The following is a 140,775-nucleotide window of genomic DNA, read 5'->3' on the forward strand; positions in this document are numbered from 1 at the left end:
TCTGGCAGTGCTGGGTTAATGACTGGACTCCGTGATCTTAAAGATCCCCTTGGTCATCTTGTTCAACCCTGCTGCAGTCAGCAAGGACATCTTCAACCAGAGCAGGATGCTCACAGCCTTGTCCAACTTGACCTGGAATGGTTCCAGGAATGGGGCATCTAGCACCTGCCTGGGCAGCCTGGGCAGCCTGGGCCAGTGCACCTTCAGTGTCAAACGTTTCTGCCTTCTCTCTAGTCTGAATCTCCCTAACTTACAGCTAGTTAGAATCATAGAATCATAGAATCAACCAGGTTGGAAGAGACCTCCAAGATCATCCAGTCCAACCTAGCACCCAGCCCTGTCCAATCAACCAGACCATGGCACCAAGTGCCTCAGCCAGGCTTTTCTTGAAGACCCCCTGGGACGGTGCCTCCACCACCTCCCTGGGCAGCCCATTCCAATGCCAATCACTCTCTCTGACAACAACTTCCTCCTAACATCCAGCCTAGACCTACCCTGGCACAACTTGAGACTGTGTCCCCTTGTTCTATTGCTGGTTGCCTGGGAGAAGAGGCCACCCCCCACCTGGCTAGTTACGAGTGTCCATCCCGCATCAGCCAGGCTGGTATGTCCGAGGGGCACTGAGGGTCAGCACCAGGATGCGGGGAAGGTGTTCTGCTGGCTGCAAGGGATTGGAACCGGCTGACCCTTAAGGTCCTTTCCAGCCCAACCCGTGCAATGGTTCTATGATCTCCAGCGCTTTCCCCTAGCAGGCCTGTCCTAAAGAAGGAGCCGAGGCTCCCCAGCCCCCGGGCAGGATGTACTCATGGCACCTCGGCACTCGCTAATGGCGAGGCTGTGGCGTTCGGGGGGGGTAGGCTGGCTGCTCTCCCTGGCCTGCGCAGGGCGACACCGCAGCCGCCCGCAGGCCGCGCCGCGCTGGAGCGCCTGAGGAGGAGGAGGCAGGGAAGGAGGAGGAGGCAGCGGGGCGATCCTTGAGGCGGAGCCGGGGCGGGCCGAGGGGGAGGCGGCTGGAAAACAGGCCGGCGCTGGTTCTCGGCCCGCAGTGCCAGCAGCCGCAGCCGCCGCGCCGGGAGCCGCTGAGCCGCGGGGAGGGGAGCGAGGCGCTGAGGCGAGCCGGGCGGGCGGCGAGACCCCGTCTCCTCCGGCCACCGCAGAGAGAGGTACGAGGCGCGGAGCCAGGCGGCGGCCCGGCGGCTCCCTGCCCGCCGCCGGCCGGGGCGTCCCCCTCGGGGAGCGGGCACGGCCGTCTCGGCTCCCCGGCCCCTGCGTCCTGCCCTCGGCGGGCACCTGCCGCGCCCGGCCTGTCACCTGCGGGTGGGGGGAAGCCAGCGCCCACCTCGGCGCCGTGGGCAGCCCACTCTGCCCTCCGCACGACGTGCCCAGGAGGGTTTCCAGCCTGCGGTGGGGAGAGGGTGGTGGTGGCCGTGGGGCAGAGCGGGTGCCGTTTGCCTCGGGGGGCTGCCCCCTCCCACACAGGCAGCTTCATGCCGCCGCCTCAGCAACGTGCCACCCTCGTTCCTCGGCCCCCCAGCCCGCGGCGGGAGCTGCGCCCAGCACAAGTGGGGCGCACGGGGGGTGGTGGGGCGGTTGTGTCCCCTGCTGTGTGTCTGGGGGAGAGGATCAGAGCAGCTGCTGAGGGGGTAGGTGTGTTGGGGTGTTTGCGGGTGTTGTGTGCTCTCGGTGCGGTTGTCTCAGCCTCGCACCCGCAGACGATGCGCGGCCGCACGGCTCTCCGCTTCCCCTGCCCCAGCCTGCCAGGTGAGGGCACGAAGAGCAAGAAGGTTAAGTAGGAGAGTCGCCCTGGTCTGATGCGGGAGGTGGCATGGAGCCGACGAGCTGCCAAAACTCGCAGTTCATTCGCCTTCTGCTGCTGCTCGCTCATCCAAAGCTGCTACAGTAACCGGGGGCTTGGCACTTCATCCCGCCCCCTGCTTCCACTCACATCCACTGACTTCTGCGCGACTGTGCTGGCTTTTAAATCGCCGCTGTGGGTGAAGGGTTCGTCCTGGACCTGTAGTCGTGAGATGCACGACGTCATTTATCAGTTACCAGACCTGACCTCAGAACAAAGCTTTTTAGCAGTTTACTCCCTACAGCCTCAGAACTACAGCTGCTTTGCTGGATCCTTGCTCGCTGCCCGGCCCTGCGAATCCCTTCCGTGCTGTATAGGCAGCGCTGGCTGAAACGCAGCGCCGGGGCCAGCTGTAATTGCCCTGATACATGAGATGTAAACACAAGCTTTAGGTCGAAGTGAAACCATATGTATCGGCTAACACAGCCACGCCGCCGTCCTGCACAGGCAGAGCTGAGCCCAGAGCTCTGTCCTTAGCTCACCCTGTTGATCCACTTTTCCCTCCCAGCCTGTACGACACAGTCCTGTTCCCGGGAGTTACCAGACAGGTTTAGTGGAGGAGGAGAAATCAGCCTCGGAGCGTTTCTGCTCGTTGTGCAAGAACGCTCCTGTGTTTTCGGTCTTCTACGAATGTTTTATTGACTTAGTGATAGCGTTTTGCTCTCCTAGGTCCTTTTCCCTTTCCAGATTGTTAGCCCAGCTCTTACTAATCTTTTATGGCACTGCTGTGGAACACATGTACAGCATTGTTCAGCAAGGTCTGTAGTTTCAGCCTCTAAAAAAGACAGTGCTGCCTTTCCCTTGTGCTCCTGTTGTGGAGCTGGACTGGGAAAAGAGATTTGGATGACTACTGAGTTGGCAAGAAACTGATGGTCTTGGGTCTGGCTCAGTGCCTGGATCTAAGTCATTGCATAGCTGCTCAAATGCTTACCTGGGCATCTTTGGGTTTAGAGGAGCATCAGGCTGGTATTTTGGCCACACAGTACATTGAAATAGGAGCATAGACCTGCATTTGTTAGTCCTGAAAATGCTGGCTGATGTTGGGTGCCGTGGTCATTTGTCCTGCTCCATCCTTTGGGTGTGTGAAGCAGCTGCTCTTGAGCTGTGCTGCTTTGTGCTGCACATTCTCGAAGTGGTGGAGTGTGTGGCTGGAGCACCACAAACACTCCACACATCCTGGGAGCCTCTGTCCTCCCCTCTGCCACTGCTGAAAGCACTCCTGGATAAATCCTCTCTACTTTTCACATCGAAGGCTTTCTCTCTGATACGTCTCTGCCACCTAAATGTGCCCAAGCTCATTTTGGTGTCTCTGAAACAGATTTTTCCTGGAGTTGGGGAATCTCCGTTGGCTTTGAGGGGTTGGAGAAATTGAGGTAGCGTTTGGAGAGCTCCGTCAAATTGCTAACATTCCTCACAATCAGGGGACTTAGCAGTTTGTGGGCTCCCTACAGGACCCTTTGGTCTAAAAGGTGCTCTTGTACTGGTCTCCACCTTAGTCAAGAAGCATGATTGGATTCTGCACAGTCCTCTGTCTGCTGAAGGTAGTGGACTCCTACTCATCTCTCCCTCAGAAGGTGGGAAGTTGTTCCTGCACGTTGTGTATTCCTGCTCCTGCTGCGAAAATGTCCTCTCAGCACCAGTTATATTGCTTTTTGTTTTCTCTGCCTGTCATCCCTTCTAACAAAATCTGAAGTTCTCCAACTATTTTCCTGCTAGCCCACATGAGGGTCTAAGGAGAACGATGATGCTGACTGCTGAAGTAGGTGGGTTTGCTTGGTGTAATTGGGTTACATCAAAAATAAAGGAGTAGAAATTATTTTCTCCTTGCCTCTGAGGAAGATTGAAACACAGCCTCTTATATTTCACAAACCTAACTGCTGTCTCCTTCTCTCAGTCTCTGTAATTAACAGACCAGAAAATGGAAGAATGTAGAAATGCCCTTTCCCGGCAGCCACAAACATTAGGCTTCTCCAGAAGTTAATGAAGTCAAGTCTATGGAAATTAAATAGCTGATTTTTCTTGAGCTGCTTTGGTGAGCTAAAGTGTTGTCAGAGTAGTGAACAATAAATTAAAGAGGTATAAAGATTGCCTCTTGGAAATAGAGTGAAGAATGGGTTTGAACTCTTCCTTTTCAACAGAGCATCTAAGGATCTGCTCTCCTCTACTTAAGTGCAAACATGAATCTGTAGCACTGTAGTGATGTGAGGGATGTGCCCATGGCTGAGGAGTAAGGTGCTCTGTCCTGGATGGTGGATTCAAGCTAGGAGCAGGTGTCAATCTGTTGAAGGGTAGGAGAGCCCTGCAGAAGGACCTTGCCAGGCTGGATGGGTGGGTAGAGGCCAATGGGATGAGATTTAACAAGGCCAAGTGCAGGGTTCTACACTTTGCCAACAACAACCCCAAGCAGCACCTACTGACTAGGGACAGGGTGGCTGGAGAGCAGCCAGGAAGAAAGGGACCTGGGGGTACTGGTAGATAGTATCTGAAGATGAGGCAGCAGTGTGCCCAGGTGGCCAAGAGAGCCAATGGCATCCTGGGCTGGCTCAGGAGCAGTGTGGCCAGTAGGACAAGGGAGGTTATTCTGCCCCTATACTCAGCACTGGTCAGGCCACCCCTTGAGTGCTGTGTCCAGTTCTGGGCTCCTCCATTCAAGAGAGATGTTGAGGTGCTGGAAGGTGTCCAGAGGAGGGCAATGAAGCTGGTGAGAGGCCTGGAGCAGAGCCCTGTGAGGAGAGGCTGAGGGAGCTGGGAGTGTGTAGCCTGCAAAAGAGGAGGCTCAGGGCAGAGCTCATTGCTGTCTACAACTCCCTGAAGGGAGGCTGTAGCCAGGTGGGGTTGGTCTCTTCTGCCAGGCAAGCAGCAACAGAACAAGGGGACACAGCCTCAAGTTGTGCCAGGGGAGGTCTAGGCTGGATGTTGTTATGAAGTTGTTGGCAGAGAGAGTGATTGGCATTGGAATGGGCTGCCCAGGGAGGTGGTGGAGTCACCATCCCTGGAGGTGTTGAAGCAAAGCCTGGCTGAGGCACTTAGTGCCATGGTCTGGTTGATTGGGCAGGGCTGGGTGCTAGGTTGCACTGGATGATCTTGGAGATCTCTTCCCACCTGGTTGATTCTATGATTCTAAGTCCTCTTGCACACCAAGTGTCCTAGGAGGTCTGTGATGAGGGGATGGAGGCACAACCACAATACTATGGATGCAGCTGATTCCGTGTGCTGTGAACACCTGAGAAATGAGTAGTTCAACAGATGGCACCACAAAATGTTGTGGTGTTTCCAGACCCTGTTTCATCAGTGTTGTGTTCCAGGAAAAAATGCAACCACTTTGATGATGTGTCCCATTTTCATCAGCTTTTGTTGAGGCTTGGATGTGTCCAGGTTTTCCATGCTCCATATGGAGGGCACATGGATGAATGCAGAGTGATATCCCTTGGGTTTGGAGTGGTCACCATGGAAATTGGGTACAAATCTTTGCTTTTTTGTTTGAGTCTAATATTTCTGTGGTTTCTTTGTATTGTTAGAGAGGATTCTAGAAGCAGTGTGGATGGGAATATGAACTACTGGGAAAAGAAAACTCTAGTTAGCACCATGTGTGTTGTAGCACCTGAAAAATGGATGTGGTGCAGGTGCTGTGTGGCTCTGCTCTGCAGAGTGGTTTCGTAAGAATAGGAGTTTGGTGTCCTGCTTTTGTCTCTGGATGGCTGTGAACAGATTTTGGGGGACCTGGAGGTTCAAATATTCCTTCTGCCCTCCAAGAGTTCACTGCAACCTGTAGTATGGCCTCTTGAAGTTCAGCTTGATGCATACAAGTCTTTTCTTAAGCAGGATATCATCAGTCAGTGTTGCGGTGGCATTGCTTTTTGGCTGTTTAAGGTCTGTGCTCTTCATGAAGATGCTGACACTGACCTTCACCTGCACCTGTCCAGAGTGTGCCAGGATCTCCACAAAGAGTACAGACTCTGGTGATCACCAAAATATACAGCACATCCTTTATTCAGAAGGCTTTGAGTACCAGGGCCAGTGCCTTTGAGATTGGGCTGCAGGAACAGTGCTGGCGGCAGGGACCCAACCAGCAGCTCCACGCTGGCCACCTCAGCTGTTGCACAGGTGGTTTACAGTGGCCTGCTGGGAGGCTGAACCTGACAGCACCATGACTGGAGAGTGGGAAGAAATACCTTACAATCAGGGTGGTGAGAAATGGCTGAATATGAGCAAGCACTGAATATGATCCAGCAGTGTGCCCAGGAGGCAAAGAAAGCCAATGGCATCCTGGCTGGGATTAGAAATGCTGTTGTCCAGCAGGAGCAGGGAGGTGATTGTGTCATTGAATGATGCTCTGGTGTGGCCACACCTTGAGTATTGGGCTCAGGTTTGGGCATCTCATTACAAGAGGGATGTGGAGGTGCTGGAGCCAGTGCAGAGGAGGGCAAGGAAGTTGGGGAAGGGCCTGGAGAATAAATCTTATGAGGAGCGACTGAAGGAGCTGAGAATGGTTTGAAAAAGAGGAGGCTGAGGGGAAACCTCATGGCTGCCTACAGCTACCTGAAAGGAGGTTGTGGAGAGGTTGGTGCTGGTCTCTTCTAACAGGGAAATAGTGACAGAACAAGAGGGAATGGCCTCAAGCTGCCACTGGGTAGGTTTAGACTGGACATTAGCAAAAATATTTTCCCAGCAAGAGTGGTCAGGCACTGGCATGAGCTGCCCAGGGAGGTGGTGAGGTTACCAAGCCTGGATGGGTTTAAAAGTCATTTGGATGTGGTGCTTGGGGATATGGTTTAGGGTGAGCTTTGTAGTGTAGGGATATCAGCTGCACTTGGTGATCCTGAGGGGCTTTGCCAACCTGACTGTTTCTGTGTGTCTGTGTGAAACGGGAACTCATTGCCCAGGGAGGTTGTGGATGCCCCCCACTTACTGGAGGTGTTCAAGGCCAAGTTGGACAGGACCTTGAGCAGCCTGGGCTAGTGGGAGGTGTCCTTGCCCATGAGCAGAGGGGTTGGAACTGGATGATCTTTAAGATCCCTTCCAACCCAACCCATTCCTTGAATCTATCACACAGCCCTTGGCTTTGGAAGATACACTGTGTGTTTTGCTCACCTTTGCCTCTGGAGATCTTTAACTGCAGCAGGCTTTTTCCAAAGTCATGTTGCTTTGAATTTCAATCACATCCTTGGTTCTAAGTGCAACTTTGGTGTGCTTTCTTCTTTTATTTGTGGCTCCTGGAGCTTTTGTTTTGTGACCTCGTGGAGCCAGGGATATGTGGTCCCTTGGTGCTGAGGAAGGCCTGGAGTGCTTTGAAGGTAGCAAGATAAGCTTACAGTAAGAGCAGTAGTATCATTTAAGATGAAAAAGACTTCTAAGGTCATTGAGTCCAGCATAAACTCAGCACTACCAAGTCTACCACTAGACCACATCCCTCAGCACACATCCACACAGCTTTTAAATTTCTCCAGGAATGGGGACTCCACCACTGCCCTGAGCAGCCTATTTCAGGGCTTGACAACCCTATTTAGGGAAGTAGTTGTTCCTCATGTCTGACTTAAACCACCCTTGGCACAACTTGAGGCCATTTCCTCTTGTCCTATTGCTTGTTCCTTGGGAGAAGAGACTGACCCTGACCTTGCTCTGACCTCCCTTTTAGGGAGTTGCAGAGAGCAATGAGGTCTCTCCTCAGCCTCCTTTTCTGCAGGCAGCACACCCCCAGTTCCCTCAGCTGCTCCTCACCAGCCCTGTTCTCCAGACCCTTCCCCAGCTTCCTTCCCCTTCTCTGGACCTGCTCCAGCCCTTCAATGTCCTTCTTGGAGTGGGCCAAAACTGAACCCAGTAGGCAAGGTGCAGCCTCATCAGTGCTGAGTGCGGGGGAGTACTGCCCTGGTTGTGCTGGCTGCACTGCTGCTAATGCCTTGCTTGTGCATCTCTCCAGCCCCAAAGTAATGCAAGAAGGGTCAAAATTCCTGCAGCCACTGGAGTTTGAGCCCTGAGCTACTTCAGGGAAATTTTGTGCTCCCAGGCTGCCCTGTAAGTCTTGGTAAAACAAGACAGCAATTGTTAATGCTCTTGAGTAACTCGAAAAGATGGCAGCTGGAGCTTGCTGGCTCTGAGGGAAAGAGATTTTGCAGCCACAGAATAGTGTTTTACACAAGGCTTTGGTTGTGACATTCCTTCTTCAGAGCTTTATTCCATGTCCTCCTCCCAGACCACATTCCTCTGACTCCTCAGAGTAGGGGGACAGCGGGAAGGAGCAGCAGATCAGCTACAAGGTGGAAGTCACAATGAGCGAGGCAGATTCTCAGCTGTGGGGAGCCCAGAGAGCTGTGTTGGTGTCAACAGAGATGATTTCAGCTTGTGGGGAATCTCTGAGTTTGGTCTCTTGAGCTTCTTTTCTCCAGCAGGCCTTTAAAGACCTGAACAGTCTTTACAACAGCTTGGAAGTGTCATTAAAATCCATTTTGTCTTTATTTAGTTATTTTTTTTGACCTGCTGAGTTCAAAGGCAGGAACTACCTTTTAAGTAGTAAGACAATATTTGTTTTCCTGTCTGACGAAGCAAATGAACCAAATGGCCACAGGTAACTTCTGAAGAAAGGAGGAGGGTGATGGTGGTGGTGATTTCTTCATTCCTTCAGTGTTCATTGCTCTGCACCGTGCCAGCTTTCTCTGAAGTGGATTAGGAAGGGCAGATCCTGCCTCTCCAACCTGATCTCCTTCTATGATCAGGTGACTGCTTGGTGGATGTGGGGAGCCTGTGGATGTGGTCTCTCTGGACTTCAGCAAGGCCTTTGACACTGTCCCCCACAGCAAACTGCTGGCTAAGCTGTCAGCCCATGGCTTGGATGGCAACACTCTGTGCTGGGTTAGGAACTGGCTGGAGGGCCGAGCCCGGAGAGTGGTGGTGAATGGTGCCACATCCAGCTGGCAGCTGTCACTAGTGGTGTCCCTCAGGGATCAGTGCTGGGCCCCATCCTCTTTAACATCTTCAGAGGTGATCTGGATGAGGGCATGGAGTCAGTCATCAGCAAGTGTGCAGATGACACCAAGCTGGGGGCAGATGTGGCTGGGTTGGAGGGCAGAAGGGCTCTGCAGCAGGACCTTGACCGCCTGGACAGATGGGCAGAGTCCAATGGGATGGGGTTCAATAGCTCCAAGTGCAGGGTGCTGCACTTTGGCTACAACAACCCCATGCAGAGATACAGGCTGGGGTGGGAGTGGCTGGAGAGCAGCCAGACAGAGAGGGATCTGGAGGTGCTGATTGATACCTGCCTGAACATGAGCCAGCAGTGTGCCCAGGTGGCCAAGAGAGCCAGTGGCATCCTGGCCTGCATCAGGAATGGTGTGGCCAGCAGGAGCAGGGAGGTCATTCTGCCCCTGTACTCTGCACTGGTTAGACCACACCTTGAGTACTGTGTTCAGTTCTGGGCCCCCCAGTTTAGGAGGGACATTGAGATGCTTGAGCGTGTCCAGAGAAGGGCGACGAGGCTGGGGAGAGGCCTTGAGCACAGCCCTACGAGGAGAGGCTGAGGGAGCTGGGATTGGTTAGCCTGGAGAAGAGGAGGCTCAGGGGTGACCTTATTGCTGTCTACAACTACCTGAGGGGTGGTTGTGGCCAGGAGGAGGTTGCTCTCTTCTCTCAGGTGGCCAGCACCAGAACGAGAGGACACAGCCTCAGGCTGTGCCAGGGGAGATTTAGGCTGGAGGTGAGGAGAAAGTTCTTCCCTGAGAGAGTCATTGGACACTGGAATGGGCTGCCCGGGGAGGTGGTGGAGTCGCCGTCCCTGGAGCTGTTCAAGGCAGGACTGGACGTGGCACTTGGTGCCATGGTCTGGCCTTGAGCTCTGTGGTAAAGGGTTGGACTTGATGATCTGTGAGGTCTCTTCCAACCTTGGTGATACTGTGATACTGTGATACTGTGAAGTGTGTCCTCCAGATTGAGCTGAGTGGCATTTAGCAGCATAGGCTGCTGGCATGCTTGGAATGGCTGAAAGATTGGACAGGATATGATGCTGTTTGCACATTGGAGGAGAGGGAAGGGAAATAAAATCATAAAGCAATTTGGTTTGTGACCTTGCTGCTGTCAAGTACCTGCTAAAGCTGCCTTGCAGCAAATGCATCCAGAAAATGCCAGGTGTGAAGCTCAGCAGGTAGGTCTGGCCTGGCCCTAAGCTGAGGCAGGAGCATTTTTCTCTTCCTGAGTTCTGCTCAGTTTAGTTCATTGTGCAGGGCAGGCAGGGAAGGTTTTTTCTCCCCAGGTATAAGTCCCCAGTGTGCTGACCTCTTGTGTCTGAACCCGAGTTGAAGCTCTTGTCTCCATGGGCATGCACAGAATCATGGAATCCTTTTGGTTGGAACTGACCTTTAAGGTCATCAATTCCAACCATCCTATAACTCTACCAAGGCTGCTGCTAAACCATATCCCTCTGTCTCTTTGAAGTACATCTAGGGATTCAGCCATCCCCCTAGGCAGCCTGTTACAGGCCTTGACAACCCTTGCAGTCAAGAGATTTCTTCTGATGTTCAACCTAAACCTTCCTTGGTGCAGCTTGTGGTCATTTCCTCCTCTCCTATCACTTGTTACTAGGGAGAAGGCCTAGACTCAGCCTACTTTCAGGGAGCTGTAGAGAGCAAGAGAGTCTCCCCATAGCCTCCATTTCTGCAGGCTGCACACCCCCAGGTCTCTCAGCTGCTCCTCACCACATCTGGAGAAGAGGAGGCTCAGGGGTAACCTTATTGCTGTCTACAACTACCTGAAGGGTGGTTGTGGCCAGGAGGAGGTTGCTCTCTTCTCTCAGGTGGCCAGCTCCAGAACAAGAGGACACAGCCTCAGGCTGCGCCAGGGGAGATTTAGGCTGGAGGTGAGGAGAAAGTTCTTCCCTGAGAGAGTCATTGGACACTGGAATGGGCTGCCCGGGGAGGTGGTGGAGTCGCCGTCCCTGGAGCTGTTCAAGGCAGGACTGGACGTGGCACTTGGTGCCATGGTCTGGCCTTGAGCTCTGTGGTAAAGGCTTGGACTTGATGATCTGTGAGGTCTCTTCCAACCTTGGTGATACTGTGATACTGTGATACTGTGATCTGTTCTCCACATCCTTCACCAGCTTCGTCCTTTGGACCCACTCCAGCCCCTCAATGTCCTTCTTGGAGTGAGGGCCCCAAAACTCAGCTCAGTACTCACACTGTGGCCTCACCAGTGCTGAGAACAGGACAATCACTTCCCCACTCTTGCTGGCCACACTGTTGCTGATCCAGGCCAGGATGCTGTGGGCCTTCTTGGCTACCTGAGCACACTGCTGGCTCACGTTCAGCTGGCATGTTCCAGGATGTAGGTGTAACCTCCTGCTTTGATCTCCAACCTTCTTCTAACAGGATTTTCTGTTTTGGAATCAGTCAGAGTTGTGATCCCAGTGGGCTCTGCCAGGAAGTTGTGCATCCTCAGTATGTTTGGTAAGCCTTTGGTTGAACTCCTCAATATCACAGACCCTTCTGGAAAGTCTAGGGAGCTGGAAAGAGCCTCATTTTGCAAGACACTGGCTTGAGCAGTGAAACCACATGTAGATATTTTCACTCAGTTGTCCTATCTCCCACTGCTTGTTTCCTCTCTTGCACAACTACTCTCCACCCCTGTGAGGACATAGTCTTAGGGGTGCCTTACACAAGTTGAAGGTGCTGCTTCTAGTGAAGGGTTTGGTCCCATTCTTGTCTGTTCTGACGTGGCTGTGGGTGAGAGAGTTCGGTCTGGGAGGCCATGCAGCAGGACTTGGTCCCATTCTTGTCTGTTCTGACGTGGCTATGGGTGAGAGAGCTCTGTCTGGGAGGCCATGCAGCAGGACTTGGTCCCATTCTTGTCTGTTCTGATGTGGCTGTGGGTGAGAGAGCTCTGTCTGGGAGCCCATGCAGCAGGCAGCAGGTCCTCACTTACTTTTATAGGGCTGTTTTTCAGCTGGATCCAGTCCCTGGGCTGTCCCATGACTTCTGCTGTCAGCACTACACAGACAGGCCTTCTTAAGGACACTGCAGACTTCAGACTTGGTGTTTCCTGGGATTGCAAAACTCTCCTCAGATGTGCTGGGGTGTGCTCACACACCAGTGGGGGTTTGCCTCAGACCATTTCTGGTGCCTTGCTCACTGTGTGCCTCCATGGCCAGGCACGGCTGAGAGCTCGGAGCTCAGCTTTGGGGGCACAAGAACCAGCTGGGAGGAGCTGTAGGGGGCATGCAAGGAAGCAAGAACTCTTCAAGCCTGCCTGCTGCTGGAGTTGATAGGTGAAGCTGTAGCCCTGAGATAAAGATAAGCACTTGAGGGCTCGAAGTTTGTGCCCTGCTGCCTGCTCACTGATCTCCAGGGACGCCCTGTGTCGATTAAGGCTGGCAGGAGCTCTGTGCTGTCAGGGACGGAGCAGGCTGGATTCAGTGTCCCCTTTATGGTTGTGGGGAGCTCACACCATCCCTTAGAGTCATGGAATGGGTTGGCCTGGAAGAGTCCTTAAAGATCATTTAGTTCTAATCCTCTCTCAATGGGCAGGGACACCTCACACTGGCCCAGGTTACTCGAAGTCCTGACCCGGCCTGGCTTCATACACCTCCAGGGAGGGGACATCCACAGCTTCCCTGAGCAACCTGTTCCAGTGTCCTCACCTTCACTGTCAATCTTCAGTCTCAATCTCCCCTCTTCAAGCTCAGAGCCTTTGCCTCTCGTCCTATCACTTCAAGCTGTTGTAAAAAATCCCTCCCCAGCTTTCCTGTAGCCCCTGGCAGGTACTGGGAGGCTGCTCTGAGGTCTTCCTGGAGCCTTCTCCAGGCTGAACAGCCACATCTCTCTCAGCTTGTCCCCCCAGAGGAAGTGCTTCAGCCCTCTGATCATCTTCTTGGCCTCCTTTGGATCCATTCCAACAGTTCCATGTCTTTCTTGTGCTGAGGGCCCCAGAACTGGATGCAGTCCTCCAGGTGGGGTTTCAGGAGCACAGAGCAGAGGGGAAGAATCACCTCTCTTGTCTGCTGGTCACATCAGGTGCCTCTCTTTGGACTTTGAGAAGAACCTGTCAAAGGACTGAATGTGATCACTGGGTTTATAGTTCAGCACTGGGTCACTAACCCTTTTTGTCCTCTGATCCCCTTGGGGTGTGATCCAAGGCTGTGTGGTGGGCTCCCTGTGTGGGAAGGCATCCATAGTTTTGAGGACGTAGCTGACTGCCATGGGCAGGAGGGGAGGAAGCTCTGAAGGTTGCAGATCTTGGGGTTCAGCACTGAGCAGGTGTTCCTGCATGAAGAGCTGATGCAGGTGGGATTTCTCATGCCAGGCTCCCAGGTGAGCAGAGGGAGAGGCAGTGCTGGAGGGCAGATGGGAGTTTCTAATGCTGAGCAGACAACCTACAAGCTTTTACCTTGTTCTTAGCAACACAGACATTTTGCTCAGGGCTTCCCTAAAACATGAAAGAGATTCAGTCCTGGAGAGCTTACACATGAAAATATTGCAGGGAGTGAGAGAAGAAAAGCCTCAAGGGGAAAAAAGAGAGAGCTCTGACTGCAGGATGAGATGTGAAGGAGGCAAAGTGAGAAAAAAACTGCAGGTGTGCTCCTGCAGCCATCCCTGAGCTCTGGGAAGAGAGAGATTGTCCTGTTGGGAAGGCTGTGCTGGGAGCTCCTGTTCATGTGCCTGGGCTGTAAGACTAGTTGTGTGCTCTCCATATTGCTGCTGTGGGAGTGGAGGGAGAAGTTACCCTGTGGGAATGGCCAGCTGCTGCACACATGGGTAAAGTGTTTTGTCATGGGAGGTTTCACTGTGGCTTTGCCTCTTTGCCCACCCTGTAAACAGGCCACATGTGCTTGGTGCCATCTTTTCCACAGAGATGTGTTTTCCCTGCCTGTCCCAGAGCAGAATGCCTCTGTTGTAAGGTGGAGGTCCTTACCAGCTGCTCTCAGTGAGGCAGTTGCCACGATGAGCTTGATTGCAGCCTGGGTGATTGTGCTGTCCTCATGTGACCTCACAGGGAATGGTCAGAGAATCATAGAATGGTCTGGGTTGGAAGGGACCTCCAAAGCTCATCCAGTCCAACCTCCTCTGCAGTCAGCAGGGACATCCTCAACTAGATCAGGTTGTCCAGAGTCCTGTTAAGCATCACCTTGAATATCTGCAGGGATGGAGCCCCAGCCACCTCCCTGAGCAACCTGTTGCAATGTTCCACCACCCTCATATTCTAGAGCCTGTTCCTAATATCCAATCCAAATCTTCTCTAGTTTGAAGCCATTGTCCCTTGTCCTGTCACTGCAGGACAGTGCAAACAGTCTCTCTCCATTCTTCTTCTAGCCCCCTTCCTGTACTGGAAGGCTGCTATTAGGTTTCCCCAGAGCCTTCTCTTCTCCAGGCTGAACACCCCCAGCTCCCTCAGCCTATTCTTGTAGCAGAGCTGCTTCAACCCTCTGCTCATTTTTGTGCCCTTCCTCTGGACCTGCTCCATCAGGTCCATGTCCTTCCTGTATTGAGGGCTCCAGACTCAGATGCAGTACTCCAGGTGAGGTCTCACTTGAGCAAAGCAGAGGCAGTGACCTCACTCAGTCCTCTGGCCACACTTGTTTTGATGCAGCCCAGGATGCCGTTGGCCCATTTTTCTCTGAAGGGTAGAGTTACTCCTGCCTTTTTAAAGCTGCTCAGATGTAGCTGTGAAGATTGTACTGAGAGGAGAGGTAGCACTCAAACACAAAACATGACAAAAATGCAGGAACATGACTAGAGCACTACAAATGTGACTTGCTGAGGCCAACAAGGCCAAGTGCCAGGACCTGTGCTTGGGTCACAGCCTCCTCATGAAGGCTCCAGGCTTGGGGCAGAGTGGCTGGAAAGTGCCCAGTGGAAAAGTAGCCAGCATGTGGCCAAGAAGACCACCAGCATTCTGGCCTGGATCAGTAATAGTGTGGCCAGCAGGAACAGGGCAGTGACCTTCCCCCTGTACTCCACACTGGTGAAGCCACTGGGCTTCCCAGTTCAAAAGGGACAGGGGGTAACTGGGGAGAGTTCAACAGAGGCCACCAGGATGATGAAGGGACTGGAGCATCTGTCTGAGTAGGAAAGTCTGAGAGCCCTGGGGCTGCTTAGTCTGGAGAAGAGAAGGCTGAGAGTGGACCTTATCAATGTCTACAAATACCTGAAGGGTGACTGTCAGGAGGATGGAGCCAGGCTCTTCTCAGTGATACCCAGAGACAGGATGAGAGTCAGTGGAGGTAAACTCAATTGCAGGAAACTTCATCTTAACAGGAGGAAAAGCCTTTTTACTGTGAGGATGGGGGAGCCCTGGGGCAGGCTGACCTCCTCTTCTCTGGAGAGATTCCAAACCCACCTGGATGTATTCCTATGTCACTTGCCCTAAGTGGTCCTGCTTTGCAGTGAGGTTGGCCTTGATGAGCTCTGGAGGTTCCTTCCATCCTGTAGCATTCTATGATTCTATGTCCTTCAGCACCACATCTACCCAGCTTTTAGACCCCTCTAATGAGGAGGCACTTAGTGCCTTGGTCTGGTTGATTGGACAGGGCTGGGTGATAGGCTGGACCAGATGATGTTGGAGGTCTCTTCCCAACTGGTTGATTCTATGATTCTAGGAATGGGGAATCCACCTTTGCCTTGGGCAGCCTGTTCCAGGGCTTGACAACTCTTTTATTCCCAACCTGCTTGGATGTATTCCTGTGTGACCTTCCTTAAGTGGTCTTGTTTGGCAGGGAGTTTGGCCTTCATGGTCTTTGGAGGTCCCTTCCATCCTGTAGCATTCTATGTTTCTGTGATCTGTGAACACCCCTCACACCTTTCAGTGGGCAGGAGCAGGAATTCTGTCCCACAGGTATGTCTCCACATAGAGCTTTTGTCCTGAGGCAGCTGGAGAAGCTAACACCAAAATGAAGGCTGGTCTGGACAGGTCTGAAGCACCCCTTGGCATCAACTGGTGTTGATTGCAGTGGGAAGAGGAGCAGGTAGGGAGGAGCAGCCTGCTATTGTTTGTTTGAGCTATCACTCTCTATCTGCTTTGAATTCCTCACAGCTGCCCTGCAGAGCTTTTGGGTGCTGACTTGCACAGTGTCAGCCTCTCATTGCTCCTGTGCTGTCTCCAGCAGCAGTGACAGCTCTTTGTGTTTCCTGGCTCGCTCTTTTTTGCCCCTGATTACAGACACGGGGATATTTAGTCATGTGGAAGGTATTTTATTGACAGCTTTTCAGTCTAAAGTACTTGTTAGCACTGAACAGTAGCCTACAGCACTCCACCTGAGCAAAATCCCTTGTTCAGTGTTTCTGCAGAATGATGTCATGGAACCGAGGAGTGAGTTAGGTTGCATAGGACACCTGGAGCCCTCTTGTCTGACCTCCTGCTCCAAGCAGGGTAAGAATCAAAGGTAGGTTTCTTGTGAAGGTTTCTGATCAAGCTTCAGACCTTTTCCAGTCAAGTGTGGCAGAGTGGTGCTGTGCTTGCTGCTGTCATGGTGAGGAGTATTTCCCTCAGCTGGTCAGAGTTTCCCTTGGTGCAAACTGCCCCTTGTTTCTTGTCTTTTTGTTCGTGATCCCGGAAAGGAGTCTGGCTCCATCTCCTCTGTAACCTGCCACTTAGGTGGTGGAAGGTAGGAATTGGGTCTCTCGCTGGACATGAGGCAGCAGTGTGCCCAGGGGGCCAAGAGAGCCAATGGCATCCTGAGCTGGCTCAAGAACAGTGTGGCCAGCAGGACAAGGGAGGTTATTCTGCCCTTGTACTCAATACTGGTCAGGCCACACCTTGAGTGCTGTGTCCAGTTCTGGGCTCCTCAATTCAAGGGAGATGTTGAGGTGCTGGAAGGTGTCCAGAGAAGGGTGATGAAGCTGGTGAGGGGTCTGGAGCACAGCCCTGTGAGGAGAGGCTGAGGGAGCTGGGGGTGTTTAGCCTAGAGAAGAGGAGGCTCAGGGCAGAGCTCATTGCTGTCTGCAACTCCCTGAAGGGAGTCTGTAGCCAGGTGGGGTTGGACTCTTCTGCCAGGCAAGCAGCAACAGAAGAAAGGGACAGAGTCTCAAGCTGTGCCAGGGGAGGTCTAGGCTGGATGTTAGGAGGAAGCTGTTGGCAGAGAGAGTGATTGGCATTGGAATGGGCTGCCCAGGGAGGTGGTGGAGTCTCTGTGCCTGGAGTTGTTGAAGCAAAGCCTGGCTGGGGCACTTAGTGCCATGGTCTGGTTGATTGGACTAGGGCTGGGTGCTAGGTTGGACTGGCTGAGCTTGGAGGTCTCTTCCAACCTGGTTGATTCTATAATTCTATCATTCTAAACTGAGGTGTTGAACAGTGTCCACACCAGTACTGGCTGTTTGTTGAGGAGGGCTGCCAGTTAGGACTTCAGTCTGTTGGCTTTACCTTTCCAACTCAATGACCCAACCAAATTTTAACCGTCTTGTGTTGCACCCTTCCAGTCTGTGTTTCCCCATTTGTGGGGGCAGGTTAAGAGTCTCTAGAACGGTCACTCTTTAAAAGATCTGCTTCAGAACAGTGGAAATAGTTGGGTTCAGGTGGACCTGTGTGGGGCTTTTCTAGGAGTCAGCTGTGCTGGAAGGAGAGAGGTGTAAAAGCACAAGGGCCTCTGAAAGGAGTTTGTGATTCCTTTTTCTGTGGTGATAAGCTCCTGGATTCTGGCTCTTTCCATCCATGTTGATGATCACTAGCTTGTTTTTAACCAGGGATTACAGCTAGAGTGTTAGAAGAGCTAAACACTGATCTTTTTCTCCTGCTGGATGGAGGAAGGAGACTTCCTTCAGGCTGTGGCCTGCCTGCTTGCCTGGGCTGATCTGTTCCTAGGAACACGTCTGGCTTAAGCTGAGCCTATTTTGGTCTCATACCTGGGGCTTCTTAGTTTTCATTGTTCTCCTCAAGATCCTCTCCAGTCTACTTCTGGAAGAACTCAATTAAGCTGCATAGCAGGAAGCAGCCCAGGGCAAAACTTTGCAAGGTTTTGCAAGACACAGCCAAGTGCTTTCCACAGATCACCACTGCAGGCTGAGGTTTGCTTTTGTGCAGCTGTGGGACATGGTTGAACATCACAACTGTCCCCTGACCCTCCAAAAGGTTTGACCAGATGATCCTTGGAGTCCATTCCAACCTGATATTCTGTGATTCTGTGAAAATGGCCACAGCCTTCCCTGGAGTCTTGCTGTAGAGTAAGTTCCTCCCCATTTTGGCATTTGTACCTGTAACTTCTGTTTCTTAAGTGTTTCTTCTTGTTGATGTTGGACCAGTGTGTGGAGATGCTTTGGAAACCCGAGCCTCAAGACTGTAGTGCTGGCAAATCCTCCCAGCTGAATCATCCCTGGGGTTTATGGCCATACATTCCAGTCTGTCATCCAAACTGGTAATGAAAAGATTGCTTAGCCCTTCATGCCTGGCTGGACCCACTTCCCAATGCCCCTCCAAAGGAGGTAGCAAACCCTTGGCAATTACACTGAGAGTGATGTTGTCAAGCAGCCACTTGATGGTGGTTACATCAAGTCTGTGTCTTCTCAGCTAGATCTTGTGGGAATGTGATGCAGATGTGTGTCACAGCTAACAAAGACTGCACTGCTGAGTCTCTTTGTCACTTCTGCACAGCCTGGCATTTTTCTCCTGCTGCTGCACAGATCCTTTTATTGTTCCATAGATTGGTTTTAGTTACTATTATTTTTGTTCTGAAGCTAGAAGGGACCTCAAAGGTGTTGAGATCTGCCTCTCTTCACACTGAAAGTGAACTTCACAAGCCATGCCATGTGCTGTGTCCAGTTCTGGGCCCCCCAGCTCAAGAGAGATAGGGAGCTACACTGGAGGGAGTCCAGCAGAGGCCATGAAGATGCTGATGGGCCTGGAACACCTCTGTGGGGAAGAAAGGCTGAGAGCCCTGGGGCTGTTCAGCCTGGAGAAGAGCAACCTTAGAGGGGATCTGATCAATGCTGATCAATAGCTGAAAGGGTGGAGGTCATGAGAATGGGGCTGGGTTCTTCTCAGTGGTGGCCAGGGAAAGGACAAGGTACCGTGGGTACAAACACAAGATGTTCCACTTGACCATGAGGAGAAACTTCTTTGCTGTGAGGGTGCTGGAGCCCTGGAGCAGGCTGCCCAGAGAGGTTATGGAGTCTTCTTCTCTGGAGAGCTTCCAGTCCTACCTGGATATTGTGATCCCAGGCAAGCTGCTGAAGGTGCTTTAGCAGGGGAGATGGACTGGATGACCTCCAGAGGTCCCTTCCAACCCCTGCCATGCTGGGATTCTGGGATTCTACTCTTATGATTTGTCAGGAGTTTCAAAACATAAGAGTTGTGATCTGACCGCACCAGGAGAGCAAGAGGGAATCAAACGTGATGTGTTTATGGCTTCCAAATGAAATTAATCAATTACCCCAACCCAGCCTTCAGAGCAGCCTTTGAATGAATCCCAACCCTTGTCTGCAAGGGCTGGAAAGGGCCAAACGTGTCTGGTGGGCAGCAGCAGTCAGCTCTGCCTACGTGCTGCTACTCAGATCTCGTTAGCTGCCTAATTGGATAACAGGCAGTACACTTCACAACTACATAAGTGTATTAAGCTTAATCTGCTTTGCAGCAGGGAGGGGAGGGTGTGCTTGGTGACAAATGGACATGAGAAGATGCACAGGGGAGTAGTGGTGTAAATGTGTCCCTATTGCTTCATCTCCAGGAACTCGCTGAGGCAGAGGTTTTGTATGTCTGCAGCATTTGTGTGAACAGTCTCGGAGCAGAGAGCTGCCCACATTAGTCACAGAATCATACAATCAGCCAGGTTGGAAGAGACCTCCAAGCTCAGCCAGTCCAACCTAGCACCCAGCCCTAGCCACTCAACCAGACCATGGCACTAAGTGCCCCAGCCAGGCTTGGCTTCAACACCTCCAGCCACAGAGACTCCACCACCTCCCTGGGCAGCCCATTCCAATGCCAATCACTCTCTCTGACAACAACTTCCTAACAACATCCAGCCTAGACCTCCCCTGGCACAACTTGAGACTGTGTCCCCTTGTTCTGTGGCTGCTTGCCTGGCAGAAGAGACCAACCCCACCTGGCTACAACCTCCCTTCAGGTAGTTGTAGACAGCAATGAGCTCTGCCCTGAGCCTCCTCTTCTGCAGGCTGCACACCCCCAGCTCCCTCAGCCTCTCCTCACAGGGCTGTGCTCCAGGCCCCTCACCAGCCTTGCTGCCCTTCTCTGGACACCTTCCAGCACCTCAACATCTCTCTTGAACTGAGGAGCCCAGAACTGGACACAGCACTCAAGGTGTGGCCTGAGCAGTGCTGAGCACAGGGGCAGAATAACCTCCTTTGTCCTGCTGGCCACAGGCAATTCCATTTTTAAAAGCCTTCTTTTTCTAGTAGGATCACAGGGTCCTTTTGGTTGGAAGAGACCTTTCAGATCATCAAGTCAGCACTGCCAGGTCACCACTAAACCAGTTCCTTCAGCACCACATCTGCACAGATTTTAAACCCCTCCAGGAATGGAAACGCCACCACTGTCCTGGGCAGCCTGATCCAGGCTTTGACAACCATTTCAGGGAAGAAACTGTTCCTCTTGTCCAACCTGAACCTCCCCTTGCACAGCTTGAGGCCATTTCCTCTTTACTACTGCAGGTTTTTTTGGGGAGAAGAGACTGTCCCCCACCTATTTCAGGTAGTTATAGAGAGCCAGGAGGCCTCCCCTCATCCTGCTTTTCTCCAGGCTAAAGAACCCCAGTTTTCTCAGCTGCTCCTCACAGTATCTGTTCTTCAGCTCCTGCAGTACTTAAATCCCTTTTAGGGAGGCTTTTTAATGAAACATGCAGGATAACTTCATCCCTGACTGAAAATGCAGTGTTACAAGCAGCAGAAACATCCTGTGCCTGTGAGGAACACCTGGATTCTGCAGCAGGTCCCTGATCTGAAGCTGAACCTCATGAGGTTGGCCTGTGCCCACCTCTGCACCCTGTCCTGGTCCCTCTGGCTGGATCCCTGCCCTCCAGCCTGGCTGCTGCACCACACAGCTTGGTGTGGGCAGCAAACTTGCTGAGGCTGCACTGAGTGCCTCTGTCCATGGCACCCACAAAGATGTTGAACAAGACTGGTCCCAGAACTGATCCCTGAGGGACTCCACTTGTCACTGCCTCCACTTGGATATGGATCCATTGCAGCCACTCTTTGGGTGCAACCACTAAGCCAGTTCTTTATCCATCTGGTGCTCCACCCATCAAGCTCATGTGTCACCAGCTTGCAGACCAGGATGTGGTTCAGGACAGTGTCAAAGGCCTTGCTCAGGGCCAGGTAAATGACATCAGTTGCTCACCACTCATCAATTAGATTTGGTTGCTCAAGGCCTCATCCCACCCAGCCTCGAACACCTCCAGTGAGGATGCATCCACACCTCTCTGGGCAGCCTATTGCCGTCTCACCACCCTCATACTGAAGAACTTTCTAAGATCCAGTCTAAACCTGCTCTCCCTCAGCTTAAAACCATTCCCCCTTGTCTGGGATCTTTAGTTCCAGAAGGTGGGAGAGTGGCTACCTGAGACACTGTCCAAATGCTTTGTGAATTCCCTTGGGCTTGATGGAGAGGTTTGACACAAGGCTCAAGTCGAGCCTAACTTTTGGCCCTGTGTCTTGTGTGTGAGGTCCTTAGGGCTTTTTCACCTCCTGTAACAAGTGTCTTCAGCTTCTCATGCTGCCCAGCATCTAGCTGTAGTAGGCAGGAAAGACAGGTAGTAGTAACCTAAATCCTAAGTGTGAAATGTAAACTTCTTTTGAGTGTGTCACTGAGCAGCTCATGTTCTGGCTGTGTAGGTGCCTTGTGGCTCATTTCAGCAGCAGGCTTGGATGATGCTTGGATCCTTTCTGCCTTTGAGACTTGTGTTTTTGGGGCCAGCAAGGGTTAGGAGTTTGGCTTTTGTCCATGGTAGGAATCTGTTCCACTGTAAAGTGGATGTGTGGGGTGAGTTTGGAGCATTCTGACTTTCCCATGGAAAATCTTGTTAAAGCCCTAAGCCAGTTTTACTTTTGGCTGAAAGGTGGAGGTCTCAGGGTGGATGTTTGGGTCTATTCCAGTGCAAACTCCCTCAGCCACCCACTTATTTTGAGTGAGCTAGAAAATGCAGGAGGGTTCTTACAGTTATTCATACCTGATGTAGTGCCTGGATTAAAAGTATGGGAAGGGAAAATTGGAGGTTATTTCCAAAGGATATTTCATATCTTAGCATCTAAATTGCTGGGACAGGCTCTGGAGGCACCAAAGCTGGGTTGCTGCAGGTACCTGTTCTGGTGCTGCATGCCTGGGTTAGATCATAGAATCATAGATTCAACCAGGTTGGGAGAGACCTCCAAGCTCAGCCAGTCCAACCTAGCACCCAGCCCTAGCCAGTCAACTAGACCATGGCACTAAGTGCCTCAGCCAGGCTTGGCTTCAACACCTCCAGGGATGGCAACTCCACCACCTCCCTGGGCAGCCCATTCCAATGCCAATCACTCTCTCTGCCAACAACTTCCTCCTGACATCCAGCCTAGACCTCCCCTGGCACAACTTGGGACTGTGTCCCCTCTCAACTACAGACATCCAGGAGGAGTGAATGAGAATGGTCTATTACAGATGGTCTCCCCAAGGTGCTAAATGAGATGCAGGTTTCATGCTTTCTGCAACAATGCACACCAACACCACCCTTATCTCCCACCCCAGGCTGCTGTGTATTGAGTAAACTCCCATACTCAGTCCATCACCAGCTTTGAGTCAGGTTAGACTTGGACCTGGCCTTACTGAGGGGTGGAGAACGTTCTGTCAGACACAGCTGATAGGGGAATTCAGAGCTAGGAATGAGTATTAAATTGGCAGTGGCCTTTTTATCTCTTCAGCTTTAGCTGGAAAAACCCCAGAGGCGTAGTTTGTTTTCCTTTTCTTGCATGGGCAATATCTAGACGTGCCCAGCACCTTCAGGATTGGTTTTCAAACCCAAGATAACCACTGTGGTAGTTCTGACTGGCTGCTGCCTGCTGCAGATCAAACCCTCACCTCAACTAGTGGCTCCAAAGCAGAACTTCTGCTTGGTTGGTCACTGGTGTCTTCACAAACTGATTTAAAGCCCAGACCAGATCACAGACTCACAGAATGGCTTCGTTTGGAAGGGACTTTAGCAATCATCTTACTCCCATGCCATGGGCAGGGATGCCTTTCAACTAGACTTGCTTGGTCCAAGGCCTCATCCACCCTGTCCTTGAACATCTCCTGGGAGGGGGTGTCCACATCCTCTCTGGACAACCTAGTCCAGTCTCACCACCCTTGTACTGAGGAATGTCTTTGTAATCTCCATTGTAAACCTGCTCTCTCTCAGCTTAAATCCATTCCTCCTTGTCCTGTCTCTAGACACCCTTATGACAAGTCCCTTTGCAGCCTTCCTGTAGGCTCCTTGCAGGGATTGGGAGGGACCCCCAGAGCCTTTTCTTCTCCAGGCTGAACACTCTCAGCTCCCTCAGCCTCACCTTATAGCAGAGGTGCTCCAGCCCTTGGGTCATCCTTGTGGCCACTCCAGCAGCTCTGTGTCTTTCTTATGCTAAGGACACCAGAACTGGATGCAATATTCAAGGTTGGGTCTCAGTAAAGAATCATAGAATCATAGCAGCAGAGTCAAGTGGCAGAATCCCCTCTCTTGCCCTGCTGGCCACACTCCTCTTGCTGCAGCCCAGCACACAGCTGCCTTCTGGGCTGCCTGAGGACACTACCGGCTCATGGTCAGCTTCTCATCAACCAACACCCCCAGGGCTCTTTCTTCAGGAATACTCTCAACTCAGTCTGCATCCAGCCTGGGTTTGTGCTGGGGGTTGGCTCTACCCAGATGCAGGACCTTGCACTGTGACTTGTTGAACCTCATGCAGCTGACAGTGGCCTACTTCTCATGCCTGTCGAGATCCTTCTAGATGCCCTCCCTGCTCTCAAGGGAGAGACACACAGCTTGGTGTCATCAGCAAGCTTGCAGTGCTGTATATTTTCAAGCAGACAAGGTAGGGAGGATTCATGCTGTGGTTGTGGCTGAACACAGATGAGCTGGGCACAGAGGAACCAAATGAGGTTCAGCAAGGACAGGTGCAGAGTCCTGCATCTGGGGAGGAATAACAACCTGCACCAGTACAGGCTGGGAGGTGACTGCTGGAGAGCAGCCCTGTGGAGAGGGACCTTGGCCACAGCAATGTGCCCTTGTGGCTGAGAAGGCCAATGGGATCCTGGGGTGTATTAGGAGGAGTGTGTCCAGCAGATCAAGGGAGGTTCTCCTTCCTTGCTACTCTGCCCTGCTGAGACCTCATCTTGAATACTGTGTTCAGTTTTGGGCTCTCCATTTTAAGAGGGGCAGGGATCTGCTGGAGAGGGTCCAGTGGAGAGCTGTGAGGATGATGAGGAGCTTGGAGCACTGTCTGATGAGGAGAGGCTGAGGCACCTGAGGCTGTTTAGTCTGCAAAATAGAAGACTGAGAGGGGATTTGATAAATGTCTGTAAGTATCTGAGGGCTGCCAGGAGGAGGGGGACAGGCTCTGCTCACTGCTCCCTGGGATAGGACAAGGAGCAATGGGTGTAAGTTGCAGCACAAGAAGTTCTGCCTCAACACAAGGGGGAACTTCTTTCCTGTAAGGGTCCCAGAGCACTGGCACAGGCTGTCCAGAGAGCCCCTCTGAATGTGTTCCACTGTGATCTGTGCCAGATTGTGTGGTCCTGCTCTGGCAGGGGGGTTGGACTGGATGATCACCTTGGGTGTCTTCCAACCCCTAACATCCTGTGAGCCTGTGTGCTGTCCTTGTAGCAGCATCCTTGCTGCTAGGAGTGAATGTATCTGTCTCCGTCTCCATTAGGGTCTTTAAGCACTACTTTGTTTCCTGAGCCCAAGTCACAGAACATCTCAAGTTGTGCCAGGGGAGGTCTGGGCTGGATGTCAGGAGGAAGTTGTTGGCAGAGAGAGTGATTGGCATTGGAATGGGCTGCCCAGGGAGGTGGTGGAGTTGCCATCCCTGGAGGTGTTGAAGCCAAGCCTGGCTGAGGCACTTAGTGCCATGGTCTGGTTGATTGGCTAGGGCTGGGTGCTAGGTTGGACTGGCTGAGCTTGGAGGTCTTTTCCAACCTGGTTGATTCTATGATCTTAGGTCTGGAGTTAGAGGCCTTGGGCTGTGACAGGCAATCCTTTGGAAAGCTGTGCAAAGGTCCTGGTGTCTGCCCAAAGCTGTGGCCTGTGTTTCAGGAAGGGACACTGTGAGCAAGGAGGAGCAGTTCAGGCTCACTTGGCCCCCAGCGAGTGCTGGCCTTTCCACAGGAACACTGCTGGAGAATGTTAATTGAGTCCCTTTTTAAATGAAGGAGCCTTTGCTTCCTTCCCAAGTTTTCAAAACAGATTTCCCAACTACAGAGCCTATGTTTCATTCAAGTGTAAATCCTTTCTCCTTAACCTGGAAGTTATCCCAGTAAAAAAGAGCTGACCCATTCACTGCAGGACAGAGCCTTGCGCTGGCAGGGCAAGGAAAGATGTGGCTCAAATTGTCCAAACAGGAAGGGACTTAAGAAAAGACAAGAGTGGAGCTCTCACTGAAGTTAAAACTTTATCTCTCTGTTGCCTTTGAAGCCTGGCACAAGGGTTGAAGTGCCAGCTAAATCTAGCAATGGCAGTTTTCCCCCTTACCAAAGTGCCAGCCTCTCTCTGGGCTTGGGTGCATTTCAGCCTGTGCCTAGGGGATGGACGCAGTCCTTTGGAATTGATTAGCTTCTGATCTCACAGGCTCACAGGAGGTTAGGGGTTGGAAGGGACCCAAGGAGATCATCCACTCCAAGCCCCCTGCCAGAGCAGGACAATGCTATCTAACACAGAGCACAGAGGAACACATTCAGACAGGCTTTGGAAGGCTCCAGAGAAGGAGACTCCACAACCTCTCTGGGCAGCCTGTGCCAGGGCTCTGGGACCCTTACAGTAAAGAAGTTCCCCCTTGTGTTGAGGCAGAACCTCCTGTGCTGCAACTTATACCCATTGCTGCTTGTCCTATCCCAGGCAGCAGTGAGCAGAGCCTGTCCCCCCCCTCCTGGCAGCCCTCAGATACTTATAAACATTGATCAAATCCCCTCTCAGTCTTCTCTTCTCCAGACTAAGTAGCCCCAGGTCCCTCAGCCTCTCCTCATCAGCCATGCCCTCCTGTCCCCTCATCATCCTCCTAGCCCCCCACTGGACCCTCTCCAGCAGATCCCTGTCCCTCTGCAACTGGGGAGCCCAAAACTGAACACAGTATTCAAGATGAGGTCTCAGCAGGGCAGAGGGAGAGGAGAACCTCCCTTGATGTGCTGGACACATCTCCTCAGCCTGCCACATAGCTCGGGCTTGATGGGTATCTCCTACCGTACACTGATTCCTCTTTGTCTGAAGGCATTAGTGGGAGTGCTTGTCCTGGCACAGCGAGGTGCTAATGCTGCTTGATGTGTGCTGAGGCTGAAGGGCTGAAAGGATGAAGCGTGAGGCGCTGAATAAATGAGCTCCCATCTAAACACACTGCAATTGTGCTGTATTTTTAGCAGCTTATGGATAGGCTTCTCATTCTTTTAGCCTCAGTCACATGGGAAGGCCCTGGAAGAACAGATCAATCACCAAGTGTGCCAGCTCCCAGTTTCTGCTGTTTACCACATGACAAGAGCACTGTGAAAAATCTCTTAGAGCTGAAATCTCTCTTTTCTTCCTCAGCCTGTGCCATTTAACTTTTTTTTCTGAGCAATGTTCTATCTTCATTCTGGAAGCTGTTTGACACAGGGCACCCTGAAGAAGCGAAGTGAGCTTTGCTTTGGTTGCAGCCAAGTGCCCTGATTGTCAGAGGAGAAATGGTTTTGAGTTCAGCTGGGTCAGCAGTAATTAAAGGCACCTTGCAGATGCCCTTTGTGCAAAGGCTTGTAGTGATAGGATGAGAGGGAACAGCTTTAACCTTCAGGAGGGGAGATTTCGACTGGAGATTAGGAAGAAATTCTTGACAATGAGGGGGGGGAGACACTGGCACAGGTTGCCAAGAGAGGCTGTGGATGCCTCCTCCCTGGAGGTGTTCAAAGCCAGGTTGGATGAGCAACCTGGGCTAGTGGAAGGTATCCCAGCCCGTGGCAGGAGGATTGGAACTGGATGATCTTTAAGCTCCTTCCCAAGCCAAAGCATTCTATGGTAATCCATCATCAGTGTGCATCTCCTGGCACTCCAGCCTGTGGTTCCTGCAGGGCACTTGAAGCACAAAAGGTCAACTGGAGGAGATTTTCTGTTGAAGCCCCCAAGCAAAAATTCATCCTGGGGCTTTGCTTTGAACTTTGCACCAAGGTGGGAACAAAGCTGAAGCTGTCATTGTCCTGTTTTCCTCTTTGTCCCTCTACCACCCTTCTTTTTTCTTGTTTTTCACCATCTGCTTCTGTTCTCTGCTGTTTTAGTCTGTCCAGGAGGACAAACACTCAACAGAATGAGTTGTTCCTGTTGCTTTACAGCAGGGCTGTGTGTCTGTACAGGAGGTTTTGGGTTGCAGTCACTAATTTCCTTAGGGCATCTCTGGATTACCTGAAGGCAAATAGTGTTCCATTAACCATCCCCATGGCCATTAAATCATGTCCTCGAGTGCCATGTCCGTGTGTCTCTTCAACACCTCCAGGGTTGGGGGCTCCACCACGAGCCTGGTCCAGGCCTTGACAATCCTTTTTGGGATGAAACTGTTCCTCATGTCCAACATAAACCTCCCCTGGGGCAACTTTAGATCTGTTCCTGTTTGCTGGGAGAAGAGACTGACCCCACCTCACTCCAACATCCTTTCAGGGAGCTGTAGGGAGCCAGAAGGTCTCCCCTCAGCCTCCTTTTCTCCAGGTTGAACAAGGCCAGGTCCCTCAGCTGCTCCTCACCAGCCCTGTTCCCCAGACTCTTCCCCAGCTTCTCTGGACATACTGCAGCACCTCAGTGTCTTTCCTGGAGTGAGAGTCCCCAAACTGCATCCACTGTTTGAATCTTTCTAATTCTGGTTCCCATGCCCTGGTGCCTCTCTTGGATTTAATGATTTTCCCTCTGGCTGCAGTGGTGTAGATGTGGTAAGTGCTCAGGGGTGGCTGGAAAACAAAGCTGCCCTGTGGGTGTTGCCTTCAAGTAAGAAGTGATGCTATTTGGGGAGTTGTGCTGCTATTTCAGGGCAGTTTGTTAGGTCTGGCTTCTGAGAAGTGGTGAGAAAAAGTAATTGCTTTGGGCTAGCCTGTCCCTTATGGTGTGTCCTGAGATGATCCTCCTGTACACATCGAGCTGCAGCCAGTCCTCAGCCTCTCTCCATGCAGATTCAATCTCTGTCTCTCCTATTACATGGGATGGGAGGAGAAGAAAAGATTCCTGCTGAAGCTTTGCTCCCAAGCTTGCTGCAATGATTTTGAGAACCCCAAGGCAGGGAGAGTTCCCAAGTGCCCCACGGACACGGGTGTTTATTTGACTGAGACCCCGTTGGGTGCTGAGTTGTGCAAACAGGGGTGAGTGCCCTAGTTCATTAAGGTGCTTTTATCAATTGACTTGCCCAAACAATTGCAGAGAGCAGGAGGGGGGTGAAGATAAGATTGCCTGGGCACACAGGTTGGGTAGGGTCCAGCTCTCTTTGGCAGTTGGAATCCCAGCCCTGCAGGAAGCTTGTTTGCACTGCTGTTCTGATCTGTTTGACCAGTGGGTTCAGTCTGTAACCTCATCTTGGCCTGGAGTTTTCTGGCTGCCCTTCCTTTCACAGTCACAGAATGTCAGGGGCTGGAAGAGACCTCGAAAGCTCATCCAGTCCAACCCTCCTGCCAGAGTAGGAGCACCTAGACCAGAGCACACAGGAACAGATCCAGGCAGGGCTTGAATATCTCTAGAGAGGGAGACTCCACAACCTGCCCTGGGCAGCCTGTTCCAGTGTCCTCAAAGCCAAATCCTCAACCTTGGCTTCCAGGAGCAGCTTAGCTGTAGCAGAAAACTTCTCAGTGCCCAGGAGCAGCTTAGTTGTAGCAGAAAAGCTCTCAGTGGCCAGGAGAAGCTTAGTTGTAGCAGAAAACCTCTCAGTGCTGAATGTGGAGCCGTAAGTAAGGGGAAGATTCCCACCAGAGGGGCAAGCAGGGCTTGGCAAGCTTCTGGACACATGGGAAAGGGCAGGCTGCTCTGGGGCTGGTTGTTGCTTGTCTTGGTTAGCTCTGCCCCTGAGCTGTTAGCCTGTTCAGTGCTCTGAGGATCACACAGCCAAACTGCTGCTTGCTGCACTGGGTTGGGTTCTGGCCAGCTTGGTGTTGAGAGGTCCCTAATGGTCTACAGGATGTGGAATCAGAGACTAGTTTGGGGTGGAAAGGAGCTTGAAAGGTCACCCAGTCAAACCCCTCTGCAGTCAGCAGGGACATCTGCAGCAAGAACAGGTTGCTTAGAACCCCAACCAACCTGACCTGAGATGTTTCCAGGGACTTCTGCACAGCTGATTGAGACATCTGCAGAGGCTCAGCACCCTTCTGGTGTCCCTGCTTTCTCCACTTGCTGCAGTAGAGGAGTGTTCTGGCAGCACTGCTGTTGCTGGTGATGGAGTAGATGCTGTGTGCTGACTCCTAGGTAGGTGGGCCCTTGTTCCTATCTAGGGAACCCCCCAAAATAAAGCAGCTGCTGATACACCAACCAGAGCATGTCCTGGGTCTGGCTTTGGGAGATGTGTTTTGCAGAGGATTTTGCTGGAGCCACTGCTCTGTTGTGCAAGGAGCTTGCTGAAGCTGTGCTTTTTGTCACTGCTGTGAAACTCCTTTTAACTGTGTCCTCTGCAAAAGTGTAGCCTCTGGCACATGAACCACAGCATGATTCTGTTCTGATCTTACCAGCTGCTTGGGCAGGAGGAACTCCATAGTTCACACTGTGTGCTGTGAGGCTCCAGCCAAGCTTACCAGCTTTGTGGGACCAACAACAAGGGGAAGGAGGAGATGTATGCCTCCAAGACTGGCCAGCAAACAGCCAGTCTGGCCATGGCTGACCCACCACAGGGTGCCCTTGCTGCGTGTTCCTGAGAGGACTTGAACTCTCCATGTTACAACCTGAAAGGAGGTGGAATGAGGTGGGGCCCAGCCTCTTCTGCCAGATGACAAGTGAGGGACAGGAAGGACATGCAAGCCAGGCTAACAGCAGATGCTACTCGTGGAGACATCAAAATATTTATCCGGGTCAGAGCAATCCCAAGCACAGCTCCAGGCTGGGTGGGGAATGGCTGAGAGCAGCCCTGAGGAACAGGCCCTGGGGGTCTGGGCTGATGCAAAGCTCCACAGGAGCCTGCAGGGTGAGTGCAGCCCAGAGAGCAACTCTCTGCTGGGCTGCAGCAAGAGCAGTGTGGGCGCAGAGCAAGGGAGGGGATTGTGCCCCTTGGCTCTGCTCTCCTCACACCCCACCTGCAGTCCTGGGGGCAGATCTGGAGCCCCCAGCACAAGCAACACATGGAAGTGTTGGAGCCAGTGCAGAGGAGGCCACCAAGATGCTGAGAGGGCTGCAGCAGCTCTGCTGTGAGCACAGGCTGAGAGAGTTGGGGCTCTGCAGCCTGGAGAAGAGAAGGCTTTGAGGACATTTTACAGCAGCCTTCCAGTATCTGAAGGGGGCTACAGGAGGGCTGGGGAGGGACTATTGACAAGGTCTGGGAATGACAGGACAAGGGGGAATGGGTTTAAAGTGGCAGAGGGGAGATTGAAACTGTATGTTAGGAAGAAGTTATTTAGAGTGAGGGTGGTGAGACACTGGCACAGGTTGCCCAGGGAGGTTGTGGCTGCTACCTCCCAGGTTGGATGAGGCCTTGAGCAACCTGTTCTAGTGGGAGGTGTCCCTGCCTATGGCAGGGGGTTGGAACCAGATGAGTTTCGAGGTCTCTTCCAATCTAAACCATTCTATGATTCTATGAAATCACCTCAAGGTTGGGCATGAGGAACAGTTTCTTCATGGAAAGGGTCATCAGGCACTGGAAGAGGCTGCCCAGGGCAGCCCCCACCCCTGGAGGTGTTTAAAAGATGCTGGGATGAGGAGCTCAGGACCATGGTCTTTGAGTTGTGTCTGTTATGGCTGCACTCGGTGATCTTAAGGACTTTTACAACCAGGAGATTCTGTGATTCTTTGATTCTTTCATTCATTCTTGGCCTATTTCTGTGTGCATCTCTTGGGGATGGTGACTTCCTCCAAGCACTTTGATGGGAGCTTCTGGGGGTGAAGGAAATCCAATCCTTGATTTTATCCCCAATCAGGCTGCAGAGCCACTGGCCAAGGTGTGTTCCAGCAGCTTGTCATCAGGGCCTTGGAAAGAGTGATTTGAGACAGCCTGCTTCCATCCCAGCATCTCCTCTTGACAGGACAAGAGGAAATGACCTCAGAGGATGCTTAGGTTGGATGTTAGGAAAAATTTCTTCCTTGAAAAAGGGCTGTCAAGCCCTGGAACAGGCTGCCCAGGCAGTGGTGGGGTCCCCATCCCTGGAGGGATTGAAAAGCTGTGTAGATGGCACAGAATGGTAGGTGTTGGAAGGAACCTCTAGAGATCATGGAGTCCAACCTCCTTTGCAAAGCAGGATCATCTTGGGTGGGTCACAGGACAGCATCCAGGCTGGTCTTGAAAGTGTCCAAAGAAGGAGACTCCACAAACTTCTCTGGGCAGTCTGCTCCAAGGCTCTGGCACCCTCACAGTAAAGAAGTTGAAGTGAGACCTCCTGTGTTCCATTGTTCCTTGTGCCATCACTGGGCACCACCAGAAAGAGCCTGGCACATTCAACTTGACATCCACCCCTCAGATATTTATAGACATTGATAAGATCCCCTCTCAGCCTTTTCTTCTCGTGGTGCTGAGGAGTGACCTGAAAATGCAGGATTAAGTCTTGGACTGGGTGATCTTTAAGGTCATTACAATGACCCTTGCAGCCCAGAAGGTCAATGGCAGTCTGAGCTGAATCAAAAGAAGTGTGGCCAGCAGGTTGAGAAAGGTGACTGTGCCACACTGCTCTGCTCTGGTAATACCTTGCCTGCAGTGCTGTGTCCAGCTATGAAGCCTTCAACACATGAGGGACATGGACCTGATGGAGAAGGTCCTGAAGGGGGGCCAAAGATGATCAGAAGGCTGAAGAACCTCTCCTGTAAAGACCAACTGAGAGAGTTGGGGCTGTTCAGCATGGAGAAGAGAAGGCTCCAGGGAGGCCTTAGAGCATTTCAATATCTGAAAGGGACCTCGAGGAAGGCTGGGGAGGGACTAATTAGAAGGGCCTGTGGTGATAGGATGAAGATGATGAATCATAGAAGCAACCAGGTTGGAAGAGACCTCCAAGATCATCCAGTTCAATCTATCACTCAGCCCTATCCAGTCAACTAGACCATGGCACTAAGTGCCTCAGCCAGGCCTTGCTTCAACACCTCCAGGGATGGTGACTCCATCACCTCCCTGGGCAGCCCATTCCAATGCCAATCACTCTCTCTGACAACAACTTCCTCCTAACATCCAGCCTAGACCTGCCCTGGCACAGCTTGAGACTGTGTCCCTGTGTTCTGTTGCTGGTTGTCTGGAGCAGGGGAGATTTAGGCTGGACATTAGGAGGAAGTTCTACACAATGAGAGTGGTGAAACACTGGCACAGGTTGCCCAGAGATGTGGTTGAGGCCCTGTCCCTGGGCACATTCAAGGTCAAACTTGATGTATCCCTGGGCAGCCTGATCTACTTGGAGCTGTCCTTGCTGAGTGCAGGGAGATTGGTCAAGATGACCTGTGAGGCTCTCTTCCAAGGTGACACAGTCTATGGATCTGCCTTTTCCAACCTCACCCATTGTGTGCTGCCCTGTCCTGCAGCTGACTGAGCTGCTACCTTCTCACATCACCTCTGAGCCAGAGGAATATGTCCTAGGTGCAGCCAGAGCCCAGACACTTTGATTTATTTTCTTCTCCCTGCAGATGAGAGAAGAGTTTGAAAGCCCTCAGCTGGTGCATTATATCAGGCAGTGTTGAATGGGCTGATTCATCCCCTGCCTTCTTGGCATGCCATTCTTTGGTTGATTTTGTTTTTTGGCTATCCCTGCAGCCCTGGCAGTGCCAAGCCCTGCATGGAGGTGCCCCATGGCAGCCAGCCTGTGCTGCTCATCTGTTGGCTTGGGGGGAAAAAAGAAAGCCCCAACCACCAGAGCTCGTAATGGGAAGTCTTTGTACTGCAAGCCAAGATGCTTGGGGCTTGTTAAATATATTCTCCTTGTCAGCAGCTCCCCAATTTCTAAAGTAGCTTTGGTGTGAAGCAGCTTTGAAGGAGTTCATTTGACTCTAGGGATATTTGCAGGCATTAAAACAAGTTGGATCCCAGCAGTAAAACTCTGCGGTGGTTTCCTGCTCCAAAGCACCAGCCAGGGGCCCTTTTTTTTTGTTTGGTGTTTTGGTTTGATCTCTTCAAAACATTCAAAAGTGCAGAGGTTGTCCCAGTTAGCAAAACTCTGATGACTTTGGAGGAGGCTTCTTGAAGCAAGTGTTTCTGGGAGCTGCTCAGTGTGTGACTGCAGCCAGACGCTGGTGTAATGTGGCAAAGCATCCTGACACCTGAGCTCTTGCAGTCAGTGTTAGAAGAGTGTGACCAGCAGCTCCAGTGGAGATTCTCTTGCCCCTCTACTCTGCTCTAGGGAGGTAACATCTGCAATACTGGATTCTATCCTGCTGGAGAGAGCCCAGTGAAGGCTACAGAGATACTGAGGGGACTGCAGCATCTCTGTGAGGAGGAAAGACTGAGAGCCCTGGGGCTGTTTAGCTTGGAGAAGAGCAACCTGAGAGGGGATCTGATTAATGCTGATCAATAGCTAAAGGGTAGGGGGAAGAGTATGGGGACAGGCTCTTTTGGGTTGTGTCCAAAGGGAGAAGAGTGCAGAGTCAGCTTAGAGGTCTCTGCTGCCTTCAAAGAAACTCATACCAAGAGGATTTTGGGCACAGGGCTGCAGGTCTGGCATGCAGGTGGCTTGTTGGTAGGAGAAATGAATTGTTTCAGTTGGAGTCCAACCATTAACCCAGCACTGCCAGGCCACCACTACACCATATCCCTCAGCACCACATCTACACAGCTTTTAAATCTCTCTAGGGATGAAGACTCCACCACTGACCTGGGCAGCCTGGTCCAGGGCTTGACAACCATTAAGGGGAAGAAATTTTCCCTCAAATTTAGTGTAAACCTCCCCTGTTGCAGCTTGAGGTCCTTTCCTCTTGTTCTATCACTTGTTTCTGGGGGAAAGAAACCAACCCCCACCTCGATCCAGTCTCCTTTCTGGGAGTTATACAGAACCAGAAGGTTTCTCCTCGGCCTCCTTTTCTCCAGGCTGAGTGACCCTGGCTCCCTCAGCTGCTCCTCACCTGTCCTGCTCTCCAGACCCTGCACCAGCTTTGTTGTTGTCCTCTCCAGTCCCTTTATGTCCTTCTGGGAGTGAGTGGCTCAAATCTGAGCCCAGTATTTGAAGTGTAGCCTCACAAGGTTCAGTCTTGTTTGAAGTGTTGACAAGTGCTGCACTGAAGATCAAACTGGTGATGGTCCTGCTTGAAGCAGGAGGTTGTAGAGCCTTTCAGGGGCTGCTTTCTGACCAACACTTCAGTTTCTATGAGCTGTCAGAGGAGATCTCCTCTGCTGAGACTTGCTGCCTGCTTATGCCTGGTGGCTGCCTGCAAAGGAAAGCAGCAGGACTGGTCTGGGATGGAGAACTGGAGAACTTGTTCCAGCTGCCCACATCCAAGCAGCAAATCGATTTGGACTAATGACTGAAATCCTGAGCTGGAGCCTGGTGCTGAACTGCCACTCTCCAGGTGGTTTCAGCTCAGCAGCTGGAGTTTCCAGTGTGTGCAAGTGTGTGATCCCAGTACCAAATGCACCATGGGGTAACACAGGTTTACAAGCTTGGGAAGGGCCCCAGCATGTTCCTAGATGGCTGTGGACCATTCTCATGGTAGCTGAGTAAACGAGGTGTGTCTGCTTGCCATTCAATAAACCTCTTGCCAGGGGTGTGTTTGCACAACTGCTGCATCAAGGCAGCAGAGGACATCAGGCTGGGCTCACTTGGGCATCTGACTGATCTTCAGGGCCAACTTCAAGGGGAACAAATTTGAGGGCAACAAAGCTGGTGATGGGCCTGGAGAAAAGAGCTGGCAAGGAGCAGCTGAGGGAACTGGGGTTGTTTAGTCTGGAGAAGAGGACGGGAGACCTCATTGCTCTCTACAACTCCCTGAGAGGAGGTTGCAGTGAGGTGGGTTTGGTCTCTTCTCCCTAGAATCAGGTGATAGAGTGAGAGGAAGTGGCCTGAAATTGTGCTAGAGGAGGTTTAGATTGGACAGTAGGAAAAAAACTTCTTTCGTGCAACAGTGGTCAGGCATTGGAACAGTCTGCTCAGGGTGATGGTGGAGTCACCATCCCTGGAGGTGTTCAAGAAACCTGTGGACATGACACTTTGGGACACAGTTTAATGGCCATGGTGATGTTGGGTTTATGGCTGGACTCTGTGTGCTCACAAGCAGACAGTTTTGCATGATGGTAGACTCCTGAGGTGTAAAGGCCAGAAAATCAGAGTCACAGAATGGTTTGGGTTGGAAGGGACCTTAAAGATAATCTAGTTCCAATCCCTCCTTGCCATGGGCAGGGAAACTTTTCCACTAGAAGAGGTTGCTCAAGGCCTCATTCCACCTGGCTTTGCTAAGTGGTGTCCTGCAAACCTGCCCTGGCCATCCCCATTATATAGGCAGGAGCATTCCCTGTCTTCTGCTGGGACTGGAGTCAAAGTGTCTGTGAGAGATCCAATCCTGATTTATGAGCTCCAAGCAATATCCTCTCTGTCCTGTCCTGAGGGAAAAGAATTTCAGCAGCTGATGAGTGGCACTGCTAAAAATAGCCATTTCTCTGCTGAAATGCTGCAGCTTCTGGCTGTGGTCTCACAATGGAGCTTTGTCCCTGCTTGGGTTGATTTCAACCCTTGGTGTCAAGTGCTGCCTGCTTGTAAACACTCTCAGAGTGTGATGACAAACCTGCAGTAAATCCACTTGTGTGTGTAGTGCCCCTTCATGCCTCGACAGTAGCCTAAATAGTTGCACTTCACACAGTGGTAGAATCCTGGTGTGTTTATTTCTTGGGCTGCCTTGCAGCCTTTCAGCTGGAATCCAGCCTGATCGTTTTGCATCTCACTTCTTGTCACACACAGACAAGGTTGGTTAGGTTTCTGGTTAAGCATGAGGCTGAACTGTGGCTGTTCAGCCTGGAGAAGAGAAGGCTCCAGGGAGACCTTAGAGCAGCCTCCCACTACCTGAAGGAGACCTACAAGAAAGCTGGGGAGGGACTTTTTACAAGGGCAAGGGACAGTGGCTTTGAGCTGGAAGATTGAGACTGGAAACTGGGAGGAAATTCTTTCCAGTGAGGGTGGGGAGACACTGGAACAGGTTGCCCTGGATGGTTGTGGATGCCCCTTCCCTGGAGGTGTTTAAGGCCAGGCTGGGAGAGGACACTGAGCCATTTGGTCTAGCAGGAGATGTCCCTGCCCGTGGCAGTGGGGGTTGGAACTGGATGATCTTTGATGTCCCTTCCAACCCAATCCATTGTATGAATCTATAAATATGCTTCAGTTAAAACATTTAGAGGGGATTAAATGCTTCTGGTAAATTTGTAGGCAGCTCATTCTGGCCTGTGTGGTCAGCAGGGAATGTCTTGGCATTGATTTATTTCTCATCCTCCAGCTGAGCTCTTACACTTGCCACTGTGGCACAGGAGGACCAAACAATTCAGGCAAATTGTGTGCTTAGAAAAGAAAACTGGGTCCTCAGAATAGTGAGTGGAAGTGCAGCCACTGGCTGCCTCTTCAGGAGGTGCAGGTCCATTTCAGCTGTGTGATGTAGTAGGGGATGATCCTCTGAGTGAGAGTCGGTGCTGAGGTCTCAGGGTCTGTGAGTGTGTGTCCCTGGAGGCCTCTGGCTGGACTTGCTTTACACCACCCTCATAATCATAGGAGCACAGAGGTGATTAGGTTGGAAAAGGCAAATCACTGAGTCTGCTCCTTAGATCATCGAGTCCAATCCTTAACTGAGCACTGCCAGCTCACTACTAAGCCATGGCCCTCAGCACCACATCTACACAGCTTTTAAATTTCTCCAGGGATGGAGACTCCACCACTGCTCTGGGAAGCCTGGACCAGGCCTTGACAAGCATTAAGGGGAAGAACTTGTTCCTCATGTCCAACCTAAACCTTCCCTTGTGCAATCTGAGGCCATTTTCTTCTGTCTTAGCATTTGCTACTAGGGAGAAGAGACCAATCCTCACCTGGTTCCAACCTCTTGTCGCAGAGCTGTAGAGACCTAGGTCTCCACTCAGCCCCTTGCCCAGGCTTAACAACCCCAGTTCCCTCAGCTGCTTCTCACAAGACTTATGCTCCAGACTCTTCACCAGCTTTGCTGCTTTTCTTTGGACCTGCTCCAGCCTCTCAATGTCCTTCTTGTAGTGAGGAACCCAAACCTGGAGCCAGTATTTGAGGTGCAGCCTCTCCAGTGCTGAGTACAGGGGGAATGATCCCTGTGCTATTTATTACTAATAGAGGCCAGGGTGCTGCTTGGCCACCTTGGCCATCTGGGCCAACAAATGACTGATGATGAATGTCCATGAGTCACTAGGATGCCTTTTTTACTCTCTTGGAGTGCATCTTCTAGTTCAGCTTCACTCACAAGGTGTGAAGTTGATTGGCTGCTGTGAGAGCACTGCAGACTGTCCATGGAATCCCAGGCAGTGGAGGGGCTAAAGGCACTCCAGGTCTAACTCCTGAGCCTAGCTGAGCTGCTATTGTAAGAGGACTGGGAAAGCTGAGGAGGTTGTTTTAAACGGGCTGTAAGCTTCTTTTCAGATGGTCCATCCAGGCAAGGTATGCCAAAGATCAGCAGAAAGCATCACTGCTCCTTTCTGTCACTTGAACAGCTGCAGACAGCTGATGCAAGCTGGACACCCTCAAAATGAGGTGGGAGGAGATGAGTCCCACCTGGGATGACCATGGGGTCCAAAAAAGGGGAGTAATGACAGAATTGTGTTGGTTGAAAGAGAACATCTAGTTCCAACTAGGACTGGAAGAAATCACCTGGTTCCTACCCCCTGCCACGGGCAGGGACACCTTCCACTAGCTCAGGTTGCTCCAAACCTCATCCAACCTGGCTTTGAACACTTCCAGGGATGGAACATCCACAGTTTTTCTGCTGCCTTCTGTCTCATCTACATCTCCCCACTTTCTGTGTGATGTGAAGCCTGCAGAGAGATCAGGGTCACTTTTTAAAGACAAACCAATCCTGGTGGAAAAAATAAGAAGCAAAAAGCCTCCAACCAAGCCTCAGCTAAGCTTTTAAGCATGCAAGCCTTGTTTTCAACCTTGCTGAAGCCTTTGTGTCACCACAGCTCTGGCCAGTGCTACCCACAGCAGTATTTGGGTGAGCTAAGAATAACAGATTTCCTTGAGAAATGTTGCTGCTTATTTTGGGTTTGTCTTTTTGAATTGTTGGAGCCTTGGTGACCTTTTTTTTGCTGAGTAGCCTGGTCAGAGAGCATTGTTGTGATGAGGAGGGCACTTGGGAACTGCCTTAATTCTCTGCCTTCTTCCTTGTGACCTGTAAGGGTTTTGCTGGCAAAATGGGATGAGAAGTGCTTGTGCCTCTGAGCTGGATTGCTGTTGCTGCTGGATTGAAGGTGGGGAAGGCCAGAGGGACATCTCCAGCTCTGCTCTTTCTGGGTTGCCACTGTCCATGAGGCCATTGCAAAAGGAATGCAGAACCCAGTTTCCCTTCTGACCCTGTTAGATTAAAATGCAATAACCTGACATGCTTGAGAAGAGAGGTGCAGGACCAGTGACTGACATGGCCCAGGGAAGTAGAGTCATAGAATGGTTTGGGTCAGAAGGGATCTTTAGAGGCCATCTAATTCAAACCTCCTGCAGTCAGCAGGGACATCTGCAACTAGAGCAGGTTGCTCAGGGCCCCAGACAGCCTGGATTGGCCTCATGCACGTATAGAGGTGGCTTCTAGGAGCTTGCAAAGCAAATCAGCGCACTACTTGGAGGAGCAGCTGAATGCCTTGGGTGGGTGGAGGTAGAATGGGACTAGTCAGGGCTTGGTATTGACTTTAAGCCTTTCTTCATCACAGAAGTCTGAACCTCTCTTCATCAAAGGCTTGGCTCCAGGGGCCGCATCATGTGGCTGTGAATTTGTTCGACTGGCCCTTGTTGTCTTTCATCAGATGAAACTGTTTTTCTCTGTCTGCAGCATCTCTGTAATTAGTGGTGTGATATCTGATCTCCCTGCTTTGAGCCAAATCCTCTTCCCCTAGCCCCACACTTACGTGATCTGCAGCTTGTGCTTTGTGGTTGCCACAGAGGCAGAGCGCAGCTTCGGCGCTGCGCCGTGGCGCTCGCCGGCGCTGGGCACGGCGGTTTGCTTCTTCTTGCTGGTTTAAAGGCTTGACCACGAAATTGCCACTTGGAAATGAGACTTTGAAAATCTTTTGACTTCTCTGGAAATAATCAACATGGTACACGAGGGTGGAGGTTCCTGAAGGTCCCACTGCTGGTGCTTCAGGCCAAAGAGTTGTTGCATCCCAGTTTGACCTCGGTTATCCTTACTATCCCAGTTGGAAGGCTGGGTCTAGTTCTTAAGGTTTCTTTCTTTCTGGACTCTTTTAGGCTTCCTGAGGGTTTTTACCTGCAGAGAAATTCGATCTGAGTTCCCTCTACATGTTTTTTCCCTTTTCTCTTTGTCCCCATAGGTTCCTTAGTTAAAAGTCCTGAAGCTCTCTTTCTGCAGAGAGCTTCAACCTGAGTTCCCTCAAAACTTTTCTTTGCTTTTTTTCCATAGACTCCTTAGAGAGCTTGAGGAGTTTTAACTGTAGAGGAGAGGTTCAAGCTGAGTTCTCTCAGCATGCTGCTCTGCTTTTTTCCATTGATACCTTAGAAAGAGAGCTTGAGGGGTTTTAACTGCAGAGAAGTTCAAGCTGAGTTTCCTCAACAAGCTTCTGTTTTTGTCCATAGATTCTGTAGAAAGAGAGCTTCAGGGTTTCTAATGGCAGAGCAGAAGTTCAAGCTGAGCTCCCTCAGCAAACTTCTCTGCTTTCTTCTATAGAGTTTACAGACAGCTTCAGGGTTTTTAACTGCAGAGGAGAAGCTGGAGCTGAGATCCTGAGTAAGCTTCTCTGCGTTCTTCTATAGGTGCCTTAGAGAGCTTGAGGGTTTTTAACTGCAGAGGGGAAGTTGGAGCTGAGGTCCTGAGTAAGCTTCTCTGCTTTCTTCCATAGGTTCCTTAGAAGGAGATCTGGGGAGTTTTTAACTGCAGAGGGGAAATTGGAGCTGAGTTCCCTCAAGCAAGCTCTCTGCTCTCTTGCACAGGTTCCCTAGAGAGCTGGAGGGTTTTTAACTGCAGGGTAGAAATTGGAGTGGAGTTATCACAGTATCACAGTATCATCAGGGTTGGAAGAGACCTCACAGATCATCAAGTCCAACCCTTTACCACAGAGCTCAAGGCCAGACCATGGCACCAAGTGCCACGTCCAGTCCTGCCTTGAACAGCCCCAGGGACGGCGACTCCACCACCTCCCCGGGCAGCCCATTCCAGTGTCCAATGACTCTCTCAGGGAAGAACTTTCTCCTCACCTTCAGCCTAAATCTCCCCTGGCGCAGCCTGAGGCTGTGTCCTCTCGTTCTGGTGCTGGCCACCTGAGAGAAGAGAGCAACCTCCTCCTGGCCACAACCTCCCTTCAGGTAGCTGTAGACAGCAATGAGGTCTCCCCTGAGCCTCCTCTTCTCCAGGCTAACCAATCCCAGCTCCCTCAGCCTCTCCTCGTAGGGCTGTGCTCAAGGCCTCTCCCCAGCCTCGTCGCCCTTCTCTGGACACGCTCAAGCATCTCGAAGTTCCCTCAAGCCAGCTCTGTGCTCTCTTGCACAGGTTCCTTAGAGAGCTGGAGGGTTTTTAACTGCAGGGGAGAAGTTGGAGTTGAGTTCCCTCAAGCCAGCTCTGTGCTCTCTTGCACAGGTTCCCTAGAGAGCTGGAGGGTTTTTAACTGCAGAGGGGATGTTGGAGTGGAGTTCCCTCAAGCCAGCTCTCTGCTCTCTTGCACAGGTTCCCTAGAGAGCTGGAAGGTTTTTAACTGCAGGGTAGAAATTGGAGTGATCACAGTATCACAGTATCACAGTATCATCAGGGTTGGAAGAGACTTCAGAGATCATCAAGTCCAACCCTTTACCACAGAGCTCAAGGCCAGACCATGGCACCAAGTGCCACGTCCAATCCTGCCTTGAACAGCTCCAGGGATGGCGACTCCACCACCTCCCCGGGCAGCCCATTCCAGTGTCCAATGACTCTCTCAGGGAAGAACTTTCTCCTCACCTCCAGCCTAAATCTCCCCTGGCACAGCCTGAGGCTGTGTCCTCTTGTTCTGGTGCTGGCCACCTGAGAGAAGAGAGCAACCTCCTCCTGGCCACAACCTCCCCTCAGGTAGTTGTAGACAGCAATGAGGTCTCCCCTGAGCCTCCTCTTCTCCAGGCTAACCAATCCCAGCTCCCTCAGCCTCTCCTCGTAGGGCTGTGCTCAAGGCCTCTCCCCAGCCTCGTCGCCCTTCTCTGGACACGCTCAAGCATCTCGAAGTTCCCTCAAGCCAGCTCTGTGCTCTCTTGCACAGGTTCCCTAGAGAGCTGGAGGGTTTTTAACTGCAGAGGGGATGTTGGAGTGGAGTTCCCTCAAGCCAGCTCTCTGCTCTCTTGCACAGGTTCCCTAGAGAGCTGGAAGGTTTTTAACTGCAGGGTAGAAATTGGAGTGATCACAGTATCACAGTATCACAGTATCATCAGGGTTGGAAGAGACTTCAGAGATCATCAAGTCCAACCCTTTACCACAGAGCTCAAGGCCAGACCATGGCACCAAGTGCCACGTCCAATCCTGCCTTGAACAGCTCCAGGGATGGCGACTCCACCACCTCCCCGGGCAGCCCATTCCAGTGTCCAATGACTCTCTCAGGGAAGAACTTTCTCCTCACCTCCAGCCTAAATCTCCCCTGGCACAGCCTGAGGCTGTGTCCTCTTGTTCTGGTGCTGGCCACCTGAGAGAAGAGAGCAACCTCCTCCTGGCCACAACCTCCCCTCAGGTAGTTGTAGACAGCAATGAGGTCTCCCCTGAGCCTCCTCTTCTCCAGGCTAACCAATCCCAGCTCCCTCAGCCTCTCCTCGTAGGGCTGTGCTCAAGGCCTCTCCCCAGCCTCGTCGCCCTTCTCTGGACACGCTCAAGCATCTCGAAGTTCCCTCAAGCCAGCTCTGTGCTCTCTTGCACAGGTTCCCTACAGAGCTGAAGGGTTTTTAACTGCAGAGGGGACGTTGGAGCGGAGTTCCCTCAAGCCAGCTCTGTGCTCTCTTGCACAGGTTCCTTAGAGAGCTGGAGGGTTTTTAACTGCAGAGGGGACGTTGGAGCGGAGTTCCCTCAAGCCAGCTCTGTGCTCTCTTGCACAGGTTCCCTAGAGAGCTGGAGGGTTTTTAACTGCAGAGGGGACGTTGGAGCGGAGTTCCCTCAAGCCAGCTCTGTGCTCTCTTGCACAGGTTCCCTAGAGAGCTGGAGGGTTTTTAACTGCAGAGGGGACGTTGGAGCGGAGTTCCCTCAAGCCAGCTCTGTGCTCTCTTGCACAGGTTCCCTAGAGAGCTGGAGGGTTTTTAACTGCAGAGGGGACGTTGGAGCGGAGTTCCCTCAAGCCAGCTCTGTGCTCTCTTGCACAGGTTCCCTAGAGAGCTGGAGGGTTTTTAACTGCAGAGGGGACGTTGGAGCGGAGTTCCCTCAAGCCAGCTCTCTGCTCTCTTGCGCAGGTTCCTTCGGAAGCGAGCTTGGACGGCATGCAAAGTTGTGACCTCCCTGCAGACAGCACGGATGATCCTCTCAGTAGCGGCCTGCGGAGCAAGCGGCAGCCTCGAATAGTGGTGATCGGTGCTGGGCTCGCGGGCCTGTCGGCAGCCAAGGCGCTCCTGGAGAGCGGCTTCACGGATGTAACCGTCCTCGAGGCCACTGACCGCATCGGAGGCCGCGTGCAGAGTGTGAAGCTTGGTGAGAGCATCCTGCTGGGAGGGTTCCCCTGGCGCTCAGCCTGCTCCGGCTGCGGGAAGGGGCTTGGTGAGCCACCCTGCGTGTGCCACGGGGGGTTGGGGCTGGGATGCTGTCAGCAGCGTAAATCTGTGGGCTGCTCGCAGCGGGGGAGGGTGAAGCTTGCGATTGTTAAGGTTAGAAAAGACCTTTAAGAACATCAAGTCCAGCCATAACCTGACTGCCGTGACTGCTGAACTGTATCTTGCAGCAGTGCAGCTGTGCTCTTCTTGAACACTGCCAGGGATGGTGACCCCACCACTTCCCTGGGCAGCCTGTTCCAGTGCCTCACCTGGCACTGCTCAGGCCACATTTTGAGTGCTGTGTCCAGTTGTGGGCTCCTCAATTCAAGAGAGATGTTGAGGTGCTGGAAGGTGTCCAGAGAAGGGCAGCAAGGCTGGGGAGGGGCCTGGAGCACAGCCCTGTGAGGAGAGGCTGAGGGAGCTGGGGGGGTGCAGCCTGCAGAAGAGGAGGCTCAGGGCAGACCTCATTGCTGTCTACAACTACCTGAAGGGAGGCTGTAGCCAGGTGGGGTTGGTCTCTTCTTCCAGGCAAGCAGCAACAGAAGAAGGGGACAGAGTTTCAAGCTGTGCCAGGGGAGGTCTAGGCTGGAAGGAGGAAGTTGTTGTCAGAGAGAGTGATTGGCACTGGAATGGGCTGCCCAGAGAGGTGGTGGAGTTGCTGTCCCTAGAGGTGTTGAAGCAAAGCCTGGCTGAGGCACTTAGTGCCATGGTCTGGTTGGTTGGACAGGGCTGAGTGCTGGGTTGGACTGGATGATCTTGGAGGTCTCTTCCATCCTGGTTGATTCTCTGATTCTATGTTGATTGGATAGGGCTGGGTGCTAGGTTGGACTGGACAAGCTTAGAGGTCTCTTCCAACCTGGTTGATTTAATTTTATTCTTTCAGGAAAATGTTTTCCCCAATATCCAACTTAAACCTCCCCTGGTGCAACGAAAGCCTTTTTCCTCTTGTCCTATGGCTAGAGATTTGGGAGAAGAGACCAACCTCTGCCTTAGTCCAACCTCATTTCAGGGACACATAGAGAGCAATAAGGTCTCCCCTCAGCCTTCACCAGACTAAACAACCCCAGTTCCCTCAGCTGCTCCTTGTATACCATGCCCTCCAAACCCCTCACCAGCCTTGTTGCTCTTCTCTGGACACCCTTCAGGACCTCAATATCTTTCTTAGTCTGTAGTGCCTAGAATCAAACAGTGCTCAACTGTGGCCTCACCAGGGCTGAGTACAGGGACACCATCATTTCCCTGCTCCTGCTGGACACTGGGTTTTGATCCAGGCCAGGATGCCACCTGGGCACATTGCTGGCTCGTGTTCAGCTGCCCACTAGCACCTCCCAGATCCTTTTCTGCTGGGCTGCTTTACAGCCACTGTATCCCAAGCTCCAAGGGCCAGAGACATGGCCTTGTTAAACCTCATCTACCCAGTCTTGTGTAGCTCTTTGGGGGAAGGGCTGCTCCAAGCCCTGTTTCTGTAAAATAAAGTCCTTAGGGATTGCTTTCTTCTGTACAGGAAGAGCTCTGTGTAACAGGTCTGTGATTGAATAGCTGTATCAAGACAGTTTCCACCAGCCCTTTCCAGCTTGCCTCCACCAGGAGCAGTCAGTAAATCTCCTGGCTAGTGATGGGCTGTCTCTGGGTAACTCGAATCACTTGCCAAAGGGCAAGCCCCAAGCTATTCTGTTTCACAAACAGCCTCATTCATTTCCCTAGAACTAATTTATTGTGTAGGGCACTACCCACTGTGCATCAGGCTGCTGGAAAAACCTCCTCAATGTCCCCTTTCATCCTGATCTACAGCTTTCCTTACCTCCATGGCTTTCTTTCTCAGGGTGCAATAAAGATGCAGACACTGGGTATTTTAATCCCAGGTCAGCTGGAAGCACTTGGAAAATCCCTGCATGCAGGAGGAGTGGAGCAAACATTGCCTTTTGCAGCAGAGCAGTCAGTGAAACTTTCCCTGGTATCTGGAAGGGCATTGCCTGTCTCTTCTCCACAGGAGGCAAAAAGCTCCTCACTTCTCCTCAGTTGCCTTCCTGATTTCAATTAACTGCTTCTGCTTCTGATCCCACTTGTGGGTTTATAAACTCTGGCCTCTTGCTGCCCTCCTTTCTTTGTGTTTGCCAGGTGCTTACATCATTACTATATTTGACTTGATAAACTCCCCACAGTAAATAAACAGCCATGTCCTATGAACCTTTCAGAAGGGAAATGAATGGAGAGGCAGCTGGACAAAGCTAAGCTCCAGGGTTTGAAGAGGGGCACTTCACGTTCTGCTGGGACTTGGCACGGAGGTTGGAATGGGAAGTGTTGTCCTTTGCTCACAATGCACTGCCTTAAAAATAGCCTGGATCGTGGCTGTGAGAGGAGGGAAGTGTGAAGGAGCTGAAATCTTCAGGGAGTGACAGATCATCTTGGCAGTGCACCTGTGAAATGGTTTTGTTGTGCTACTGCTGGGACCAGTTCTCGCCCCTTTGGGCACCTCCACTGCTTGCTGATAGCTTTGCCTTTGCAGGGAACCTCCCTCCAGTTCATTAACACTTCTTTAATGTGAGGCAGGAGTAGGCTTCTCAGCCTGGTGGAGATCTTGCAGTTTATAGAGCTGTTTTGGTTGGAAAAGACCTCCAAGATTGAGTCCAACCATCAGCTCAACACCACTGTGGCCATCAGACTCTATCCCAAAGTGCCATGTCCACACATTTCTTGGAACACCTCAAGGATGGGGACTCCACCAGCTCCCTCAGCAACCTGTTCCTAATATGCAGTGTAGATTTGCAGAGCAAAGGACTGGAATCCAAAGTCTTGATCTTTTAATACCTCTCCTAAAGTGACAAATAGTCCATCATTCTGTGGCTCCATCAAACTGTTGTCATGGATTGTATAGAATCATAGAATATTTCACTGTATGGGATTGGACAACAGTTCCAGGACCTACTGGCATGGTTTTTCCTTCCAAAGCCCCACAAATAAGAGCTCTGTGCAGGAAGATTGTCAGTGCAGCAGAGAGCAAGCTCCCTGCTGCTGCTCTGGCATCTGATGGCTTGCAGGAGGGTTGCATTAACAAGGTGACTGTCACATGCATTATTGATGAGCTCTGTTCTCTCTGCCTGCCAGTGTGCCACAGTCATCTCCACCAGGCTGCCTATGCCAGGAGGGTGGTGCAGTTTGTGGCACCTTAAATATCCACACATCTGTGGCTTGATGCTTGTGGCCAGATGCACCCAAACATTGTTTGGGTGCATCTAGGAATCTTTTTCACTGTTAAGTCACAGGATCACAGAATGGTAGGGGTTGGAATGGACTTCTGAACATAACCTAGTCCCACTGGATGAGGCATTTAGTACCATGGTCTAGATGTCTGGATAGGGCTGGGTGCTAGGTTGGAATGGATGATGTTGGAGGTTTCTTCCAACCTGGTTGATTCTATGATTCTGTTCTATGATTCAGCATGCTTAGTGCTTCTGTGATGCTGCTTGGTGATGAGATGGTTGTCTGATGGAGAAGCAGGATGCCTGGTGCCTCCCGTGGAGGCAGCCTCTCAGCTGGAGAGCAACATCTCTTGGAGCTTCCACCTGTTCAACCAGACTGTGTTACAGCTCAGTGCTGCAGTGTTGTTCTGCCTGAGCATAGATTTGCATGTTAAGCAGTCTGTGATGACTGGCAGCTGCATGCTCCTTTCTTCATCAGGCAGCATCCTGCTCACTCTCCCACTCAGTCAGGTGCTCACAGACCTCTGGAGCAAGCTGCACAGCGTGGTGCTGGCTGGGATGCTGGGAGAACACAGCTCCTGCAGCCTTTGAAGCACTCAGCTTTGGACTTCTGAGAATCTCAAAAAATGTGGGTGGAGGACACAACCCAAGCTTATTTTTAGCACCTCCTTTCAGCTGCTGAACATCTCCCTGTGCTGTCAGCCCAGCTGTGGCTGTGCTAGGGTAGGGGGGAGGTCAGAGCTCTGGTACACACCCAGATAGTTGTAAGGAAAGGAGAGAGTGGAGCTGACTAAACCCTTTGAGTTTTGCAGGCAGAGCACAGTTGATGAAAACTAAATGCCTTTGGGTTCTGAGGTGACAGTGCATCTATTTAAAGAACCTGATTTAAGTTTTCAGAAGCATCAATAATAAAATAGAACCTATTGACTCATCAGGGGAATGGAAATGCTTCATTGTGTTGCAGCTAATCTGAGGTGTATCTGTACATAACACACATTTAATCACAGGACAAGGCTTAGTATACAGGCCAGTGGCATTATCCCAAGGCAATCCATTTTTTCCCTGTATCTCCCTGCTGTAGATGCTTCTCTTTCTGTATTCATGGAATCACAGAGTGGTTTGGGCTGGAAGGCACCTTAAAGATGATCCCATTCCAACTCCCCTGGTATTAGCAGGGACACCTTCCACTAGAACAGGTTGTGCAGGGTCCCCTGCTCCTCCTCTTGAATACAGTGGATATTTGAAGTCTTTAAGTACTTTATTCTGTCCCTACAACTTTAATATTTATGTAAATACCTTTTGTATGTCCCTTCTGCAGTAGTGCAATGCAGCTCTTACAGTTCTTTCCCTCACCACACCTCCTTCACTAGCACCCTGGCTTGTGCTGCAGCACCACCAAAGCGTTCTCTGCTTTCTGGTCATGTACTTAAGTGAAGGTTATAGAATTATTAAGGTTATAAAAGACCTCTAAGATCAAGTCCAACCTTCTGCCTAACACCTCCAGGTCTGCTAGACCATGTCCCAAAGTGCTGCATCTGCTTGTTTCTTGAACACCTCCAGGGATGGTGACTCCCATGCTTTCCTGGGCAGCCTGTTCCAGTGCCTGACTACTCTTGCAGGAAAGAAATTCTTCCTGATGTTCAGTCTAAACATTCCCCTGGCAAAGGTTTAGAGAAGATGGGCTGCCCAGGGAGGTGGTGGAGTCCCTGTCCCTGGAGGTGTCCAAGAAACGGAAGGATAAAGCACTTGGTGCCATGGTCTAGTTGACTGGGTAGGGCTGGGTGCTAGGTTGGACTGGATGAGTTTGGAGGTCTCTTCCAACCTGGTGGATTCTGTGATTCCAAGATGGTTTAGGAAGGCCACATAGCAAGGATAGAGCAGGTAGGAACAGCCATGGTAAGAATCATAGAATCAAACAGGTTGGAAGAGACCTCCAAGATCATTTCACCTTAGGTTTCAGAGATCTGTCACTGTGAAGATACTGTTATTGGAAACATCCCATCCTTCAAGCACTCTCTAAACATGTATCCTGGAGCAGAGAAAGCTCACTTGAGTGATGTTTGGGAATGCTGAGCATTCAAGAGAGATGTTGAGGTGCTGGAACGTGTCCAGAGAAGGGCAACAAGACTGGTGAAAGGCCTGGAGCACAGCCCTGTGAGGAGAGGCTGAGGCAGCTGGGGGTGTTTAGCCTGGAGAGGAGGAGGCTCAGGGCAGAGCTCATTGCTGGCTACAACTACCTGAAGGGAGGTTGTAGCCAGGTGGGGTTGGTCTCTTCTGCCAGGCAAGCAGCAACAGAAGAAGGGGACACAGTCTGAAGTTGTGCTGAGGGAGGTCTAGGCTGGATGTTAGGAGGAAGTTGTTGGCAGAGAGAGTGATTGGCATTGGAATGGGCTGCCCAGGGAGGTGGTGGAGTCTCTGTGCCTGGAGGTGTTCAAGAAAAGCCTGGCTGAGGCACTTAGTGCCATGGTCTGGTTGATTGGATAGAGCTGGGTGCTAGGTTGGACTGGCTGAGCTTGGAGGTCTCTTCCAACCTGCTTGATTCTCTGATTCTGTGATTCTATGTTGTGGTCCTGCACGTGGTCACTTTCTTCAGGGTGAAGCGTCAGCAGCGGTCAGCTAAACGTCTGCTCGCTTGGTTCTCCCGCAGGGCACGCCACTTTTGAACTGGGAGCTACGTGGATTCATGGTTCACATGGAAACCCAGTCTATCATCTAGCAGAGGACAATGGTTTGCTGGAAGAGACTACTGATGGCGAGAGAAGCGTTGGGCGGATCAGCCTTTACTCCAAGAATGGGGTGGCTTACCACCTCACCAACAGCGGGCAGAGGATCCCGAAGGACGTGGTTGAAGAATTCAGTGATTTATACAACGAGGTTGGTATTCAGCTGCTCTGTCCCCTTGCAGATCTGCCTGAAGCACTGGGCAGTTATAGCACTCTGGGTACTGGGTGAAGGTAGAAAAGCAGTAATATGGAACCAGAGACTCGTTGAGGATGGAAAGGCCTTTAAGATCATTGAGTCCAATCGTTAACCCAGCACTGCCAAGTCCACCACTAAACCATGTCCCTCAGAACCATATTTACATGGGTTTTGAACACTTCCAGGGACAACCATCCCACTACTTCCATGGGCAGCCTGTTCCAGGGCTTAATCACTCACAGAATCAGAGGATGGTTTAGGTTGGAAGGGACCTCAAAGCTCAGCCAGTTCCAACCCCGCACCATAGGTAGGAACAGCTCCCACTAGAACAGGTCACTTAAAACCTCATCTAACCTGGCCTAGAACACCTCCAGAGAGGGAGCAGGCACAGCCTCCCTGGGCAACCTGTGCCACTGTCTCACCACCCTCGCTGGAAAGAATTTTTTCCTAATATCCAGTTTAAATCTCCCCTCTGCCAGTTCAAACCCATTCCTCCTCATCCTGTCTTTACAAGACCTTGTCAATAGTCCCTCCCCAGCCTTCCTGTAGGTCCTCTTCAGATACTGGAAGGCCACTCCAAGGTCTCCTCAAAGCCTTCTCTTCTCCAGGCTGAAGAGCCCCAACTCTCAGCCCATCCTTATAGCAAGAGCTGCTGCAGCCCTCTGAGCATCTTGGTGGCCTCCTTTGGTCTGGCTCCAACACTTCTATGTCCTCCTTGTGTTAGGAGGTCCAGAACTGCACCCAGTACAGTACTCTTTCAGTAAAGACTTTTTTCCTGGTGTTTGACTTAAACTTCTCCTGGTGTGATTTGAGGTTGTTTCCTCTTGTCCTGTCACTTGTTAGCTGCAAAAAGAGTTGGCCCTGTAGTGAGTGCCCTAAAACTGAACCAAGTGCTCAAGGTGCAGCCCTACCAGGCAATCCCTGCCCTGGTCCTGCTGGCCACACTGTTCCTGGTACAGGCCAGGATGCTGCTGGCCTTCACAGAAGCATAGAATACATTGAGTTAGAAGAGATCTCAGGGATCATTCAGTCCAACCCTTGACACAGCACTGAAGGGTCTTGGCCACCTGGGCACATGTTGGCTCATCTTCAGCTGCTGTTGATCAGCACCTCCAGGTCCTTTTCCATCAGGCACATCCCAAGCCTGGAGTGTTAATGGGATTGTTGTGACTCAAGTGCAGGACCCAGCACTTGTCCTTGTTGAACGTCATCCCATTGGCTTCAGCCCACCGATCCACCTGGCTAGGTTCTTCCACAGAGCCTTCCTACCCTTAAGCAGATCAACACTTCCAACCCAACCTGGTGTGGTCTGCAAACTTCCTGAGAGTGCATTTAATCCCTTCCTCCAGATGACTGATGAAGATACTAAAGAGAACTGACCCAAAATGTCTTTAATTCCTTTGCAAAACACCAGCCTCCAGTTCGCTCTCATCTGTGTAACTGTGCCCTGCTTGCCCCTGACGTGGGATTAACTCACTGCTGTTAGGATGAACAATCTTTCCACATTTGTCATCAATGTAATCACTTCCAGCAAGTCTTGCTGGGGAGATCCAGTCATTTGCTTTAGAGAGTTATTCCTTAATTGAAAGGGTGAAGGAGGGGGGAGATATCAAATTACTAAACAAAGTAGAACGTAAAAACCTTAGCAACAAGCAGCTAAATATTGTAGGCCTGTGACGTTTTGTTGCTGTTATAAATACCTTGGTGTGTGCCAAATCAGCCCAGTGTCCCAGGAACTGCAACTCTTCTTACATCAAAAGGAAAGGGACATCTTTTCTGGTAGGTCCAGACCAGTGTGGGCTTCAATCAATGGCTGCTTTAACTTTGGTTCCATGTTCAGTGATGCCCTCTTCACAGAGTCGCTGAGTGCCAGGTTGGAAGGGACCCCAAGGATCACCTGATCCAGCTTTTCTAGGTCTGTTTGGAATGAGCTGGCCCAGCAGCCTGTCAAGCTGAGTCTTAAAACTGCCCAGTGTAGGGGAATCCACTGCTTCCCTTGGGAAATGATTCCAAGGTCTCACTGTTCTCATGGGCAAACATCTTCTGGAGTGCAATCAGAATCTTCCCCAGCAGTAACTTGGCCCTGTCACTCCTTGTCTTTACCATGGGACTCCTTGTTAAAAAGGAGTCTCCATCCTCCTGGCAGCTACTCTTTACATGCTGGTTCCTCTTCAGCTTTGTTTAGACAAGAGCATCATTGTGGGACAGAAAAGCCACTCAGAAAAAAAAAGCCCCAAACATTGAATCTAAAAACACCAAACAGAAACCTGCAAGACAGAGGTGAAGATCACAGTATCACAGTATCACCAAGGTTGAAAGAGACCTCATAGATCATCAAGTCCAACCCTTTACCACAGAGCTCAAGGCTAGACCATGGCACCAAGTGCCACATCCAATCCTGCCAGTGGAAAGATTAGCTTCTATTAAAAAAGAATCAGTGAACCACTGTTAGATAAAAATGGCCAAATTTAGGTCCGTGTAGCCTGACAGTGCTGCTGTCATCTGGCTGTCCCCTTCACAGGGACAACAGAGTGTCTTACTGATCTGTGCTGGACACAGCAGATGCAAAGAGCTGACTCTGCCATGAGACCTCACCTGAAGTGTTGTGTCCAGCTCTGGGGGCTCCAATACATGAGAGACATGGAACTGCTGGAGTGAGTGCAGAGGAGGGCCACAAAGATGATCTATGATATGAGATTTGGACCATGTCTCCTATGAAGATAGGCTGAAAGATTTGGGACTGGTCAGCCTGGAGAGGAGAAGGCTTCAGGGACACCTTAGAGTAGCATTTCAGTACCTGAAGAGGACCTACAGGAAGGCTGGGGAGGGACTGTTTAGAAAAGCCTGAGGGGACAGTGTGAGGGGCAATGGTTTGAAACTGGAGCAGGGGAGATTTAGGTTGGACATCAGGAAGAAGTTCTTCCTAGTGAGAGTGGTAAAATAATAACCCCAGAAGTGGAGTTGAGTTCCCATCCCTGGAGACACTCAAGATCAAACTCAGTGTGTTCCTGAGCAGCCTGATCTGCTGGAGTTGTCCCTGCTGATTGCAGGGGGGTTGGACAAAATGACCTTTGAGGGTCCCTTATTCTGCCCCTGTACTCAGCACTGCTCAGGCTACACCATGGGTACTGTGTTCAGTTCTGGGCTCCTCAGTTCAAGTGAGATGTTGGACACTCTGGAAGGTGTCCAGAGAAGGGCAACAAAGCTGGTGAGGGGCCTGGAGCACAGCCCTGTGAGGAGAGGCTGAGGGAGCTGGGGGTGTGCAGCCTGCAGCAGAGGAGGCTCAGGGCAGAGCTCATTGCTGTCTACAACTCCCTGAAGGGAGGCTGTAGCCAGGTGGGGTTGGTCTCTTCTGCCAGGCAACCAGCAACGGAAGAAGGGGACACAGTCTCAAGTTGTGCCAGGGGAGGTCTAGGCTGGATGTGAGGAGGAAGCTGTTGTCAGAGAGAGTGATTGGCATTGGAATGGGCTGCCCAGGGAGGTGGTGGAGTCGCTGTCCCTGGAGGTGTTGAAGCAAAGCCTGGCTGAGGCACTTAGTGCCATGGTCTGGTTGATTGTCCAGGTCTGGGTGCTAGGTTGGAGTGGATGAGCTTGGAGGTCTCTTCCAACCTGATTGGTTCTATGATTCTATGACTCTAATGCAACCTGTGAATCTGTGATTGCTGTTGGTTGAATCTGCTTCCCATGTGAAGAGTTCTCCATGGGTAGAGTGAAATGAAAGGAAGGGGCATGCCACAAAGAATTCTATTAACTAATCCTAATTATTCCCCACATTTTTACACTGCCACTTATGTAATACATTTAGGGAGGTGAGTGCAGAATGTCTCTTCCTCTAGGTAATGTGATTCATTCCAGAAAATGAGATCTCACAGTGGATTATATAAATGGGAGGAACCTTCTATATTCTTTAACAGAGCTGTGGGGCAGGCTGCCCAGAGAGATTGTGGAGTCTCCTCCTCTGGAGAGCTTCCAAACCTACCTGGACACTGTGATCCTGGGTTGCCCAGCAGGAGAGTTGGACTCAGTGATCTCCTGGATCCCTCCCAAGCACCATTCTGTGATTCCATAACTTCCATCAGGCTGCAGCCGTGCCTAAACCCTTCAGATTTTCATTTTGACAGTGAACTCCATCAGATCTGATGCTGGGCTGGGCACACTCTAGATTCAGGTGACTCCTTACATTTCAAAATATGCCCATGAGCATTTAGAAAGCCACCAAGAGAAAACTCACTGTAGCCTGTAAAGAACTATCAAGAATTGAATGGGGAGCAGAAAAAGAGGGATTTGTTTGTTTGTTTTAAATGACTTAACATTGCTCTGGGGCTTCAGACTCACAGTAACAGTCAGGTTGGCAAAGCCCCTCAGGATCACCAAGTCCAACTGACAACCCTACTCTACAAGGCTCACCCTAAACCATATTCCCAACTGGATAGGGCTGGGTGCTAGGTTGGACTGGATGATCTTGGAGGTCTCTTCCAACCTGGTTGGTTCTATGATTCTATGATTCTATGACATTTAAATGCATCCAGGCTTGGTGACTCCACCACATCCCTGGGTAGTTCATTCAAGTGCCTGACAACTTCTGCTGTGAAAAAATGTTTCCTGATATCTAGTCTGAACATCCCCAGTGGCAGTTTGAAGCCATTCCCTCTTGTTCTGTCATTGTTTACCTGTGAGATCTGCCTTGAAACTGGAATCTCTGGTGGGGTGGCACAAAATGGTTTCAATTTTAGAGAGAAGCAGTTGGAATTTCAAAGGAACTTTAGTATGGAAGAAATTCAGCAACCTGTGGAAGGGAAAGCATTCTTCTTGGACAAAAGCCAGTGGAAGGAATTCATCTCAGTTCTCAAACACTGGATTAGGTTTCCCAGGGAGATGGTTGAACCTCCATCCCTGGAGGTGTTTAAAAGCAAAAGAAATGTGATGCTGAGGGACATAGCAATCCTTGGTAGGGTTCATAGGATCATAGGATGATCACAGGATGTTAGGGGTTGGAAGGGACCAAAAGAGATCATTGAGTCCAACCCCCCTGCTACAGCAGGACAATGCTATCTAACACAGATCACACAGGAACACATCCAGACAGGCCTTGAAAGGCTCCACAGGAGACCCCACAACCTCTCTGGGCAGCCTGTTCCAGTGCTCTGGGACCCTTACAGGAAAGAAGTTCCCCCTTGTGTTGAGGCAGAACCTCCTGTGCTGCAGCTTACACCCATTGCTGCTTGTCCTATCCCAGGCAGCAGTGAGCAGAGCCTGTCCCTGCGCCTGGCAGCCCTCAAATACTTATAGACATTGATCAAATCCCCTCTCAGTCTTCTCTTCTCCAGGCTAAGCAGCCCCAGGGCCCTCAGCCTCTCCTCATCAGCCATGCCCTCCAGTCCCCTCATCATCCTTATAGCACTCCACTGGATTCTCTCCAGCAGATCCCTGTCCCTCCCCAACTGGGGAGCCCAAAACTGAACACAGTATTCAAGATGATGTCTCAGCAGGGCAGAGTAGAGGGGCAGGAGAACCTCCCTTGCTCTGCTGGACACACTCCTCCTAATCCACCCCAGGCTCCCATTGGCCTTCTTGGCCAGCAGGGCACATTGCTGTGCCATGGGGAACTTGTTAGCCACCAGCACCCCCAGGGCCCTCTCCACAGGGCTGCTCTCCAGCAGTCACCTCCCAGCCTGGACTGCTGCAGTTTGTTATTCCTCCCCAGGTGCAGGACTCTGCACTTGTCCTTGTGGAGCCTCATCTGGCTTCTCTGTGCCCAGCTCTCAGTCTGCCCAGGTCTCTCTGGATGGCAGCACAGCCTGCAGCTGTCTCAGCCAAGGCTCCCAGCTTGGTGTCATCAGCAAACTTGCTGAGCAGACACTCTGTGCCCTCATCCATGGCATTGATGAAGATGTTGAACAGGACTGTCCCCAGCACTGATCCCTGGGGGACACCACTAGTCACAGCTCTCCAGCTGGACCTGGTGAGAAAATGGTTGGACTGGATGATCTTAAAGATCTTCTCCGACCAAATCTCCCCATATTCTGTGATCTGAAGAACTTTTCCATGCTGTATTGAAAACAGAACCAGAGAAAACCTGTTAGACAGGTGAGAGGTGTGCAGCAAGATGAACAGCCACTGAGACTGGAAAAGGGAGAGGGAGGGAGTGAAAATGCTGTGGTGAGCAGCATTGTTTATGTAACTGGCACAGCTCCAAACGGCGTGCAGTGCTCCATGATCATCCTGTCTCACAGATGATAGGAAAATCTCCAGCAAGGGAGGGTGCCAGAGGCAGGCAGGCTATGAAATGAGGAAAGAATGCAAAGATGTGAGCTACTCAGCTTGGAGATGCAGCTGATAAGATCCAGGCGGTGTCAAGGTGCCGGTGCTTCAGGGGTGATTCATTGGGTAAATCGACCCTTTCTTTGACAGCTTCAGAAAGGGGGCAGGCAGTGACATGAGAGCAGCACATTAAAAGTTAATCTTCTTTACACAACACATAATTAGCTTATCGTTGCCACAGGATATCTTTATTGCTAGGAGACAGAGAAGGCTTTCACACTTAGGGGCTGTAAAAACGTCCACAGCTACTCCCTGCCATAAAAAAAAGTACCTAAGGGACAGGTTCAGCCAAGAAGAGGACATCAGCCAGCCCCTAGTGCTGTTGCTGGGGAGATGATTTCTCTCTTTTCCTTCAGAGTGAGCTGGAGTTTCTCATCACAGAAACACAGAATGGTAGGGGTTGGAAGGGACCTCTGAAGAGCACCAGGTCCCTTGCCAAAGCAGGATCACCTAGGGTAGGGCTCACTGGAATACATCCAGGTGGGTTTGGAAAGTCTCCAGAGAATGAGACACCACAGCCTCTCTGGGCAGCCTGTTTCAGTGCTCCACCACCCTCACTATCAGGAAGAGTCTCCTCATGTTGAGGTGGAACCTCCTGTTTTCCAGCCTGTACCCATTGTTCCTTGTCCTGTCACTGGGCAGGAAAGGGACCTGGGGGTACTGATAGACAGTAGGCTGAAGATGAGCCAGCAGTGTGCCCAGGTGGGCAGCAGAGCCAATGGCATCCTGGGCTGGCTCAGGAGCAGTGTGAACAGCAGGACAAGGGAGTTTCTTCTGCCCTTGTGCTCAGCACTGCTCAGGCCACAGCTTGAGTGCTGTGTCCAGTTCTGGGCTCCTCAGTTCAAGAGAGATGTTGAGGTGCTGGAAGGTGTCCAGAGAAGGGCAACAAAGCTGGTGAAGGGCCTGGAACACAAACCCTGTGAGGAGAGGCTGAGGGAGCTGGGGGTGTGCAGCCTGCAGCAGAGGAGGCTCAGGGCAGAGCTCATTGCTGTCTGCAACTGCCTGCAGGGAGGCTGTAGCCAGGTGGGGTTGGTCTCTTCTGCCAGGCAAGCAGCAACAGAAGAAGGGGACACAGTCTCAAGTTGTGCCAGGGCAGGTCTAGGCTGGATGTTAGGAGGAAGTTCCTGGCAGAGAGAGTGATTGGCATTGGAATGGGCTGCCCAGGGAGGTGGTGGAGTCACCATCCCTGGAGGTCTTCAAGAAAAGATTGTCTGAGGCACTTAGTGCCATGGTGTGGTTGACTGGCTAGGGCTGGGTGCTAGGTTGGACTGGCTGAGTTTGGAGGTCTCTTCCAACTTGGTTGATTCTATGATTCTGTGATTCATCTTGACACCCACCCCTCAGATAGTTGCAGACATTGGTAAGATGCCTTCTCAGCCTTCTCTTCTCCAAACCAAACAGCCCCAGGGCTCTCAACCTTTCTTCATTGGAGAGATGTTCAAGTTCCTTCATCATCTTAATTGCTGTCTGTTGGATTCATTCCAGCAGATCCCTGTCTCTCCTGAATTGAGGTTTTGCTGAGCTGTTATATTGGACCATCTGTAGTGATTTCATAGAGCTGACTGAGGGTTCTTCCCTGTGCTGCTGTGTAGGAAAAGTCTGGGTATGAAAGTGAGCTGTGTGATCTCCTGGAAGTCTCCCCTGGAAACAGCTGTGAGGGAACACAAATGCACAGCAGGCATGTGGCTTTGGGAGCCTTTTCCTCTTTACACCTGCTGAGCCTGCCTGATGCATTTCTGGTTGGTGTTTTGCTGAGTCCCTCGCTCCTCCAGGACTTTCTCTTTTTAGTTTTCACTAGAATCTATTTTGTCAGGTTTTATTTGCATCCTAGGTGGCCAAGATTCTCTTCATTTACCTGGTGGTGAAATGGGTGCTGGGGAGAAGCACAAGTCATTTGGTCTTTAGTTTAGAGATTCATGTGAGGATTTGGGTGGGAAGGGACCTTGAAGATCATCTAGTTCCAACTCCCCTGCTATTGGCAATGACACTTCCCACTGGACCAGATTGCTCAAGGCCTTATCCAGTCTGGCCTTGAACACCTCCAAGGAGGGGGCATCCACAGCCTCTTCCAGTGTCTCACCACTGTCACTGTAGAGAATTTCTTTCCTAGTCTCCAGCCTGACTGCATCTCTGGTTTTGGAGGAAGCAAGTCTTTTGAGAGCTGGTGTTAAGACATTTTGAAGCTATCCAGGATAAAAAGATTGCCAAACCCTGAGGCCAGATTCCTCCTCTGCCTTGTAGAACCTCCTAGACCGTTCTCAGTCTCACCATCCAGCAAGAGTCTCAAGCTGTGCCAGGGGAGGTCTAGGCTGGATGTTAGGAGGAAGTTGTTGGCAGAGAGAGTGATTGGCATTGGAATGGGCTGCCCAGGGAGGTGGTGGAGTTGCTGTCCCTGGAGGTGTTGAAGCCAAGCCTGGCTGAGGCACTTAGTGCCATGGTCTGGTTGACTGGCTAGGGCTGGGTGCTAGGTTGGAGTGGCTGAGCTTGGAGGTCTCTTCCAACCTGCTTGATTCTGTGTTTCTATGATCATGTCATTTTACCTCTCTGCCTTCATTTCTCCCTTGAGAAGAGGCTGAGCTGCCCTCACTTGAGAAGAAACAAAGGCATTGACAACCAGCAAGCACAGGCTGGATGCAAAGCCTGATCAGGGCTGGGGCCCTGGCATGAGCAGTGGAAAATGTAGTGCTGAATGAACGGGGCTAAATTTGTCACGGGTTGGGTGCTGCACAGGCGGCTGCCTGCCCCAGCACTCACACACTGCCCTCCTGCTGCTGCAGCTGCTGCCGTCTGCCTCGGCTCCAGCATATGCCTCCAGCTCTGCTCCTCCAGCTGGGTCTCTCCCACCCCAGCTGGGCACCAAATTCTAGTGAATGCAAAGTGTGGAGAGGCTTCCTTGGCTGTTTCACCTAGGACTGTGGAGTGACTGAACCTGGCACCTGGCAAGTGAAGTGTCTGCCCTGTGCTGGATTTCCCTGGTGCAAGGCAAGACTCTCCAGTACCTCCAGGGCTCTGCCTCACTGGTTCATTTGGAAAGTCCTCAGGCTTTTTCCAGGCACTTGTCCAAGCTTTCTTGGCTGGCTTCTTCTACTTCAATACAAGTTTTGCTTCTTTTTGTTCTCAGTAGCCTGAATTTTTAATAGCTGTAGGGATGCCTCACAGAAGCCTTTATTTGGTTGTGAGCAGTAGGAGACTGCACAGCTCTTCATTTCTCTAGCAGAAAGGTCCCTATGAGAGGCTGTTGCTCTGCACTGAAGTCAGTCCACATCAATCACAAACTTGTGACCAAAGTGACCCAAATCCTCCTCTGTGAGAACGTGAGGAAACAGCAGTGCCTGCAAGGAAGGTCTTCTTTGGTGCTGGAGAGCAGTGACCTGCATTTCCAACCAGGTGTTGTCCAGCAGTGCTCTTTGTTATGGTGCACTGAGCCTGCTGATAGCAGGACAGCTCTCCAGCCACTGTTGTTTTGACACTGGTCCTGCTTAGACCATTGACTGTGCTGATCTGGCACTGCTCAGGGTCAGTGTCAGTCCATTTGATCAGTCTCTCAAAGGAAGGGGACACTGGCACTGGAAGGGTCACCAAGGTGTAATTGTCCATGCCAAGTATTCAGAATGCTTCCACATTCCTCTACAGTCCTGCTAGGATCAGAGAATGCTTTGGGTTGGAAGGGACCTTTAAGGATCAGCTTGTCCAAACCCTTGCAGTCAGCAGGGACACCTGCAACTAGAGCAGCTTGTTCTGAGCCCCAGACAACCTGACCTGGAATGGTTCTGAAGATGGGGCATTTGCCACCTCTCTGGACAACCTGGGCCAGGGTCTCACACAGTAAAAAATGTCTTCTCTCCAGTCTGAGTCTCTTTAAGTTGCAAACCATCACCCCTTGTCCTGTCACAACAGGCCCTGCTAAAGAATCAAAGAATCATAGAATCATAGAATCAAGCAGGTTGGAAGAGACCTCCAAGCTCATCCAGTCCAACCTAGCACCCAGCCCTGTCCAGTCAACCAGACCATGGCACTAAGTGCCTCATCCAGGCTTTGCTTCAACACCTCCAGGGACAGCAGTCTGTTCCCAGCTTTCTGATCAGCTCCTCTAAGACCTGAAAAGCCACCAGAAAGTCTCCCTGGAGCCTTCTCCAGGCTGAACAACCCCAACTCTCTTAGCCTAGCCTCACAGCAGAGCCCTCTCATCATGGCTGTGCCCACTGGTTCTGGTGGATAACTGGGGGGATCCTGAGGCTGGCATCACTCTTCAAGCAAAGTGACAGGAGTGTGACCTTTGAGGATAATCCCTGCAGCTTCCCTGTCTGTGTAACTGCTGGAAAAATGCAGTCAGGGACAAGAGATCTCAGAGCAGCTCTTCTGTCTTTGCTAAGTCCTCATTTCCCTCTCTAAGGGCTGGCTCCCAGGTGTTAGCGAAGGGTAGGAGGGAGGTAGTGAGCTGGACAAGTTAGCTGCAGGTGCAGTTGCACTGCTTTGCCTGCCTGAGAATTCTACAACCCTTCAGCCAGCTTAATGCAGAGAAAAAGTGCCTGTTTTGACTTAGTCTTTTCAGCCAGGATGTGGTCCCCAAAGTCCTGCCTCACAGGAACCTTCCCTTTAACAATCAGCTAATTAATGGCCTTGTTATCTGGCAGCTTTCTCCCCTGTGCTGCGCAGCTTCTGGGGGAGGGATGCAGCCAAAGAACGACAAAGTTTTCCACCCTTCTCACTCCCCCTGCCCTGTGCTGGGCTTCCTGCCATCCCCAATTAAGCTCCAGTGCCTTGCCTTGCATTATCTTAGAAAGCAGCACCCAAGGGCCACTTGGAGTCACCATCCCCTCCCTGCCCCTCTATTGCAGTGACAGATGTGTGGCCCTGCTAACAGCCCGCACCTATCTCTGCTGAAGGGATTAAACCGAAGCAGTTTTCAAGCCAAGTGAGGAAAAAAGACAATGCTACAGCTTGTCAGCAGTGCTGACAGGAAGGAGCATGGACTGGGATGTGCTTTCCTGACCTCCTTCAGTGCTGGGAGACTTCTTTATTTAGATTTGTTCTTCCTAACAGGCTGCCTCTTCCTGTGCTGGAGGAGCATGCATGTAGCTAACACGTGTAGGTGGAAGCCTCTAGGTAACAGAGAAGACATCCTTGCTGAAACCCACGTTCTCTGCAAAGGCTCTTGGTTGTGGGGATGCCCCAAAGCTGGTCAGAAAGTAGTTGAAGTGAAGCCATGTTTTAGGGTCATGGCCATTCAATTAACTCCTTTTAATTTCTGACCTTCGTCCCCATTTCCTTGCAGGATTTCACCTAAACCCTCAGAATTAGCAAAGGAAATCTGCTTAGAATGAAGAGCTGCTTGGGAGGGATACAATAACAGAGTGGTTTAGATTGGCAGAGACCTTAAAGTTCACCCAGCTCCAATGCCCTGCTGTGGGCAGGGGCACCTTCCACTAGCCCAGGTTGCTCAAGACCCAGTTCAGTCTGACCTTGAACACTTCCACAAGCTCTCTGGGCAACCTGTTCCCAGTGTCTCACCATTTTCATAGTGAATTTCATCCTAATCTCCAGTCTAAATCTCCCTTCTTTCAGCTTTAAAACACCACTCCTCATCCTATTACTACATACACTTGTAAAAAGTCTCTTTCTGGCTTTTCTGTAGCCCCATTTCACAGTATCACAGTATCATCAGGGTTGGAAGAGACCTCACAGACCATCAAGTCCAACCCTTTACCACAGAGCTCAAGGCCAGACCATGGCACCAAGTGCCACGTCCAACCTTGCCTTGAAGTGCCCCAGGGACGGCGACTCCACCACCTCCCTGGGCAGCCCATTCCAGTGTCCAATGACTCTCTCAGTGAAGAACTTTCTCCTCTCTGGAGCCTTCTGTTCTCCAGGCTGATCAACTCCAAGTTTCTCAGCCTGTCCTCACAGCAGAGGGATTTCAGCCCTGGGATCATTTTTGTGGTCTTCTCTGGAACTCACTCAAGCAGGTTTGGGCTCCAAAGCTGGAATACAGTCAGCTTCTTTTGCTTCTGCTGATGGTTCTTGCAGACAGGCTTCTAGAGCCTGTTGTGACCAAACCCAGAGGAGCTGTAGAGTGAGGCATGCTGAGTTTGTTGTGGTGGGATGTGAGCTTACCAGTGGTAGCAGCTGGGATCCTTCCTGTCCCTGGTCCTTCCTTCCTGTTTGTATCAGGTCTGTGCTAATAGAAAAGGGAGATGAGTTTGGTCTGTGCATGCTGCAGCTCTCCTTGCTGGTGGACACAGTGCCCTCAGTTTGGGAGCATGGATGTTTGGTACAGGTAAGCAGAAAATCTGCAGACCCTTGCAGGTGGTTCTCCTTTTTTTGGGGGAATAAATCTTTGGAGGAGTGACTGAAGGAGCTGGGGATGGTTAATTTGAGGAAGAGGAGGATGAGGGGAGACCTCATTGCTGCTAACAACCACGTGAAAGGACATTGTGGAGAGGTTGGTGCTGGTCTCTTCTCACAGGTAATTAGTGATAGCCTCAAGCTGTGACTGAGTAGGTTTAGACAGGACATTAGGAAAAATGTTTTCCCATCAAGAGTTGTCAGGCACTGGAATGAGCTGCCCAGGGAGGAGGTGGAGTCACCACCCCTGGATGTGTTTAAAAGTCGTTTGGATGTGGTGCTTGGGGATATGGTTTAGGGTGAGCCTTGTAGAGTAGGGCTCTTGGTTGGACTTGGTGATCCTGAGGGGCTTTGCCAACCTGACTGTTTCTGTGTGTGATTCTGTCCCTTTCACCAGGGTGATGGAACTAAAGCCACTGAGCTCTCTCAGGAAGCCTCTGCCCATCACATTGTGGTGAAGTGACTGAAGGAGAATGTTTTTAGATCTCACCACTGCCTCTTGCCAGTGACCTCAGAGGTGGTCCCATGGGCATGATAATGCTTTCTGTTATTGTGAACAGTTTCCTGCCTGGAGAAGGAAAGCTTTGGTTGCTTCCACTGCAGACAGTACAATCACAGTATCACAGTATCACAGTATCATCAGGGTTGGAAGAGACCTCAGAGATCATCAAGTCCAACCCTTTACCACAGAGCTCAAGGCTAGACCATGGCTTGATTAGAGACCTACCTGCAAGGGGATTCGTAGGGAACCCTTCCCATAGTTTCTTCCACAGGATATGTTCACTGCATGTGTACAGTAAAGGATCTTTGTGGTCCTTGTGGTCCCTTCCAACCTGACTGATTCTATGATTGTATGATCTCTTTTAAGTGTCTTTTATATTACTTTTATTAGGACAATATAGCTCTTAATGAAGGACTTTCTCCTCCAGCTAAACATGAGGAAGAACAACTTTAATTTGAGGGTGCTGGAGCAGGCTGCTTGGAGGGGTGATACAGTCTCCATCACTGGAGACATTCCTGTGTGATGTGCTCTAGGTGAACCTTCCTTGGCCAAGGAGGTTGGACTTGATCTCAAGAGGTCCTTTCTGAGCGCTACCATTTGCTGTTGCTTCTCCTCTTCCTTCTTTCCTACAAGAGGTTTGTCTTCTGCTCTTCACCAGATGGTTCAATACCTCCAAGAAGAGAAGAGCAAGGAAATAATAGGGCTTGTGAGAAAAAAAAGGTACATCTTGGTGGTTATCCTTACCTGCTGCCTGAGCAGTGGGATGACAGCTCTAGCAAAGGCTCTGCTCAGTGTTTACACCACGTCTCTGCACAGAATGTGCATCTCTGCCCTTTTCTCTGTTGGGCAATGGAGGATACAATGGTTAATAAAAACACCCCCATGGCTCACTTATCCTTTTGGCCAAATGGTAGCTGGGTTTTAGCACAGCTTTGCTTGTCTTGTGAACCTGTTATCTGCTTACAGTGTGCAAGCAGCTTATGAAAGCTGAGCTGAGTTGTGCTGACACAAGGTCTGCAACTCAGGCTTGCTGGAAGTGGTTTGGGCCTCAGAAATCAGCAGACCTGAGAACTGTGGGCTGCTGGAAGTGCCAAAGAGCTTTTGGCTTTGGGGGACAGAAAAGGCACTGTTTGCTTTCCTTTGCTTTGCTGCATACAGGGCTTTGGTCTCCACTTTTCTTGTCTGGAAGTCTCCTCAGGAAGGCTGTGTCCCACTTAGTGCCTGCAATTCTATTCTGTCTTTGCCAGTTCATTTCTCTTGTGATTATTTCTCTGCTTTGTAGTTTATTTTCCTCTTTTTTTTCAGTCTTATTTTCTGCTTCAGTTTCCTCCTCATGCTTTATTTGTCCTAATCTCACTTTCCTCCATTCACTCACAGACCTGCTCTCTCCCACTCTTACCACTGCTGTTCAGTTTTCCTCACCTTTCCTCATTATCCCTCTCTTTTGCCCCCTCAAATTTACTTTATTCCTAAAACCCAAGTGAAAACCAAGTTTCTAGGCAGGAAGAGATTGGAAAGAACCTAAACCATGGTGGATTAGCTGTATCAGCAGAGGCTGGGTTGGCAGGGACCTTAGAAATCACCAATTCCAACCTCTTTGCCCTCAGATATGGACGCCATCCACCAGATCAGGTCACTCAAAGCCCCAGCTAACCTGGCCTTGAACACTTCCAGGGGTTCTCAGTTGGACTTGGTGATCCTGAGGGGCTTTTCCAACCTGAATGTGATTCTGTGATTGAACTGAAGGCTCTTCTGATAATGCTAGAGACACAAGTTCAGATCAGCCAGCCTCAAGCAGGAGGTCAAGGTGGATTGTTGCTTTCTTGCTTTTACAACAGAAAATGGGCTTAAAAGTGTCAGGAAGATCTCCTTGCAAGAGAAACAGTTTGTTACAAGGGGACGTTTCTTGTGGGTCCTCCTCAAGTTGGCTCCTGGTGGGGGATTGCTGGGGGTGGCAGTATTTTCCATGGATCTGTGCCTGTCTTGTGCTCACTAAAAGGTGTGTGTATGTGTGTGTGCACTAAAGTTCTTTGCTCAGCCTATGCTGCTCACTTCGTGGTTTTGGGGGACAGCAGAAAGCTAAGCATAAGGGAGGTTCTTCTTCCCCTATACTCATCACTGGTCAGGCCAGACCTTGAGTACTGTGTCCAATTCTGGGCTCCTCTATTGCAGAGAGATGTTGAGGTGCTGGAGGGTGTCCAGAGGAGGGCAACAAAGCCTGGAGCACAAACCCTATAAGGAGAGGCTGAGGGAGCTGGGAGTGTGCAGCCTGCAGAAGAGGAGGCTCAGGGCAGAGCTCATTGCTGTCTAGATAATTGGGGTAATGGAAGGGGTGGAAGGGCTGGTTCAAAGTTAGAACAGTCAAAGGGCTGAGCCCTGCAACCTAAGGAAGATTTTAGATGCAGGATTGTACCTGAGACATCAGAGTGGGGAAGAGCTGGTGCCTTGTTGTCAGGTGTGAGGATGAACCTGGCTCCTGCTGATGAGTTCATTCCCTGCAGATTTTGGGTGGAGGTTGCTTGGCAGAGCCAAAACCTGCAGACAGCAAACCTAAGGGCACTCCATAGAGGTGCTCTGCAGTCTGTGCTAGCCTGACTTGCTGACCCAGCAACGTTGAACATCAGGCTTTAGCTACTGAAACCTCAGTTGACAGGATGGACACTGTCAAATAAGAGATTACTTAAGTTCATAGTAAATTAATGGCTTAAGGGTAAGTGGAGTGTTGGGGAATGAGAGTGGTTCTCCTTGCCTGGAGGGAGATGTTGCTTCCTGCCTTCTGAGCAGAGCAGCTGTGGTGCAACCTGCCGTGGCGTTGGAGCAAGAGCGGACAAGGAGTCACCAACACTGGTCTCTAAAGCTGGCAGGAGAAGGTGATGTGCATGTGCTGGGAGCTTGGGTTCTGCTGTGAATCACCATGTCCACCTCTCTGTCCTGTCTCTGGCAGGTCTATAACCTGACTCAGGAGTTCTTCCAACGAGGTAAACCAGTCAATGCTGAGAGCCAGAACAGTGTGGGCGTCTTCACACGGGACGTAGTGCGCAAGCGCGTCAAGGCCGACCCGGATGACACAGAGGCCGTCAAGAGGCTGAAACTAGCCATGATCCAGCAGTACCTTAAGGTGAGTCTGCAGGTCATTGTTCCTTTGGTTTAACTAAGACCACACCTGGCTAAACCTGGTCCATCTTTGTGGGCAGCTGAGGGTGTGGAGACACTGGAACATGTTGCCCAGGGAGAGTGTGGATGCTTCCTCCGTGGACGTGTTTAAGATCAGGCTGGATGAGGCTTTGAGCAACCTGGACTAGTGGGAAGTCTCCTTAGATACTGAGGACAAATACTTAAGACCAGGCTGGGTAAGATTTTGATCAACCTGATCTTGTGGGAGGTGTCCCTGGGCACCAAGGATGTAGGTCCTGCCCATGGCAGGGGAATTGGAACCGGATGAGCCTTAAGGTCCCTTTTAACTTGAGGCATGAATTGCTTCCTGTGGTAGCTTGCAGCTAGGGCAGTTGGTGCTTATACTGACAACTTTTCTTCCTGGGGTGAATCCAAACACAGGGAGCTGCAACAAATAACACCTTTGCTCCTTACCTTCAACTTCCACCTTTTGAATTAGAAAGGGCTTTCTTAAGCCCTCTTGAGTTTCCTGGTGTGATTTAGTTTTCTTGCCCCCTCAAAGCTACTCTATCACCAGATTCTTTTTAGTGAAGCCTTCTCTTGTGCCTCGCACCTGGGAGCCTGTGGTCCTGCCTGAGTGTCTTTTACTCCCTTCTGCTTCTGTCCATATCTCAGAGACCAGAAGAAATGTCACTTTGATACTGGTAATTTGCTGAACAAATCCCTAGAAAGCCTTTGAAGGTAAAGCAATAAAATCAGAAGTGGATTGTTACAAACTCCTGTCCTAATCATCCTTCCTCACAGCTTCCCTAGTGCTTTTGATCTCCTTGGTGTCTTGGCCTAAATGAGATCTCTGTGGGATGAGGACTTAATGCTTCATCGAGCACTCCATAAGTGTAACAGTCACTCCTCTTTTAATTGTAATGACTTAAAGGCTTATGAAGGGAGGCAGGGGAGGGAGGCAGGCAGCACTCTGTGCATCTCATTCACTATCTGCAGGTGGGAAGCTGAAACAGGGAGAAATAAAGACCTAAAGAATCTCACAGGAGATCTGTGAGAAAGCTGAGGTTTGGCTCTAGGCATCCTAAGTGCTCTTCATAGAATCATAGAATGGTTTGAGTTGGTAGTGACCTTAAAGATCATCGAGTTTCACCTCCCACTTCCATGGGCAGAGACACCTCCCACTAGAACAAGTTGCTCAAGACCTCAGCCAACCTGGCCTTGAACACCTCCAGAGAGAGTGATTTGCCATTGGAATGGGCTGCCCAGGGAGGTGGTGGAGTCATTGTCCCAGAAGGTGTTCAAAAGAAGACTGGATGAGGCACTTAGCGCCATGGTCTAGTTGATTGGACAGGGCTGGGGGATAGGTTGCACTGGATGTGATACTGTGATACTGTGACTCTTCCAACCTGGTTTGGATGATCTTGGAGGACTCTTCCAACCTGGTTCATTTCATGATTCTATGATCCACAGCCTCCCAGGGCAACCTGTTCCAGAGTCTCCCCACCCTCACAGGAAAGAACTTCTTCCTAATCTCCAGTCTCAATCTCCCCTCTTCCAGCTCAAAGCCTTTGCCCCTTGTCCTGTCACTACAACCCCCTCTAAAATGTCTCTCCCCAGCTTTCTTGTAGATGCCATTTAGGCACTGGAAGGTTGCTCTAAGGTCTCCCCAGAGCCATCTCTTCATCAGGTTGAACAGCCCCAACTCTTGCAGTCTGTTCCCACAGGAGAGGTGCTCCAGCTCTGTGGTCATCTTTGTGGCCTCCTCTGGACTCTCTCTGCAGCAGACCTGTGTCCTTGTGTTCTCTTACCATATCTCAGTGTCCAAACCCAAGAGCTTGTGCCACAGCTGCCCCATCAAGCAGAGTTAGTTATGTGTTACCCCTCTGACATCAGCCACGCAGACAGCGTTAGCCATGTGGTAGAGCTCTGGCATTCCTGGTGGTTACTTCTGTGGTTGCTACAGGTTAGCACAGCCAGAAACTTCTCTGCAGGTCTTACAAATCCCTTCTCATGTGTAAATACCTAAGAACAACAAAGCTTCTGATACTTAAAGGCTGTGGGATCAGAGTGGCTGCTGAGTGAGCAGGGATTAGCGGGTGTCTGAGGCAGTCCTGAGGCAGGTGGTTGCCTGTTTGTCTCCCTGGTGTTTTTCTTCCGTGGCTGAAAGAGTCAAGCAGCCACCACTGTTTGTCATCTCCATAATGTGGAGTGACCTGCTGGAGCACCCAGGCAGGGTGAGTGGCCTGTTGTGTGAGAGGGCCCAGGCTTGCCAGGCTTCCAAAGCCCAGTCCTTAAAGTCTAGAAGGACCTGGAAAACTGACCAAAGGGTGAGACAAGAAATTGTCATGTTCCTCTTGCCTCCAGTGCTTGATTAATGTGCAAATCATTGTGACTCTGACCTGAAGAGTTTAAGGTCACCGTGTCCCACGTGTCAGTATTGACATTGGGAATTTACCCTGGGACAGGCCAAACATCCTGCCTTTCTTCCAGGGACCAGGAAGGGACTTTTTACAAGGGCTTGTAGTGATAGGATGAGGGGCAATGGCTTTGAGCTGGAAGAGAGGAGATGGAGACTAGAGGTTAGGAAGAAATTCGTGACAGTGAGAGTGGTGAGACGCTCCAACAGGTTGCCCAGGGAGGTTGTGGATGTCCCCTCCTTAGAGGTGTTCAAGGCCAGGTTGGATGAGACCTTGAGCAAGCTGGGCTAGTGGGAAGTGTCTCTGCCCATGGCAGGGAAGCTGGAACTAGATGATTTTTAAGGTCCCTTCAAACCCAAACTATGGTCTATGATGCTTTGGCCATGGAGGTCCCAAATCTGGAGCTTCTGTAATCACACAAGTGCCTCACATCTTGGCATTTCCTTTTTCTGTCTCCTCTGGTTCCTGCTGCTGTGAGTCCCCTCAGCCCTAGCAGATCATTAGCTTGCTGCCTGTTTGGCAGCATGCTGAAAGCTGCAGACAGCAGAAATAGCTGCCAAAAGTCTTTCGTGGCTCCTCACGGGCATGTTTATTACCATGGGAAAGAGCATCTGATTAGCACAGCTTCAGCTCCTGTCCCTGCAGCACCAAGCAGCCAGTGCCTGGCCAGGGCAGTGGGTTTTAGATGACAGCAAACAGGCAGAGCTGTAACCAAGAATCAGGCAGAAGCAAAGGGGCCATCTCTGAACTCTGGCTGATGCAACCAGAGCTGCTGCACCTTCTTACCATGGCAGAACAGATTCTCTGGTTGGTAGGAAGGCCAAGGATTGTTTTTAACTCAGGCCTTCTGGCCAAGCACTGGTTGCCCAGCACAAATGGTGTGGTTTAAGAGTGGGGTTCAGGACTCCCAGCTTGTGCAGCTCCTCTGCCCTTGCAGACTCCAGTAGAAAATGTTTCCCCATGAGAGCACTCGGGCATTGGAATCATCTCCCAGGGGAAGTGGTGGATTCCCCTACACTGGGCAGCCTGCCAGGCTGCTGGGCCAGCTCATTCCACCTCTACTGTGACCTAGAAGAGCTGGACCAGGTGATCCTTGGGGTCCCTTCCAACCTGGCATTCTGTGAGTCTGCTGTGGCCGTAGAAGTTGCTCTGCAGCAACGTTGCTTTTGTGTTGCTTTTCCTCAGGTGGAGAGTTGTGAGAGCAGCTCCCACAGCATGGACGAAGTCTCGCTCAGTGAGTTTGGGGAGTGGACCGAAATCCCTGGGGCTCATCACATCATCCCTTGTGGGTTCATAAAGATCGTGGAGATCCTGGCCCGCTCCATTCCCGACTCCGTCATCCAGCTCCGCAAGCCGGTCAAGTGCATCCACTGGAACCAGTCGGTCAGCAAGGAGATTGAGAGGGTGGCTGACCACAACAGTGACCTCCCCAAGGAGGACAGGGGCTCTGATGTCTTCGTAGAGTGCGAGGACTGTGAGTTCATCCCGGCTGACCACGTCATCGTGACTGTGTCCCTGGGAGTCCTGAAGAAACGCCACGAGAGCCTCTTCCATCCCCGCCTGCCCGAGGAGAAGGTGATGGCCATTGAGAAACTTGGCATCAACACCACTGACAAGATCTTCCTGGAGTTCGAGGAGCCCTTCTGGAGCTCTGAATGCAACAGCATCCAGTTTGTCTGGGAAGACGAGGCAGAAAGCGAGAGCTTGACTTATCCCGAGGAGCTGTGGTACAAGAAGATCTGCAGCTTCGATGTGCTCTACCCACCAGAGAGGTATGGCTATGTCCTGAGCGGCTGGATCTGTGGAGAAGAGGCTTTGATTATGGAGAAGTGTGATGATGAGACTGTGGCAGAAACCTGCACCGAAATGCTCCGTAAATTCACAGGTCAGCCACGCCCTGGGTCCTTGGGTGGGGCGGGGAGGAGAGGGGGAGCGGAGCTGGGGTGTTGAATAGGCACCAGGAAGAAAAGGCGCTGCAGTCACTTTTAGCTCGGTAGCATCTGCCGTCCCTTCGGCTGGGCTTTGCGTGTGCTGTGCTTCCACCTCCTGCCTGGGTGTGCCTGACAGCTATTTATACAGAGGGGCTGAGAACCAGCTCAGGAAGTGGTGGGCAGAAGTGCAGGAGCATTCCACATCCTCTGCTTTCTTTAATGACAAATAACCCTTCAGCAGCTGGAGCTGTTGGGTTCTGGACTCCTGAGCCCACTCTCTACTCAGCTGTGGAAAGCAAAGTAGCTCTTCTGGAGCCAGTGGAGTTGGATCTGCTTAGCTCAGCTGAGAGGTGGCTGGGTCACAGCCCTGACTTTTCATTCAACGTGAGGCTATGGGGAAATCTCATTGGCCTGAATTTCCAGGTATCCATTGATCTTGAGAGTTCTCATCTTCATGGATTCATAGAATGGGTCGGGTTGGAAGGCACTTTGAAGATCCTCCAGTCCCAACTCCCCTTGCCATGGGCAGGGACACCCTACACTAGCCCAGGTTGCTCAAGGCCTCATCCAGCCTAGCCTTGAACTGCTCCAGGGAGGGGGCAACCTGTGCCAGTGTCTCCCCATCCTTACTGTCAAGTATTTCTTCCTAATCTTCAGTCTCAATCTCCTCTCTTCTAGCTCAAAGCCATTGCCCCTTGTCCTGTCACTACAAACCCTTCTAAAATGCATCTCCCCAGCTTTCTTGTAGATGCCATTCAGGTACTGGAAGGCTGCTCTAAGGTGTCCCCAGAGCCTTCTCCGGGCTGAGCAGTCCCAGGTGCCTCACTTTGTCCCCATAGAGAGAGTGATTTCCCATTGGAATGGGCTGCCCAGGGAGGTGGTGGAGGCACCATCCCTGGAGGTGTTGAAGCCAAGCCTGGCTGGGGCACTTAGTGCCATGGTCTGGTTGACTGGCTAGGGCTGGGTGCTAGGTTGGGCTGGATGATCTTGGAGGTCTCTTCCAACCTGCTTGGTTCTATGATTCTATGATTCAATTAACCCTTCCTGGACTTCACAGCTTTCTCATTCACTGAGCACATTAAAGGCAATAGTTGGAATAAGCTGCTCAGAGAAGCTGTGGAGTCTCCTTCTCTAGAGACCTTGAAGACCCATCTGGATGTATTCCTATGTGCCCTGCCCTAGATGATCCTGCCTTGGCAGTGGGGTTGGACACAGTGATCTCCAAAGATCCCTTCCAGCTCCCCCAGCACTCTGTGATTTTACGTAAGACAGATCTGTGGTGCATTGTACTGAGCAAATCCAAGGTGAACTCACTACAAGTAGTAGTACTTGATCCTGCTGGGCCTTGCTTTATCTGCAGCCACTGCTCTGGAGGTTGCAAGGAGAGGACTATTCAAATCTGAGGAGTTATTTTTGAGATCCTCTGATGTGAGGCACTAAGTTCCAGCACCAAGTAGGGATTCTCGAAGAGTGATTGCCTCCCTGGCATCTAGAAATAACAACTTCTGGTTTATACATCCTCATAAGCAAATAGAAGAGCAGCAGCCTCCAAGATGAGAGGTGTTTTAGTGACAGGCCCTGCAATTAAAGCTTTTTCTACCTGCCTGCCAGCTCATGTTGGCCAAATCTCAGCACCCAGTGGGTTTCCAGCTTTACCTTGTGTTTGTGGACCCCCAGTGAACTGAAGACATTTGCCTTCACAGGTCTTCTCTCCCTGTGCTGACAGACAGTTTGCTGCCAGCAATGTGGAGATTGAGAGTCATAAAAGCATGGAGTGGTTTAGGTTGGAAAGGAACTTTCAGTTCATCAAGTCCAGCCATAAAGCCAGCACTGCCAGGTTACCACTGAACCCCGTCCTTCAGCACCGCATCCACACAGCTGTGAACCCCTCCAGGGACTTCACCCCTGACCTAGGCAGCCTGGTCCAGGCCTTGACAACCCTCAAGGGTCTTGGCAGCTGAGGGCTGGATAGTGCCAGAGGAGGATTTAGACTTTCCCTGGGCAGTGCCAGAGGAGGATTTACACTTTCCCTGGGCAGTGCCAGAGGAGGTTTTACACTTTACCTGGGCAGTGCCAGAGGAGGTTTTACACTTTACCTGGATGATGCCAGAGGAGGTTTCACACTTTACCTGGATGGTGCCAGAGAAGGTTTTACACTTTACCTGGATGGTGCCAGAGAAGGTTTTACACTTTACCTGGATGGTGCCAGAGGATAATTTACACTTTACCTGGATGGTGCCAAAGGAGGATTTTCACTTTACCTGTGCAGTGCCAGAGGAGGTTTTACACTTACCTGGATGGTGCCAGAGGAAGTTTCACACTTTACCTGGATGGTGCCAGAGGAAGTTTCACACTTTACCTGGATGGTGCCAGAGGAGGTTTTACACTTTACCTGGATGATGCCAGAGGAAGTTTCACACTTTACCTGGATGGTGCCAGAGGAGGATTTACACTTTACCTGGATGGTGCCAAAGGAGGTTTTACACTTTGCCTGGATGATGCCAGAGAAGGTTTTACACTTTACCTGTGTCTTCAGAAACCACAGGGCAGAGCCTGGGGTTCAGCAGCCCCAGCACAGCCCCCATACCCGAGTCCTTGTTTCGGTTTGCTAGATGCTGTGTTTGTTGGACCATGAACCCCTGGCTACCCTGCAGCCTGCAGAGCAGTAGGTGAATGGGTGAATGCTGGACTCTGGGCAGCTCCTGCCTCCTGAGCTGTTTGGTTTTGGTGGTGTTGGGTGTCCCTACAACGTCAGTAGTCACACACTTTCTTGCCTCCTGACGTCAGCAGGCCAACTGCTTCAATCATGCAGTGTGGCAGGAGACAGTGTGGCCAAGTTGTTCCCATGCTGATGGCTCCCAGAGCAGATAAACAACCTTGTTTGCTGCAGCTTTTCTTGCTTGAGGCCTCTTTTTGGGTTTGAAAAGCACCTTGATTCCTCACTGGGGATTTGGCTCTTTGGGACTCTCTTAGTTTGGCAGTCTGGAACTCTCCCTCTTCCTTCTTGGACTCCCTCGTTGTTAATATTGTTTGCCTGTGTTGGATGTTCCTCTCCTCCTCCCAGGATGGAAATCTGTTGGCAAGAGATCAGTGGTATGTGCTGCAGTTGCTGCTCCAGCTGATGCTGCACCTGGTCACTGTCTATCAGACTCTTCAGCAGTGTGAGCTCTACCTCAGCCTGCTGCTAATCCTGGGTTATCTAACCCTGGAGAATTTCAGATGGAATTTACCAGGGCTCTGCAATGAACATTTTGTGCAGAAGCTGGGAGGTGGCCTCTCAGCTGCTTGAAACTAGCAGCAAAGAAAACCTGTTCTTGGAACACCCTCTGCACAAGGTGACCTATTCTACTTTCTGCTCTCAAAATGTATTGTGTGTAGAAAAGCTTTTCACAGGCCTTGCAGGATGGCCTTGCTGAAGTAGCTGGGGTGCTTCTGCTACCTTTGCTCCTGTTTTCACTCAGCAGGTTCACAGAAGCAGTGAATATCTCAAGGGTAATCTGGGCCAGGTGCCAGGCAGGCTGAAAGAACAGCAGCATGCTCAGCCCTCTGTCTTCTCCACTCATCTGGTTTGTGAGAGTGTCAGAGCAGCTGGAGAAGGGCTGGAGAGGGACAAAGCAGGCTCCTGGCTGTGATCTATTGGTAGTCATTTCTGAAAGAGGTTGGACTGCTCTGCCCCAATTAGCTCCACCAGACCCCACTGCCCCACTTCATGGAAGTCAGCTAACTGAGCTGGGAAGCTAGGATTTCCTAAGCTCAGCAGAAAGACAGACTCTTCCATAAAGTGCTTCAGATCCTGCAGGCTTCACTTGGTGCTCTGTCACATCTTCTGAAGAAGCTTTTCTCCACTGAGTATGGAGAACCTTGGATTCAGTAATGAAAGGAGCTGCTGTGAGCTTTTAATATTCACTTTGCCTTCTGAAGCTTTCATGTTCTGGGAATTAAATCCCCCATGTTCCTCTTGCTTGTTCTCCTATGAAAGGATGAATGCATTACCAGGTAGGTTCCCATCTTTGCCTGTGTTCTCCCAGCTCATTGCTCGTGGAGGCTTTGGTTTGGCTTCAGAGTGTTAGTCCAATGATAAAACCACTCTTTTAGACTCTGTGTTTCCTCACACTGAGGATTTGCTCTCTGACAGGAGATGATCTGCCTCTGTGACCTGACTTTCACGTGCAGATTGGTACTGTGGGTGAGAGTAGCCCTGAAGAAAGAGGCTTGGGGGTGCTGGTTGATGAGAAGCTCCTCATGAGTTGGCAGTGCTCTCATGCAGCCCAGAAGGCAGCTGTGTGCTGGGCTGCAGGGCAAGAGAAGGGATTCTGCCCCTTGACTCTGCTGAGACCTCACTTTGAATACTGCATCCAGTTCTGGTGTTCCCCAGCATAAGAAGGACACAGAGCTCTTGGAGTGAGTCCAGAGGAAGGCCACAAAGATGAGAACAGGCTGAGGGAGTTGGGGAAAGAGAAGGTGCTGAGGGAACCTTAGAATTGCCTTCTGATATCCAAAGGGATCCTACAGGAAGGCTGCAGTGGGTCTTTTCTTAAGGGTGTATAGAGACAGGACAAGGGGGAATAGATCTAGGCTGAAGGAGAGTAGGATTAGACTGGGTCTCAGGAAGAAGTTCTTCAGGACAAGGATAGTGAGGTTCTGGAACAGGCTGCCCCTGGAGGTTGTGGCTGCCCCCTCCCTGGAGGTGTTCAAGGCTAGGCTGGATGGGTCTCTGAGCAACCTGGGCTAGTTGAGAGGTGTTCTTGCCCATGGCAGAGGGGTTGGAGTAGATGATGTCTGAGGTCCCTTCCAACCTGGGCCATTCTGTGGTCTGGCTTTGCTGTGAAAAGCTCCCAGGGCTGTTCTAGCCAAAGAACCATTGACATTCCTGCTTTCCACAGCTGGATGGCTGGAAACCAGTGTCCTCTAGACCTGCTTTGGTGGGATGCCTTTGAACAGTGAGAAATCTTGCTCTGGTTCCATCACTGGCTGAGCAATGTGTATCTGAGGGCAGAAGGCAGTGAGTGCAGACCTGCTCCCTTCTGAGCACATTGGGTGATTCTGTGCTCCACAACCTCCCTGGAGGTGTTCAAGGCCAGGCTGGATGAGGCCTTGAGCAACCTGTTCTAGTGGGAGGTGTCCCTGCCTATGGCCAGGGGTTTGGATTAGATGACCTTTGGGGTCCCTTCCAACCTAAACCATTCCATGATTCTATGAAAAGGAGGCTGAGGGGAGACCTTCTGTCTCTCTACAACAACCTGAAAGGAGGTTGGAGCCAGGTGGGGTTGGCTTCTTCTCCCTGGTAACAAGTGGTAGGACAAGAGGAAATGGCCTCAAGTTGCAGCAGGGGAGGTTTAGGTTAGGCAATGGAAGAAGCTTCTTGACTGAAAGGGTTCTCAAGCTTTGGACTGGCAGAGACTCCCCAGGGAGGTGGTTGAATCCCAGTCCCTGGAGGTGTTTCAAAGAGGGAAGGACATGCTGAGGGACATGGCCTAGCAGAAGCCTTGGTAGAGTCAGAGAATGTTTGGACTGGATGATCCTAAAAGGCTTTTCCAACCTGAAGGCTTCTCTGATTCCATTCTGTGACTCCATAACATGCACCAGCCGCGGAAGAGGCACCACCAGCCCACTGCAGAGAAACAAGCACCCCTTGTGGGGCTGTTTCTGGGTGCTGCAGCGTGGTGGCTGCCTGCTGTGGCCCTCCTTGGTGGGGTGTTGTGTAACAGCTTCCACGGTGTGTGTGCCTGCTCCTGGGTTTTCCCACAGCCCTTAAAAATAAACCAGGATAACTTCCTTCCGTGACGCACCCGAGAGCTCCCTGTTCTCAGACTCCCTTGGGCTTGTCACTTCCATCCCAGGCATTCCTGCTTTGAAGATTCCAGGAGGAGCATGCTTCAGAGGCTTTGTTGTGCTCAGTCCTTACTCCTGAAACAACACCCAGTCGTAGGATGTGTGTGTTTGCAGGCTGTGTTTATCTGCTGGGCTCTGCCATGTTTTGAGCTGGGCGTCGGTGGTTAGAAAGTGCTCACAGGAAGCCACCCAGGAGCCTCTGCTCCCATTCAGCCTTGTGCTCATCCTTCTGGTTGACACAGCATCCTCCTGAAACCAGGAGCTGAGACAGGGAAGGAAGCAGCTCCTGATCTGCACGGGGTGAAGTGGGGTAAGGATGCTGATGTGCTGCAGAGCCGAGGGCTGAAGCAGGCACAGGAGCCATGCCAGAGGCAGACACCTGTCAGTTATCTTGCTGCTTCTGCAGGAGCTGAACCTTACCTGGTTGTGTGTGGTTGCCTCAAGGCTGGCTTTCAGCTCTCCCCCAGAGAGAGGATTCTCCATGTCCTCTCTCCTCATTCTTCCCCCAGCCAGCCAAAGACGATCACAGGATGCCAACAAAATCTTGGTCAGTGACACTGAGATGGCTTCAAACCAGCCCAGCAAAAGGTTCTCCATCTCTAGAACCATTCCAGGTCAGGTTGGGTGGGGCTCTGAGCAACCTGCTCTAGTTGCTGATGGCAGAGGGGTTGGACTGGATGGCCTTTGGAGGTCCCTTCCCACCCAGACTGTTCTGTGACTCTGTGTGCGACCCTCCCTGTGTCTGTTCTGACTGAGGCTCTTGTGCCACCCGCTGGTGGGCTGCCTTGGCACAGTCCTGCATCCCTGTGCTTTGCCATAAGGACAGTGGTTGGTGATTGTCCTGTCACTGCTTCACTCAGGTGCCCCTCACCTCTACTTCCTACATCTTCTTAGCGTTGGAAAACCTCCATCAATCTGGAAACCCAACTTCCAGCCTCAAAAGCCTTCTGTCCCTACAGTGTGCACCCCACAAAGTGGATCTGCTGGGCTTGCGGGGAGCGACTGAGGAGCAGTTGGACTGAGTTAGTGCAGGCTTTGAACATCTTCTGAACACCTTCTGTGGTCTTCCTGTGGGCCCACAGAATGAGGGTTTGCCTTCTGGCATCCTTATCTCCTTGGTGGAGGCACACAACTTTCACGAGGCTGCCTAAGCAGGCACTTTAGCCTGGGCACCTAGGTCAGCACCTAGGTGAGGTGAATCATGTCCTTGCTCACCACTGGGGCAGATGGGACCAGGAAAATCTCTCTATGTTCAAATAAACTGTGTGCAGGGTTCCCTGAAGCTGCCCAATCTCTCAGGAACACAAACATAGAATCATAGAATGGAATCAACCAGGTTGGAAGAGATCTCCAAGGTCATCCAGTCCAACCATTCTAAAGATCTTCCCCAAAATGAGGGACTCCAGGAAGACACTGTGTTAAAAAGGATCCTATTGCTCTTAACTAGGTGCTCACATCTCAGTGACAGAGAAGAGATCTGGTGCAGGACCTCTGCTCTGCAGGCTCTGCCAGGCTCTGTTGTCACTGATCATTTGCTGGATCTAGAGAAGGGCAGCAAAGCTGGTGAAGGGTGTGGAGATCAGGGCTGGTGAGGAGCATCTGAGGGAACTGGGGGGTTTCAGCCTAGAGAAAAAGAGGCTGCAGAGAGACCTTCTCACTCTCTACAACTCGCTGGAAGGAGGTTGTAAAGAGGTAGGTGGGTGTTTGACCCTTCTCCCCAACTCACAAGTGATAGGGCAGGAGGAAATGGCCTCAAGAAGCACCAGGGGAGGTTTAGGTTGGACTTCAGGAAAAGCTTCTCCACCAAAATGATTCTCAAAGACTGGATCAGGCTGCCCAAGTTTGAATACCTATCCCTAGAGAGATTCAAAAGCCATCTAGTGTGCTCAGCACTGGTCAGGCCACACCTTGAGTCCTGTGTCCAGTTCTGGGCTCCTCAGTTCCAGAGAGATGTTGAGGTACTGGAACATATCCAGAGAGGGGTGATGAAGCTGGTGAGGGGCCTGGAGCACAGCCGTGTGAGGAGAGGCTGAGGGAGCTGGGGGTGTGCAGCCTGCAGCAGAGGAGGCTCAGGGCAGAGCTCATTGCTGTCTACAACTCCCTGAAGGGAGGCTGTAGCCAGGTGGGGTTGGTCTCTTCTGCCAGGCAACCAGCAACAGAACAAGGGGACACAGTCTCAAGCTGTGTCAGGGGAGGTCTAGGCTGGATGTTAGGAGGAAGTAGTTGGCAGAGAGAGTGATTGGCACTGAAATGGGCTGCCCAGGGAGGTGGTGGGGTCTCTGTGCCTGGAGGTGTTGAAGCCAAGCCTGGCTGGGGCACTTAGTGCCATGGTCTGGTTGAGTGGCCAGGGCTGGGTGCTAGGTTGGACTGGATGATGTTGGAGGTCTCTTCCAACCTGGTTGGTTCTATGATTCTCTGGTGCTGGAGGATGTGGTGTAGGAGTGGCCCTGCCAGAGCTAGCTCATGGTTGGACTTGCTGAGGTCTTTTCCAGGCGCGGTGACTCTGTGACTGGCGAGCAGCAGAACGGGTGCAGCTCCACACCAGGCACTGCTACTTCTCACTTCTCTGTCTCTTTTCCACCCAGGGAATCCAAACATTCCGAAACCTCGCCGGATCCTGCGCTCCTCCTGGGGCAGCAATCCCAACTTCCGTGGCTCCTACTCCTACACCCAGGTTGGGTCTAGTGGGGCCGATGTAGAGAAACTCGCTAAGCCGCTGCCTTACGCCGAGAGCTCCAAGACTGCTGTAAGTATGGGCCAGCAGGGCTCTGTGCTGGGGACAGCACCACCCCACCGGGTGCTGAGGCTTCTGGGAGGAGACTGGAAGAGACAATCTCTTGGCTGGACCTCCAGGAGTGTGTGAACAGCTGATGTGGGCAGGCTTTTCCCTGCACGTTGGAATCCCAGCATCTCAGAGAATCCCATCTCTCTGAAATGATCAAGAGCTGGACATCTGCGTGGCTTTTGGAATGCTGGGCTCTGGCTAAAGACCACCAGCCTAAGTGGCCAGTTGAGAATTCCCTAGGAGAGCAAGTTCCTGCTTTAAACCATGGCCTGCATGACCCCAGCTAATGGCTTGGTCTGAGTGTGTCAGAGTGGCACATCAGGAAATCTTTCTGTGCTGGCTGAGAGAGGCCCAGTCCTTCAGTGGTGGCCCCAAGTGTTGGCAGGAGACAATAAATCTGCCCCTCAGACACTACCTTTGCTTTCTGAATGCAGCATGGAGAGCAGTAGCACACATGGAGATAGTTACCAAGCTCACCTGAAGAGGAGTAACATCTTTCCTCTGTGATCTGTATTAGATAGCATTGTCCTGCTCTGGCAGGGGGGTTGGACTCAATGATCTCCTTGGGTCCCTTCCGACCCCTAACATCCTGTGAGCCTGTGGTATTAAACCAAACTCAGCCTGTCCTTCAGGGTTAGCTGGCCAAATCCAAAGACAATCCCTGATGAACTTACATCTCCAAGTATCTGTCCAGTCCATCTCCTCCATCCAGAGCCTGACCCCACCACATAATGCTGTTCAGCACAGAAATCAGACAATCATGGCATGGTTTGGGTTGGAAGGGACCTTTAAAGATCATCAAATTCCACTTCCCCCTGCAGCCAGCAGGGACATCTTCCACTAGATCAGGCTGCTCACAGCCCTGTCCAGCCTGGCTTTGAAGACTTTCAGGGATGGGTCACCCACAGCCTGGACAACCTGTTCCAGTGTCTAACATCTAAGTACCTTTTCCTTGCTCATATCTCTTGTCACCCATGTGCTGTGCCCATCCCTGTGGTGCACCACAGCAGGACTTGGAGAGCCAACACCCTAAAGCCACTGCTGTCACCTGGTAGGGACGGCACAGAAACTTTAGTCTTGCGATGGTTTGGGAGTTACCTGTCCCCCACACAGGATGAAATCACCCAGACTAGACTCAGCCAGATGGAAGTTAAGGAATGAAGCTGCATTTACAGCTTGGCACAATTTACAAGCAGCTATAGACACAATATTTACAGTCATATACAGGTTAAAGTAACACAGAAACATGGTACCCTTCCCTGAACAATCAGATTGCCTGGAGGGCTCCCAATCCAAACCTCCTCCCCCCTTTCCTCTTTCCCCCAGAAATAACCAGATCAACCCATGTGATAAATCTGGAGAGATCTGAGGTGAGATGTCAAAAAGACAACAAGGAGGTTAGAGGGAAAAGGGTTAGGTTAAATTAGAGTTAAGGCAGAGGCAGCCACAGAGACCAGACCACCAGAAAGAAGGAACCAAAATGAGAGCTGAGCAGTGTGTGAGAAGTGAGTGTCTTAGCTCTGTTCTGACTGGTTGCATCTCTCAGCAGAAAAATGAGGAGTATTGGCTACTGATGTTGGGTTTTTTTTCTCTCTTCTCACAGCTAAGGATTTAATTTCAGTCAGTAAAATATTCCAGTTAGCCTCAATCCCTATCCCTAGAGAGACTCAAAAGCCATCTAGCTTACTCAGCACTGGGCAGGTCACACCTTGAGTCCTGTGTCCAGTTCTGGGACTGTCTAGTTGACTGGATAGGGCTGGGAGATTGGTTGGACTGGATGATCTTGGAGGTCTCTTCCAACCTGGCTGATTCTGTGATTCTGTGGGCTCCTCAATTCAAGAGAGATGTTGAGGTGCTGGAACATGTCTAGAGAAGGGCAACAAAGCTGGTGAGGGGCCTGGAGCACAGCCCTGTAAGGAGAGGCTGAGGGAGCTGGGGGTGTGCAGCCTGCAGAAGAGGAGGCTCAGGGGTGACCTCATTGCTGTCTACAACTCCCTGAAGGGAGGCTGTAGCCAGGTGGGGTTGGTCTCTTCTGCCAGGCAACCAGCAGCAGGACAAGGGGACACAGTCTCAAGCTGTGCCGGGGGAGGTCTAGGCTGGATGCTAGGAGGAAGTTGTTGTCAGAGAGAGTGATTGGCACTGGAATGGGCTGCCCAGGCTCAAACCTAATGTCAAAGGCTCTGTGTGGGAGGACTGCCTTCATGCTTTGCCAAGCTACTATTAATTCCCACTGACTTCCATTTGGTTAGGGGGCTCTAAGGAATTGTCTACTTTCTGACTGTTACATCTTGCCTTTGTCTCCTGCTGGCAGCTGCTGTCCAGTGAGCGCTGCTGAGCAGCTCTGCTCTTCTTTCCCCCCAGCCCATGCAGGTGCTGTTCTCTGGAGAGGCCACTCACAGGAAGTATTACTCCACCACCCACGGTGCTGTGCTCTCCGGGCAGAGAGAGGCTGCTCACCTCATCGAGATGTACCAGGACCTGCTGCAGGGCCGCAACTGAAGGACCCAGCGATTGCCAACGCCACCAACCCCCTCGCCCTGGACAGCTCTCTGGAGGGGTTCTTTTACTTTCTGGGTTGGTTGGTTTGTTTCAGTTCAGTTCACAGTAGAACAGCTTTTATCTTTGTTTTTGTTTTCTATTAAACAACAACAGAAAAAAATGACCTAACTGTTAAAAAACCAAACCCTTAGCCTCCACTAGCTTCATTTCTGTGTGATGTCCTGCTAATGGGGAAGGGTTCTCCTTTTTTGTCTGGCTAATTTTGTCTTCTTAATTCCAACTCAACTTTTGGTGCCTCTCATTTTTATGTTTATTTCCTTTCTGTATTGTAAGTGCCTTCTAGACTGAAATAAATGTTGTAATAAAAAGCCTTGGGAACTTCCTGAAGACTTCACTCGATAACTTGCAGCTCATAAAGAGAGATTTGGTAACATCTCAGTGTAACCCGAGGCACAGGTGGCTGTAAAAGCTCAGAATCAAATCTCTGGCTAGTTATCTGGTCACTAAATGTTGGTGCAACTGACTCTGATAAACAGAGGAGGAGAGAAGAGAATCAGAATCATAGAATCACAGCATCATGAACTCATAGAATCACCTAATGTTTTGGGTGAGAAGGAAACTTTCAATGTCATCCAGTCCAACTCCACTGCAGTCAGCAGGGAACATCCCCAGCTAGATCAAGCTGCTCAACCTCCAGAAGATTTCACTCAGTAACTTGCAGCTCTTTCATTCAACAGTCCAAAAAGAGAGGTGTTCACAAAGTGACAGAAGGGTTTGGGTTGGAAAGGACCTTTAAAAATCATCTAGACCAGCCCCCCCTGCAGTCAGCAGGGACATCTGCAACTAGAGCAGGTTGCTCACAGCCCCAGACAACCCGAGCTGGGATGGTTCTAGGGAGGGGGCATCTACCACCTCTCTGGGAAACCTGGGCCAGGGTCTCACCAGCCTCAGCACAAAACACTTAAATCATAGAGTCATAGAATCAGACAGGCTGGAAGAGACCTCCTCATCCAGTCCAACCTAGCACCCAGCCCTATCCTTCCCTCCAGTCTGAACCTTCCTCTTTTAGTTTCAAACCATCACCCCCATCCTATCACAACACTCCCCAATAAAGAGTCCCTCCCTATCTGTCCTGTGGCTCCCTTCAAGTACTGTAAGGCCACCAGAAGGTCTCTGAGCAATCCCAACTCTCTCAGCAGAGGGCTTCCAGCCCTTACATCATTGCTGTGGCCTCCCCTGGCCCTGCTCCAATTTCTGCTGTGCTGAAGGCTCCAGAGCTTTCAGAGAGGCCTCGGGGATGAGATTCCAGTGCTACTGAACTGGGAGAAGACTAAACAGCAGTGCCCAGCATAAGGAATATCTGCCAAGGTTGGTTCTGAGTCTGCCAACTCCTCCTTGTGTGCTCTGGAGAGCATCTGTTCAGCTGAGAAGCCCCTCTGGCAGTGACACCTCTGATGGTGGCCAATTAGAACTGCTTGAAAATGCATTCAAAAGTGATGGGAAAACTGGTGACAGAAGTGAGGAAATGGGAGAAGTTAACAAAAAAAGGTTAACTTTGGGGGAATCAAATGATCATGGAAATACTTAGTTCAAAAAAGACCTTTAGGGTCATTAAGTCCAACAATTATCATAGAATCATCATAGAATCAACCAGGTTGGAAGAGACCTCCAAGCTCATCCAGTCCAACCTAGCACCCAGCCCTATCCAATCAACCAGACCATGGCACTAAGTGCCTCAGCCAGGCTTTGCTTGAAGACCTGCAGGGACAGTAACTCCACCACCTCCCTGGGCAGCCCATTCCAGTGCCAATCACTCCCTCTGCCAACTACTTCCTCCTAACATCCAGCCTAGACTTTCCCCGGCACAACTCTACCGAGGCTGGTGCTGAACCATGCCCCTCAGCACCACATCTACACAGCTTTTCAGTCACTGGGCAGCCTGTTCCAGGCCTTGACAACCCTTTTGGGAAGAACTTGCTTCTCATGTCCAAAGTAAACCTCTTCTGGTGCAACTTGAGGCTGTTTTCTTTTTGAGTTGCACCAGGTTGGAGAAGAGACCAACCCCCACCTGGTTCCAGCCTCATTTCAGGGGCTTGTAGGTTTCTTCTCGGCATCCTTTTGTCCGGGCTGAACAAGCCCTATTCTTTCAGCTGCTCCTCACAGGAAGAAGCCACAAAGGTTCCTTACAGGGAAGAAGCCACAAAGAGGCTGCAGCAGCTCTGCTGTGAGCACAGACTGAAAGAGTTGGGGCTGTGCAGGCTGGAGAAGAGGAGGCTCCCAGGTGACCTTCTTGTGGTCTTCCAGGATCTGAAGGGAGCTACAAAAAAGCTGGGGAGGGACTTTTGAGACTGTCAGGGAGTGCCAGGACTGGGGGGGAATGGAGCAAAGCTGGAGGTGGGGAGACTCAGCCTAGAGGTGAGGAGGAAGTTGTTGAGCAGGAGAGTGGTGAGAGGCTGGAATGGGTTGCCCAGGGAGGTGGTTGAGGCCCCATGGCTGGAGGTGTTTGAGGCCAGGCTGTGTGAGGCTGTGTGCAGCCTGCTCTAGGGTAGGGTGTCCCTGGGCATGGCAGGGGGGTTGGGACTGGCTGCTCCTTGTGATCCCTTCCAACCCTGACTGATTCTGTGACTCTATGGTTCTGAGGGACCTGGAATGTCTCCATGAGGAGGAAGGTTTGGAAGAGCTGGAATGGGTCAGCCTGGGCAAGAGCAGCCTGAGAGGGGACCAGAGCAGCACTCAGCAAGAGCTAAAGGGTGGGGGGTGAGAGGATGGGGCCAGACGTGGTGGCCAGTGACAGGACAAGGGGAAGTAGGCACAAGTTAGGACACGTTGCCACCTAAACATTGAAGCAACACTTCGATGCAGGCTGCGGGGCGGCAGGGCGGCAGGAGCAGCAGGGCGGCAGGAGCGGCAGGAGCGGCAGGAGCGGCAGGGAGGCAGGAGCGGCAGGAGCGGCAGAGCGGCAGGAGCGGCAGGGGGGCAGGAGCGGCAGGGGGGCAGGAGCGGCAGGGAGGCAGGAGCGGCAGGAGCGGCAGGGCGGCAGGAGCGGCAGGGAGGCAGGAGCGGCAGGAGCGGCAGGAGCGGCAGGAGCGGCAGGGAGGCAGGAGCGGCAGGAGCGGCAGGGGGGCAGGAGCGGCAGGAGCGGCAGGAGCGGCAGGAGCGGCAGGAGCGGCAGGGCGGCAGGGCGGCAGGAGCGGCAGGAGCGGCAGGAGCGGCAGGAGCGGCAGGAGCGGCAGGAGCGGCAGGGCGGCAGGGCGGCAGGAGCGGCAGGAGCGGCAGGAGCGGCAGGAGCGGCAGGGCGGCAGGAGCGGCAGGGAGGCAGGAGCGGCAGGGAGGCAGAGAGGCAGGAGCGGCAGGAGCGGCAGGAGCGGCAGGAGCGGCAGGGCGGCAGGGAGGCAGGGAGGCAGGAGCGGCAGGAGCGGCAGGGCGGCAGGGCGGCAGGGAGGCAGGAGCGGCAGGGCGGCAGGGAGGCAGGAGCGGCAGGAGCGGCAGGGCGGCAGGAGCGGCAGGAGCGGCGGAGCGGCAGAGGGGCAGGAGCGGCAGGAGCGGCAGGGCGGCAGGGCGGCAGGGAGGCAGGAGCGGCAGGAGCGGCAGCGGCAGGAGCGGCAGGGGGGCAGGAGCGGCAGGGCGGCAGGGCGGCAGGGAGGCAGGAGCGGCAGGGCGGCAGGGCGGCAGGGCGGCAGGAGCGGCAGGAGCGGCAGGGCGGCAGGAGCGGCAGGAGCGGCAGGGCGGCAGGGCGGCAGGAGCCGCAGGGAGGCAGGAGCGGCAGGGAGGCAGGAGCGGCAGGGGGGCAGGAGCGGCAGGGAGGCAGGAGCGGCAGGGGGGCAGGAGCGGCAGGGGGGCAGGAGCGGCAGGGCGGCAGGGCGGCAGGAGCCGCAGGGAGGCAGGGCGGCAGGGAGGCAGGGCGGCAGGAGCCGCAGGGCAGTGGCTTTCTGCCGCCACCTGGTGGCGCCCGCGTCTCGCATGGGGCGGGCACCGGCTGCGGGAAGCGTTTGGCTGCAGGCACAGGGCTCTGGAGACATGGGCTGAGCACAGACCCGGGCAGCAGGGGGGTTTTGTCCCCAGGGAGTGGGGCTGGAGATGAGCTGAGATGTCCCCCGGTCTAGATGTGCTGTGTGTGGTTTAATCGAGGCGATCCTGTGCGATCTCCAGAGGTTGCTTCCAACCCCCACCGGGCTGGGATGCTGTACAGACATCCCCAGGGCTCTGGCACAAACCAAAGCTGTGGACTTGTCTAGTTTGCAGCTTGAGGGGCGACCTTATTGCAGCCTGTGCCAGGGTCTCACCATCCTCAGAGAACCCACCCTTCTCTCCGGTCTGAACCTCCTTTTCGTTTGGAGCCATCACTCCTTGTCCTGTCGCATCAGGCCCTGCTGAGATGTCAGGTGGCCAGCACCAGAACAAGAGGACACAGCCTCAGGCTGTGCCAGGGGAGATTTAGGCTGGAGGTGAGGAGAAAGTTCTTCCCTGAGAGAGTCATTGGACACTGGAATGGGCTGCCCGGGGAGGTGGTGGAGTCGCCGTCCCTGGAGCTGTTCAAGGCAGGACTGGACGTGGCACTTGGTGCCATGGTCTGGCCTTGAGCTCTGTGGTAAAGGGTTGGACTTGATGGTCTATGAGGTCTCTTCCAACCATGGTGACACTGTGATACTGTGATACTGTCTGTCCCCAGCTTTCTGATCAGTCTCTTTAAGCACTGAAAGGGCACCGGGAGGGGAATTTCCCTCAGGCACAGGGACAGCAGAGATCACAGCCCCTGCCTCTCACCCCCTTCCCCTGCTGTAATCCCTTGCAAGCTCAAAAGGAAGGTTGATGTCACACAGCCACGGGCTGCTGGCCTCCTGAACTGCTGCCATCTCATTAGAGGCCACAAGAGAGGAGCAGCTGGCACGAAACGGAGCGAAGCCAAGAGCTCTGACGCAGCCATGCCAACCTTGTCCTGTCCAGATGAGATCCTTCGTGAAGCGGTGGGAAACACAGACCCTATGGGGAGAGGCTGAGGGAGCTGGGGGTGTGCAGCCTGCAGAAGAGGAGGCTCAGGGCAGAGCTCATTGCTGTCTACAACTCCCTGAAGGGAGGTTGTAGCCAGGTGGGGTTGGTCTCTTCTGCCAGGCAAGCAGCAACAGAAGAAGGGGACACAGTCTCAAGCTGTGCCAGGGCAGGTCTAGGCTGGATGTTAGGAGGAAGTTGTTGTCAGAGAGAGTGATTGGCATTGGAATGGGCTGCCCAGGGAGGTGGTGGAGTCACCGTGCCTGGAGGTGTTGAAGCCAAGCCTGGCTGAGGCACTTAGTGCCATGGTCTGGTTGATTGGCCAGGGCTGGGTGCTAGGCTGGCCTGGATGGTGTTGGAGCTCTCTTCCAACCTGCTTGATTCTATGATTCTATGAAGTGACATCCCCAAAACCTTCTCTTCCAGACCACTCTCGAACCACTCTTCTCTCTGCCTGGATTTGTGCTTTGGCTCACTGTTGTTGGAGCTGAGTGTAAGAGGTGAGTGCTGTTGGTGTGAAAGTAGCAGTGAAGCCAGCAGCTGTGCTCAGAGGAGAAGCAGCAGCATCAGGCTTCTCACAGGGCAATGTGGCCCCCGCCCAGGGTGGCTGCCAGAGGCCAGTGTGTAAGATTTTTGGCAGGGCAACAGCAGAGGGTACGAGTCAGGGGCTGGAGAAGTCCATTTGTAAGGCAGGAGATGAAGCTAAAACTGCAAAGAGCAGAGCTCAGCATCTTGGGTTTGGCTGGGCAGGGACTGAGGGCTCAGCTGGAGGGTGCCAGCAAGACGGGAGGAGATGGCAGGTGCCCCAGGGAGGCTTTGGGCCGTGATGGGTGGCACGGCTGAGCGTGGAGGATGACAGCAGAGTGAGGAGAGAGGGCACAAACCCCTCCTGCTAACGGGAACATTGCTGTGGCAAGGTCTGCAGCTGTGCTTTGCTGAGTGCCACCAGCTGAGGGCCTTACACCTCCAGGAAACTGGTACAGGAACAGCATCACAAAGCCTCCTGCCCTGCTTCACTGGAAGCTGTGCTGAAAACTTCATCTGCTTGCAGGTAAGCAAGCTCCAGAGTCCAGACTGCTGCTTTCTCTCTGAGCTGGGGGTGTTCAGACCACCCTGAAGAGAAAATTCTTTGGTTTGAAGGTGCTGGAGCCCTGAAGCAGGCTGCCCAGAGAGGTTGTGGAGTCTCCTTCTCTACCAACTCCACCTGGACACTGTGTTCTTGGGCAAGCTGTTGTGAGTGACCCTGCTTTAGCAGGGGGATGGGACTAGATGATCTCCAGAGAGCTCCTCCAAACCCCTCCACACTGGGACTCTGTGTTCTTCACAGAGAGAGTGATTTCCCATTGGAATGGGCTGCCCAGGGAGGTGGTGGAGGCACCGTCCCTGGGGGTGTTCAAGAAAAGCCTGGCTGAGGCACTTAGTGCCATGGTCTGGTTGACTGGCTAGGGCTGGGTGATAGGTTGGACTCGATGATCTTGGAGGTCTCTTCCAACCTGGTTGATTCTATGATTCTATGATTCTATGATAACACCTAGTCTTGCTTGTGTTGATAAATATGCCCCCAAATCATTGCCCTTTCCTGCTCCTGCTGCCTTTCCCAGGTGGATGGGTTGTGTTTTTACCCCCTTCTGCAATGACAACCATTCTGCTGCTCCTGCCTGCTGGGGACAGAAGAGACCTACACAAGCACCTGAGCTCCTCTCCACTTCCACACCTCTTCCCTCTCTGATCTGTCCCAACCTGCTCCTTGCTGACCTCAGAGTTTACAAACCTCCAGCAGTCGTGGAGGGACATCTGCTGGCTGAGGCAGTGGCTTTGTGCTACCTTGGAATCACAGAAGGTTGGAAGGGACCTCAAGGCTCCAACGCCCTTGCCACGGGCAGAGAGAGACCTTCCTCGCGTTTCTGGACACCACAGTGCTCAAGGAGAGGACAGCAGCTGAGCCTTTGATTAGATTGATTAATCACTTGATTAAAAGCCCCATTTAATTTCCACGTAGCAGCCTTCTGATGGGACCTCTGGGAGGGCCAGGTGGTTTTCCACAGCTGTTTGACAACAGAAACCTTTCTGCTGTGACTTTTAGAGAGCAAAAACCATTGCCACCCACACAGACCAGGACTATCAGGCTGCCTGCTGCACACAATTGGCTCTAAGTGGGGCAGGCTTTCAGCACAACTGGCATGGAGGAAGGGCAGAATTTTCTCCTAACACCTTTTCAGACAAGGATTAATTTTAGGTCCAGCATCTCTGCTGCTTGAGTCTGTGCTGGGCCCCATCCTCTTTAACATCTTCATTGATGAGGGCATCGAGTCAGTCATCAGCAAGTTTGCAGATGACACTAAGCTGGGGGCAGATGTGACTGAGTTGGAGGGCAGAAGGGCTCTGCAGCGGGACCTTGACCGCCTGGACAGATGGGCAGAGGCCAATGGGATGGCTTCAATAGCTCCAAGTGCAGGGTGCTGCACTTTGGCCACAACAACCCCATGCAGAGATCCAGGCTGGGGTCGGAGTGGCTGGAGAGCAGCCAGACAGAGAGGGATCTGGGGGTGCTGATTGATACCTGCCTGAACATGAGCCAGCAGTGTGCCCAGGTGGGCAAGAGAGCCAGTGGCATCCTGGCCTGCATCAGCAATGGTGTGGCCAGCAGGAGCAGGGAGGTCATTCTGCCCCTGTACTCTGCACTGCTTAGACCACACCTTGAGTGCTGTGTTCAGTTCTGGGCCCCCCAGTTTAGGAGGGACATTGAGATGCTTGAGCGTGTCCAGAGAAGGGCAACGAGGCTGGGGAGAGGCCTTGAGCACAGCCCTACGAGGAGAGGCTGAGGGAGCTGGGATTGGTTAGCCTGGAGAAGAGGAGGCTCAGGGCAGACCTTATTGCTGTCTACAACTACCTGAAGGGTGGTTGTGGCCAGGAGGAGGTTGCTCTCTTCTCTCAGGTGGCCAGCACCAGAACGAGAGGACACAGCCTCAGGCTGTGCCAGGGGAGATTTAGGCTGGAGGTGAGGAGAAAGTTCTTCCCTGAGAGAGTCATTGGACACTGGAATGGGCTGCCCGGGGAGGTGGTGGAGTCGCCGTCCCTGGAGCTGTTCAAGGCAGGACTGGACGTGGCACTTGGTGCCATGGTCTGGCCTTGAGCTCTGTGGTAAAGGGTTGGACTTGATGATCTGTGAGGTCTCTTCCAACCTTGGTGATACTGTGATACTGTGATACGTCTGGAGACAATGCAGCCAGCCAGAGTACTGTGTGTGGCTCTCACAGCAGCTCTTCTGGCCAAACCTACTTCTGGCCTGGACATCAGAGGATGTTTTGGGATTGAAAAAGCTATATTTGAGACAGAACAAAGCTTCACTTAATGAAGCAGGGTGCTGGGGGATCTCCACCATCAGATAACTTCTCCTCTCAGATAATCTGCACAGAAATGAGGGGCAGAGGAGTATGGAGGGAGCCAGAAGAGATAACAGCAGGTCAGAGGCAGGTGGAAAGAGTGGATGTGGATAAAATGCTCCTTAAATTATCTGGACCTGTGTGCATTTGTCACTGTAGCTGAGACACAGTTCTGTTTCACAGCTCACAGACTGCTTTGGGTTGGATGGACCCTACAGATCACCCCTGCCACAGGGAGGACACTTGCCCCTCAATCAGGCTGCTCAGAGCCCCATCCAGCCTGGCTTTGAACACTCCCAGGAATGAGACACCCACAACCTTTCTGGACAACCTGTTCCAGTGTCTCACTACCTTCACAGGGAAGAGTTTCTTCCTCCTATCTAATCTGACTTTGCACTCCCTCAGTTTCAAACCATCACCCCCATCCTATCACAACACTCCCCGATAAAGAGCCCCTCCCCATCTCTCCTGTATCATAGAATCACAGAATGACAGAATGTCAGAGGCTGGAAGGGACCTCCAAAGCTCATCCAGTCCAACCCCCCTGCCAGAGCAGGAGCACCTAAAGCAGATCACACAGGAACACATCCAGGTGGGTTGTGAATATCTCCAGAGAGGAAGACTCCACAGCCCCCCTGGGCAGCCTGTTCCAGGGTTCTGTCACCCTCACAGGGAAAAAATCCTCTTCATGTTTCCATGGAACTTCCTATGCCTCAGCTTCCACCATTGCCCCTTGTCCTGTCGTTGGGGATCACTGAGCAGAGCCTGGCTCCAGCCTCCTGGCACTCACCTTTACATCTTTATCAACACTGATGAGGTCAGCCCTCAGGCTCCTCCTCTCCAAGCAGCACAGCCCCAGCTCCCTCAGGCTCTCTTCATAACAGAGCTGTTCCATTCCCTTCAGCATCTTTGTGGCTCTGTGCTGGACTCTCTCAAGCAGTTTTATGTCCTTGAACTGCAGGGCCCAGAACTGGACACAGTACTCCAGAGGCAGCCTCACTAGGGCAGAGTAGAGGGGCAGGAGAACCTCTCTTGACCTACTACCCACAGCCCTTCTAATCCACCCCAGAATGGTACTGGTCCTTCTAGCCATGGGAGCACACTGCTGGCTCATGGTCAACCTCTCATCAACTAAGACATCCAGATCCTTCTCCTCTTTGCTGCCTTCCAGCAGATCAGTCCCCAACCTATCCTGCTCCCAGGGGTTGTTCTTGCCCAGGTGCAAGACTCTACACTTGCCCTTGTTGCATTTCCTGCAGGTCCCTTTAAGCACTGAAAGGCCACCAGAAGGTCTCCCTGGAGCCTTCTCTTCTCCAAGCTCAACAACCCCAACTCTCTCAGCCTGGCCTCAAAGCAGAACCCTTCCAGCCCTCCCAGCATGGCTATGGCCTCCTCTGGCCCCACTCCAACAGGTCCCTGTCTGTGCTGTGCACTCCAGAGCTGGTTCTAGGCTTTGATTCTCCTTAAGCCATTAAGAAGGAAGGTGAAGAGAAATGAAGCTGTGCACTTCATCAGCAACCAATGGCACAGATGATTAGGGACAAAGAAGATGCAGGTGTGGTACCCCCATGAGCCCACCTCTGCCCTTTTCCAGCTGAGCAGCTCTCTTGTTTTGCTTGAAAGCAACACTTTCCAGAGAGAAAAGGATGGGGAGAAGCTAGGGGGAACTGAGAAAGGGAGAGGAAAACGAAGTTCTGCTGAGGAGCTGTGTGCACACAGAGAGAGCACAAGCAAGGTGTGTGTCATAAGCTGCAGTTACAATAAACAGCTCATTTTGTGCCCCCACTGGGGGGGGGGGGCTGGTGAAGATCTATTAGCATAGGTGTGGCTCAGGCTATGTCAAGATGCTTCTGAGTGCAGCCCTTTTATTTTCCAGGTCTAATGGGAAGTTTCCCTTTCAGTCCTCAGCAATTTGTTTCTAGCTGGTGATAATTCATTTGTGTTTTGGAGGGAGCTGAGAGGAATCCACAGGAGGCTACCATTTGGGGTGAAATTTCTCCCTTATCCACCCAAATGCTTTTTGTGTTCCCAAATGGTGTTGAGTCTCCTGGCTCCCAGCTTGGAAATGCAGGCCCTGGGAGATGCTGTTTGTGCAGTGTCCTGGACAAACAGGTCACAGCCTGCTCCTGCCTGTGCTGCTGATCAACATCTTTATTGATGATCTGGACCAGGGGACTGAGTCCAGCATCAGTAAGTTTGCAGATGACACCAAGCTAGGAGCAGCTGTGGAGCTGTTGGAGAGTAGCAGAGTCCTGCAGAGGGACCTGGCCAGGCTGGATGGGTGGGCAGAGGCCAATGGGATGAGACTGAACAAGGCCAAGTGCAGGGTTCTGCACTTTGGCCACAACAACCCCAGGCAGCACTACAGGCTGGGGACAGAGTGGCTGAGAGCAGCCAGGCAGAGAGGGAGCTGGGGGTGCTGGTAGAGAGTAGCTGAAGATGAGGCAGCAGTGTGCCCAGGTGGGCAGCAGAGCCAATGGCATCCTGGGCTGGCTCAGGGGCAGTGTGGGCAGCAGGACAAGGGAGGTTCTTCTGCCCCTGTGCTCAGCACTGCTCAGGCCACACCTTGAGTGCTGTGCCCAGTTCTGGGCTCCTCAATTCAAGAGAGATGTTGAGGTGCTGGAAGGTGTCCAGAGAAGGGCAACAAAGCTGGTGAGGGGCCTGGAGCACAGCCCTGTGAGGAGAGGCTGAGGGAGCTGGGGGTGTGCAGCCTGCAGAAGAGGAGGCTCAGGGCAGAGCTCATTGCTCTCTGCAGCTGCCTGCAGGGAGGCTGTAGCCAGGTGGGGTTGGGTTCTTCTGCCAGGCAAGCAGCAATAGAACAAGGAGACACAGCCTTAAGTTGTGCCAGGGCCGGTTCAGGATGGATGTTAGGAGGAAGTTGTTGGCAGAGAGAGTGATTGGCATTGGAATGGGCTGCCCAGGGAGGTGGTGGAGTTGCCATGCCTGGAGGTGTTGAAGCCAAGCCTGGCTGAGGCACTTAGTGCCATGGTCTGGTTGACTGTCTAGGGCTGGGTGCTAGGTTGGAGTGGATGAGCTTGGAGCTCTCTTCCCACCTGCTTGATTCCATGATTCTGTGATTCTGTAAGTACAACAATACAAATTCAGCACAGGAGCTGGGCCAGACTTTGATGTTTTGGTGAAAATGCCAAACTCTAAAGCCTTAGTGAGATTTTTAGCATTGCTCAGCTTGACCTATCATGGACAGAGTCTGCTGCCTTACTTCAGCCTTTCTGAAGCTGAAGGAGGGAAGTGCATCAAGTCCAGCACTCTCCAGGCTGAGTAAAACATGCTTTAGGCTGTGTAGCGAAAATAGAATCAGAGTGCTGGGGATAAGGAATGGGAGATGGAGTTTCCAGAACATGCATAAAAGTTATTTCTGATGCCCACACACTACCTTCCAACCCCCAGGACACCTATTAACTCCCAGCACTGGACACACCAACTCTTAAAAGTTGGCTAAATTTGGTGTATTAAGCAGAACAGATCTGAACATTTTGCTCTAAACCCTTTTACTTCAGCCTCAGGAGACTCCAAGATATGCTGCTGCCTCCAGCTTCTGCTTCCCACCCTCTTGGCAGGACTCAGTCTCCCAGGATATTGTAGGGACTGGGTGCTGCTGTGATCCATCTGGGAGAGGATATGGCTGATGGAAGCTCCCTGCATGGAATAAAGTTGAGGACATCCTCTTCTGCTTTGTTTTCATCATGAATTCCTGCAGGTGGGAGTGATTATCCTTGTGAAATTCCCAAAAGGTCACAGACTCATAGAATGGCTTGGGCTGGAAGGGACCTAAAGATCATCCAGTCCAGCCCTCCTGCCTCCAGCAGGGACACTTTTGACTAGTGTTCCTCAGAGCCATGTCCAACATAGCTTTGAACCCTTTCAGAGCTGGAGTTTCCACCACCTCTCTGTTCCTGTGTCTCAGTACCCTCACAGGGAAGAATTTCTTCCCAATATCCAATCTAAATCTCCCTCTTTTCATTTTAAATCATCACCCCTTGCCCTAGCACTACACTCCCTGATTGAGAGTCCCTCTCCATACAATCAAGCAGGTTGGAAGAGACCTCCAAGCTCATCCAGTCCAACCTAGCACCCAGCCCTAGCCAGTCAAGCAGACCATGGCACTAAGTGCCTCATCCAGGCTTTGCTCCAACACCTCCAGGGATGGTGACTTCACCTCCCTGGGCAGCCCATTCCCATGCCAATCACTCTCTCTGTCTTTCCTGTAAGTCCCTTTAAGCACTGAAAGGCTACCAGAAGGTCTCCCTGGAGCCTTCTCTTCTCCAGACTCAACAACTCTCTCAGCCTGGCCTCACAGCAGAGCCCTTCCAGCCCTCTCAGCATTGCTGTGGTGTCCTCCAGCCCCGCTCCAACAGGTCCCTGTCTGCGCTGTGCTGAGCACTCCAGAGCTGAACCCAGCACTGCAGGTGAGGTCTCAGCAGAGCTCAGCGGAGGGGCAGAATCCCCTCCCTGCCCCTGCTGCCCACACTGCTGGGGATCAGCCCAGGACAGAGCTCAGTGCCAGCTCATGCCCAGCTTTGGATCCATCAGCAGCCCAAATTCCTCCTCCACAGGGCTGCTCTCCAACCCTTCATTCTCCAGCCTGTGTTGATACCGGAGGTTGCCCTGATCCCTGCGCAGAACTTGACCTTGTTGAACCTCCTAAGATTCACACAGCTCCACTTCTCCAGCTTGTCCACCTGCCCTGATCACCTCTGTGGTCTTCTCTGGACCCGTTTGAGCAGGTCCATGTCTTCTCTGTCAAAGTCTGAACAAAAACCACAGTGGATAATGTACATACTTTTCTTCCTTCCTTCCTTCCTTCCTTCCTTCCTTCCTTCCTTCCTTCCTTCCTTCCTTCCTTCCTTCCTTCCTTCCTTCCTTCCTTCCTTCCTTCCTTCCTTCCTTCCTTCCTTCCTTCCTTCCTTCCTTCCTTCCTTCCTTCCTTCCTTCCTTCCTTCCTTCCTTCCTTCCTTCTCTTTCTCCCTCCCTCCTTCCCTCCCTTGTTTCAATGACCAGCAGTGACTCTCAGCAGCCTTTCAGCCAGGCTTGTGCATGCAGTCGGTACACACAGCTCCACTTCTTCAGCTTGTCCACCCACCCTGATCACCTCTGTGGTCTTCTCTGGACCTGGTTGAGCAGGCCCATGTCTTCTCTTTCAAAGTCTGACCAAAAGCCACAACACATCATTTTCTTTCTCCTTCCTTCCCTCTCTCCCTCCCTCCCTGCCTCCCTTGTTTCAACAACCAGCAGTGACTCTCAGCAGCCTTTCAGCCAGGTTGATGCATGTATTTGGTACACACAGCTCCACTTCTCCAGCTTGTCCACCCACTCTGATCACCTCTGTGGTCTTCTCTGGAGCCAGTTGAGCAGGTCCATGTCTTCTCTGTCAAAGTCTGACCAACAAACCACAGTGGGTAATGTACACACTTTTCTTCCTCCCTCCTTCCTTCCCTCTCTCCCTCCCTCCCTCCCTCCCTCCCTCCCTCCCTCCCTCCCTCCCTCCCTCCCTCCCTCCCTCCCTCCCTCCCTCCCTCCCTTCTTTCAACAACCAGCAGTGACTCTCAGCAGCCTTCCAGCCAGGTTTGTGCATGTATTTGGTACACACAGCTCCACTTCTCCAGCTTGTCCACCCACCCAGATCACCTCTGTGGTCTTTTCTGGACCCAGTTGAGCAGGTCCAGTACATACTTTTCTTCCTCCCTCATTCCCTTCTCCCCTCCCTCTTCCCTCCCTTGTTTCAATGACCAGCAGTGACTCTCAGCAGCCATTCAGCCAGGTTTGTGCATGTATTTGGTACAAACAAACCCCAAACCTGTGCATCCTGTTCCACAGAGCTTACATCAATCTGACAGAACTCGACTCACAAAAACAGAAATACTCTGGCTAATAAATACATCTTTGTTGGGGGTGGGGAGGAGGAAAGGAGGGAGGGAAGGAAGGAGGAGAGGAGAGGAGGGGATGAAAAATAAAAATCTATACATAAAAAATTCCCATGTCTGCTAAAGAAAATGTACACTTATATACACACTGTAAACAATAGGAATGCCACCCAGCTGCAGCCCAGGGCAGGCTGGCAGGGACCTTTCCTTCCCCCTTTTAACAGAGAGACTACTGACACCAGAGCTGCTCTGCACCACCCTTAACGCTCAGCTTTGTTGAAGCAGCAAGCTCTGAAGGTGCAACAGTGACAGGGAGCCAGTGAGATGAGGTGAGAGCCCCCGGGGCAGCCAAGGTGCAAGTGCTGTGGGCAATAGTCTGCATGGCAGGTTTGGAGAAAAGCTGGGGACAGAGTGGCTGAGAGCAGCCAGGAAGAAAGGGACCTGGGGGTGCTGGTGGATAATAGCTGAAGATGAGGCAGCAGTGTGCCCAGGTGGGCAGCAGAGCCAATGGCATCCTGGGCTGGCTCAGGAGCAGTGTGGCCAGCAGGACAAGGGAGGTTCTTCTGCCCCTGTACTCAGCACTGCTCAGGCCACACCTTGAGTGCTGTGTCCAGTTCTGGGCTCCTCAATTCAAGAGAGATGTTGAGGTGCTGGAAGGTGTCCAGAGAAGGGCAGCAAGGGTGGGGAGGGGCCTGGAGCAGAGCCCTGTGAGGAGAGGCTGAGGGAGCTGGGGGTGTGCAGCCTGCAGAAGAGGAGGCTCAGGGCAGAGCTCATTGCTGTCTGCAGCTACCTGAAGGGAGGCTGTAGCCAGGTGGGGTTGGGCTCTTCTGCCAGGAAACCAGCAACAGTAGAAGGGGACACAGTCTCAAGGTGTGCCAGGGCAGGTTCAGGATGGATGTTAGGAGGAAGTTCCTGGCAGAGAGAGTGATTGGCATTGGAATGGGCTGCCCAGGGAGGTGGTGGAGTCACCGTCCCTGGAGGTGTTCAAGAAAGGACTGGCTGGGACACTTAGTGCCATGGTCTGGTTGACTGTCTAGGGCTGGGTGCTAGGTTGGACTGGATGATCTTGGAGGTCTCTTCCAACCTGCTTGATTCTATGATTCTATGGTATCTGTTGGGGCCAAGTCAACTGCAGCAAGTAAATGAGACAGAATTTGGGTGTTTAGGTGTCTGTATGCATAGAATCATGCAATCATAGAATGGTTTGGGGTGGAAAGGACCTTCAAAAGTCATTTAGTACAAATCCCCTGTTATCAGCATGGACACCTTCCCAGGATCACACACAGGATCATAGGATGCCAGGGATTGGAAGGGACCCAAAGAGATCACTGATTCCAACACCCCTGCCAGAGCAGGACCACACTATCTAGCCCAGGTCACACAGCAACACATCCAGACAGGTCTTAAAAGGTTCCAGAGAAAGAAACTCTACAACCTCTCTGGGCAGCTTGTTCCAGTGCTCTGGGGCCCTTACAGTAAAGAAGTTCCCCCTTGGGTTGAGGTGGAACCCTCTGTGCTGCAGCTTACATCCGTTGTTCAACTAGAACAGGATGCACAGGGCTCCAAACAACCTGAACTGGAATGGTTCCAGGGATGTGGCACCTGGAGGAACTAAATGGAAAAAAATCAAAATCAGGGGAAGAAAAAAAAAAGGTATATTTAAAAGATCAGGGAGGAGTTGTGGGTGCCTCATCCCTGGAAGCATTCCAAGCCAGGATGGATGGAGCTTTGAGCAACCTTCTCTAGTGGAAGATCATAGAGTCATAGAATCAGTCAGGGTTGGAAGGGACCACAAGGATCATGTAGTTCCAACCCCCCTGCCATGGGCAGGGACACCTCACACTAGATCAGGCTGTCTAGAGCCTCATCTAGCCTGGCCTTAAACACCTTCAGGGACAGGACTTCCACCACCACCTCGGGCAAGGGAGATGTCTCTGCCCATGGCAGGGGGCTTAGAAGCAGATGATCTTCATGGCCCCTTCCATTCTGTGATTCAGAATGTAAGCACTAATGTCAGCTGATTCGTGGGAACCAACTCACCAGCAGCTGCTGACAGCCCCTGCCAAGTCTCCATTGTTAGGAGCATACCTGCCCATCTACAGGAGAACCTCTGCTCTGCTGGAGGTGACAGGCACTGTACATGGAGTGCAGCCTGCATGGGGGTGATGCTTGCCTGGCTTACCACGTGCTAGGGTGGCTGGCTGTGGAGAGACAGAGTCACAGAACCACTGAGGCTGGAACAGACCTCTGAGATCATCCAGTGCAGCCTATGACCTAGCAGCACCACATCAGCTAAAGCAAGTCACCAAGTGCCACAGCCAATCTTTCCTTAAAGCCCTCCAGGGATGGTGACTCCACCACCTCCCTGGGCAGCCCATTCCAGTGCCTAATCACCTTTCTGTCAGGAAGTGCTTCCTAATATCCAACTTAAACCTTCAGACCATGCCCTCTTATCCTGTCACAAGTTGCCTGGGAGAAGAGCCTGACCCCCACCTGACTACAACTTCCCTCCAGGTAGTTGTAGAGGGTGCTGAGGCCCCCTCTAAGTCTCCTCTTCTCCAGGCTGAACACCTCCAGCTCCCTCAGCCTCTCCTCATCAGACTTTCCTTCCAGCCTCCTCAGCAGATGAATCTGCTCCTGAGCATCAGAGAACCTCTGATGACAAATGTCCATCTGCCCCCTTGGCTAGGCTGTCACTGATGCTAGCTCTATCAGCTTGTCCTAAAGTGTGCCCTCAGACCTCAGGTGTTACACAGGCAAAGCAGTGGCACCAGAACAGGGCCCAAAAATGCAGACCTGGCTGCATCAGTGGCATCCTGAGAAGTGGGTGGGGTAATGCCTTCACTTGGACCTTCCAAGCACCTCTGCTTTTCTGTGCTCTTCCTGATACCTTCCCTGCCACACCCCCAGTGCCACCAGAAGCCCTCCCAGCCCTCAGGAAACCAGTGGCAGCTGCAGTCCTTACACTTCAAAATGACTTTCTGTGCCACCCTATCATCGCTGTAGGCTCTCACTTCTCTTGAAGGCCAGAGAAAGAGGGAAAAAGAGGTAACATTTCCCCACAGAGGTTCCCCTGGGCTGCTGGTCCCTTTGGTAGAGCTGAACCTCTCAGTCTCTGTCTGGTTTTGCAGGTGCTGGAGAACATGCAGCCAGAGATGAGCCTGGGTTTGGTGGAAGTGCAGTGCTGCCTGCGTGCCTTGGAGGGAGTCTCTGCTGGGCAGAAGTATTTGGACCACAGCTGCAGGTTTCTGTGCAGCAATTAACCCAGCCTGGAGTCTTGCATTGAGTAAGAGGCAGAAGGGTGTTGAGACAGGGCCAGCTCCAGGTACCACATCTCAGCATGCACTGCACAGACAAGCCCAGCTTTCCCTCCGGCTCGATTACAGCCAGTGAAGAGCAGAAAGGAAGGTGACAGCTCTTTGCTGTGCTTCAAACAGGTCCTTCCTATGCTGCTGAACAGGCTGCCCAGGGCAGTGCTGGAGTCACCACCCCTAGATACAAAAGCTGTGGTGCTGAGGGGGCCTGGCAGTGCTGGGCTAACAGCTGGGCTCGATGACCTTAAGGGTCTCTTCCACCTAAAAGATTCAATGATTCCATGCCCGAGAGCCTTTCAGCTTCCTTTGAGAGGATTAGCTGGATGTGCTGTAGGTACATTGATGAAAGTCTCCTAGTGGGCCTGGGGACAGTGCTGGTGTGGATGAGTCTCCATCCAGGACACGTGGAGTGTCACCTTTCCACCACTCCACTTCACCTGCCTGTTCTCAGGCACCTGGCTTGAGACACTCCACCTCACACCTAGACTTTGCCTCCAACACCTACGAGTCTCCTGCCTCTGCTCACAGCTTTCTCTGATGGTCAGTGCCCACCTGAAACCTGGCAAAACCTGCAACAGGTGGCCAAGTAGATTTGGGTCACCACGGTCTGAACTGCAAAGCGCGATCTGGGTGAGTCTAGCTGAGGAGGCTGTGTCGTGGCCCCCACCTCCCTGAGGTCCCTAGGTGAGGCCATGGTGCCACTCTGGGGCACTGACATGGCTTTTGGCCATGCTAGCTGACACAGCCAAGGAACATTGCTGGCAGCCACCAAAGGCTTTGGTGTAGCAGGTATGGGGAAAGCCACTTGGGAGAGCACTCATAGGTGTGACCCTGACTGGGGAGGAGATCCATCTACATGAGAGAGCTCCAACTGCATCTCAGCTCTGCCTCAGTTTTGGCTCTATGGGTAGTAGAAATGTGCCCCAAGATCTATCTCAGCTTTCCTGAGCCACAGCACAGGTTGCCTGTGGACCTGAGTGAAGCTTCTGGGATGCATCTTTATCCTGTGTTGTCTGAGGGAGAGAACAGCAAGAGAAAGAAGGGGACACAAAAAGTCAGTGGTGACTGACACCAAAAGGAGCTGCTTCCTCTCTGCATCACAGGCAGATGTCCACTGGGCTGCAAGTGCTTCTCTGGAAGTGAATTGAGAAACAAACCCACCACAGGCTGGAAATAGAGAAGAGAGACACCAGTGGACACATCTGGACTGCTCCTGCAGCCTAAAACCGGGTTATGTGGAAGGGACAAAGCAGTGGTCATGCAGACACGATGGCTGAGAAGCAGACCCCCCCTGCCTTGCTTGTCTGCTTGCTCTCCAAAGCAAAGCCCTCAGCTGGAGGTCCTGCCCAGCCCTCCAGACCTACGAGCTCCCAACTCATTATGTGAAGGATCAGGTGCCAGCTGCTGCTGCTCCTTCCTGGCTGCTGCCCCTGGATGGGAACGTGATCACATGTACTAAGGCAGGGTTGGCATCCTTTAGGTTTGATCCTTCCCTTAGATCCTATGGTGGTGTTTTTAAGGCAAAGGAGACATCCTGGTTTCCCTTGATTGCACAGCTTCTTCCCAAGACAAAGAGAACCAGCCCCTGCAGGAAGCAGCTCTTGTCCTAGGGCCATACCCACCTCAGACCTCGCCCTGCTGCTGCAGCTCCCTGAAATGGGATGTGCCACTGGCTCTTACTTGAGGATCTCACCATCCCATCGAAGGGGCTGACCTCCGCAGAGGGGAGGCTCGGCTAACCTTTGGGCAACTGCATTTTCTACCCAATTGCTGCTCCCAGCCTGCCTGACAGCCCCAGGGATGATATCTCTCCCTGTTTCTGCCAGGCACCTCTGAAGAACCCATGGAGAGCTGTCCCAGGGGCTTCAGATATCCGTCTCTCGCAGCCTGCAGCAGTCTGTTAAGTCATAGGTTTGATAGTCAACGGCGTCCGTGAAGTCTTGAGGGATGCCAATGGAGACAGACTCCACCTCTGTTTTGTAGGTGGCTGTCACCCCCCCCTTTGCTGGAGCCCCCCCGGATTTTGTTGGACAGGCTGTTCATCTTCTCCTTCAGCTGGGCGGACGCCGGCCTCTGGAAAGGAGTCAGCATTTTCCAGCCCTTGAAGCTGAGAGCTCTCCTCTTGCCGGCTCTCTCCTGGAAGGAGGAGCTGAAGATGAAGGAGCTGTTCAGGGTGCTAATCCTGGGCCTCAGGTCCGCCTCAGAGTCCTGCATGGAGCTGCTCATGGAGGCAGCTCGCCAGTGGTGGTCATAGACGCGCCAGATGGGGCGCCTGCGGCGCTGGCACTGGCACTTGAGCAGCCTGATGAACGCTCGCTTGAACTCCTTGCTGGAGCAGGGGTAGATGATGGGGTTCACGCAGCTGTTGAAGTAGCCCAGCCAGAAGATCACCTTGAAGACCATTTCGGAGGGCTTCAGGGATGGGAAGAAAGAACCTTGGAAGAGATTGGAAGAAATAAGGTCAGAGGGGAGGGAAAGGGTAAGGCGGCACAGGGTAGCAAAGGTGGTGGTGGTCAGCTCAGGCTGTGTTAGAGCCATGGTCTGGTTGATTGGGCAGGGCTGGGTGCTGGGTTGGGCTGGATGAGCTTGGAGTTCTCTTCCAACATGGTTGATTCTAGGATTGGGCAGGGCTGGATGCTAGGTTGGACTGGATGAGCTTGGAGTTCTCTTCCAACCTGCTTGATTCTATGATTAGACAGGGGTGGGTGCTAGGTTGGACTGGATGAACTTAGAGGTCTCCCAACCTGGTTGATTCTATGATTGGACAGAGCTGAGTGGTAGGTTGGATTGGATGAAGTTAGAGGTCTTTTCCAACCTAGTTGATTCTATGATTGGCTAAGGCTGGGTGCTAGGTTGGATTGGATGAACTTAGAGGTCTCTTCCAACATGGTTGATTCTATGATTGGCTAAGGCTGGGTGCTAGGTTGGATTGGATGAACTTAGAGGTCTCTTCCAACCTGGTTGATTCTATGATTGGCTAAGGCTGGGTGCTAGGTTGGATTGGATGAACTTGGAGGTCTCTTCCAACCTGGTTGATTCTATGATTGGCTAAGGCTGGGTGCTAGGTTGGATTGGATGAACTTAGAGGTCTCTTCCAACCTGGTTGGTTCTATGACTCTATGATTGGACAGGGCTGAGTGATAGGTTGGACTGGATGAGCTTGGAGGTCTCTCCCAACTTGGTTGATTCTATGATTGGCTAAGACTGGGTGCTAGGTTGGAGTGGATGAGCTTGGAGGTCTCTTCCAACCTGGTTGGTTCTATGACTCTATGATTGGACAGGGCTGAGTGATAGGTTGGACTGGATGAGCTTGGAGGTCTCTCCCAACTTGGTTGATTCTATGATTGGCTAAGACTGGGTGCTAGGTTGGAGTGGATGAGCTTGGAGGTCTCTTCCAACCTGGTTGGTTCTATGACTCTATGATTGGACAGGGCTGAGTGATAGGTTGGACTGGATGAGCTTGGAGGTCTCTCCCAACTTGGTTGATTCTATGATTGGCTAAGACTGGGTGCTAGGTTGGAGTGGATGAGCTTGGAGGTCTCTTCCAACCTGGTTGGTTCTATGATTCTATGAGGAGGACACTTAACGTGGGCTCATACAAAACCCAGCACTTCCACCTTGCACCTGCTGCTCCAAAACTCCTTTGCCCACCTCACAACCTTCCCCCTGGAGGCTCCGGGTGGTTTCCCAGAAGCTGGAGCTCTTCTGGCAGCCAGAAGATGTCAGTGTTGCTCCCTCACGGCTCCATCGCTGGGTGTTCCCCACTCGGATCTGAAATAACTTTGTGACTCAGCCCTTAATTTCTGTTAATTTTAGCTCTGGCTGACAAACGCAGGGGCCGTGTGACTGAGCGTTAATTGGTGCTGTGGTAAATAACATCAGCTCTGGAGAGCAGAGTTTATTTACCCTGTGCTCAAAAGCCTGGTGTCAAAACACCCAAACGGCTGCCAGAAGCCAGAACGTTGGGATTGACACGGCAGAAAAACCTCCCCAGACTGCTTGCTGGAGGAAAAAACATCACCCGAGGAAGCCACAGAGATGGTACCAGCGAAGCTTCCTTCTCTCCTTCCCTCAGATATCCCAGCCAGACTCAACAGGAGGTTCGTGGGATGCTCTGTCGTGGGGACGTGGGAGAAGACAGACAGATCCCAGCCTTCCCTGCTGGCTGGGCAGGGAAAGCACAGATGCAGTCTTGCAGCTTAAATATCAGCTGAAAGCCAGCCCAAGGGCTGCAGCACACACAATAGCCCCCAATCCCAGTCTGGAGGGGTTTGGAAGGGCCCTCTGGAGATCATCCAGTCCAACCCCCCCTGCTAAAGCAGGGTCACCTACAGCAGTTTGCTCAGGATCACAGTGTCCAGGTGGCTTTGGAATCTCTCCAGAGATGGAGACTCCACAACCTCTGGGCAGCCTGCTCCAGGCCTCCAGCACCCACACTGTTTCTCCTCCTGTTCAGCTGGAACCTGCTAGGTTCCAGTTTGTGTCTGTTACTCTGTGTCTTGTGCTGGGCACCAGTCACAAGTCTCTGGCCCAGCCTCTGGGCTCCCACTCTTTGAATATTGATCAGCACTGATAAGATGCCCACACTGCCCAAAGCATCAGGTGGTTCCTGTGGGCTAGGGGCAGGGTGACCTGCTGTGGCTGACCCTTCTTTAGCAGCTGGGTTGCACTGGTGAACTCCACAGGGCCCCTTCCAACCCCCACCGTGCTGGAAGGGTGTGAATCTGTGATGCTACAGTTCTGGCACTCTCTGGACCAGTGGTGGCTTTGCAAACTTGGTATCAGTTCCTCTTCTCAATCTGAGGTCTCAGCACACAGCTCTGTGTCCCTGCCCAGATGTCCATCTATCTCTTCTGCCCTCTACCCTGTGCCCTTTCTCTCTGCAAGACAATCCCTGGCTCTCAGCCCTAAGACTGTAACCAGCTGGACCCTGCTATAGCTCAGTGTGAACATCTGGGGCCAAGACAGGTGAAGGACTTCTCTAAGCACACAGTTGTGCTCTGTCCCTTTGTGGGCAGAGGGTTGGTGCCTCAGTTTCACATTAGGTGGGAAGGGATCCTTGGAGGTCATCTTGCCCTACATCCCTGCAGAGAGCAGGGACATCTGCAACTAGATCAAGTTGCTCAGAGCCTCATCAAGTTTGAAGGTCTCCAAGGATGAGTCCTCTGCCAGGTATCTGGACAACCTGTTCCAGTATTTCACCACTCTCACTGTGAAGCCTTTCCTCCTTATCACAGAATGGCAGGGGCTGGAAGGGATCATGAAAGCTCATCCAGGCCAACTGCCCTGCAGAGCAGGATCACCTAGACCAGATCACACAGGAACACATCCAGGCAGGGCTTGAATATCTCCAGAGAGGAAGACTCCACAACCCACCCTGGGCAGCCTGTTCCAGTGTTCTGTCACCCCTATGGTGAAGAAACTCCTCCTCATGTTTACATGAAGCTTCCTATGCCTCAACTTCCACCCATTGCCCCTTGTCCTGTCATGAGCATCACCGAGCAGAGCCTGGCTCCAGTCTCTTGGCTCTAACCTTTTACATCTTTATAAGCACCAGTTACACCTGATGTTCAACCTAAACCTCTGAAATGGTGGTGTTACCACAAGCAGCCTCAGTTCTCCATTCAGTTCTTAGATTCTTTCCCACTGGAGGAAGGGGCTGATGACCATAAACTCTGATGGTGCTGCTGGGAACCCTGTTTGTGGTGGGTGCTGGGTTCTCAGAGGAGCTGCAGCTTTCTGCAGCCTTTAAGAGAGAGGAAAAGAAACCAAGAAGCCCTGGGAGCAAAGCAAATAAAAGAAGGGTCTGTTAGAAAGGAGCCTCCTCCTTACAGCTTGAGCCAGGCTACTTGATATTGGTGCTTGCACAAACAGCCTGAGGGTTGCTCAGATCAGAACTTCCACCCACTGTGTCCAAATTCATGGGACCACCTCTGTGCCACGCACTTCATCTGTTGCATCCCATCAAAAAAGAGTACAAATTGAAAAGGAAGAAAAGCTCCTGAATTCCCTGCCTTTCAGCTCTGCCTGCTTTTCCCTCACTAGGACCTTGTGTACATCTGAGGACAAGGGGCTCATTTCCATCTCCATTGCCATGCAAATAAGCCTGCCCCCTGGAAGAGACTTGCACTGCTTGTGTCCATGGTTTCCTCATTTCATCACACCGGACTGAACAGAAATAGGCAGGGAGTGCCCAGAGCAGCTCCTTGGCTGGCAACTTTGTGCATGCTAAAGCATCAGGCTGGCTCTCTCCATAGCACAAAAGAGAGAGTTGTGGGACCTTATGTAGAGAACGAGTGAGGAAAGGGAGAAATTAGCTCCTGCTTTCACATGCACAAGTAGGGAATTTAGAGAGAGGGAGGGGTTTGGGGCTGGGCTTTGTATCAGTGAGGGGATAGGATCAAAGATGTTTAGTGGGATGACATTTAACAAGGCCAAGTGCAGGGTTCTGCACTTTGGCCACAACAACCCCAAGCAGCACTACAGGCTGGGGACAGAGTGGCTGAGAGCAGCCAGGAAGAAAGGGACCTGGGGGTGCTGGGAGAGAGGAGCTGAAGATGAGGCAGCAGTGCCCAGGTGGGCAGCAGAGCCAATGGCATCCTGGGCTGGCTCAGGAGCAGTGTGGGCAGCAGGACAAGGGAGGTTCTTCTGCCCCTGTGCTCAGCACTGCTCAGGCCACACCTTGAGTGCTGTGTCCAGTTCTGGGCTCCTCCATTCAAGAGAGATGTTGAGGTGCTGGAAGGTGTCCAGAGAAGGGCAACGGAGCTGGTGAGGGGCCTGGAGCACAGCCCTGTGAGGAGAGGCTGAGGGAGCTGGGGGTGTGCAGCCTGCAGCAGAGGAGGCTCAGGGCAGAGCTCATTGCTGTCTACAACTCCCTGAAGGGAGGCTGTAGCCAGGTGGGGTTGGGATCTTCTCCCAGGCAAGCAGCAACAGAAGAAGAGTCTGGTTGATTGGACAGGGCTGGGTGTTAGGTCTCTTCCAATCCCTGACATCCTCTGATCCTGTGAAGATGTACATGCTGGTAACAGGGCATTTGTACTAAATTACCTTTGAAGGCACCTCCCACCCCAGACCATTCCATGATTGTATGATCCTATGCATACAGACACATAAACACCCAAATTCTGGCTCATTTACTTGCTGCAGTTGACTTGGCCATAACAGATACCACAGAATCATAGAATCAAGCAGGCTGGAAGAGAGCTCCAAGCTCATCCAGTCCATCCTAGCACCCAGCCCTAGCCAATCAAGCAGACCATGGCACTAAGTGCCTCAGACAGGCTTGGCTTCAACACCTCCAGGGATGACAACTCCACCACCTCCCTGGGCAGCCCATTCCAATGCCAATCACTCTCTCTGACAACAACTTCCTCCTCACATCCAGCCTAGACCTGCCCTGGCACAGCCTGAGACTGTGTCCCCTTGTTCTGTTGCTGCTTGCCTGGCAGAAGAGACCAACCCCACCTGGCTACAGCCTCACTTCAGATAGCTGCAGACAGCAATGAGGTCTGCCCTGAGCCTCCTCTTCTCCAGGATAAAGCTGCTTGAGAAAGCACAATCTGATGATCTCTCCTTGTCTGCACTTCTCCACCCTGCCCTCCCCATGTCTCACTCAGAGGTGGCACCAGTGGATTGTTTGGAGAGTTGCTGGTCCCAGCATTCAATGCTCAGAAAGATAAATTGAAGCCAAACAAGAGAAAGCAAAAGAAGACAAATGGAGAAATGCAGCTGGAGCCTGTCCAGTCTAAATTCTGGCCCTGGCTGCTGGTAGGCAGGCAGACTGTGTGAGCAGCCTTGCTTTCTGCTGCGGCTGGCAGAGGCAGCTTTGCTTTAACAGTGTGTCCTGAACAGCCCTTTGCATCAAAGTGCTGCAGCTCTGATAGCAGGTGGGGACAAAGGCCCAAGGCAGACAATCACAGAATGGCTGAGGTTGAAAGGGACCTTAAAATCACAGAATCATGGAGTCAGTCAGGGTTGGAAGGGACCACAAGGAGCAGCCAGTTCCAACCCCCCTGCCATGCCCAGGGACACCCTACCCTAGAGCAGGCTGCACACAGCCTCAGCCAGCCTGGCCTCAAACACCTCCAGCCATGGGGCCTCAACCACCTCCCTGGGCAACCCATTCCAGCCTCTCACCACTCTCATGATGAACAACTTCCTCCTCACCTCCAGGCTGACTCTCCCCACCTCCAGCTTTGCTCCATTCCCCCCAGTCTTGTCACTCCCATACAACCTAAAAAGTCCCTCCCCAGCTTTTTTGTAGGCCTCTTCAGATGCTGGAAGGCCACCTGGGAGCCTCCTCTTCTGCAGCCTGAACAGCCTCAACTCCTTCAGTCTGTCCTCCTTAGAGATTATCTAGTTCCAATGCCACTTCCATGGGCAGGGACACCTCTCAACTAGACTTGGTTGCTCAATGCCTCATCCAAATTGGCCTTGAACACCCCCAGGGAGGAGGCATCCACAACCACTCTGAGCAGCTCATTCCAGAGTCCCAGCACCCTCATACTGATGAACTTCCTAAGATGCAGTCTAAACCTACCCTCCCTCAGCTTCAAACCATTCCCCCTTCTCCTGTCTCTAGACATCCTTATGAAAAGTCCCTCTGCAGCCTTCCTGTAGGATCCTTTCAAGTACTAAGATTCCAGCAGATTCTTCTCTTCTCTAGGCTTTACACCCCCAGATCCCTCAGCCTGCCCTCACAGCAGAGGTGCTCCAGCCCTTGGATCATCTTCGTGGCCTCCTCTGGACTCACTCCGTCAGTTCTGTGTCCTTCTTATGCTGGGGACACCAGAACTGGATGTGATGTTTGATGTGAGGCATCAGCAGAGCAGAGTAAAGGGGCAGAATTCCCTCTCTTGCCCTGCTGGCCACACTCCTCTTCATGTAGCCCAGGACACAAATTGTCTTCTGGGCTGCTCAAGGGCACTGCTGGCTCATGGTGAGCTTCTCATCGTGCCCCAGTGCTGTTCCACCATGAATAGGAAACGTGAGGACCAGCAGGGCTGTTCACACTGACAAGGGTTGCCTGGGGCTGACTGTGTGCAGTGGATGTCCCTGGGCAAAAGAGGCTTATGCAGAGCTGGACCTTGCAGGTGTTGGTGGAATGCCGTGGAGAAGAAGGGAAACTGGGAGCCTTTTCCACTTACAAGTGGCATCACAGGAGGTGGAGACTAATGGGTAGCAAGCTAAAAGCAAAGAGAAGGAGATGGTTCTGCAAGGCCAGGCTGGATGAGGCCTTGAGAGACCTGTTCTAGTGGGAGGTGTCCCTGCCTATGGCAGGGGGTTGGAACTGGCTGAGCTTTGAGGTCCCTTCCACCCTAAGCCATTCTATGATCCTATGGCTCATCTCACAGCACATTGCCCTGCTGTGGGAGTCCCTGCAGCAGGAGGCTGTGGATGCTAAGGAACGATTGGTCCAGCTCATACAGAGGAGCTCTACTAAAGTGCAAAACACTTGTCTTGAGCTAGGAAGCATCCCAAATCCACGTGTCTGATCAGGCCTGGGGTGTGGACAGGTGTCACAGTATCACAGCATCACAGTATCACCAAGGCTGGAAGAGACCTCACAGATCATCAAGTCCAACCCTTTACCACAGAGCTCAAGGCCAGACCATGGCACCAAGTGCCACGTCCAGTCCTGCCTTGAACAGCTCCAGGGACGGCGACTCCACCACCTCCCCCGGCAGCCCATTCCAGTGTCCAATGACTCTCTCAGGGAAGAACTTTCTCCTCACCTCCAGCCTAAATTTCCCCTGGTGCAGCCTGAGGCTGTGTCCTCTTGTTCTGGTGCTGGCCACCTGAGAGAAGAGAGCAACCTCCTCCTGGCCACAACCTCCCCTCAGGTAGTTGCAGACAGCAATAAGGTCACCCCTGAGCCTCCTCTTCTCCAGGCTAACCAATCCCAGCTCCCTCAGCCTCTCCTCGTAGGGCTGTGCTCAAGGCCTCTCCCCAGCCTCGTTGCCCTTCTCTGGACATGCTCAAGCATCTCAATGTCTCTCCTAAACTGGGGGGCCCAGAACTGAACACAGCACTCAAGGTGTGGTCTAACCAGTGCAGAGTACAGGGGCAGAATGACCTCCCTGCTCCTGCTGGCCACACCATTCCTGATGCAGGCCAGGATGCCACTGGCTCTCTTGGCCACCTGGGCACACTGCTGGCTCATGTTCAGGCAGGTATCAATCAGCACCCCCAGATCCCTCTCTGTCTGGCTGCTCTCCAGCCACTCCCACCCCAGCCTGTATCTCTGCATGGGGTTGTTGTGGCCAAAGTGCAGCACCCTGCACTTGGAGCTATTGAAGCCATCCCCTTGGACTCTGCCCATCTGTCCCAATACCCAAGCTTCTCTTAAAGGTCAGAAGGGGCCTGAAGATTCCCTTAGGATGCATCAGAGCAGCAAGTCAAGAGAATTCCAGCTGGCACAGGAAAAACACTGACACAGTAGGCACCATAGCTGCTGGAGCTCACTGTGGTCACTCCTGGCCAAGGAAAGAGTCAGTCTCTTCCTTAATTTTTTTTTCCTCTGGCTCTCACGAAGTGAATTAATTAAGTCAGTCCAAAGCAATCATGAGCTGCCACGTTCTACTCATTACTCAGCCTGCATCCAGCCTTGCCAGCTCCTTCCCAGCCTCCCCAACACGGACGACCTCCCTGCCGTGGCTGCCAAGCGTTGTGACAACAGGCTGGGCACCAGCGAGCATTTCTGCTTGGGCAGGAGAATGGGTGCCTCAGCTTCTGCCAGCCTTTCCTGACCTTCTCCTCCATCTGCTCCTGGCCACCTTCGCTGGGCAGCTGCAGGCGCTTCAGCATCCCTAGAGGGTTAACACCTCCCTGCAGCCGCCGGCGCCTCCCGGAGCGATGGAGGAGTTCACAGCCCTCCCAGAACAGCTCCAAGAGCTGCTTGGCGCAGGGAGAAGGACAGCATGTTCACAGTGCCTCTGCTGCTCTCCCTGGAGGACGATGGCATCGGGATATCGGCTGGAATTCCTCACGCCTCGAAGCCTTCCAGCCAGCCCCATAAACAATGTCACAGATAAGCGACAGCTTCCATCACACCAGTGGCAGCCCCGACAGGCTGCCTGCGAGCCTCCCTGCCTGTGAGCAGGCCTGCTGGGCCCAGCCTCTGCCCCCTCACCCAGCTGGGAGAGAAAGCAGGCAGGAGCCACCCACCCCCTGCCCATCGCTGGACTTCTTGCCAGCTTTGCGCTGTCCCAGCCTTGGTTCATCGTTCATAGGATCAGCCAGGTTGATTCCTGACAGCCTCGGATCCTGTGTGTGATCCTGGGAAGATGTACATGCTGGTAACAGGCCATTTGTACTAAATTGCTTTTGAAGGTCCCTTCCACCCCAAACCATTCCATGGTTGCATGATCCTATGCATACAGACACCTAAACACCCAAATTCTGGCTCATTTACTTGCTGCAGTTGACTTGGCCATAACAGATACCATAGAATCATAGAATCAAGCAGGCTGGAAGAGAGCTCCAAGCTCATCCAGTCCAACCTAGCACCCAGCCCTGGCCAATCACCCAGACCATGGCACTAAGTGCCTCAGCCAGGCTTGGCTTCAACACCTCCAGGGACAGAGACTCCACCACCTCCCTGGGCAGCCCATTCCAATGCCAATCACTCTCTCTGCCAACAACTTCCTCCTAACATCCAGCCTCGACCTCCCCTGGCACAACCTCAGACTGTGTCCCCTTGTTGTGTCACTGCTTGCCTGGCAGAAGAGCCCAACCCCACCTGGCTACAGCCTCCCTTCAGGCAGTTGTAGACAGCAATGAGCTCTGCCCTGAGCCTCCTCTTCTGCAGGCTGCACACCCCCAGCTCCCTCAACCTCTCCTCACAGGGCTCTGCTCCAGGCCCCTCACCACCCTTGCTGCCCTTCTCTGGACACCTTCCAGCACCTCAACATCTCTCTTGAATTGAGGAGCCCAGAACTCTACACAGCACTCCAGGTGTGGCCTGAGCAGTGCTGAGCACAGGGGCAGAATAACCTCCCTTGTCCTGCTGCCCACACTGCTCCTGATGCAGGCCAAGATGCCATTGGCTCTGCTGCCCACCTGGGCACACTGCTGCCTCATCTTCAGCTACTCTCTCCCAGCACCCTCAGGTCTCTCTCTGCCTGGCTGCTCTCAGCCACTCTGTTCCCCAGCCTGTAGTGCTGCTTGGGGTTGTTGTGGCCAAAGTTCATAACCCTTGTTCAGTCTCATCCCATTGGCCTCTGCCCACCCATCCAGCCTGGCCAGGTCCCTCTGCAGGGCTCTCCTACCCTCCAACAGCTCCACAGCTGCTCCTAGCTTGGTGTCATCTGCAAACTTACTGATGCTGGACCCAATGCCCTGCTCCAGATCATCAACAAAGACATCAGAGTAAATATTGAAGATTGGCATTGAAAAGGAGTCACCCAATGCAAAAGAAGAGAAAGATGTAGACATTCTCATCTGGCTTCTAGTACAGATCCCCTTTTAGGTAACATTTTTTATGCTTGGGAAAAACATTTGTGTGTCCAACTGCCTGTTATTCCTTAATGAATGACAAGTAACAGCCTGAGCCCAGTCCCAGGGGAGACTTTAAAACAAATGTTTAAGTCATGGGCCTCAGGAACAGGACATCAATAAAACTGTGAGAAACAAAACAAATCCCAAACCAAAGCACCCAAAAGAATTATCCTGGAAGATTGGCCAGTCTAGGAAATCCAAAGGGGGATATCAGGAAGGTTCTTATTCACCAGATGCAAATAAAGAGGAGAAAGAAGTCTACTGAGAGAAGGAAAATCCAGGGCAACTGAGTTGCATGGCAAGAGCTCTTGTCTTGCTGTCTGAGCAGGAAGAAGAGTGGAATCCACATGCTGATGCTCGAGTGAGCGTGGCAGGGACCACAGAGAGCTTCTTGCCTGGGTGTCTCAGCAGAGGAAACAAGCTTGGGGTGGTCTTTGAAAAGCAAACTTTCCATCTGGCTCAGGATCTGAATGAGCACAGTGGCCTTGTGGAGTTGCTAGGCTGCCTCCAGAGCAATGCAAAAAGCAGTGTGTGCTACAGAGCAGAGCCCTCCCGCGGCTCTCCAGCTTGCAAAGGCAGCATCCTGAGCGTGGAGCCTTTGCTGCATCTAAGCCTGGGAGGCTCTTCCCTGCATGATAGCATCCTGGGCACACTGTTGGGTAATGCAGCCAGTACAGCCTGCCCCTGGGAGTGGGAAGCAAGTACAGGTGAGTTGCCTACCTGCCACCTGCAGCAGGAATCACAGAATCTCTTCCAACCTGGTTGATTCTATGATTCTATGATCAGAGAGTGTTAGGGGTTGGAAGGGACCTCTAGACATCACTGAGTCCAACTCCCCTGTCAGAGCAGGATCACCCAGGGCAGGTCACACAGGAATACATCCAGGTGGGTTTTGATTCATAGAATCATAGAATCATAGAATCAACCAGGTTGGAAGAGACCTCCAAGCTCAGCCAGCCCAACCTAGTACCCAGCTCTAGCCAATCAACCAGACCATGGCACTAAGTGCCTCAGCCAGGCTTTGCTTCAACACCTCCAGGCACAGTGACTCCACCACCTCCCTGGGCAGCCCATTCCAATGCCAATCACTCTCTCTGCCAGGAACTTCCTCCTAACATCCAGCCTAGATCTCCCCTCAGCACAACTTGTGTCCCCTTGTCTCCAGAGAAGGAGACTCCACAGCCTCACTGGGCAGCCTGCTCCAGTGCTTTGTTGCCCTCATAGTAAAAAATAAGCCAAAAGCAGAAGGCCTCAAGGGCAAAAAATCCAACCACAGGCACAAGTTGGAAATGTGCTGCATCTTCAAGTCCTGTTTGAACTCATAAGTGACTCAGTAAGATGAGGAACTGCCTAAGTTCTTGGACTTGGATATCTTTGTCCTTAACTGCTGGCTTCCATGATGTACTCGTAGCCCAGAGCCAGCCTGTCCTGGGTGATCCACAGCAGTGTGGGCAGCAGCAGCAGGGAGGGGATTCTACCCCTCTGTTGTGCTCTTTTGAGACTGCACCTGCAGTGCTGGGGCCAGCTCTGGAGTGCTCAGCACAGCACAGACAGGGACCTGTTGGAGTGGGACCAGAGGGTGCCACAGCAATGGTGAGAGGGTTGGAAGGGATCTGCTGTAAGGCCAGGCTGAGAGAGTTGGGGTTGTTGAGCCTGGAGAAGAGAAGGCGTCAGGGAGACCTCCTGGTGGCCTTTCAGTGCTTAGAGGGGCTGATCAGAAAGCTGGGGACAGACTTTTTATCAGGCCCTGTTGTGAGAGGACAAGAGGTGATGCTTTGACACTGAAAGAGGGAGATGTAGGCTGGGGAGAAGAGAGATTTTTTTTTAAGCTGAGGATGGTGAGACCCTGAGACTCTGTCCCAGGTTGCCCAGAGGTGGGAGATGCCCCATCCTTGGAACCATTCCAGGTCAGATTGTCTGGGGCTCTCAGCAACTTGGTCTAGTTGCAGATGTCCCTGCTGACTGCAGGGGAGTTGGACTAGATGACCTAAAGTCATCTTCTCTGGAGACTTCCAAGAGCCACCTGGATGTGTTCCTGTGTGACCTGCACTAGATGCAATGGTTCTGCTCTGGCAGGGGGATTGGACTTGATGATCTATGATGATGCAACCCCTAGCATCCTGTGATGCTCTGACCTCTGGTGGTCCTTTCCAGTTTTATGGTTCTCTGATAACGCTCTCCTTTGGTGGACCATAATCCTTCCCAGTAGTAGCCTATGTCCTTACCCTTGCACTGTTGTCTCACTGATGTGAGGTTAGCCAGTAAATGGCTAAAAAATGGAGACACCATCCCTGGAGGTGTTCAGGAAAAGCCTGGATGAGGCACTTAGTGCCATGGTCTAGTTGACTGGACAGGGCTGGATGCTAGGTTGGACTGGATGAGCTTGGAGGTCTCTTCCAACCTGCTTGATTCTATTCTATTCTATTCCATTCTATTCTATTCTATTCTATTTTTGCAGACTACAAGTGTCTCACTTGCACTCTGGATTGCCATGAGCTGCTCACCAAGCCTTGATGCACTATCAAGATCTGGAGACTACAGTTTGATCTAGGCTTCTGGTTCTCACCTTTATGAGTGGATACAATGGGAACCAGTGTTCTAGGCTACTGGTTCTTGCATTTGATGATGGACACAATATCACAGCCTGCTTCTGTGCAAGCCTTCTAACAGCTTCCTTAAACCTCCCTTTATGAATACCTGTGGCTCCTCTGTGGCTACTGCAAGCAGAATCAAAGGATCACAGACTGTCAGAAGTTGGAAGGGAACTCTAGAGGTCATTGAGTCCAATCCCTTTGTCAAAGCAGGGTCACCTAGGGCAGACCACACAGACATGCATCCAGGAAGGTTTTGAAAGCCTCTAAAGAAGGAGACTCCATAACCTCTCTGGGCAGCCTCATAGTAAAGAATTTTCTCCTCATGTTGTGGTGGAACCTCCTCTGTCCCAGCTTGTACCCATTCATCCTTGTCCTATTACTGGGCACCACTGACAAGAGACCATCACCTTCATCTTGACACCCACCCCTCAGATATCTGTAGACACAGAAGCTGTCTCCAGCTCACATCCAAGAGAAAATGTCCCTTCCTATCAAGCTGTCTCCTCCACTCTGCTCAAGCACATTGGGAATGTGGATTTTCCCCAACTAAAACTCCAGCTTGGAAAACCCTGTAGAAAAGGAGTGGAGGGGAATGATTCTCAAGCAAATCATCTTGAGTCTTGGAAAAAAAAAACCACTGTGTTTGCTGGGTCAGACCCAAGGCTACTCTTTGTTTTTCCAACTCAGAAGTTCTTTTCTCCACACTTGGTCTTCTCAGAATGTGAACTCTCCCGCCCCGTCCTGTTTACACGCTCCTAAATATGTAGATCAGATTTGGCTGCAGGGTTGGCCTTGGAAGGGCTGAATGCTGCTGGGAGCACATGGCATTCTATGGAGGGGGAGGCCAAACCTGAGCTGCACAAAGGAAAAAGGCTATTTTTCATTAGGCCCGACCCAACTCAACAGAAAATCATCTCCTAGGGCAAAACGCTGCAGTCTTGACTTGAATTTGCAGCGTGGGGTGAGCAGAGCTCACCTTGGGTAGTTGAGCATCAGCAGGGCCCCAGCAGAGATAAGGTCACTGATGTAGAAAGATTACTGTCTACAACTACCTGAAGGGAGGTTGTAGCCAGGTGGGGGTTGGCCTCTTCTCCCAGGCAACCAGCAACAGAAGAAGGGGACACAGTCTCAAATTGTGCCAGGGCAGGTCTAGGCTGGATGTTAGGAGGAAGTTGTTGGCAGAGAGAGTGATTGGCCTTGGAATGGGCTGCCCAGGGAGGTGGTGGAGTCACCATCCCTTGAGGTCTTCAAGCAAAGCCTGGCTGAGGCACTTAGTGCCATGGTCTGGTTGACTGGATGGGGCTGGGTGCTAGGTTGGACTGAATGATCTTGGAGGTCTCTCCCAACCTGTTTGATTCTATGATTCTATGATTCTATGCTACCAGTGGAAGGTTAACTCCAGCTGGTGGCTGGCCATGCTGGTGGCCCCAGGTCTGGAGGGCTCGCCAGTGGCGGGATGCCAGCGGCTTGGAAAACACACCGTGGGATGGAGGTGTGGGAGCTTCCTCAGCCTGTTTCCACCACGCTGGGCCCAAGGACATTCTGTTTATATCAGAAGTGGGCAGACAGCACGTCACCAGCCAGGAGCCTGGCACCACAGCCCTCCCAGCCCGTGCCTCCCCCCTCCCAGTGTCGCTGGCTGCGAAGGATGCTGAATGGCATCCTCCAGAGAGCTGCGTCGCCGGACCTGGGCGCTGTGACGTGGCTGAGGAAAGGGTGGAGATGAAAGGATGGGGGAGGTTGATATTTTCAGCTCTGATGAAAAATTGTGACTGGCTTTGCGGGCTCAGGAGGGGTTATTCAGGACCAGTCAGCCAACTTCTTGTTCCTTTTCAGGCTGGGAGGGGAAAATCCTCCAACGCCTGCCCTGTTTCCGCAGCCGGCTCCAAGGCACAGCCCTTCTGGAAAAATCTGCACTTTCTAATCTCTTGCCTTCTCTTTGCTTCTGAGATGAGGGGTTTTTTTTGTGATAAGAAGGGAAACTGAAAAAAAAAAAAGCTTAAAAAAAATCCTATTTCCTTCTTCTCCTTCAATGTGGAATCACTCAGGAGAGATAGCAGAGAGGCTGCTCTGTCGCTCCCTCCCCGGCCCTGGAGAGGCAGCTTTCAGCTGATACCAGGCTCTACAAACACTGCACTTCAGAAAGAGACCTTTCCCCTCTTTCACAAAACAATGGGTCAGTGTAACAGGGCTCCAAGGATATCAGACAAATGGTGAGATAACAATATCCTCACTCTCAACAGTTCCTGAGGGCCTGAACTCGAAGGGATAGAGGCTCCTCTTTAGTGCCACATTGGTCGCCTGCAAAGCATCCTTCTCACTTGGTGCTTTCCCCTGCCTCCATGGGGGGAGTCATAGAATCAAGCAGGTTGGAAGAGACCTCCAAGATCATCCAGTCCAACCTATCATGACAGTCATTGTACATCTCCTGCCTGCTTATCAGCAGTGATGCACTTAAGCCATATCTCTGTGGCTACAGTGAGCAGGGACAGGATAAGGGACCAGATCCTGAATGAAGTGCATCCAGACTGTCAGCACGGACGTTGGCATGACTTTGGCATGGACAGGGTAGAGCCAAGGATGAATCTGCAGACAGATCCCTGTTGGGGAGAGTTTAGCTGCAGCAATGCCAGGCACATGGCTGACAAACTAACCTTGATGTCTTCTACTTTCTAGCGCTGATATGAGGGGAGGACCACACTCTGTGCTTGGTGTTCTACAGCCATAGAGTGATGGGAAAAGGAGTTCCCCAAAGGGGTGTTTGCTACCTAAGGCTAAGCAGGGGTTCATCCTTCTCTGGAGACTTTCAAGGCCTGTCTGGATGCATTCCTCTGTGACCTGAGCTAGATTATGGTCCTGCTCTGGAAGGGCGCTTGGACCGGATGACCTCTTTGAGTCCCTTCCAACCCCTGACATCCTGTGAGCCTGCAGCCCTCCAAGGCTTGTACCACAGGATTTGTGATCCACAGCATTATGTTGGGCAGAGTGAGACTGTGTTTTGCTCCAAGTTAGGAGAGCAGGGAGCTTGGTTATAGCAGTCTCCAGCAGAGCTGGTGGCTTAACAGATCCATGTATAATGGCTTAACAATTCCATCTATAATGGCTTAACAATTCCATCTATAATGGCCCAGAAAATGCAGTCTGTTTTGTTGGATGTGTTGGTTCAAGAGAAAGCAATAGTGTGACCAGCAGGACCAGGGAGCTCATTCTGCCCCTGTGCTCAGCACTGCTCAGGCCACACCTTGAGTGCTGTGTCCCGTTCTGGGCTCCTCAATTCAAGAGAAATGTTGAGGTGATGGAAGGTGTTCAGAGAAGGGCAACAAGGCTGGTGAGGGACCTGGAGCACAGCCCTGTGAGGAGAGGCTGAGGGAGCTGGGGGTGTGCAGCCTGCAGCAGAGGAGCCTCAGGGCAGAGCTTATTGCTGTCTGCAGCTACCTGAAGGGTGGTTGTAGCCAGGCACCCAGTGACAGAACAAGGAGACACAGCCTCAAGCTGTGCCAGGGCAGGTTTAGGCTGAAGGTTAGGAAGAAGTTCTTGCCAGATAGAGTGATTGGCATTGAAATGGGCTGCCCAGAGAGGTGGTGGAATCACCATCCCTGGAGGTGTTTAAGAGGAGACTGGATGAGGCACTTAGTGCCATGGGTTAGCTAACTAGAAGGGTTAGGTGCTAGGTTGGACTCAATGACCCTAAAGGTCTTTTCCACCCTGCTTAATTCTGTGAGTCTGTAAAATGACCAAGGGGCAAAACTGCCTACCTGGTGGTCTTAACCACAGAGATGAGCCTGGGCCAAGCACAAAGACAATGCTGGGGAGGACCAAGAAACAGATCACCCTAATGGGGATTTTGTTTAACCTCTGCATAGAGTTTTAAGGAGATGTTTCAAGAGAGAGAGAGTGGAAGAAACTTGCTGCATTGCCTGGTTTAAAAGCCTGCACAAGGGCAATGAGATCTCTGCTGAGATGAGTGTCTCAGAGTGCCTCATTATGGTGATGAGGCTCATTCTTGCTTCCTGCTCCATTGCTGCCCTATCTCCATTTCTTTTTTTAATCTCTGATCCTAAAGGGAAAAGATGGAAATTTGCATTTGATTTTCCTGGCAATTGGAGTGCAGCCCATGAGATACCTGCCTCCCTCTCTCTCCTTTTTGTTAGATAAACAACCCTTTTTGCCTCCTCTGCTCTTTGCTCACTGCTCAGAAGAAAAAGCCACGGGGCCAGGTGCATTCCTTCCCTGTCCTGACATGACCCTGACTCCTTCCTAACTTCTGGATATGCTAAATTCACTTATTCACTTCTCATTCCAGTGGAGCAAGCCTGCATGGACTTTCTGCCTCTCTTTAGGACTGTGCTGCTTTCAAGGAAAGCCCCTGTGAAGACTGGTGCCACTCCAGCAACTGCTGTCTCCTCTGCTTCCATCATCACCAGCAACTTTCTGATTGCAATTTGATGGGAAGGGAACAAAGCCCACACCATACAGAGCTTGCTTTGCTTGTGCACTCCCACCAGCAGTGCTGTCTGAGTGCAGGAAGTCCAAGCAGAAGGTTCAGTCTTGCCTTGTGCAACGAATCTATGGCTTGGTGAGGTGATTCTACATTTACTGTGAGCTAGGAGCCAGCTTCCCTGCAGTGTAGATCCCACACCAACTGCCTCCAGGTATTCAAAACTCCAACAAGAGCAATTTGCCTGGCAGCTGAAACCACCTGTGTCAGACACCACCACTGATTTGATTCTTCAAGACTATCAACTTGCTTAGAATCATAGAATCATAGAATCAAGCAGGATGGAAGAGACCTCCAAGCTCATCCAGTCCAACCTAGCACCCAGCCCTGGCCAATCAACCAGACCATGGCACTAAGTGCCTCAGCCAGGCTTTCTAAGTGCCTCATCCAGTCTTTAATCTGTAGGCTTGTGCCTAGAGATAAATACCCTGCAATATGGGGTGAAGCTAAAGTCACCTGCTGATCCCCACCAGAAATGTCATGGCATAGATATTCACATTGGGGTTTTACAATGCTATGATCTCTTCAGACAATTTCCAGCCCAAATCATCTCTATTTATCTATATATCTATTTATATCTATATATCTATCTCTCTCTCTGCATATACATATATATACATATATATACATATATATATATATATATATTGGCCTGGCTCAGGAGCAGTGTGGCCAGTAGGACAAGGGAGTCTATTCTACCCCTGTACTCAGCACTGGTCAGGGCACACCTTGAGTGCTGCATCCAGTTCTGGGCTCCTCAATTCAAGAGAGATGTTGAGGTGCTGGAAGGTGTCCAGAGAAGGGCAGCAAGGCTGGTGAGGGGCCTGGAGCACAGTCCTGTGAGGAGAGGCTGAGGGAGCTGGAGGTGTGCAGCCTGCAGAAGAGGAGGCTCAGGGCAGAGCTCATTGCTCTCTACAGCTACCTGAAGGGAGGCTGTAGCCAGGTGGGGTTGGGCTCTTCTGCCAGGCAAGCAGCAACAGAAGAAGGGGACACAGTCTCAAGCTGTGGAGGTCTAGGCTGGATGTTAGGAGGAAGTTGTTGGCAGAGAGAATGCTTGGCATTGGAATGGGCTGCCCAGGGAGGTGGTGGAGTCACCGTGACTGGAGGTGTTGAAGCCAGCCATGGTCTGGATGAATGGCCAGGGCTGGGTGCTAGGTTGGAGTGGATGAGCTTGGAGGTCTCTTCCACCCTGGTTGATTCTATGGTTCTGTGAGTCTATTGCTACCAAGCCAGTGGTGCACATCCCCATGGTTTTCACAGGAGAAGATGGAATTGCTGAGGCTCAGTTTGCAGAGGATGCTCATGCGTGCCTGGGAACAGAGCTGCCTGAAATCCAGAGGACTGGATTCAGTGCTTGACATTTTCTTTTCATTCAAACTCAGAATGCAATAAAATAATGAATGAAAAATTCCAAGCAACTATAAATGTGAGTAGATGGATTCTAGGAACCTCCAGTACACCCTGCTGACTGAGAAGGATGTAACCCTGGAAACCTGACAGCTACCATCTGATGTGGAAACATTTGTTAATCCATGGAGAGAGCCACGACAGCAGTCAGCCATCACTGGATGGGTCTGCACTGTGAGGAGGTGTTTTCCCCCTTTGCCTTCTTCCACAGGGTACAGCCCTATGAGGAGAGGCTGAGGGAGCTGGGATTGGTTAGCCTGGAGAAGAGGAGGCTCAGGGGAGACCTCATTGCTGTCTACAACTACCTGAGGGGTGGTTGTGGCCAGGAGGAGGTTGCTCTCTTCTCTCAGGTGGCCAGCACCAGAACAAGAGGACACAGCCTCAGGCTGCACCAGGGGAGATTTAGGCTGGAGGTGAGGAGAAAGTTCTTCCCTGAGAGAGTCATTGGACACTGGAATGGGCTGCCCGGGGAGGTGGTGGAGTCGCCGTCCCTGGAGCTGTTCAAGGCAGGACTGGACGTGGCACTTGGTGCCATGGTCTGGCCTTGAGCTCTGTGGTAAAGGGTTGGACTGGATGATCTGTGAGGTCTCTTCCAACCCTGATGATACTGTGATACTGTGATACTGTGAAGATGCAAAGTCCTTGGCCAGCTACCTGGGGCTTTCCTTGGGCTAAGCAGCACAGGAGCTCAGGCAATAAAGGCTCTGAGGTCCTTGGAACTTGTGAGTCTGGGAATCTGGAGTGCCTTGCCATCCCACAAATTAGCAGGAAGCTCTGAAGCATGAGAAAACCCTTTCTGGAGCCAAGATGCTCAGGGCTTCCAGGTTCCTCTCCTTGGCTCCAGGAGGCAACTCAGTGCTAGCAGGGAGCTGCCAAGGTTTTCACTCTGCTGGTGGCATGGTAGGAAAGCCATGGAATCTTGGCATGCAGGGGCTGCCTCAGAGCTAGAAGCAGTGACCCAAGCAGAGGTTGTTGAACCTGGGACATCTCCGCTCGCTTCTCCAACTGGCGCTTGCCAGTGAAGTCCTCTCTCACTGGCCACTGGCCAGACCTGCTGCTGGGGAATCTTTGAAGTTCAGCATCTGCTGAAATGCTTCACTTCAGGCCATTGCACCCAGGGCTAGCACAAGTGCTTTGCAGATGTCACCCACGGGACAACAATCGTAGAATCATAGAATCAAGCAGGTTGGAAGAGAGCTCCAAGCTCATCCAGTCCAACCTAGCAGCCAGCCCTGGCCAATGTGCCCTCGTGGCCGAGAAGGCCAGCAGCATCCTGGGGTGCATTAAGAAGAGTGTGTCCGGCAGATCAAGGGAGGTTCTCCTCCCCATCTTACTCAGGCTCCACCTGGAATATTGCATCCAGTTCGGGGCTCCCCAGTTCAAGATGGAAAGGGATCTACTGGAGAGAGCCCAATAGGGGGCTACAAGGATGCTGAAGGGACTGGAGCACTGCCTGAAGAGGAGAGGCTGGGTGCCCTGAGGCTGTTTAGTCTGGAGAGGAGAAGGCTGAGAGGGGATCTGATCCATGCCTAAAATACTTGAGGCCTGGGATGAGGAAGGAAGGGACAAGGACAGCCTCTGCTCGCTTCTGCCCTGGGATAGTATGAGGGGCACTGGGTGGAAACTACAGTACAGGAAGTTTCACCTCAACTGCTTTACTGTAAGGGTCACAGAGCACTGGAACAGGCTCCCTAGAGAGGTTGTGGAGTCTCCTTCTGTGGAGACTTTCCAGCCCTGTCTGGATGTGTTCCTGTGCGACCTGCGCTAGTTCTATGGTCCTGCCGTGGCAGCAGGGTTGGACTTAATGATCTATGGAGGTCCCTTCCAACGTCTAACACCCTGTGATCCTGTGATCCCTGTGATCCTGTGATCCCTGTGATAGGGTACTGAAGATGAGGCAGCAGTGTGCCCAGGTGGGCAGCAGAGCCAATGGCATCCTGGGCTGGCTCAGGAGCAGTGTGGGCAGCAGGACAAGGGAGGTTCTTCTGCCCCTGTGCTCAGCACTGCTCAGGCCACACCTTGAGTGCTGTGTCCAGTTCTGGGCTCCTCCATTCAAGGAGATGTTGAGGTGCTGGAAAGTGTCCAGAGAAGGGCAGCAAGGCTGGGGAGGGGCCTGGAGCAGAGCCCTGTGAGGAGAGGCTGAGGGAGCTGGGGGTGTGCAGCCTGCAGAAGAGGAGGCTCAGGGCAGAGCTCATTGCTGTCTGCAACTACCTGAAGGGAGGCTGTAGCCAGGTGGGGTTGGTCTCTTCTGCCAGGCAAGCAGCAACAGAAGAAGGGGACACAGTCTCAAGTTGTGCCAGGGCAGGTCTAGGCTGGATGTTAGGAGGAAGTTCCTGCCAGAGAGAGTGATTGGCATTGGAATGGGCTGCCCAGGGAGGTGGTGGAGTCACCATCCCTGGAGGTGTTGAAGCCAAGCCTGGCTGAGGCACTTAGTGCCATGGTCTGGTTGACTGGCCAGGGCTGGGTGCTAGGTTGGACTGGATGATCTTGGAGGTCTCTTCCAACCTGGTTGTTTCTATGATTCTGTGTGGCTGACTCCATGCCTCAAACATTGCAGCGAGAAGGTCAAATGAGACTGCTTTACTGTAAGGATCACAGAGCCCTGGCACAGGCTCCCCAGAGAGGCTGTGGAGTCTCCTTCTCTGAAGACTTTCAAGGCCTGTCTGGATGTGTTTCTCTGATCTGTGCTGGATTGTGTGGTCCTGCTCTAGCAGGGGGGTTGGACTGGATGATCTCCTTGAGTCCCTTCCAATTCTAATATCCTGTGATGCTGTGATCAGCAGAGGGGCAGAATCCCCTCCCTGCCCCTGCTGCCCAGGCTGCTGGGGTCACAGTATCACAGTATCACAGTATGACCAAGGTTGGAAGAGACCTCACAGATCATCAAGTCCAACCCTTTACCACAGAGCTCAAGGCCAGACCATGGCACCAAGTGCCACGTCCAGTCCTGCCTTGAACAGCTCCAGGGACGGCGACTCCACCACCTCCCCGGGCAGCCCATTCCAGTGTCCAATGACTCTCTCAGGGAAGAACTTTCTCCTCACCTCCAGCCTAAATCTACCCTGGCATAGCTTGGGGTCAGCCCAGGACAGGTTTGGTCTAGGCTGTGGCTGCACAGAGCCAACTCTTCACTCACCAGTATGGTTAGCAGAGCTGCTCCCCATGCCTTCATCCTCCATTCTGTGCTGACCCCTTGTCCTGCCCTTGCACTAGAAGAGGGTGAAGCTGGTGACACGAGGCATTCCCCTGGGTTCTGAGTGACAAATGAGCCCAGATTCCAGTGCTGGACCCTGTCCTGAGAGAAAGGTAGGGAGGACTGTTGGAGTGACTGAAAGATTGCTCCCTGGAGAAGACCCTGGGGTGAAAGTGGACTCTGTCCTCCTCATGCTCTGTGACATCTGTACTCCTTTGTTCATTCCTTTCAACCTCCCTTGGCTAGTCCCCTCCAGAGACTTCCCTGAGGAATAAAGAGGTCTGGTATCAATTAGCTGCAAGAGACATCTGGATGCAATCTGCTCTTTGATGTCCTGGCATGGAGAAATCCCTGGATGCTTCTTTTGAGAGGGAGGCAGCAGTCTAACTTCTGGCTTGTCTCTGCAGACTGTCAAAGCTCTCCTGGTCCTTAGCCTGGGAACTCCACAGCCACGGATCTGCCCTTGCTCCTCATGTCCTGTGGCACAGGTATGCCAGCTGTGGCCAGTGTGAGGAGCTATGGGTAATACCCTCTGTGCCCAGAGCCCCAGGGAGGGATTTTGTGGCAGCACAGGGAAGAATTTGACTCTATGACTGAGCCTGACTTGGTGCCTTGCCCTCAGTGCTGCTCCCATGGCCAAACTGACAACTTGAAGATCAGCAATGTCAAACTGACCTCTCCTGCCTGGATTTTAGAATCATAGAATCACAGAATCAGACAGGGTTGGAAGGGACCACAAGGAGCAGCCAGTTCCAAGCCCTCTGCCATGGGCAGGGACACCCTACCCTAGTGCAGGCTGCACACAGCCTCAGCCAGCCTGGCCTTAAACACCTTCAGGGATGGGGCATCAACCACCTCCCTGGGCAACCCATTCCAGCCTCTCACCACTCTCCTGCTCAACAACTTCCTCCTCACCTCCAGCCTCACTCTCCCCACCTCCAGCTTTGCTCCATTCCCCCCAGTCCTGGCATTCCCTGCCAGCCTAAAAAGTCCCTCCCCAGCTTTTTTGTAGCCCCCTTCAGATCCTGGAAGACCACAAGAAGGTCACCTGGGAGCCTCCTCTTCTCCAGCCTGCACAGCCCCAACTCTTTCAGTCTGTGCTCACAGCAGAGCTGCTGCAGCCCTCTGAGCATCCTCCTGGCCCTGTTCCGGACACATTGCAGTATCTCCACATCCCTCTTGTCCCAGGGGCTCCAGAACTGGATGCAGTACTCCAGGTGGGGTCTCATCAGAGCAGAGCAGAGGAGGAGAATCACCTCCCTGGCCCTGCTGGCCACACTTCTGCTGCTGCAGCCCAGGCTCTGCTTGGCTTTCTGGGCTGCAAGTGCACACTGCTGGCTCCTGTTGAGCTTCTCACCCATCAGCAGCCCCAAGTCCCTCTCCTCAGGGCTGCTCTTCTTCTGAATTTGCAACTTTAGCTCAGCAACAAATGGCTGACAGTCAGCCTGCTGGGCTATAAAAAACAAATTCCATCTTATAGACAGTAGGATCCTAACACCCTTCCCATGGAGCAGGTTTGAGTGTTCCTCCTTTGAGCGAGGAAATCCAGGCTGTGTGGGTTGAGAGTAGCCCTGAAGAAAGAGACTTGGGGGTGTTGGTTGATGAGAAGCTCCCCATGAGTCAGCAGTGCCCTCAGGCAGCCCAGTGGGCAGCTGTGTGCTGGGCTGCATCAGAAGGAATGTGGGCAGCAGGGCAAGAGAGGGGATTCTGCCCCTTGACTCCGTTCTGCTGAGACCCAGCCTTGACTACTGCCTCCAGTTCTGATGTCCTTAGCATAAGAAAAACAGAGCTGCTGGAGTGAGTCCAGAGGAGCCACAAGGGCTGGAGCAGCTCTGCTATGAGGAGAGGCTGAGGGTGCTGGGGGTGTTCAGCCTGGGAAAGTGAAGGCTCCAGGGGAATCTTACATCTGCATCCCATTACCCAAAGGACTCCTACAGGAAGGCTGCAGAGGAGCTTTTCAGAAGGGTATTGAGCAACAGGACAGGGAGGAATGGTTTTATGTTGAGGGGCAGTAGGGCTGATAGGACAGGGCTGGGTGCTAGGTTGGACTGGATGAGCTTGGAGGTCTCTTCCAACCTGGTTGAATCCATGATTCTATGACAAGCTTCACCCTATCCAACAGCCTTACTGTCACTACATGTCCTAAATGGAGAGGCCACCACCACTGCTGGGTAGCTCCATATTTGCTATCTATTTGGCCAGCTAGGTCCTACTTCTCCAGATAAATGTGAGCTACCTGGGCGAGTGGAAACTGTCTGCCCATGGCAGGGGAGTTGGAGCTAGGTGATCCTTAAGGGCTCAGGGGTGACCTCATTGCTGTCTACAACTACCTGAGGGGAGGTTGTGGCCAGGAGGAGGTTGCTTTCTTCTCTCAGGTGGCCAGCACCAGAACAAGAGGACACAGCCTCAGGCTGCACCAGGGGAGATTTAGGCTGGAGGTGAGGAGAAAGTTCTTCCCTGAGAGAGTCATTGGACACTGGAATGGGCTGCCCAGGGAGGTGGTGGAGTCGCCGTCCCTGGAGCTGTTCAAGGCAGGACTGGACGTGGCACTTGGTGCCATGGTCTGGCCTTGAGCTCTGTGGTAAAGGGTTGGACTGGATGATCTGTGAGGTCTCTTCCAATCCTAACAATAGTGTGATACTGTGATACTGTGATACTTTCCAACCCAACCCACTCTATCATTCAAGTGATGGAGCCTATAGAAGAAGCAGACAGGTCAGACCACTGAAGTCACTTAGATGACTTTTCTTCTCTGCCTCTGCCAGCCAGCAAAGTCTAAGCTCTTCCTTCTAACATTCCTGCTACCATTCCTGCACTGAGGCAGCCACACACTCCTCATAGGCCACCTGAGAAAGCAACAGGGACTTCTTTGTTATTATTTTCAGAGCCCAGCTTCTGACTTGCCCTGTGGAAGGCTGCATCTGAGGGAAAGGTATTAGTGTGCCAAGATGCCAAGCTCCAGGGCACAACCTCCACCCCAGTGCGTGGGATGGAGAAGGAAATGATTGTGGGCCAGGCTGCCAGAAGTATTTCCCCAGAGGGTGTCTGGTTTCATTTCCTGGGAAAGCCATCCAGGATGCAATCCAGGTCATGCTAAAGCACACCTTGAGGCTGCCCATGTGTGTTATGGCACCAGAGATAATGGTCTCTGGATGTCCCTCTAGAAGAGCACAGGGATTCTCTAGGTCCAAAACCCACACATGAGTTCTTTGTTCACCTTTGGGATCTTGGACAACACTGAACATAACTTAGGGAAGTAAAGTGGAATCCAGACCTACTTTCCAGAGGAGGGCAATAGCAGGAGGTAAGACATCATGCTCACATGCAGACATCTATCCACAGGCAGCCATAGAATCATGGAATCAACCAGGTTGGAAGAGATCTCCAAGCTCAGCCAGTCCAACCTAGCACTCAGCCCTGGCCAGACAACCAGACCATGGCACTAAGTGCCTCAGCCAAGGCTTTGCTTCAACACCTCCAGGGATGGCAACTCCACCACCTCCCTGGGCAGCCCATTCCAATGCCAATCACTCTCTCTGCCAACAACTTCCTCCTAACACCCAACCTAGACCTCCCCTGCCACAACTTGAGACTGTGTCCCCTTCTTCTGTTGCTGGTTGCCTGGGAGAAGAGCCCAACCCCACCTGGCTACAGCCTCCCTTCAGGTAGTTGTAGACAGCAATGAGCTCTGCCCTGAGCCTCCTCTTCTGCAGGCTGCACACCCCCAGCTCCCTCAGCCTCTCCTCATAGGGTTTGTGTTCCAGGCCCCTCCCCAGCCTTGTTGCCTTTTTGCTGGGCACCTTCCAGCACCTCAACATCTCTCTTGAATTGAGGAGCCCAGAACTGGACACAGGAATCCCAGAACTGGACACAGTAAGCCCAGAACTGGACACGGTGTGCATAGAAGTCTTCACCTCTGAGCTTAGTCCTACGTAGCCCTGACCTCTTTGTCTACCTGCACTCAGAAATCATTCTGTGCTTTGATTATCAGAACAGTGGAGGAGCTCAGGGAAGGGGTCCCAGGCAGGGAAGATGGTAGCCAAGGAGATGCAATAGAAATGCAATATCAGATGATATGAAATCAGAAATGCAATCTGAGATGCAATATCAGATGCAAGAGAAATCAGTCCCTTCTAGGGACCCCTTTTCTAGGGCAGCAAAAGCTCTCTGCCAATTCCTGCACCACTATTTCCTCCTCTTTTGCTGGAATGCCAGCAAACCTGAAGTCTGCCTGCACACAAATACCACTGGGTGCTTTTCTGCCTCCAGCATCCATCTGGATCCATAATTTTGAGCTCCTCTGGGCTGGAAATAGCATTATGGTTTGTACAGCACCTGATGAAACACTGTGTGTCAGGAGGATCAGCCTGCTGTACCCACCTGGTATCACTTCAAGAGAAACTGTGATGAACCCCAAATAACTCTGCTTTTGCAAGGCAGAAGAAAATGAAGGGATTTGCTCTTTCTTCCTCTGTCTCTGAGCAAGGAACACACATAAAGCAAGCCCTGTGATATCAACTCATTCTGATCTGTTCCCCCAAATCCCCAGCCCCTGTGCAATATTGAGGGAGGCAGGCAAGCCTGTGGCTGGCCACCAGCTCCACTTCACAACACATTCTCACAGCTCTCCAGATGATTCCTGTGGAAAGGACTCTGGAAACAGAAGTAATCCATGGCTGAAAAGTGCTCTTGGTGCAGTTTGACAATTGTCTCCTAGAGAACTTGGCTCTACAGGCAGAGGTTCAAGAGCTGGCAGCAGCTCTGAGCCCAGTTCTCTGCTGTCTGTGCTCAGACAGGTCAGGGAGCAGCTGATGATGTCCCCACTGTTGTGCTGTGTCTGTGTGTCTGCCCCTAGGTCTGAAAGTACACCTGGGGTGAGAGCACACAGGTTGTGTACTCTGCCTGGGGCTCTGCTGTCACCTGGGGAAAGAATGAACACCATTTCCAGCTACATCTGCTCACCCAAAGTGGCTCCAGGTTCCTGCAGACTGGGGCCAGTGCCCTCCATTGTCACTTGTGGGCTATTCCTCAGTGGTCTGTGAGGCTGAGGAGTCTGCAGCTGGAAGACACCCAGGGATGAGACATAGAGTCATAGAATCAACCAGGTTGGAAGAGACCTCCAAGCTCATCCAGTCCAACCTAGCACCATGGATATATTTGGGAGGATTTGCAGCCTGACTCTTATCTTGGGCTCCTGGGTGCTTGCAACCTTGCCTGACAACAGTCATGCAGGGGGATGCAGCCTGACTCTTATCTTGGGCTTCTGGGTGCTTGCAACCTTGCCTGACAACAGTCATGCAGGGGGATGCAGCCTGACTCTTATCTTCAGCTTCTGGGTGCTTGCAACCTTGCCTGACAACAGCCATGCAGGAGGATGCAGTCTGACTCTTATCTTCAGCTTCTGGGTGCTTGCAACCTTGCCTGACAACAGCCATGCAGGGGGATGCAGCCTGACTCTTATCTTCAGCTTCTGGGTGCTTGCAACCTTGCCTGACAACAGCCATGCAGGAGGATGCAGTCTGACTCTTATCTTCAGCTTCTGGGTGCTTGCAACCTTGCCTGACAACAGCCATGCAGGAGGATGCAGCCTGACTCTTATCTTCAGCTCCTGGGTGCTTGCAACCTTGCCTGACAACAGCCATGCAGGGGGATGCAGCCTGACTCTTATCTTCAGCTCCTGGGTGCTTGCAACCTTGCCTGACAACAGCCATGCAGGAGGATGCAGCCAGGGACTCCTTCATTCAGGACACCAGGGATGAGGCCTCCTATGATCTGCTCTGGACTTGGACTCACCAGGGGATACTGAGATCTTATTAACTGTGAGAAATACCCAAAGTGATGAAGAGAAAAGGGACAGGTCTGATTCCAAGCCCTGGCACCAACCACCTCATGTTCCTCCTGCTCCAGGCACACTTCTTGGACAGGCTGCTGTTGGAGAGAGCTGGCTGGGGCCAGTCCAGCACTTCCTATCTCCTGCTCTTCCTTTCCTGACTGCCAACTGTGGACCCACTGCAGGCAGTGGAAAAGGTAGCTCGGACTTGTCTGGGACAGAGATTTCTCCCAGGAGGAGGGAGATTTTCCCAACTATTAGAGAGGGTGAACTAAGAAGTTGCATTTCAGGGTCCTCAGTGACTGAGCTGTGAATTGCCTCGGGTTGGAAACTCCCTGAGAGGAGGAAATGCCCTCTCTTCAGCAGTTGGTTTTCTGCCACAGGACTCAGTGGTTTTCTGGCTCAGGTCTAAACACATGAGCTAAGGAGCCCTCTTAGAGAAAGGCTATTCATTAGGAGCAGCTAAAAAGCCACATCCTGTCCCAGCCACTCCAAAGGCTCGCTGCACCCATAAATTAAGGAGCAGGGAGAAGTACAGTGGCTCTGTTTCTATCTGACAGCTTGATGCAGTTCCAGAACAGAGACAGCAGGACAGGCTGGTGTATTCTGCCCCTCTGCTCAGCACTGCTCAGGCCACACCTTGAGAGCTGTGTCCAGTTCTGGGCTCCTCAATTCAAGAGAGATGTCGAGCTACTGGAAGGTGTCCAGAGAAGGGCAATGAGGCTGGTGAGGGGCCTGGAGCACAGCCCTGTGAGGAGAGGCTGAGGGATCCTTGAGGTCTGGTTCTAGGATCTGGAAAGTGGCTCTTGTAGCACATAAATTTCATGCCAGAAGCTCTGCACAACTTTGCTTTGCCCAAACTCCAAACACACCAACTCTGAAACATCCTCCATTGTCCATGACAATGTCATTCTTTTGAGAGTGGTAACTCAGTTGTTTTCCCATGACTACTTGTGTAGAGGATGAAATAACCTGTGATGCAACCAAGGCCACTCTTGGCTAAGTGCAAATGTTGGCTATAGCAGCACATACAGACCAATTGGAAGCATCACCATGCAAAGGGCAATAATGGTGAGAGATCTATCCAACGGTGCCATGCACCAGAGGGAAATGTCCAGGGGTAGTGTGGCATCTTCCTGAATTTGTGGAGAAAGAGAACTTTCAAAGAATTTCCCCCTCCCCAGCCCAGTTTCTTAGGCAGCTTCTGTCCTTATCAACCACTTGAATTGGAGGAGCTGATATTTAAAAGCAGACATTGCTGCAGGCACCACTCAAAATCCCAAGCACTCAAAACCCCAAGCACTCAGAACCCCAAGCAGCACTACAAGCTGGGGACAGAGTGGCTGAGAGCAGCCAGGAAGAAAGGGACCTGGGGGTACTGGGAGATAGTAGCTGAAGATGAGGCAGCAGTGTGCCCAGGTGGGCAGCAGAGCCAATGGCATCCTGGGCTGGCTCAGGAGCAGTGTGGCCACTAGGACAAGGGAGGTTCTTCTGCCCCTGTACTCAGCACTGCTCAGGCCACACCTTGAGTGCTGTGTCCAGTTCTGGGCTCCACAGTTCAAGAGAGATGTTGAGGTGCTGGAAGGTGTCCAGAGAAGGGCAATGAAGCTGGTGAGGGGCCTGGAGCAGAGCCCTGTGAGGAGAGGCTGAGGGAGCTGGGGGTGTGCAGCCTGCAGCAGAGGAGGCTCAGGGCAAACCTCATTGCTGTCTACAGCTACCTGAAGGGAGGCTGTAGCCAGGTGGGGTTGGGCTCTTCTGCCAGGCAAGCAGCAACAGAAGAAGGGGACACAGCCTCAAGTTGTGCCAGGGCAGGTCTAGGCTGGATGTTAGGAGGAAGCAGTTGGCAGAGAGAGTGATTGGCATTGGAATGGGCTGCCCAGGGAGGTGGTGGAGTCACTGTCCCTGGAGATGTTGAAGCCAAGCCTGGCTGAGGCACTTAGTGCCATGGTCTGGTTGACTGGATAGGGCTGGGTGCTTGGTCAGACTGGATGAGCTCGGAGGTCTCTTACAACCTGGTCCTCCAGGCTGAGCAACCTCAGTAGCTAACACGAGGCAGTTGCTGGTATCTAGTTCAGGTTGTTTGTTGCGATTGAAACCAATTCAAAGCAAGCTGGTAAGAAGAGCATAAACAACCACCTGGCATGATCTCACCAAAGAGCATCCCCACCCTTCCACTCAATCTTTGCAGCATCTCATTAAGCACATTACCTGAATGAATGAGAAAGTATTTACCCAGAGAGAAATTAATGAAGATAGATAGGGCTGATTAAAAGCTCCTTCCCAGAATATCCAGCACAAAGCAAGCGCAGTAAAACCTCAGGCCCAGCTGAATACAGATGGGGTTTAGGTTATGTGATGTATTTTTGGTCTTGGTTCCAACTCCTCTGGAGAGATTTTATAAGGTTTTTACCCACAGTAGCTTTAAATGTTCCAGGTTGTGTTTTTTTTCCCCTAGCTGTGGTACATCCATGCTAGCAACTGTCTCCAGATGCGTCAAGTCGCTGTGATATAAAAAGAGACATTGGCCTTTAAATAGTTTTATTTGGTGATGTGGTGGGTGGGCTGGAAGCAGAATAATCCCATGCACAGCCCATGGGAGAGCCTATTCATAGAAGAGAAAAGTCAGAGAATCAAGTTGTGCCAGGGGAGGTCTAGGCTGGATGTCAGGAGGAAGTTGTTGGCAGAGAGAGTGATTGGCATTGGAATGGGCTGCCCAGGGAGGTGGTGGAGTCACCATTAATGGAGGTGTTGAAGCAAAGCCTGGCTGAGGCACTTAGTGCCATGGTCTGGTTGATTGGATAGGGCTGGGTGCTAGGTTGGACTGGATGAGCTTGGAGGTCTCTTCCAACCTGCTTGATTCTATGATTCTATGATTCTATGGTGAGACCCTGTCCCAGGTTGCCCAGAGAAGTGGCAGATGCCCCATCCCTGGAAGCATTCCACATCATGCTGTCTGGGGCTCAGAGCAACCTGCTCCAGCTGCAGGTGTCCCTGCTGACTGCAGTGGGAGTTGAGAGCATCTCCCTTTTCCAGGGGTAGCTCACTTGGCCCCAGAGCATCCCTGACCTGTTTTTTTCAGACTGGTCTCGTGGCAGCACAGTGAGCCAAGTTGCAAATCATGCTGTTGCTCAAGTTGCCCCCAGCTCTGATTTCTGCTTCCCTTTTTCCATTTCAGAGTTTCTCCAATGGCCTAGGGGCTGTGTTGCAGCCCACCAGCATGTCACTCCTAGGGCAGGACAGCAGGGACACACGTGATGGGCATGCCACAGGAACAGATGAGTGTATACAGCCCACTGGGGGAACAGTCCAGGCACAGGGGACCTGGCTGGGAGTCATCTGCATTGGTTGTGTCTGTCTAGAGAGAGTACTATGGATTGGGCAGAGCTGGGTGTTAGGTTGGACTGGACGATGTTGGAGGTCTCTTTCAACCTGGTTTATTCTATGGTTAATCTATGATATGATGTTGCTTGGAAAAGACCTTTAAGACCATCAGACAGTTTCAAGATCATCAGTTTCAAGATCACCAGTTCCAGATCATCAGTCAGTTTCAAGGTTCAGCTTAACAGGGTGCTAAGCCATCTCATTTAAGCCATGTTCTTACCCTGAAAGGTTGGCTTAGATGATCCTTGAGGTCCCCTCCAGCCTGGGTATTTCTATGAATCTATGAATCCACAAATCATGGAGCCCAACCATTCTTTACTCCCATGTCCCTCATTCCCAGTCACTCCAAGGTATTACTTTGGCCAGGCAGAGACAAAGCACAGGTTTAGGTCTGGGTGCCCCAAAGATTATTTGAGGTCCAGAATGCTGCAGCTGTTGTAGCAGCCTTCTCTGGCTCTCAGCACAGGGCAATGGGCAGGAAGGGAACCACACACACTCCCTTGGGTTCCAGCTAATTGGCTTTTGCTGGCTAGCTCCAACCACACGTAGGCTGTTTTGCTGTTGTTCTGCACTCTGGTGGCTGCTGCTCTAGGGCACAAGGAGTGAACAAACCCTGCCAAGAGCTTTAGCTGCATAATTTACTCATGGGCTTGTTATCCATGTGTCTGCTTGTAATTCTCTCCTGTGCCCTTCTGCAGCATGCTGACATATTCTCCCTGGAGAGAAACCCAGCTCACAGCTGTTTTTCCATAGTACTCTCTCTAGACAGACACAACCAATGCAGATGACTCCCAGCCAGGTCCCCTGTGCCTGGACTGTTCCCCCCCAGTGGGCTGTATACACTCATCTGTTCCTGTGGCATGCCCATCACGTGTGTCCCTGCTGTCCTGCCCTAGGAGTGACATGCTGGTGGGCTGCAACACAGCCCCTAGGTCATTGGAGAAGCTCTGAAATGGAAAAAGAGAAGCAGAAATCAGAGCTGGGGGTAACTTGAGCAACAGCACGATTTGCAACTTGGCTCACTGTGCTGCCACGAGACCAGTCTGAAAAAAACAGGTCAGGGATGCTCTGGGGCCAAGTGAGCTTCCCCTGGAAAAGGGAGATGCTCTGAACTCCCACTGCAGTCAGCAGGGACACCTGCAGCTGGAGCAGGTTGCTCTGAGCCCCAGACAGCATGATGTGGAATGCTTCCCAGGATGGGGCATCTGCCACTTCTCTGGGCAACCTGGGACAGGGTCTCACCATAGAATCATAGAATCAAGCAGGTTGGAAGAGACCTCCAAGCTCATCCAGTCCAACCTAGCACCCAGCCCTATCCAATCAACCAGACCATGGCACTAAGTGCCTCAGCCAGGCTTGGCTTCAACACCTCCAGGGACGGTGACTCCACCACCTCCCTGGGCAGCCCATTCCAATGCCAATCACTCTCTCTGCCAACAACTTCCTCCTAACATCCAGCCTAGACCTCCCCTAGCACAACTTGAGACTCTGTCCCCTCGTTCTGTTGCTGCTTTCCTGGGAGAGAGACTAACCCCACCTGGCCACAACCTTCCTTCAGGTAGTTGTAGACAGCAATGAGCTCTGCCCTGAGCCTCCTCTTCTCCAGGCTAAACAACCACCCTCATCCTAAACCATTTCTTCCCTCTCTCTAGTCTAAATCTCCCTCTGAGTTTCAGTCCATCACCCCTTGTCCTGTCACAACAGGCCCTGCTAAAAGTCTGTCCCCAGCATTCTGGCTGGCTTTTAAGTACAGAAAGGCCACCAGAAGGTCTCCCTGGAGCCTTCTCTTCTCCAGACTCAACAACCACAACTCTCTCATCCTGGCCTCACAGCTGAGTGCTTCCAGCCCTCCCATTACTCTAAGTGCATGGTGCCAGCTCATGTCCAGCTGTTCACCCATCAGCATCCCCAAGACCTCCTCCACAGGGCTGCTGCCCATCTCTGCATCCTCCAGCCTGTGTGGGAATGGCCTCAACCCATATGCAGGACTTTGCACTTGGCCTGACCTGAACCTCATGAGGCTCACTTCTCAAGCTTGCTCAGGTGTCCTGTGGTACAAAGCAGAAGAGAAGCATCTTGCTGAAATGCCACTGTGCTGTCCAATGAATCAAACTGCAGCCTGGTACCTAAAAGGCTTTGAGATTCCATGTCTTGCTGGCATTTTTAATGAGCATGTGGTTCCTGTGGATGAAGATTGATAGAGGACATGTGGCAGATGGAACACTTCAGTGCAATTCTTCTTGATCCAGTTTGATTTGATGCCCTGGGTCATAGCTAATTATTCCAGTGCAGTTGCCCACTCCTTTTTTCCATGCAAATTCTGCCACTTTCACCATGACTCAGGAAATGTCAGGAGCTGTGAGACTGCCCTGACAACCAGACTAATGGAATGGTCTGTCTTTCATCCTCCTCCTTTCAAACCACACGTTTGATCAGGTCCTTCTGTGCATAATGAACCTAAGGAAGTTTGGTTTTCTGTAGCATTGTGCTTCGTGATGGGTTTGAAGTGATCACTTTCTGTTGACTAACCAAGGGCTGAGCTCACTCTCAAACCTTCCTTCTGTGGGGGAGAGTAGGCAATCATAGAATCATAGAATCAACCAGGTTGAGAGAGACCTCCAAGCTCATCCAGTCCAACCTAGCACCCAGCCCTATCCAGTCAACCAGACCATGGCACCAAGTGCCTCATCCAGTCTTTTCCTGAACACCTCCAGGGACGGTGCCTCCACCACCTCCCTGGGCAGCCCATTCCAATGGGAAATCACTCTCTCTGTGAAGAAGTTTCCTCTCCTTCATCATCTTCTCATTTTTGTAGCAAGTTGGCATATGGGGGACTTTTAGCACTGCCTCAGATAGGATTGAGATTGATGAAAGGATTCAGTTTTGGGCCCCTGAGAAGGACATTGAGGTGCTGGACTGTGCCCAGAGAAGGGCAACAAAGCTGGTGAAGGGTCTGGAGAATAGGGCTGAGGAGGAGCAGCAGTTGAAGGAACTGGGGGTGTTTAGTCTGGAGAAAAGGAGGCTGCTGAAAGACCTCATTGCTCTTTACAGCTCCCTGAAAGGAGGCTGGAGTGAGCTGGGGGTTGGTCTCCTCTCCTTTGTGATATAATGAGAGGAAATGGTCTGAAATTGTGTCAGGGGAGGTTTAAGTTGGAGATTAGGAAAAACAAAATAATTTCCTGCAAGAGTGATCAGGGATTGGAACAGGTTGCCCAGGGAGATGGTGGAGTCCCCATCCCTGGAGGTGTTCAAGAACTGTGTGGCCATGGCGCTTGGGGACGTGGTTTAGTAGCCATGGTGATGTTAGGGTAAGAGTTGGACTTGATGACCTCAGAGGTCTTTTCCAAATGCAACAGTTCTCTGATTCTATAATTCATCAGGTGGTTGGGATGGGCTTACTGACACACAGGCACAGACTCATAGAATCAGAGACTAATAGAATCAGCCAGGTTGGAAGAGACCTCCAAGCTCATGCAGTCCAACCTAGCACCCAGCCCTAGCCAATCAACCAGACCATGGCACTAAGTGTCCCAGCCAGGCTTTGCTTCAACACCTCCAGGCATGGAGACTCCACCACCTCCCTGGGCAGCCCATTCCAATGCCAATCACTCTCTGTGAAGAACTTCCTCCTAACATCTCATGACACAAGCAATTCCTTCCTCAGGAAACCATGCTCAGTGCTCTTCTACCAGAACAGAATTAGATTCTCCTCTCCTACCAGAACAGCCTTGGTCTCATCTGAAGGTTTTTTAACCTACCCTGTCCTTCCCATCATTTATCTCACCAGTGACAGCTATGGAAGCCTGAGCACTGCTACACCTCTCTGAGCCTGTCTTCTGAAACATGTTTTGGGCAAGGACTGCTGCCCTGTGGAAAACAACACCCACCAAAATGTTCTGCTTTTGGCTTGAAGGAGAACTTTCTGAGCTAGCTTTGCATAGCAGCTGCCTTTCCTTCAGGGTGCAGGTAAAAAAAGGCCAGGACAGTTTGTCTGGATCAAGGATGGAAATGAGTAGCAGCTCCCAGAGCAAACACAGCAAGTCCCTACCCTGGGGTCATGAATATGGAGAGGTTTGGTCACACTGAGGGGCCTCTGAAATAATTTCTTGTCTGAGTAACCTGTTGCTCATGGAAGGATGCAGCGAAAGGAACCTTTGGTTGTGTTTTTCCCCCTATCTCTGGGCACTGCTGTGCCTTTCATGCATCAGTCTTAATTTCTAACCTTGTCCAAAGAAAACAAACAGAGGACCCCACCACCCAGACTACTCTGCTGCTCAAAACACAGGGACTGGCATTGGAATGGGCTGCCCAGGGAGGTGGTGGAGGCACCGTCCCTGGAGGTGTTCAAGAAAAGCCTGGATGAGGCACTTAGTGTCATGGTCTAGATGACTGGATAGGGCTGGGTTGGACTGGATGATCTTGGAGGTCTCTTCCAACCTGATTGATTCTATGACTCTATGACTGGTTACACAGCTCAGTGTGGAAATCACCACCCTGAGCACTGGCCAGTGCAACCTTGATCCCAAGGGATGCTTGTTTACTCCTAGATGCTTCCAGGGTTGGGAGGCAGAAGGTCTTTGACTACACTCCTGACATCATAGAATAGTTTAAGTGGGAAAAGAATCTTTCAGACCATTGGATCCAATCATTAACCCAGCACTGCCAGGGCACCACTAGACCATGCCACTCAGCACCACATCTACACATCTTTTAAACCTTTCCAGGGTTAGAGGTTCCACCACTGCCCTGGGCAGCCTGGTCCCAGGGCTTGACAACCCTATTAGTGAAGAAACTTTTCCTAGTTGATTAGAAGGGTTAGGTGATAGGTTGGACTCGATCCTAGAGGTCTTTTCCAACCTGGTTGATTCTGTGATTCTGCAGTGTCCAACCCAAACGTCCCCTGGGTCAATTTCCTCCTGTCCTATCACTTGTTACTTGGGAGAAGGGACCAACCTCCATCTCTCTCCAACCTCCTTTCAGGGAGCTGTAGAGAGCCAGAAGGTCTCCCCTCAGCCTCCTTTTCTCCAGGCTGAACACTCCCAGTTCCCTCAGCTGCTCCTCCCCTGCTCTGTTCTCCAGACCCTGCACCAGCTTTGCTGCCCTGCTCTGGATCTGCTCCAGCCCCTCAGTGTCCTTCTGTGGAGAGAGGCTCAAAACTGAACCTGGGATTTGTGGTGTGGCCTCACCAGTGCTGGGTAAAGGGAAACATTCCCTGCCCTGCTCCTGCTAGGATCCAACCTAGGGGCCCACATTGTCTTTGCACATTCTCCAGCTGTGAGAGGTGCCAAGAGTGGACAGGGAGCAGGCTCCATCTCTCCTACTCTTAGTTCCTGCTGGATCAGGTTTGACTAAGCAGGTGACTGTCTCTCTGTAGGTGCTGTACAGGGGATTCTGGCTTCTTGACCCACTGCATTGGTGCCCTACTGAAAGGAGAAATCAGCCTCTAACTTGCAGCAGGGTTTTCTGTGAGCAGAGGAGCCAGTGAAATCTCTGTGGTTGTGTGACTCACCAGAGAGTTTCTCTGTTCTCTCTGATGAAAGCTTGAGCTGGTGCAGGTCTGAGCTTTCTCTCACTTGGGCATCTTGTTTCCATTACACTTGAAATCAGACTAAGACATTTCCTCCCTCTCTGCAAACATCTGCAGCTGGTTAGTTGTCCCTGGCTGCTTTGGTACTCAAGGGAGAGAAAGATTGGCATCACAAAGCATCATCTCCTCCTAAGGTGGATATCCAAACTGGGTTTGGTAAGCCACATCTCCAGCACTCCCCTTGGAAAGATAAAGCTGTGGGTGAAGATGACTGACTGACCTGATATTGGTGCTGCTCAAAGAGGGACTTAGACCCTCAGAGGTGTTCCATGACTAGCTTTGAAGAAGGTCCAGATGTCTGAGACAACCAAGTGCATCATGTCCTATCAAACATCCTTAAGCTTTCGGTCTACATCTCTGAGCAGCCTTCAATTATCTCCTCTGGTTCCCTTGCAGCAAGGTGTACCACACAACCACCCCTAAAAGGATGCAGCTTGGTGGAGCTCTGTTGTACACCTGGCAGAAGAAACCACCCACCAAGAGCAAAGTGGGGCACTGGGATTTCATCTCTTGTCGATCAACCAGATGCTTAAAGAGCCTCATTAGCTTCAGACACTGTTAACTGTGTTAAAACTCCTGGTGATGACCTCCTGTGCTCTGGGATGTGTCACAACCAGGAGTGAGCTGAAGCACTCAGCTGATAAATAGACTGTAGGGTACTGGGGAGTTCAGTCTTTGCAGGTTATCCAGCATTTGGCACCTACAGAGATCCTGTAACCTAAAATCCTTTACTATTTCAGCTTCTCAACGCTGAGTAAGTTATGACTCCTGTGTAACCAAGGGGGAAACTATCCTGGACACACAAAGATGTATGCAAGCTCACACCAACACTGGTGACAGAGCCCCTGCAGAAGTTTCTGGTTGCTAAGTCAATGTCAAGTAGAGCTGAGAGTTTTCTTTCAGCTGACAGATTTACTTATCACAGTCACAGGTTGGAATTGACCTTCTGAGATCAAGTCCAACCCTAAAGAAGCTCACACAGGAACACATCCAGGTGGGGTTTGAATGTCTCCAGAGATGGGGACTCCACCATCTCCCTGAGTAGCCTCTTCCAGTGCTCCACAACCCTTAGATTTAAGAAGCTCTCCTCACATTTAGATGGAGCTTCTAATGTTCCAGTCTGTGCCTGTTGCCTCTTGCTACAGAATCACAGAATGTCTTAGACTGGAAAAGCCTCTCAAGCTCTTTGAGCCCAATCATTAGTTTCACACTGACAAGTCCTTGATTAAACCAAATCCCTCAGCACAACATCTAATGGGCTGCCCAGGGAGGTGGTGGAGTCACCATCCCTGGAGGTGTTGAAGCAAAGCCTGGCTGGGGCACTTAGTGCCATGGTCTGGTTGACTGGACAGGGCTGGGTGCTAGGTTGGACTGGGTGATCTTAGAGGTCTCTTCCAACCTTCTTCATTCTATGATTCTCTGATTTTATGAATCACTATGGTTGGAAAGGACCACCAGGTTCATCCAACTGTCCTGTCACTGGGCACCACTGCAAAAAGCTTGGTCCCATCCTGACACCTACCCATTAAGTATTTATAAGCATTGCTGAGGTCTACTTTCAGTCTTAACAGAGAATCATAGAATCAAGCAGGTTGGAAGAGACCTCCAAGCTCATCCAGCCCAATCTAGCACCCAGCCCTGGCCAATCAACCAGACCATGGCACTAAGTGCCTCAGCCAGGCTTGGCTTCAACACCTCCAGGGATGGTGACTCCACCACCTCCCTGGGCAGCCCATTCCAATGCCAACCACTCTCTCTGCCAACAACTTCCTCCTGACATCCAGCCTAGACCTGCCCTGGCACAACTTGACACCGTGTCCCCTCGTTCTGTTGCTGGTTGTCTGGGATGCCCAGCTTCTCACCCTCCTGCATCCCCAAGTCCTTCTTTGCAGAGCTGCTCTCAGTCTCATCTCCCAGCCTGTACTGATATCAAAGGTTGCCTCAGCCTAGGTGCAGGACCTGGTACTTTGCCTTATTGAACCTGATGAGGAATCGATTTGGTTTAGTCAAGGACTTGTCAGTGTGAAACTGATGATTGGACTTGATGATCTTGAAGGCCTTTTCCAATCTGAGAAATTCTGTGGTCAGTTTCTCCTCAGCCCACCTCTCCAACCTGTCCAGATCCCTCTGGATGACACCCATCTGATCCTTCAACCTTCTCAAGGAGAACTGGACCCAGCACGCTTCAGTCTGCTTCTTTCTAGTGAACTTTGCTGCTTTCTCTTTCTCCTGAGCTGTAAAATCAGAGGCCAGGCCTTGCAGAAGTTTCTGTTCTCCTTGCATTTAGTGCTGAGTGACTCCCAGATTGGAGCAGGAAGTAGCAATTAATAAAAAAGGAGGGGAAGGGGAGGGGAGGGAGTCCACAGGCAGCATGCTTTGTAGTCACAAAATAAAAGAACTTCTGCTCTGTTTATGTTGTAGGTATAATACAGCAGGAAGCAACCTTCAAAGTCTTGTTTATAAAGAACTTGGCAGGTCAAGTGCATGGGGGTGGTAAATGGGACTGTAGGAGATGCTGAAGGAATGAAGTTCAGGCTTTTAGCTGGTGAAAATCAGTGCTGCTCCTTTGACTTCAGTGATTTACATCTGCCCCAAGGGTTCCAGGGAAGAAGCCTGGAGAAGAGGAGGCTCAGGGGTGATCTCATTGCTGTCTGCAGCTACCTGCAGGGAGGCTGTAGCCAAGTGGGGTTGGGCTCTGTTGCCAGACAACCAGCAACAGAAGAAGGGGACACAGTGCCAGGGGAGATCTAGGCTGGATGTTAGGAGGAAGCTGTTGGCAGAGGGAGTGATTGGCATTGGAATGGGCTGCCCAGGGAGGTGGTGGAGTCACCATCCCTGGAGGTGTTGAAGCCAAGCCTGGCTGAGGCACTCAGTGCCATGGTCTGGTTGACTGGACAGGGCTGGGTGCTAGGTTGGACTAGATGAGCTTGGAGGCCTCTTCCAACCTGTCTGATTCTATGATTCTAACAGATACAGCAAAATGAAATTAAATACTTCCCCCTGCTGATGTTTGTCTGATGTTTGTTCCCTATTTACAGGAATAACTCAAAGGATCAGGATCCCAAATCCCAGTTTCACTCTTGCTGTAAGTATTAAGGGTGTGAGCTGGTTCCTGCCATGCTGACCAGCCAAGGAGGCCAGTATCAGCCTGGAGCTGCTGAAGCTTTGGGCCCTGGCACCTCCCAGAGCCAGACAATTCCCACACTATTTATTTGCAGGCTACAAAAATCCCCCAATGCACTTGATTAACGAAAGAGAAACTGAGGCATGGTTACCCAGGACAACTCGAGTGATTTGCATTGGAATGGGCTGCCCAGGGAGGTGGTGGAGTTACCATCCCTGGAGGTGTTGAAGCAAAGCCTGGCTGGGGCACTTAGTGCCATGGTCTGGTTGCTTGGCCAGGGCTGGGTGCTAGGTTGGACTGGGTGAGTT

At 52.0% G+C, this 140,775-nt stretch overlaps 2 protein-coding genes across 2 annotated transcripts in view; one reads left to right on the forward strand and one right to left on the reverse strand.

Moving 5' to 3' along the window:
* Positions 1-1,018: 1,018 nt before the first annotated feature.
* On the forward strand, positions 1,019-81,172 carry SMOX (spermine oxidase). The gene is made up of 7 exons (XM_064151659.1): positions 1,019-1,163; positions 42,629-42,863; positions 48,770-48,996; positions 65,154-65,327; positions 68,929-69,628; positions 78,092-78,252; positions 80,653-81,172. The coding sequence occupies exons 2-7, from the start codon at positions 42,656-42,658 to the stop codon at positions 80,788-80,790; spliced, it is 1,608 nt and encodes a 535-aa protein (XP_064007729.1). The 5' UTR covers positions 1,019-1,163; positions 42,629-42,655; the 3' UTR covers positions 80,791-81,172.
* A 14,793-nt stretch (positions 81,173-95,965) lies between these two features.
* Positions 95,966-140,775, reverse strand: part of ADRA1D (adrenoceptor alpha 1D) — a 47,869-nt gene continuing 3,059 nt past the window's right edge. The window contains 2 exon segments of the mRNA XM_064151664.1: positions 95,966-100,349; positions 100,351-100,790. Coding sequence (XP_064007734.1) covers positions 100,221-100,349; positions 100,351-100,790 — 569 coding nt within the window. The 3' untranslated portion in view covers positions 95,966-100,220.

The sequence above is a fragment of the Pogoniulus pusillus genome, chromosome 11 (genome assembly GCF_015220805.1).
Source record: "Pogoniulus pusillus isolate bPogPus1 chromosome 11, bPogPus1.pri, whole genome shotgun sequence".
NCBI classification, from domain to species: Eukaryota; Metazoa; Chordata; class Aves; order Piciformes; family Lybiidae; genus Pogoniulus; species Pogoniulus pusillus.

Excerpts from the sequence above, each read along its gene's own strand:
- SMOX (XM_064151659.1), top strand. The coding sequence starts at position 42,656 with ATGCAAAGTTGTGACCTCCCTGCAGACAGCACGGATGATCCTCTCAGT. Across the intron at positions 48,997-65,153 it reads TCAGTGATTTATACAACGAG|GTCTATAACCTGACTCAGGA; the intron begins GTTGGTATTCAG and ends TGTCTCTGGCAG. Across the intron at positions 65,328-68,928 it reads TGATCCAGCAGTACCTTAAG|GTGGAGAGTTGTGAGAGCAG; the intron begins GTGAGTCTGCAG and ends GCTTTTCCTCAG.